At 53.6% G+C, this 142,745-nt stretch overlaps 1 protein-coding gene across 1 annotated transcript; it reads right to left on the minus strand.

Annotated features, from left to right (window-relative positions):
* Positions 1–10,761: 10,761 nt before the first annotated feature.
* Positions 10,762–103,492, minus strand: WLS (Wnt ligand secretion mediator). Its single transcript, XM_072834021.1, has 12 exons — positions 103,318–103,492; positions 62,533–62,805; positions 41,063–41,187; positions 36,777–36,938; positions 35,507–35,643; positions 32,216–32,384; positions 30,162–30,259; positions 29,846–29,909; positions 28,110–28,253; positions 26,796–26,879; positions 20,182–20,335; positions 10,762–11,666 (listed from the first exon to the last, which is right to left on the minus strand). Exons 1-12 carry the CDS (start codon positions 103,421–103,423, stop codon positions 11,557–11,559), a joined length of 1,626 nt encoding a protein of 541 aa, XP_072690122.1. The 5' UTR covers positions 103,424–103,492; the 3' UTR covers positions 10,762–11,556.
* Between the last annotated feature and the right edge of the window lie 39,253 nt (positions 103,493–142,745).

Raw genomic sequence — 142,745 nt, forward strand, 5'->3', positions numbered from 1 at the left:
AAAACTTGCATTTTCTATGACCCATCAGCTCCACTCCTCAATGTGTAACTAGGGGAACGCCGGCACACGCGCGCGAGGAGGCAGTAGGAGAAGAAGGCCGAGATGAGGGGTGTGGGGAGCTCAGGCCCACCGGGGCTCTGGGGTCAAGCTCCACCTTGGGGTTCGCTGCTCAGCTGGGAGGCTGCTTCTCCCTCCCCTCCCTGCTCCTGCTCCTGCTAGCTCTGTCCGCTCTCAAATACATTTTAAGAATCTTGAATAAAAAAGAATGTGGGGATCCCTGGGTGGCAGTGGTTTGGCGCCTGTCTTTGGCCCAGGGCGCGATCCTGGAGACCCAGGATCGAATCCCACGTCGGGCTCCCGGTGCATGGAGCCTGCTTCTCCCTCTGCCTGTGTCTCTGCCTCTCTCTCTCTCTCTCTCTCTCTGTGACTATCATAAATCAATAAAAATTAAAAATAAAATAAAATAAAATAAAAAAGAATGTGAAATGAGTAAACTAACTATATGACCAACTCAAGATGCATCTCAGGTAGTTTTGGATTCTCGAAAAAAGTAGTTCGTGCAGCTTATTATCTTTCCCTAATGTCCAAAACAAACAATATATTGTTTAAACGTCCATAAGTGGGTGATACAACAGAGGAATCAGGCAGAGGAAAAATAAAGCAGAGGAAGCCTTGGGCGCTTCCCCGTGTCACCTGCCCGCAGGCCCAGGGGCGGGACAGCGACGACCTGCCCGCGGCGCCCCAGGTCGCAGGCTTTGGGGGGCTTTCCACGTTTCCTCTAATTGCTCACAGGAACGTTCACAGCCGCTTAAGGACCCCTCCCCGGGGCTGTAACCCATCACTGACCAGTAGGCGACGCCCCGAGCGGCCGCGGAGCCCCCGGGTCATGCAGGGGTGCGGGGAGCGGCGCGGGGCCTGCAGGGGAGCCCCTGGGTGCAGGTCCCCCCCCAGGACTGAGGCACCGGGGCGCTGGCGGCACCTGCACCTGCACCTGGAGGGGGGGGCGCCCGGCTCAGGGCGCGAGCACAGGGCCTGGACGCTGCCTAGGCGGGGCGGGTGGGGCTGGGGGCGCGGGGGGAGCAAGCGCGCGGAGGGGGGCTGCGTGGACGGCCGGGGGCGGGGGCACACCTGGGAGCCCGGGGCCGCCGCCCGAGGGAGGAGCGCTGGTCCCGGCCTCCGCCCCTGCCCGCCTCGGCCGCGGTGTCCGCGTGCACACGTCCTCCCGCCGCCTCGCAGGTGCGCGCGGGCCCGGCCGGGAGGGACGTCGAGGCCGCAGGGCTTCCCCGTGACTGCGGCTCCGGCGAGTCCCCTGGGCTGGAGCCCCCCCCCCCCCCCCGGGCAGCGCCCCCGCGGTGCTGTGTGCAGTGCGCGCGCCCCACAACGGCACCTGGGCGGCCGCCGGGAGCCCCCGACGCAGGTGCCCCGCCCGGTGGCCGCAGCTGCGGGCCGTGGGCTGCGCGGGGCCCAGCTCTGCTCCCCGGGGGCGGGGCGCGTGGGGCGGCTGCGGCCGGGCTGGCGGAAGGGGGCCGGGGTCGAGCGGACGTCCACGGGGACCCCGCGGCTTCCCGGCTGGGCCGCCCTCGGTTCGCGCACAGACGCCGTCCTGGGCCGGGGGCGGGGCTCCTCCGAGCGGCGGGCGCCTCCTCCGCCTGGTCTGGCTGCGGGGAGGGGGGGGGCGGACCGTGGGGAGCGGCGCTGACCCGAGGCACCCCGCGGCCGCGCCACCGGGGTTCATCCAGGGCACGTGGCCGCCGTGATGGGAGGGTCGACGGGTGCAGGGCGGCTGCGTCCGGAGAGCCCGGGGCGCCCGCTGACGGTGAGGATTGGCGGGCGGGCGTGTGCGTATACGTGCATGTGTGTGCGTGCGTGTGTGCATGCGTTGCGCGTGCGTGTGCGTGCATGTGTGTGCGCTTGAGTGCGCGTGCGTGTGCGTGCATGTGTGTGCGCTTGAGTGCGCGTCCATGTGTGTGTGCATGCATGTGTGCATGTGCGTGCGTGTGCGTATACGTGCATGCGTGTGCGTGCGTGTGTGCATGCGTTGCGCGTGCGTGTGCGTGCATGTGTGTGCGCTTGAGTGCGCGTGCGTGTGCGTGCATGTGTGTGCGCTTGAGTGCGCGTCCATGTGTGTGTGCATGCATGTGTGCATGTGCGTGCGTGTGCGTATACGTGCATGCGTGTGCGTGCATGTGTGTGCGTATACGTGCATGTGTGTGCGTACGTGTGTGCATGCGTTGTGCGTGCGAGTGCATGCCTGTGCGCCTTAGTGCGCGTGCGCGTGCATGTGTGTGCATGCGTGTGTGCATGTGCGTGCGTGTGCGTGCATGTGTGTGCGCTTGAGTGCGCGTGCATGTGTGTGTGCATGTGTGTGTGCATGTGCGTGCGTGTGCGTATACGTGCATGTGTGTGCGTGCATGTGTGCGTGCGTGCGTGTGCGTGCATGTGTGTGCGCTTGAGTGCGCGTGCATGTGCGTGTGCGTGAATCGCAGTCAGGTGTCGGGCCCCTGGGGTCCTGCCCGCAGGGCCGCGGCGCAGGGCTGCTGGCGGCGGGCAGGCGGTCCGGCCCCTCCGGGAACCTCGGGCACAGGGTCGCGGGGGGGGGACACACGAAGCGCAAGAGACGCGTAACCCCGCGGGACAAGCTGGGGTCGCTGCAGGGGGTCACGGGGCCGGGGTCACGCGCGAGGCGGGGGCCGGGCCCTGGGCGTGTCCGAGCGCTGCCGGGACCAGTCAGCCCCACGCGCGGCCCCCACGCAGCCCCGGGAGCAGGTCCCAGGGGTCGCCCGCCGGGCTCCTCCCTCCGCCCAGAGCACAGGCGACCGCGGGGGCAAGAGGCGCGCCCGCAGGACCGGGCCGCGTGGCGGTCAGTGGCCACCGCGAGCCCCTCCAGAGCCCCGGGTCCGCGCGTGGGGCGGCCGCCGCGTGGGGGACAAGCCTTGGCGCCGGCTCGGGGTGCTGCGTGGGGCTGTGGGGCAGACACGGGAAGGCTGCGCGGCCGAGGAACTCAGGGGCCGTCTCTCACCTGTCCTCGAGGGCACCGGGGAGGGTCCAGGGCCTCACAGTGCTGGGGGGGGTGGGGGGTCCAGAACCCACGACGGCGATCATGGGGGGAGGGGGGTGATGGGGGAGCAGGAGGGGATGATGGGGAGAGGATGATGGGATGATGGGGGAGGGGGAGGGGATGACGATGGGGGAGGGGATGATGGGGAGGGGTGATGATGGGGGAGCAGGAGGGGATGATGGGGAGAGGATGATGGGATGATGGGGGAGGGGGAGGGGATGATGATGGGGGAGGGGATGATGGGGAGGGGTGATGATGGGGGAGCAGGAGGGGATGATGGGGAGAGGATGATGGGATGATGGGGGAGGGGGAGGGGATGATGATGGGGGAGGGGATGATGGGGAGGGGTGATGATGGGGGAGCAGGAGGGGATGATGGGGAGAGGGGTGATGATGGGGAGAGGATGATGGGATGATGGGGGAGGGGGAGGGGATGACGCTGGGGGGGGAGGGGGCCCAGCTGACCCCTCGCTGTCCCACGTGAGGAAACCGAGCCACAGGCCTGGCTCCTGGTTTCAGCCCCTTTACGCGAACCGTGACGCGGAGATCCAGGTGCCAGGTGAGTCTAGGGGTGCTCCCGGCCCCGGGGTCCCCGCCCCTAGAGCTGGGAGCCGGCGCAGGGCCCCAGGCCGAGGCGGGTGGGGCTGGAGCGCGTGACCCCGCAGGGCCGCCGCCCGGGTGCCGGGGCTCCCTCCCGCTGCCGCCGCGGACCCCGGGGGGTGCCCATGCGCCCCGGAGGAGCCCGCGGCAGGTGCCCACGCAGGGCCTCGCCGCCGCCGGGCGGGGGGCTGCTGGCCCCGGAGTCAGTCGGTGCCGCGGGGAGGGCAGGCTAGACCGCAAGCAGGACTAACCCGCACCGCTCGGCTTGGGTCCCGGCCGCGCTGGCCGCAGCGGACTTAGGGGCCTCCCGCGCCCACGCAAGGCCGCTGAGGGTCCCGCCCTGCGGGGGACCCGCCCCCACCTGCTGTCTCCTGGGGTCCCTTCCCAGGCGCCCGGCCTCGGGCACCTGCTGGTCTGCATCCGGGACCCGCCCAGGCCCGTCTCCGAGGCGACCCCCCCTCCCCGCCCCCTCCGCCGCGCAGCCCAGGGCCCCACGGAACCCAGGGATGCACCTTCTCCGCTTCTCAGGAAGCTACTTGGGGGTCCCTGGGTCCCACAGGCGAGCGCCTCAGTTTACCGTGCTGCCCTCACTTGGGGACGTAGTCTGGAGCGGGGGTACCGAGTCACGCCCCCCACCCGGGTGCTGACTGTGCACGGAGTGGGGGTACCGAGTCATTACAGACCTCAGTACTGTGCAGAGTGGAGATACTGAGTCATGCTTCCCCCAGTACTGACTGTGTCTGGAGCGAGGGTACCGAGTCATGGTCCCCACCTGGGTGCTGACTGTGCATGGAGTGGGAGTACCGAGTCATGTTCCCCAGTACTGACTGTGCATGGAGTGGGGGTACCGAGTCTTTCCCCCCAGTACTTACTGTGCACGGAGGGGGCGTCCGAGTTATGCCCCCACCCAGGTGCTGACTGTGCATGGAGGGGGTACTGAGTCTTGCCCCCAGTACTTACTGTTCATGGAGCAGGGGTACCGAGTCATGCCCCCCCAGTACTGACTGTGCACGGAGCAGGGGGACTGAGTCATGCCCCCAGTATTAACTGTGTGCAGAGCAGGGGTACCGAATCATGCCCCCCAGTACTGACTGCATGGAGTGGGGGTACCGAGTCATGCCCCCAGTACTGACTGTGCGCGGAGTGGGGGTACCGAGTCATGCCCCCAGTACTAACTGTGTGCAGAGTGGGGGTACCGAATCATGTCTCCCAGTACTGACTGTGCACGGAGCCGGGGTACCGAGTCATGCCCCCAGTACTGACTGTGCACGGAGCCGGGGTACTGAGTCATGCCCTCCCCCCGCCCTGGGGGCCCCGGGGATGGTCGCCCCTCTGAGCCTCAGGTCCCCGGCCGGGCTGGCCGCCCCCCGGCCCCCAGGCCCCCGCTACCCGCACCCCGTGTCCTCCGGTGCCCACAGGTCAGAGGCGGAGGCGCGTCGTCTTCCGCACCCGGAGCCTGGGGCTGCGCCGCCCCCAGGTGGAGGAGGCCCCCCGGACGCGGGGCGCACCCCGAGGCCCGCGTGTGTCCTGCTGCCCCGGGGTCTGGTCCCGGCCGGGAGGCGTCGGGTCCGCCCCGTCCCGTCCAGTCCCGGCGGGGGGGCGCCCACTGCGCAGCGGGAGACGCACGAATCCCAGGCCGCGGGTCGGGCCGCAGCAGCTTCCAGACGCTTCCGGGACGGGGGCACCTGCCGGAGCCCGGAGCTCTCCACGGGGGGGAGGGGGGGGCGCACCTGCTGGAGCCCGGAGCTCTCCACGGGGGCGGGGGGCGCACCTGCCGGAGCCCGGAGCTCTTCACGGGTGGGGGGCGCACCTGCTGGAGCCTGGAGCTCTCCACGGGGGGGGGGGGGGCGCACCTGCTGGAGCCCGGAGCTCTCCACGGGGCGGGGTTGGGGGGGCGCACCTGCCGGAGCCCGGAGCTCTCCACGGGGTGGGGGGCGCACCTGCTGGAGCCCGGAGCTCTCCACGGGGGGGGGGGGGCGCACCTGCCGGAGCCCGGAGCTCTCCACGGGGCGGGGGGGGGCGCACCTGCTGGAGCCCGGAGCTCTCCACGGGGGGGGGGGGGCGCACCTGCCGGAGCCCGGAGCTCTCCACGGGGCGGGGGCGACGCTGGCTCGTGGTCGCCCGGGGCCGAGGCGGAGCCCGGGTGTCAGCTCCGCCGGGCTTCTGGGGCCGCAGCCTCCTCGGTGCACGGGGAGCGCAGCTGCTCCGGGGCCACAGGGGTCGGTGACCACCTCGCCCGGGAGCAGCAGGACGCGGTGCGTGTCGCAGGCCACGGGGCCGGGGCTCCGCGGTGCAGCGCCCGCCGGCTGGGGGCGGGGGAGGGCGCGACCGGGTCCGGGATCGAGTCCTCGCAGGGCGCCTGCCCCTCTCAGGAATAAATAAAATCCTTTAAAAAAGAAACTACTGTGACCTGGGCCCTGGCCTGGGGCAGCGAGTCCAGGGCGCGGCCGCGCGGCGGAGTAGATCGGGGCGCACGGGCCTCCCCGCGGCCGCACCCGCTCCCCAAGGCGCCACCACGCGCCGGCGCCGGCAGAGGGCGGCAAAGGCCACGGCGCGCAGGGCCCGGCGCAGCGCTTCGCGGGGACTTGGGGCCGTCCTGACCCGGGGACCCTCCGTCCTGACCCGGGGACCCTCCGTCCTGACCTGGGGACCCTCCGTCCTGATCCCTGGGGACCCTCCATCCTGACCCGGGGACCTTCCGTCCTGACCCGGGGACCCTCCATCCTGACCTGGGGACCCTCCAGCCTGACCCCGGGGGACCCTCCGTCCTGAACCCCGGGGACCCTCTGTCCTGAGCCCCCAAGGACCCTCCCTCCTGACCCTGGGGACCCTCCGTCCTGAGCCTCCGCACTCACCTGCGTGTCACCTGGAATGATTGGCAGCAGTTGGACCTCCGGGCCCCCCTGGTTTACTCCCTTTCCCGCAGGCCCACCCCACCTGCACCCCCGCCCCGTCCATCCTGCCCCTAACCTCTGCTGTCCCCGCTCTCAGCGTCGTGGTCACACCCGCACTGGAGCCAGCACAAGGCTCACCCCCAGGGCACCTGCTCTGCGGCTGCAGTGGAGACACAGGCAGCGCAGTCCGTGGCCGGGCCTCCCCGCCGCGCGGTGAACTCGCCGGGACCTGATGGGCCGCACCCGGCGGCTGTGGACTCGGGCCCCGCAGGGCCTTCTCTCCTCGCCCCCGCCCCCCGCCCCGCATGGAGGCCCCGGGGCCCCAGCGAGCTACTCTCGGGCTGTGGCTGTGCCCCGGGGCTGGGTCAGAGCAGGGCGGGGGGGGCCTCACCGAGCCCCCCACGGCTCCCGGATGGAGGAGGGCCGCTTGGGCAGCTCGGGGCAGGCCGTGGGGAGCAGGCCCCCGCCCGTGGGGTGGGTAGTCGGGGCGGGCGTGAGGACTTCCCGGTGGAGAGGGCAAGCTCTAGATTAGAGGGGAGAAGTGCGGGCGGTGAGCGGCCTGGCAGCCTCCGACAGCACAGCTCCGGGCCGGGTGGGGGTCGGTCTGTGAGGCTCCCCCTCCCCTGTGGCCGTGGCCAGCAGCGCCTCCTGCCCGGTGTCCCCCCAGGTCCCCGCTCCGGGTCCACCGCCGCCATCCTCCGGCGCCAGCAGAGGGCAGACACCTGCCGCGGATGGAGCCTGGGCTGGAGCTTCCGGGAACCGGAGGAGGAGGCCCGCGGGGGAAGCTGCGGCCCACGGCCCGGGCTCCTGCTGCTCCTGCTGCAAACACGCCATCCCCACGGGGACCTGAGCGGAGGCCTCCTCAGCCCCCACCGGGTCACGTCTCGGCCCGGGCTCGCTCCCTAGTATGTGATGCAGGACCTCGGCCACGGGACCGTCGAGGGCACATTAGGGCAGTGTGTGCATCACACGGCACCACCGAGGGGGAGCGCAACAGCCCCGGGCCGTGTGCGTGCACGTGTGCGTGGGGGTGCATGTGTATGTGCACATGTGCATGCACGTGTGTGCGTGCATCTGTGGGTGCGTGTATGTGCGTGTGTGCCTGTGTGCGCGTGCGTGTCCATGCATGTATGTGCATGTGTGTGCGTCTGCTCCACGTGTCTGTGCGCGTGCCTGTGTGCGCGTGCGTGAAGAGCGGTGAGCACAGGGCGATGCCGAGCTGCGGGAGGCTCCTCGGTCTGGATGAGTGTGTGTGAATTGGGCACCGCGGCCACACCCGCGCTGCACGAGCAGAGGACCTTCCTGCGCACTTGCATCAGGCTGGGCCGCAGGCTCCGCAGGACAAGTGACGGGTCACCAGGCGGCCCACGCAGTCCCAGCACCGCGGTGACGGACACTCCTTGCCGTGAAGGGCAGGGCTGGCGACCCTGGTCTGCAAGGGGGTCAGAGCCCCGCAGGTGGCGGGCGCCCGGAGGGAGCTGCAGGGGCGCCTCGGCCACTCGGGTCCGCCGTGCGAAAGGTGCGGTCCCTGCGGTCCCTGCGGTCCCCGACTCTCGGGAAGCAGGGGAGCGGGCCCCGTGCTCCTTGGCCGACCTCCCTCCGGCCACGGGAAGACCCAGGGCGCCCGCAGAACTGGCAGTGAGGCCGCGGTCCTCCCGGGTCCACGGCCCTTAGTGGAAGCTCCCCGGGGCGGCGCCTGGCTCACTGGCTGGGGTCAGCGTCTGGCCCAGGCCATGACCCTGGGTCCCGGGATCGAGTTCCGCGTCGGGCTCCTGCAGGGAGCCTGCTCCCCCCTCTGCCTGGGTCTCCACCTCTCCCGGTCTCTCATGAATGAATAAATAAACTGTTTAAAAACAAAAAGGAACAGCTCCCCGACCTCTGGGGAGCCTCTCGACTTCCCTCCCGTCACTGGTGGTGCCCAGCCTGCGGCCCTGGAGCGAGGGCGCCCTCAGAACCCCCGGCGGCCCCCGTCTGCGGACAAGAGGCAGCACCGAGGGGGTGCCCCGGACGTCGCTCCTTCCCTCCGGTCTCAGGGTGGACGTCACCTTTCCCCCAGAACCGACCCACCAGCCAGCGCCCCTGATCCCACATGTTTCCCTGGGGCTCGGGCCTCCTCCTCACCCTGACCTCACAGCGGGCTCTCGTCCGCGGCCTTACAGACCCGCCCGGGTCTCCTCCGGGTACAGGCGCAGCCTTCCTTTTAGGTGGGCGCCTCCTGGAGCAGCCCCCCAACTCCCGCCTGCCCACGCGACCCCGTCCGGCTCGTGCCCCCCACCACCTGCAGGGTCACGGACGTGCAAACCACCAGATCCAGCAGGTCTCATCCCCTCAGGATTCCTAGTCTCTTCCCCTGTGGACCTGGCTCTTTGGCTTTTTTGGACAACTTGCCCTTTTCCGGGCAACCTGCCTCCTTCCTCAGCGCTCTCGCACTGCCCCTCCCGAGGCTCCGAGGCCCCGTCCTCGCTCACAGTGCCAACGGGGCCAACGTCCCGCCCCGAGCGCGCCACTTTCTTGATCTCTGGTTTCCAATGGTTGCTTGTCGCCTCTCCCACAAGGTGGCTTTTAAAATTCAGCCCCGGCAAATCCAAGCTCCCCGTCCTGCCCGTCGTGGCAGAGCTTTCCGGAGTGTTTGCTCAGAGTGGGTTCTTCAGAAACTGACCCCAATCCACGGGGTGAGCCACTAGCAGCTACTGGAGTTGGTCTGAACACAGTTGACTGCAAAGGGACAGGAGCCGCCCGGGGCTGAGCGGCTCATTCTCCCGAGACGAGGACTGGGGGTGGCTGCTGGGTGCAAGGCTGGGGGACGGGGCCGTGACTTCCTGGTGCGGGGTCTCTCACAGAGAGTGGCCCAGCTGCTCACCTTTCTGGAGGATCCCCCTCTTCCACGGACCCAGGGGATACCCCAGGAACTTTCTGGGCAACTTCTTGTGTTGGCCAAGGCTGCTGGAGTAGGCTTCTTCCACTTACAGACCTACAGGTAACAGACCCACTGAGCCAGCCCTAGAAGCTCTCGCTGTCTAGGCCTTGCCGTTCCCTCATCCAGCAGGGCCTGGAGGCTTGAGTCCACCCTTTCCACGAGGCTCCTGTTCATGTCTGTCTTAGCGCCAGGTAATCCCTTCCTCTCCACGTCCTCCGCGGCCACCCTGGTTCCGGCCTTGACCTCTCTGCGGTGCTCATCCAGCTTCTCCAGGCTCCAGGGGTCGCCGTGGCCGTTCGGCTTCTCCGCCCAGAGCCTTAGGTGAGGCCCTACAGCCCATCCACGGCGTCCAAACCCCACCTCGCCGTGGCTCACGGCGCCACGGGGCCCACGGATGTCGACTCCGCGTACCGAGCGGCCAGGCCCGGGGGCCAGCCCCAGCCAGTCTCCGTAACGTCCCCTAGGGTTGCCGTCCTGCCGTCCCCTCTGCCCGCTGGTCTTGGTAAACTCCTATCTCCTGAGGAGAAACTGTCCATCCCTCGGGACGGGCGATCGGTCACGCTTCGGGCTCACCCTCCGCCCCCGACGGTGAAGCGAGGCCGCGCCCCATCCCTGGCACCACAGCGGCCGATCACAAAGCAGAGGCTGAGTGCACGGGCTCCTGCGCCATCACGTGCTGACCGGGCCGGGGAAGGCCCGGCCGAGAGCCAAAGCCAACGTGTCTCTTTCCGTCGTGGCTTGGCGTGACGTTAGCCAAAAGCAGGGCCAAGGAGCGGCGGAGCTGCAGAGCGGGTACCTTGCGCGGCACACGGCCGGGCCTGCGCCTGCGAGAAACGCTCACCAAATGGTTTCTCGACTCCCGGAAGGACATGTTTACGTGGCCTCGAGCTTCAGGAACATCTCCAAGCACTCGAACTCCTTTAACTGGGCCGCAACCCCGCGGAGCGGTTCAAGTTTCTGAACTGGTTAGTAGGCGGGGACAGCCCGGCCCGGAGGCTGCACCAGGGTCACGCTGTGAGGGACGGGCTGCCGGGGAAGGGAGCTTGTGGGGGGGGGCTGCCCGCGTCCTCCCGGCGCCTGAGGCCTCCCGTGTGAGCTCTCCCTGCCAGCCTAGGCAGATGAAGCACCTGGCACAGAAAACACTACCCGGCTTCCAGAAAGACCTACCGGCCCCCAAACACTCTGGTTTCCCACGACCCCATTTCCCCGCCCCCCACCCCAGAGTGAGCAGGGCAAAGCCTCGGCGGGCCCGCGTGCGGCTGGGCCGGAGGACGACGTGTGCGCATACAGACGTGCATATACAGACAGGTTTATTCAAATGGTGGGATCTACACGTTGGGAGGCTGTGGGAAGCATCTTATCCAAAGAAAACACATTTTAAGCAAGAGGTAAAAAAGCTTTTCAGACCCAAAGGCCATTTAATACAATGAATCCTACTTGGGTAGTTTAGCAAACAGTTTTTCAAAACCCACATCCGACAGACTGGTTAGTACTGGAAACACAGATTTGGTTTCAAAGCCGAGATGCCCCTGGTGTAACAGACCTTCTCATGAAACGCAGTTATTTCATATTATGCCATAAAAAACAGGGACACGTATCTATTGACAACTTAAATATTAACTCAATAGGCTACCTGGTGATATAAATAGAAAAAAAAATGAGACAAAAAAAAAAAAAAAAACCCCAAGTGGTCACAGACTAGGTTTGAGAAGACTAAGCCACCAGCCTACCCTGGCCTGCAAAGGTGTTAAAATCTATCCTAGAATCTAAAACAGGAAAAAGAGTCAATATCCCACTCCACAGAGACCCCTCCGGCCCGAACCATCCCCCAGGAGAGCACCCCGCGCAAGAGGCTTCCTAAGCACCTGCTATGGATGCTCCTACGTCCCTAGTTCACGACGAGCAGAGAGCGTGTCCCATCGGAGGCTGTTCCCACACGCACGCCCTAGTGGCCGCAGGAACCGTCCTCCGGGAGCCGCAGTCAGAAGGCCAGCGGACACGCGTCTAGGCCACCGGCCCACGAAGCCACGGCTGGAGCCCCGCGCGCCGTCGGCCCCACGCTGGCACGCTCCCCACTGGCTGGCGCTCCTACTCCTGGGCCTCCTTGCGGGTCAGCTTGTAGATCTCGGTGGGGCCGTCCACGTGGGTGATGGTGGTGGTGAGCTGCACTTCCTCCCCGCTGTGGACGCCCAGGTCACCTGGAACAGGGTGCTGGCGTTAGACGGGCACGGGACTCGCCTCCGTGCCGGCGGCCCGGGACCGGCCCTCTCCCCCCTCCCGGCCTCAGACGCCAGCGGGGCGCCGACGCGGGCCACATCCACCCTCGGGCCACATCCACCCTCGGACTCGCACCCCGCGGGGCTTCTGGAGCCTTCCCGTCCCCCGGAGAGGAGACCCCAGCGACCATGCGCCTGCACCACGCTCCGTCCCCGCAGTCACCAGGAGCACGTGAGGAGGGCTTACCTGGGACCACGCGGCTCCCGGTGCTTTCCTGGGGGTGGTGTCTGGCCCCCCCAGGGCCACACGCAAGAGGAAACAGGGAGGGCAGTGAGGACACGGCCTGGGGCGGGGGGGGGGCACCACAGGAGATCAAAGAAATGCACAACTGGCAGAGGGGAAATGGAAAACCAAGAGGCCGCCGTCCTCCGACAGCGTGTGTGGGGCGCACGTGCACTTGCAAATTTGCAGACAGGGAGCGACGCTGGAGAGTGCCAGGTCAGGGCGGGGTCTGCGACGTTCACGTTCTGTTCGTATTTACATTAGGTATTTTTATTATATTACACGGTTTCACGTATTATTACAGTTTGCATTTGTAGTTTTATATCTAAACTGTGGACACCTATTTTCTGGGACTAAGGTTTTTCCTAGTTCAAAGCACAGGATTAAGGAAATAAGTGCTATTTTCAATTGGGATGGAAAGTCGGAAGAGAGCTTTGGCCCAACGCCTGCAACTAATGTCACCGATGGTGGGTGTCAGTGCATCGCACGGGCTCAGACCCCCGGGCGTCACCCGGACACTGGTCCCGCAGGCTGCAGGGCCGGTGCCCTTCACACGTGCCACGCGCCGCCAGGGTTCCCCTGCAGACCCCGTGGCCAGCAGCGGCGCAGCCGAGGCGGTCCTACTGAACGCTAGCGGGCAGCGCTCTACCCAGGCCTCCCTACTTTCCGCAGCGAGGTCCTCGGCTCTTGCAGGACTGCTGATAGGATCTGGGGCCCTGTGCACTAGGTCCAATCCACGGGCTGGGGGGCAGAGCAGGCAACGGGAGGCGGCAGCCCGGCCTCCGGCATGGCCAGGGCGCACACCAGCGGGGTGCAAGGGCCACGCTGACCCACTACGTACACAACAGGCAGGGCCCCAGCCTGCCTTCTCGCTGCGGCGGCTTCTAGCCCACTCCCGGGCCTAGCACCGTGCCTGGGCCTCAAGTTTCTCAGGCGAAGCCGGTTCTGGATCTGGGTGAGCCCTGGAAACCCCAAAGCCGCCGTCAGCATCTGCATGTCTGTGTAAGTCATCACAGTTCCAAAGAGAAGCCTGACCACCCCCGTGGACCCACTAGCACCGCCGAGTGTTTACCCGAAGAATCCCTTTCACCAAAGACTCAAAACCAGACACTAGAATGGAATTCTACTCAGGCTTCGAACCCAAGACGCTAATTCTTCAGGCTTAAAGTGTTGACTCTCCTCAGCATGTCCTACAAAATGTGTAGGATCCTACAGCTCCCTTGGGCCAAAATGACTTCAGCTTGTTTTCATGAGCCCCCGCATCCGTGTCTGCCGCGTGCCGACCCCGTTCTAAACACTCTGCAGACCCTAACGCGCTCAATCCTCGTACCAGTACTTCGACAGGAACGCTGTCGTCATTTCCACTCTATTCACGAAAAAAACGGAGGCACTGGCCCCACCAAGGGCCGGCTTGGTGCACTGGGATGAGGGATTCAGACTTGCACCGCCAGGCTCGGGAGCCGGGCTCCCAAGCCCTGAGGCCATGTGGACTCTAAACCTCCTGGTTTCCAAGGTCCAGTGGGTTCTGCCGGCAACGCAGGAGTCCACGTGCAGCGGGTCGTGGCCATAAACGCACGCAGGGGTCTGGATAAACTGCCCAGCATGTTAGCTCTGCTTTTGTATCTGATGGAAGAGAATCCAGGGCGCGCCGTATGGGCGCCCCCACGGTCCCAAGAGCTGGGACTCGGCGTCTGCCCCACGGGCGGGCTCCCGGGACTCTGCGTGCCGTGTGTCTCTTTAGAAGACGGGAAGACGCAGAGGCTTAGCAATCAGCTTCTCTAATGGGATCCCGTTTGAGGACCCAGGCCAAGGAGGCCCAAGCGGCCAAATTGTGGTTTTATTGTGCCCTGCAGGCCAACTCTTCCCCCTTTAGGGGGAGAACATGGGAATATGGCAGGAGCGGGGACCCTCCGTTTCTTCCAAATCCCATCAACCCCTACCTCTGCCAAGGTCTCGCTCCACCTGCTGTTCTCCCTCCCTCTTGGATCCTGCTACTCAGTGCACAGAAGGGCTTAAAACCTTTCCTAAAAACAAAATAAAACACCTTTTCGAAAAATGTGGTATGTTTCTTATTTTGGGAAGAGGGGAGAATAAACGGGAAGACAACTGAGAAAGGTGAAGAAAAGAATCCTTCAGTTTGCAGAAGTCTCCGTCCCTGGTTCTGGTGTCGGCTCCCGTCGGCCTGTTTCTGTGCAGTTGTTGTGGAAGGAGGCTAACCTCTGGCATCCGATTCCATCACTAAGGACCATCGCTGGGTCCGTATTTACGACCTGGCGTCCGCAGGCACGCGGCTACCTGCCTGCACCTGCGGCTAAACGCCTCCTGGAGACGCGGAACGCTCCAGGGCCCCACAGGGAGGCAGCAGTGACCGCAGCTCCCTGCCGCGGCTGCATCTCGACGGCCGTCCCTTGCACGTCTGCGGCTACCGTAGGAGAAGGGAGGAGAACTGCCTCGGCTGTCCCAGGGGTCTGGGAGACCCGCAGCCTCCGGCCATCATGGGGCTCCCAAAGCGGGCGGACACCCCACTGCCTCCATCTGGAAGCCCGGGAGCTCTCACGCCCCGAGGTCCCGGCTCTTCAGGACCTGCTGGAGCTGGATTACAGACCACCTATGTCTACCCCCAGAGCTTACGTCCTTCCTGTAACACTCCCGACCCCGTTCTTCCCTGCGGAATTTCCTCTAGTCTCGTACCGACCGAACCCCTACTCACCCTCAAAGCTAAGCTCAAACAGTAACTAATAAGGTCCAGCCCGGTTCACGGCACGATGAGAAAAACGAGGAGCGGGTGGTGTTCGTAAAGCTAGATGGTCTCCACGTAAAGGATTATGGTTTACCCTGAGGTTACGGCCTTCCTACATTTGGGATGTGAAAAATACAGTGGACAGTGGGTGTTAAAAAATCTGTAAAAAAATTTTTTTCAGGGGATCCCTGGGTGGCTCAGCGGTTTAGCGCCGCCTTCAGCCCAGGGCATGACCCTGGAGTCCCGGATCGAGTCCCACGTTGGGCTCTGTGCATGGAGCCTGCTTCTCCCTCTGCCTGGGTCTCTGCCTCTCTCTGTGTCTGTGTCTCTCATGAATAAATAAATAAAATCTTTAAAAAAAATTTTTTTTTCAAAGAACATAAATAGCCAGTACAGTAATCTGATAGGTAGTAAGTGCTCATTAAAACCCCCAGCACGACTGTCCGGGTACGGGCCGGTCCAGATCCTCCCGGCTGCATGCACACGGCGAGCTCCAGCCCTGCAGGGACGGGCGCAGCGGCCGCAGCCAGCCACCCCTCGGTCGCCTTCGGCCACTGAGGTGGATTATTCCGGGAGGGGTGAGCCACTGTCCCCGGCCCCCAGAGGACCTCCAGGAACCGGGTCCCTGGCACCTGCAATAGGGTGGGCACAACCAAACCTACAAGTTTTGGAAATCCTAATGTTATGGGCCGAACCCTAGCCTTGCCGAATGTAGCTGTTCAAGTCCTAGTTGGGGGCCCTCGGACGTGACTGTTGGGAGATGCGGCCTTGCAGGAGGTCAGGACGTCCCATGAGGTCACGGGGCGGCCCTTGTCCGGCCTGGCCTGCATCTTCATGAGAAGGGGCGCTGAGGTACCAGCAGTGAGGCCGCACGACGGCACGGAGGGAAGCCGGACGCACTCGGTCTGGGGCCTAGAGCCTTTGGAGCCATGAGGACATGCCCACGCTTCGCGGTCTCAGCTCCACGGGCTGCGGTGCTTGACGGAGCCCGGCCATTGGACACGCTCGGGAGGCGGGACGTGCCCCAGACGACGAGGCGGCCGCCACCCACGGGGCCGCAGCAGGGACTGGGCCGCCCGCTCGCACCTTCACCGGGAAGCGGCTCCGGTGGGGGCCACCTCGGGTCCGGGCTCCCACCACGGGCATCGCGCTCGCGGGCACCACGGGGCCGGGTCCCCAACATGCCCGGGGAAAAGCCCGCTCGATAGAAACAGAACGGGACCGGCCGGCAATGGGTGTCTCCTGGTCCCTTTGTCATCGTCATCCAGTCAGGAATTCCGTGGCTCAGGTTTTTTTTCTACAACCTTCTGACCAGAACTCTACGGACGAAGGCACGGCGATGAGAGCCTGTTATTAACAAATGTCCCACTTCAGAAGCAGCTCCGACGTTTTTTCCCCACGATTCGGTGGTCGGGGGCTTGGGCAGTGTTGTGTGTGCGGCGCATCGAGGCCGAGCCCGGGGAGACCTGCAGTCGCTCGGCCCTAAGGTCAACGCCGGCCTCCCTGGCGTCTGCCCAGCGTCTGCCCGGCGCGCACCCAGGTGCTCCACAGACTGCTTACGGCGACGCTGAAAAGAACGACTTGAAGGAAATGGCAGGAGGAACAGGGCAGAAGATGTGAACGGTCCTTAAAAGAAAGAGGCCGAAGCGATCTTTGCTAAATCAAATGTCTGCGTGTGTTGGTTCGTGTCTGTGCACAAACGTCCATACACACGCACAGGACACGATCCTATTTAGAGCCCCTGGCGGCTCAGTGCTTGAGCGTCTGCCGTCGGCCCAGGGCCTGACCCCGGGGTCCCGGGATCGAGTCCTGCCTCGGGCTCCCTGCAGGGACCCTGCTTCTCCCTCTGCCTGTGTCTCTGCCTCTCTCTCTGTCTCTCATGAGTAAATAAGTAAAATCTTTAAAAAATAATAAATAAAAAAATAAATACACGCGTCCATAAATACACATGCATATGGTGTGAAATAACTGACGTGGCCACAACGGTACCAGCAAGACGGAACCCGGAGCCCCACAGCCTGGGAGCACCCAGCAGCCGCCGCAGAGGTGCCTCGTCCCTCCCTCGGGCTTCATTCCACCCCGTCTCACCCAGCCTGACGCCGGGCCCAGGTACTCGGTGGCTCATTCCTAAGGGTCACTGTCTGATCCACACAATAGAAGAGGCACAGACGTACAAGGGAAAATTAAAACAAAAACAAAAAAAAAACGCTTTTGGGAAAACAACCCTTTCTAGAACCTGCCGTCTGCTGTGTTTCTCTCAGTCTGTTCCTTGACCAAAAGGGAGACGCCGGAGTCTCTGCTGCTTTCGTTTCCGTCCTACCCCCTGCCCCTCGTGCCCCCTCCTGGCATCTCTCTCCACATCCAAACACAACGACCCCCTCAATGTTCTATTTCCTCGTCCCCTTTGGCTGCATCAGAAACCACCTGCCAAGTCCCTGGAGACGAGCTTTTTCCAGAGGTCCGCCCAGGACCCTCCTCAAGAAGGCAAGAAACCACACACCTGGGATTCATCCTCCACAGCAAGAGACCTGACTTCTTGGCTCTGGACCTTAAAAGCAGGGGAGCCGGGGAGCCCAAGCCAACTCAAAAATAAAAACTTTCCATGAGAAAGGAAAAGGAGCATGGGCGGCTGGGGGAGGGGAAGGGATGTCATCCAGAGACCCAGAGAATTTAAAGAATACAGCGTATCCCCCGAGGAGTTCATTTTCTAGGTTTCCATGTAATATTTCAAACTAGCTCTTTCCAAGGAGCTTCAAAATCCTGGCAAATGCTCCGTAACTCCTGGGAGGCCTTGGGTGGCTGGCGCCAGTCGAGGAGACGAAAAGTGAAGGAGGGCAGGAGGGGAGCGGGATCGGAGAGCCCACGTGGCACGGGGATGGCAAACGAGCTTCGGGGGCTGCGGGGCGGCTGCGCCGTCACAGCTGATCGTGTCACCATCGCACGGCTGCTAAGGTGGGTGACGTGTGTTCGTGACCGGGACAGGGTCCCAAGGGGTCTACCTGCTTGGCCCTAAGTACCAGGGGCACCTCCCAGTCACAGCGGCAGATCCAAGACCAAACAGGCATGCATAGTTCTGGCGGGGGGCCTGGGGGAGGGATGGGACCTGCTGGTGAGAACCAGCTTTTGAGCTTTCTGTGAAATTTCAGGTCAAGCTGCCTTCAAGGACAACAACGACAACAAAAGAAAACAAAAAACAAAACAAAACAAAAAAAACAACACAAAAAAAAACAAAGCACAACGAAAGAAACACCTACAGGGAACAGACCCGGTGCTACTGTCAACCGCAGGGCTTCAAGCCAGGGGGTGGCCGTGGTGCAGCGTAGGGCGTCCTCCTCGGGGGGGCCGACACCTGGCCTGCAACCCGGGCGACTGGCCCAGCGGGCGGCAAGCGGTCAGGCAGCCTGGGCAGGGCGGGCGGCACCGGCCCCCACGGCCTAGAAGGGCAGGACGGGCAGGTCCTCCCCAGCGGCTGGAAACCCCCGAGCCGCGACACGGTCAGCCCGGCTGCCACTTCCCGGTGAGGTCCTCTCCTGCGCTTTGGCCACGAGGAGAAACACAGCTATAGACTCGCGCGGCCCCGAAGGCTCCAGGACAGCACGGCTGGGAGACGCGGCGCAGGGGTCGGGCGGCAGAGGCCAGGCGCGCCGATGTCACGAGCGGAAGCCACCGGGGAGTTTTCGTAGTCCGGGTCCGCGGACTGTTCCCGGCAGCAGGGCCACCCCAACCTCCCGGGAAGCCCGGCGACGGCTTCACGCGGCATTTCCCTGGGTCCTGCTGGATGCTCTCAGGAACATGCCCAGGCGGCCGCTCGGCTCCGACAGGACCGCGACACGAAACCGCGACTCCTGGTCACAAGCCCGACATCCCTTCCTGCCGGCGCCAGGAGGCCCACCTTGAGAGGCTACGTGCTCCCACTTCCACGCTCAGGGTGGCGGCCAAGCCGGAAGGACCCTCCGACGCAGCGGCGGGCGCGGGCGGAAGGTGGAGGGTGGCTGAGGGCTGGCGCGGCCCCAACCCTCAGCAACGGGCCCTCTACCTCCCACACCCGTCACCCCTCGCGTTAACCTCAACTCTCAACACCACCGGCCCATCTGTGAAATCTGAAAACTGAGCCCGAACTCTTACTTCTAATGCCTCAACTCAATCAACACTTCCTGGGCGCCCTCAAGGACCCGTCCTTGCTCAGGAGTTAGCTCTGCAGCGGAGCCGACGAGACAGGAAGCTCATCTACGACACTTACGGGGTCATCTGAAGGGTATAATCGTGTTTCCCCAGGACTGTTCCTTAGGACACGATTTCCAAAAAACAAAAAAAACCCAAAAACCCCAATAAACCTAAAACAAAACACTGCCTGGAAAAAGGAGCATAGGGCCAAATGATTTAGTGATTTGGGGAAAAGCTGTCCGTCCCACCCATTTAAAAAAGGCCTATGGTGCAAATTAAAGTACTAAAGGCATCAAGATGTCTTGCAGGAAAAACCTCATTAATGCTGATTAAAAACCCAACGACTCTAAGTCGTTTGACTACTCAGACGTATCAATATCCTACGGCAACAACATTCGATTGAATATAGTCGGCTGGACTCCAACGAGGGCGATCAGGAAGAGGTTTCAAGAAAGAGGAAGCATTCTGAGTGAGCCCAGGAGATGAGGAGGGTTTTATCAGGGCCCAAGTGGACCCAGGATAGGAATCCACTCGTTCAGAACAGCAAGGACACGGCTCGGGTAAAGCAGGGGTGGAGCCAGACAGCGCAGGGCTGAGCAGTCAAAGGAAAAGGGCTGAGTCGAGCTCTCCGACTGTCGTTTCCTGGGCCACCAATTCCAAATCCAGGGCACACCCTAGGCAGTGACAGCCCTTTCCCTCTGCCATGGCTGGTGGAGAAGCCCCAGGTCCGCGCTTCCCTTCTCCGGACCGCAGGTCCCCATCTACAAAATAACCAGGCCGGCCAAGTCCCCCGAGGCCCCTGGAGGCATCAGTAGCCCCGCAGGAGGAGAAGGCCACGGGCAGGGCACTAGCCATGGGCCCGAGGCGCGTCAAGAATGAGCAGGAGAAACACGAAGCCGGCTCAGTCTTCAAGTCTCAGGACCCGGTCCCAGGCCACCTGGTATCTTAAGATCACGCTTTTCAAACCAGAAGAATAAACGTGGCTTAATCTCTGAGAGTCGATTTTGTTCAAGAAACTGAGGAAAGAAAACTTAAGCTTTAAAATAAAACGGGCACGTATTTCAGACTAGAATGCAATCTTCTCAATGTTTAAAACTTAAAAAAAAAAGAGAGAGAGAGAGAGACGACGACGACTTAAAGAAGTATCTGCCTTGCGGTGGCTTTCGTCTCGTGGCTCCCCAGTCCCCGGGGGTGCTCACGGACACCTGGAGGGAGCCTGACTGGGGACCCCAGAGCCTTTGCCGGGTGAACCCCGCAGGGGCTGAGCCTACGTATCCTGAACGAAGCTGTGCTGACGAGACCGGACTCACCATTGGACTGGTCCTCCCCGTAGTTCTTATGGGACGGCGCGTACAGGAACATCAAAGCAAAGACGTACAGGTTCCACATCCCATAGATGCCTGTGAAGAAGGCACTGTTCACCTGGACCGTGACGCCGCCCCACTTCCAGTGGCCTTCGGTCACCTACGGAGAAAGGAGACAACATTCAGCTGGAACCAAGAGGAGACAACAGCGAGACCGGAACCAACCGACACAGAAACCAGCCGCCTTCTCCATACGGGCCGAGGAGAGGGCCGTGTAGGACTCCTTTTTTTAAGATTGCTTACTTGTTTATTTAGGGGAGGGGCCGAGGGAGAGAGAAAAGCAGACGCCTCCAGTTGGGCTTGACGCTGACCCCGAGGGACCCCGAGGTCATGACCTGGGCGGAGGGCAGAGGCTTAGCCAACTGAGCCACCCAGGTGCCGCTACGACTCCTTTTTTCATCTAAATCACACTAGTATGAATTAGGTTCTCTGAGGGCTTCCTGTGCCAGGTACAAGCCAGTGGCCGTCGAGCTGTGTGCACATCAGAACCACCCAGGGAGCATCTCTCTCTTAAATAACAGCACAAGGTCACCCCAACCTACAGAAACTGTGCTTGCATCTCCCGCTGACCCACAGCCGTAACCCTGCCGCCGCCTCCCAGCTAGACGCAGCGTCCCTGCGGGCAGAGACCACCCCTGACTCGTGCGCTGCCCCACCCTCGGCGCCTGGCGCGTCGCACTGGCTCGGTGGGGCCAGGCGGCGAGACAAGCAAGAGACGCCTCCGGGTGAGCAGTCCTCCCTCGCGGGGAAGTCGGGAAGCGGAGAGTCACGGCCCTGGACTCGGAGGCAGACTCCACCACTCATTCTCTGCTTAACGCAGGAAGAGACCAAGACCCGAACTGCGGTCTCCTTCAGTACAAAACAGAAACTTGCAGGGGAATCGGGTAAAAATGCTTCTAGAAATCTCCTGACACTCGGTGAACCCTTCATAAGGCTACGTCCATACGGATGTCGCTGACGAGGGTAATCGCGAGGCTTTCGTACGCTTCACAGTTCTCCAAGACCGCGGTGAGGCTGCTTTTGTCTACGTTCATGACCCGAGCATGGTTGGCAGGGCTGACGGCCTGTGGACCACGCCAAGCACCGGCAACTAACAGTCTGTGCCAGCTGAGATGAGTGGAACGGCTCCGACCACCCGTGCCAACCACAGGGCACCATCGATGGCCAAATTCCCCTGTGAGAACATGAGCTGATCTATGTAAGCGTCTCCAGGAGCCCCTGTAGGAGCTACGGCGGGAGACGGAGGACGGTGGAGGAGGACGTAAGGGCCACGAGCTGTATCTAGATGTTAATGACTCAGCGGGCAGGTGGCTTTCATGAGTCTGGATCCTCCTGACACCTCCTCCGCAGCCCACGACCCCCTGGGGCCCCAGGTGGAAGCCGGCTGGAAGCACAGGTATTTCCTTCTGAAAGACGTGGAGCGTCAGTTAATTAGGTCAACAAACTGCAGACTAACCCGTTTTAGTTGGGCCCTGGTGACGCATTAACTTTTCATTTTTGTGATGCACAAACCACTATCACAAACCCTTATTTTCAAACATAGTTTATTTGATATAATGTGCTCGGGAATATTTTTTTTTTGAAGAAGAATTATTTTATGACCATCACTGGTTTTGGAACCATGTGTGAACGTTCAAGCTACTTAGAACTAACTTCTTAGAAAGGTCGCCAAGTGTCACTTTTCTTAACAGAATAGCCTAACTTTGTTAAAAAAAAAAAAAAAAAAAAAACTACAGTAGTTAGGGCATGCTTAAAATGATTTTTAGGGATCCCCGGGTGGCTCAGCAGTTTAGAGCCTGACTTCAGCCCAGGGCGTGATCCTGGAGACCCGGGATCGAGTCCCAGGTCGGGCTCCCTGCGTGGAGCCTGCTTCTCCCTCTGCCTGGGTCTCTGCCTCTGTCTCTCTCTGTATCTCTCATGAGTAAATAAATAAAATCTTTAAAAACTAAAAAAATAAAATAAAATAAAATGATTTTTAATGCATATAATGGAGGAGGAGAGGAAGTCTTCAGATAATTTCTGGAAATACACGTACCCGCTTTCAGAACAAGGGGACCTGTTCTGTAGGTGACGCGGGGGAGGCTGGGTGGCTCCAGGTTAATTTTCGTCTTCCCTGTGAAGGCAGTAGGCCCCCAATAGGTCTCTCTCCTGCAAGAGACCCTACTTCCCATGACATAAAGTGGGAATACTCAGTACTGAATTTTCCTGAAATGGATCCTTACTGGGACTGTCATAACCAGCCCAAGGGAATGTCCACCTGTCCACCTGGTCACCGTGGTACGCGACAGACGGATGTTCGCTGGATGAACATGGACAAAAGTACAGACTGGGCGGGAACGCCAGGGCAGGTGCACGGCAGTAGAAAGGGACAGAGACAGGGACTCTGAGGAAGTATCTGATGGCAAAGTGAAGATACTGTATTCCCCGGTAAATAATGAGAATTGTCCTTTAAAGTAAGCCAAGGGATCCCTGGGTGGCTCAGCGGTTTGGCGCCTGCCTTTGGCCCAGGGCGCGATCCTGGAGACCCGGGATCGAATCCCACGTCGGGCTCCCGGTGCATGGAGCCTGCTTCTCCCTCTGCCTGTGTCTCTGCCTCTCTCTCTCTCTGTGACTATCATAAATAAATTAAAAAATAAATAAATAAAAAAAATAAAAAAATAAATAAAGTAAGCCAATGGGCAGTACGTGTTATTTCACTTAAATATTGCAAACACAGATATCCGCAAAACTAAGACTTTTTAACATAATAACAAGGGGGATGATAGTTAACATTTATTCAACGCTGATATGTCAAGCACTACAGTAGGGATTTCACACGGACGGTCCCACTCAACACGTGGGAAAACTACGCCGCGGTGAGGCACGTTGTCCTTCCCAAGGTTGCTCCGTCGGAAAGTCGCGGCTCTGACTCCAAGACAAGGTATTGTTAACCGTTACGCGGCGTAAGAGTAGGGACGTTGTCTTCAGCGGGGGGAGTCTGTTACGTTGGCATATGACGCAGCTACCGCGGAGCCCAAACGTCCTTCCAAGGTTGACTCAATTGACCACAATGCCCCTTATCGTCCAGCGTGTCCATATTCACACACACACGGACACACACAGATTTGCACACCGAAATCCATATATAATCCAGTAGCATATGCGCCCTAGAGATCCTAGACGTAGGAACGGGTGGTGCTCAAAACTGGACGTACACGTAAGCCACGGCTTCCCGGAGGGGCCACGGGATCGAGAGGCTCACACCGCGGGGCGCACACCGGCGCTCCGAGGGCTCCAGGCACTGGCGGATTCACGCCCCACGGGCGACACGGGCACCTCAGGGAGCACCGAGCTGCAGGACTGCCCGCACTATTTACTCAGTAACCTCCAAGTGCACTATCTCCTGAGGGCAGAGGGCTCCGCGTGGGACAAGGAGCCGTACGCACAGCGTCGGCCCGTCAGTGGGTGTCCACCCCCCCCTCGGTCGTCCTGCCTGGGACCCCCTGAGCTCACAGCCTGTTCCCACCACCACGAACCACAGTACGTGGCCTCAACGGAGCAGGCCTTGGAAATTCGAGATCTTATTAATGCCAAGGTGGCGGCGAGGGGACAGTCCCCCCATTTTAACTCCCGGAGGGGTAAAAAAAAAAAAAAATCAGCCCAACCAGGCAAAAAAAAGAAAAAAAAAGAAAAAAAAAAAAAAAAAGAAAATCCTCTTCCCTCTGCAGAAGTCTTATTTCTAAAAGTCCCTGCTTTTCCTGATTTAACATTCGAACAATTTACTTTTGTGTGAAACCGCCCAATTATACCCCTGGAGCCAAGTGCAGGTCAAATCCCTTTGCACCCAGTAGTCTTGACAACCAACATTCCACTTAACAACAAGATTTCCGAATCCCAGACACAGGCTGCCTTACTGGAAACATTTCCTCTGTGAGTAACGGAAGGCAGCGATCCCACACAGAAGAGCTGGGCAGGCTCGCCGGGAGTTTGCTGCCTGAGGCTTGACCCGGACGTCAGGCACCTGGGGGTCCCCTTGGCGAAGGTGGGCGACCTTCTCCCCTGCACCGCACTTCCGTCCCCTACCGCCCGCCACCTCCACGCGGAACGCCTCTTTTCCAGACGGAAGGGGCTAAAATACCAGACTGTGATGTGCCATCCCCTGGCTGCTACGACTGAGGCCATTAAAATGCCAGGCATTAAAGCGCTGCCCCTCAGGACCAGCTACAAAGCCTCAAGGTCGCCGCATCCCACAGCTTCCTGCGGGTCCTTCATTCCCGGCCTCGGAGCTTCAATATCCTGGCGAGATCCCCTCGCATTATATTTCATGGGGCTTAAATGCAAGCTCTCTCAGCAAGCCCGCGAGTATAATGGGAGTTTTAATACATCCCTTTTACCTAAGGCTGGGATCTATTTCAAAAAGTTACCCAATGGGTTTTCTTTCAGGTGAGCTCATTGCTGAGACATTCCAAAATGACATTAAAAAAATAAACCCTCTGATGACTATATTAGTACAGTACCTGGGACATCGAGAGTTATGCCTGAAAACGTCTTAGATATCTATAAATAAACCTTAAAAAAAAATAGCCCAGCAGGAGGAATGTGAGGACCTAATGGAATCCGAAAGAGCTCGCTGCTACCCCCTTGGAGCTGAAATCCACTTCGGGCCGACTGTCGCGGCGGATATAAAAAGCCAGCCACGGGCTGGAGCCCTGTTGGAAAATACTGGGGCAAAGCGATATTAATCTTTTCCTCCAAAGAAAAGCCACGACTCTGCTCCTTGGAAGAACTGGCGTCCCCCGCTTCCAAATGGTGCACCAGTTACTTAACACGAGCACGGCTACGTCGGGCACGCGCGGCCTCCTCGGCCACCGTCGGGGGGCGGGGGTGCCGCGGGGCTGTGGAGCGCGGCTTTGGCTCAGGGGACGGACACGTGTGCTGGGGCCCAAAGTGCCCTTTGTTCCCGCCCCCCTGAGAACGCGCCTTGGGGTCACCTCTCGGTCCTGAGCCGAGCCCGGCGCCCTGCGGTCCCCCACGCCCCACCCGGCCCTGTTGGCACCACCGCGCTCTCCCAAGCATAGGAGGGCCGGACACGCTGGCCGCAGGAGGATCAGCCCCAGGACACGTCAGGCCTCAGCCGCCCTCGCTTGAGCCTCAGCCGGGCGAGCAGCGCTCACTCAGACCCGGGGTCTCTGCCGCACTGCAGGGCGGGCGGCGGCGCCAGGGCTCTAGGAAGGGTCTGATGCGAGCACAGCCCCGGTGAGGTCCCGGCAGACGCGGGAGCGGAACCCACGAAGACACGATGATTAGGGTTCCTTTTTCCCCACGCTCGTTTCAGCCTCCAACCCCGACACTTGCATGGCTCGGGGGCGCCCTCGGGCGGCCGGTGTCACATTCACGGGGTCCGTGAGCCGGGTGGGGAGAGCTGTAGCTTCACCTTCACCAGCCTCGAACTCAAGTTGTGTTTCGTTCAGTTACAAACGGAGAAGACAACTGCTGCTGGTACCCCCGCCGGCACCACCTGGGATTCTGTCTCCAACAGAAGTCACGACGCTTCCGTGTCAACCACAACACAGGCCCGTGACGTCTGTGACACGTACAACCGCTCGTATCTTTGAAGCCCAAAGTACTGCAGGCCCGAGGCATCTGCCGTACAAGAGGCGCACGGGAGCCCCTCCCCTAGGAGGAGAGGAGCTCCACGGGAGACAGCCCCGTGCTGGGCCTCCACCAGGAGGAGGGGACAGCTGGCGCAGGACAGTCCGAGGTACCGGGTTCTGGTCCCCGACCTCCTCGGTGTTCTCACCCTTGCTCCCGGTGTGCCTCACGCCCTGCAGCAATCGCTCTGCAGGCCTCGCTTCCTGGGGCCCTCACGCCCGCCCGCCTCGTGCAGCGGTGCCATTATCACGTCCACGCCACGCGGCAGAAGAGCAAACCTCAGGGCCGCTAAGCCAGGTGTTCGCCCCCAACCCCCCCAGCTGGGAAACAGCAGAAACGGGAAATGCCTCTCAGACCATTAGATCTCGTATCCTAGCAATGGGGTAACCGCCCCTACCGCCCTGCTGAACCCGCAGGATTTTTGTGAAGCTCAAGTGAACGACAGGCCGGATGTCAGATCTACGCGGGGCTTTCCGCTTCCTAAAAACCAGTCACCGACGTTTTTAGATTATTACCACTATTAAGGTTTTCAAGGAGAAGCCAACTTGAGTTTGGACAATCACCAGCGGAAAGGGAAGATCCCAGCAAGGGGACCTCTGAATCCTACTTCAGTGGAAATAGAATTATTACCGAGAATGGGCGACGGGCTGTAAAAGGATCTCCGTGAAGGCGGGATGAGGATCAAGTCAAGCTAATACGCTTGTTAGGGTTCTTCTTTGGGGCCTGAAAAGTGTGTTTTCTTCAGTAAACCAGGTAAGTGCCCTGCGATCCGGCTGCAGGCTTTTCATTTACGCAGCGACTTCCTGCTCCTCCAAGGAGCACACAGGCCGGGGCCTTGGAGCGCCCTCAGCGGCCTTCTGGAATCTTCTATGCAGAGCCGAGGCACACCTCCAGGGACATCCCACCCCGACCCTGCAGGGTCCACTCACCTGACTAACGATGAAGAAGATGACGGTCATAGCAGCACAGGCCAAGGTGATCAGCATGAGGAACTTGAACCTGAAAATCAGCCCCTGTTGGGAAGGAGACAGAGGTTAGTCGACACTCTCTTGGCTAGCCCCAGCACGGGTCCTTTTCTTGTTATGAAAATCTAAAAAAAAAAAAATATATATAATTTTAAAGAATCCATAAAACAAAACCCCTCAGAGCGACTAGTAAAATAGCTCCACGTAGTCGACATCTCCCCTGCAGAGGTGAGGGCGGCTGAAACCTTCACCGGCCAAGTATTTCTCGGGCTCTTATCTCCCACAGAACACTGATATCAGAGCCTGGGAAATTACATTCACGGCACGTCGTGAGGCTGCTAATTTCCCTGCTAAGCTGGTTATGCTTCTCTGCAAGGGTTCAAAGTCACCAAATCCAAGTTTTCTGCGGTTGTAATAAAATTCTGCTCCAGTGAACAAAAAGAAATGTGCATATTAATCAACATGAAGTGGATCTGGTTGAGTTTTCTCGTGTGTCACTCCAGCTCTGGAGACAGCAAAGCTTCAGCAGGCGCCCAGGGTTTCCCGAGAGCAGGATTTAAGGCAACCTGTGTTGCAGGGAGAGACACGTCTTATTCAGGGCTCACAGCTGCAGATCCACCGCATATAAAAAACCCCAGGGTTCTGCAGTTTCTGTGTCTTTTCACGAGAGGAATTAGGCCCACGTCCCCAAGGACAGCCACTTAGGCGTGAGTCCAAGGGATCCTTGAAAAATTAAGACCGTGTTGCCTGCATTAGAGGTCGGAGGATGTTGAGCACTTTCCCTTGCATGAGGCACATAATCTAAAAAAAGGAGATTACTGGATTTTATCTGATCACCTGCTGGATATTTTAGGGGAAATGTGGCCTCTTAGAGTCTGAAAATCAGATCACCTGGGCTGCAGCCCAGGCTCCAGGCGGATTCTCAGCAAGGGAACCTTGCCTAAAGCCTCCCTGGGCCAGGCCCTGACCCTTCCCTCCCCAGCTTCCCTTCTGGTATCAGCCACATTCCACCCCAAAGCTGCAGAACCCGTCCAGCAGGCTCCCCCCTTCTGAGGACGGAGAGACTGTAAACCTCAGAAAACATCCACAGGAGCCAGCCTGCGGCCTCCCAGGGTCGAGCTGGCCTCTTACTTGGCCCAGAGGTCGTCCTACGGGACGGGAGCGCCTCTCGTGTGCAGCTGACGCAGGGTGCGGACCGCCCGGTGCAGGTGCGTGCTGTGCGTCGACACCAGCGGGGATACTGGGTCACCCTCCCGCTCAGCCTGGGGGTTTGCTCACCTCGTAGTGCAGCCGCCGGACTTTGCTCATGGCAGGCAGGCTGGACTGCTTCCCGCTGATGTTGCGGAACACCTGGAACACCATGAAGCACAGAAACAGGAAGTAGAGGCACAGGCAGATGCCGGCCACGATGATGAAGGCCATCTGAGGCGTCCAGTGAAGGAAAGTGCAGGCTCACTGTCGGCACACACGCCTCTCGGCTCCGCGGGCTGCGGCGCCCTTCGACTCCCAACGGTTCGGCAACTTTCGGGGGGACCGACACTAGCACCCGGCCTTCCAGCGCCAGAGGCAGGGCCTTCCGGACACTGAAGCACAACAGAGGGGACGCTCCACGTCGCTCTCTGAGGCCAGGAAGAAGCGGAGGGAAGGGAGCCCCCTTATGAGAAATGCAGACCCAGGGCCCACCCCAAGCCGCCCGAGTCAGCACCCACCTCTCAGCAAGATCCCCAGGAGACCTGTACGCGCGTCGGGGAAGCACCAGACCCCTGCGTGCTGGATGCCAGTGGCGGCTCGCGTAGGACCGACGCTGCCTCCAAGTCAGCAGACGGGTCAGCGCACGGCCCAGGTTCCAGGGCCTTCCAAGGGCAAGGAAACCGAGCATGGTCGTGCTTGAGGACCGCTGGGCTCCCCCTTGGACGTTTATAAGGCCCCGGAGCCACCGCGGCGTCAGGAGGGGACACGGAGGGGGGAGCAGCAGGGGACGCTGGGCCGGGGTGGGGCTGGGCTTGCCCTTCTCGGTCAGCACCAGGGAAGCCCGTGGCCCGAACGGAGAGCGGGGCCCGGGGGTGGGGGCAGGAGCCGCCTAGAGAGCTCCACGCGAGGACCACGCAGACCTAGGGCACGCGGAGCCCGACCCAAGTCCTTTCCGCGGTCGCCCACCGCGAGCTGCCTAGTCCAAATCACGAGCGAGCGTGAGCTCAGGGCGCGGCTCACTAGGTGGCCTGCGGGCCGCGGCTCCTCCCCTCACGCCGGCCGGGCCCGAAGGAAGGGCACATCACCTGCGGCTCTGGGAGGACTTTGCCTCCCATGACGTCACGGCTTCTGCGCGAGGGACGGGCCGGAGGACAGCACGTGGGAAGTCCTCCCTGCGAGGGGCCGCCCCAGTCGCGGGGGGGGGGGGGGGGAGACTGGACTTGTCGTCAGGCGAGGCCGTGACGCATCAGCCTGCTCCTGCTCCTGCTCCTGCTCCCCTGGGCCTGCGACACCGCGGCGCCCGCACAGGCTGCACGGCCCGACAGGCGCACGGCCCGCGGCGAGGGACCGCCCAGGACCAGGACTGTGGCCGCCCGCCCCAAGCACAGACACCTCGCTCAGGGACACAGAACATCGGATCCAGCCTCCCGGGGAACAGGCGGCGTGGCGTCGGCCGGCACAGGGCCCTGCCAGCCCCACCGCGCCCCGGCCTCACCCCCGCGCTCGGCCAGGAGCACGCGAGGCCGCTGGAAGGAGTCTCCTCGCGCCCGACCTCGGAAACGGGCGGCCCACAGGGCCCGGGGGCTCCGCCAGGCACGCCCGAGCGTGCGGCCAACAGGCGGCCAGCAGGTCACCACGAGGCCAGCACGGCCAGCAGCCGCCGCCCTGCCCGGGGACACGCTGCGCCCTCCGCGCCTCGCCTGCTCTGGCCCGGCTTAAGAGCGAGCATTCGTTCTTATCATTGGCCCTAACTGTGCCATTATCACTGGGTGAGGATCAGAGCTGCGGCAGAAGGAAGCCCCGCAGCCGTCACGGAAGGATACGGCCAGCTCCGTTCCAACATCTGTCGTCCAGATGCTGTAGAAGGGGTTCGTGAGCTGTACCCCCCTGCGAAGAGAACGAGATGGGAAGGAGCATTAGCCCACGGGCAAAGGGGAGCCACCCCGTCCACCCCCTCGGCGCCTCCGCCCGGCTGGCCCGTGTCTAAGCTCGGCCGTACCGAGCCTGAGGCTCAGGAGCAGCGGGGCCGATGCCTGGACCCCACAGGCTCCCGCCAGCCCCCCACCTTTAGGATGCTCCTCCCTGAGCCGCGGTGGACCCGGGGTGCACACTGAGCCCAGGCCCCCGGCACCTGCTCACCTCTCACACATGTCAAATATGAAGAGGCAGAAAGAGCCGACGGCAATGGGTCCCACCTGCTTCCAGTACCCGGCTATGTGATTCCGCTCATGCTGATCCTGAGGCAAAGCAACATGGAAAATGAGGGAAGAGACAGCAAAGCCGTTCTGGGTCCGTCAGGCCCTCCCACAGCCCCTGCGGACCACCTGCTCGATACCAAGCACACGGCCAAGAGCAAGTCCAAAACCCCCGTTCCAAAGGACGGAGGATGTCTCGGCCCATCCACAGGGCGAGCACAGGATGCCCCGGACACAAAGGGCCTTGCACCCTTAGCAGCCCAAGCTCTGTGCAAGATCACGCATTCACAATTAAATTCTTTGTTTTTCTTTAAAGATTTTATTTATTTGAGAGAGAGTGTGCATGCAAGCGTGAGTGAGGGGGGGTTGAGGGGAGAGGCCGAATGACCAGGCTCCCCACCGGGTAGGGAGCCCGACATAGGCTTGACCCCACAACCCTGGGATCATGACCTGAGCCAAAGGCAGATGCTTAACCACTGAGCCACCCAGGCGCCCCAGAACTAAATTCTTTTTTTTTTTTTTTTTAAGATTTTATTTATTTATTCATGAGAGACAGAGAGAGGCAGAGACAGAGGCAGAGGGAGGAGCAGACTCCATGGAGGGAGCCCAAATGTGGGACTCGATCCCGGGACACAGGGGTCACACCCTGGGCCAAAAGCAGGAGCTCCACCCTGGAGCCACCCAGGCATCCCCAGAACTAAATTCTTTCTTTTTTCTTTTCTTTTCTTTTCTTTCTTTCTTTCTTTCTTTCTTTCTTTCTTTCTTTCTTTCTTTCTTTTCTTTCTTTTCTTTCTTTCTTTTCTTTCTTTCTTCCTTTCTTTCCTTTCTTTCTTTCTTTCTTTTTCTTTCTTCTTTCTTTTTCTTTCTTTCTTTCTTTCTTTCTTTCTTTCTTTCTTTCTTTCTTTCATCTATCTATCTATTTATTTATTTAATATTTTTAATTTTTAATTTTTTAAATTTATTTTATTTTTTATTTTTTTTCCCCAGAACTAAATTCTTATGTGAATTATCACTTGTGTTTGTTCAGGCCGCCGATGCCCAGAGGACAAACTAAAGACTTGGAGGCATTAAAATATGTCAAAAGATACATCAATGTGTCTCATGGTGAGGAAACTACACATATGTTCCCCACATCTCCACTGCAAACAAGCGTGGTTCCTCTGATACACAAAGACGCTAAGAGACAGAAGATGAAGGAATGTAGAGCGAGGAAACGGGGAAAGGCAGAAGACAAATGTCAGCATCCAGGCTGGAGCCCAGGTGGGACCGTGTACACAAGGTCCCCCCGGGCCGCCCACCTCTGCCGCCAGGGGCTCTGGGTGCATCACTGCAGGAGCAGCCCTACGCCCACCCCGGCTGCCCCAGCTCTCAGCCAAGCTGTCTCCCCTCACGGCTCCCCCAGAAGGGCTGCGAGACTTCAGACGCGATGACCCACCCCGATGGAATTCAAGAGCAGTGCACTGCCAGGAGGCCGGCTGCCTGACGGGAGGCCCCGCTCCAGCTGGCAGAGATCACCGCAGCCACAACGTGATGACGGCACCGCTCTTATTTTTATCCACGGCACCTTCAGTGCCTCCTGAAATAGGATGTGATGCCTGTGCAGGCGGAGCCCAGGGAGGTCTGTACTTCAGGGTCACAGGGGTTACTAGGCCGCCTGGACACACCGCCAGCTGGAAAGAGTCAGACCCACATGCTCCGGGGGTTACCTTGGTCCTGGGATGAGCAGAGCTGAAGCCAAAGCAGAAGTGTGTGGACTTTCTGTGAAATACTCACATTGTCTCGCTTGAATCTCACGAAAGCTCTATGCCAGGCCTTTAAAATCCATTTTACAGATGAGGAACCTGAGACTCTGAGCCACAGTCACTCGCCTAAGGCCACCTGCCTAGCTCACAAGCGGTGGAGTCAGAGCGTGAACCGCTGTCCCGACTCCACGGCTCAGTTCTGCAGCCACTAGCTTACCGGCCCGCGGCCTGCCCCTCCATCCTCGGGAGCTCTTACCATCATATGCTCTCCACAGAAGATGATCCAGAAGGACAGGAGCATCGCGTAAAAGATGCCCTGTCGGATGTCGCCGAACAGCAGCATCCAGGTCCAGTCGAATCCGATGGAAAACCATTCCACGGGGATGTTGATAAAAGTCATGGAAATCCCAAGAGCAAAGATGACTCTGATCATGAGAAGATACCAGGAAAGCCATTTTATTCATCCCAAAGGCAGATTTTCAAAACAAAAAAAACAAAAACTCCAAACCCAGTCGCTTGAGAATCAGGATGGTACATATTGAAACTACAGCCACGTGACAGAGTCCTCAGCTCTCACCGTGGGTTTCTACACCGAGGCCACGTGCCCCACGTTGTTCACTCCCCGCGGAATGAAGGCGTGCGACACTAACCCTCCTATACAGCTGAGGCTCCCCTCCTTATGCCCTGCGCTGCACTCTGGGCCCACATCAGATCAGGAGTTCTGTGATGCTGTCCCCTCCTCTGCCTTCATTTTTCTTTTTTTAAAAAATATTTTATTTATTTATTCATGAGACACAGAGAGAGAGGCAGAGACACAGGCAGAGGGAGAAGCAGGCTCCCTGCAGGGAGCCCGATGCAGGACTCGATCCTGGGACCCTGGGGTCACGCCCTGGGCCCAAGGCGGGCGGACGCTCAACCTCTGAGCCGCCCAGGAATCCCCTCCTCTGCCTCCTTAAACAGACCTCACTGGACATAATTATGCTCTTTTACGTCTTCAGATAATCATTAACCTGATCATTCACAACATCCACGATGACGACAATATCCTCAGCGATCATGAACTAGGTGAGCACATTGGTTTCAGTAATAAATTACCCCCAACAGCAAGAAATACAGCTTCTTTTAGCGGCTTGTTTAGTTTTGCGCTTGCTTTTTCCCGTGTTGCCCGACTAACTGCCACCGCTCTATCAAGTATCGTTCATTGTTTAAGGGACTCATTCCTACTTTCAATCACACCTACGGAATGCAAGTGCTGATCACGCAGGGATCTCAGGCTGGGCATTTGGGGAGGGCCTCCGATAACTGGGCGACGTAGGGCTCCTCAACCCATGGAGGAAGACTCGGCGGCGGCTGAGCCACGTGAAGAGTGACCGGAGATACTGGCGACGCACGCACAGGCTGCCACGGGGACTTCTACCCCTGACAGACACGGAGACTGGGAGGCCTCGTGGGTCAAGACCGGGGACGTGGAAGGGCCTTCCAAGCAGGGGAGAGCCTGCATGAGGCCCAGAAGCCTGGACAGCCTCAATCATTTGGGCAGCTGCAAGCCGGACATCGAGGAAATGACAGGACACGGCACCAGAGAAGTAGAAAAAGGCTGAGCTCGTGAAGAAACGTGCCCGCCCCATTAGAGAATCTGAAATTTATCTTGAAAAAACGGAGGCTCCAGTAAGAAGTTTAAACAATGGGGTGACATCATTCATTCATTAAGTAAATTCATACTTCTTGAGCTCCTACTATGTGCCAGTCACTATTCTAGACACCGGGGACATGGCAGTAAGCAAAAAGCAGGCAGGATCCTGGTCTAACGATGCTTGCATTCAAAAGAGGGGAGACAGGGGTCTGAGAGGAACGGTAACTAATGAACTAGGAATATAATGGAGAAAAATAAAGCCAGGTAAGAGAATGGAGAGAGAAAGGGTATTATCTTATAGGCGGCGGATAAGATAAAGGCTAAAGATAAAAGACATTACGGCCGGCCTGAAGGGTATTGAGCCACGGAGGTAGCTAGGAAAGAGCATTCAGATGAAGACAGCGGCAAGTGCAAAGGCCCCGAGGTGGGAGCATGTCAGACGTGTATGAGCCTCATCAAGCTGGCACAGAGGACAGCAAACAAAATCAGGGGTAGCAAGGGTCCAGGTCATCAAGGGCTTCAGAGGTCAGAGCAAAGGAAGTAAGAAGCCAACCGGGAGCTCTGAGTAGAGGAGTGACAAGATCTGATTTACACCAGAAAGGGAACACTGGCTGCTGTGAGAACAGACCACAGGAAGGAAAACAGCGGAAGCAGCGACAGTGGAGAGGCGCGTGCAATCATCCAGGTGCGGAGTGAGAGGTGATGGGGTGTTGGATTAGGGGGCAGCGATGGATACGGTGAGACGCCCGCCCTGCTGGGCTAGATGAGGGCCGGGGAGAAACCCGGGAAGCAAAGATGAACTCCCACTCCCTAACCCGAGCAGCTGAGAGGCTGGAGCTGCCATTTCCATCCCCATTGGACGGGGCTGCCGGGGAGAGGAGCCAGTTAGAAGCAGGAGGGCACAGAACACTGTCCTTGCACATGTTACAGTTTCGGAAAGTGAAGACATTGAATTAACAGCTGGAATATTTGGGTTTAGGGCTGAGAGGCTGAGGGTAAGGACAAGAATGAAGAGTCATCAGACACTAGATGATTTTCAAGACCACGAGACTAGACGCCACTCCAGGAACAAGCAGAGCTAATAAAGAGGAGAGGTCCGAAGACTGAGCCCTGGCTCCAAAGGTCAGGAGGGCGGGAAGCCAGCTGGACGCAGCTCCGGAGACCAAGACGGCCAGCGGAGGAGGAGGAGAACCGTGAGAAGGTGGAGGGGGCTCCGTGGAGAACAAGGAAGTGACCGATGACGTTGAATGCTGGTGCCGAGTCTAGAGAAGTGAGAGCTGAGCCGTGACCATCGGATTAGGAGCGTGAAGGTCACGGGTGACCCTGCCAAGAGCAGGCTCAATGAGGCGCGGGGTGGGCTCAAGAAAGGACCGGCAGAGAAGAGGGCAGACGAGGCTCTTTTTAGGAGGGTTGGTGTAAAGAGGAGCAGAAAAACGGTGCGGTGGCTTCCGGGGGGAGTAGGAAAGGTCAGAGTCTTGTCCAAGAAAGCGAATGATACAGCATGTTTGTAGGGTAATGAGAATAACCCGGCAGAAAGGAAAAATCGGGAACGTGGGACAGAAAGGGAATGTGTGGACGAGGGTATTGTCCTCCCGGAGGTGAGGGGGTCGGACTTAGGCGCAAGAGCGTGTGTCCCCTGTCTCTGTGACAGAGACAGTTATCTGACTCAGACCACGGGCATGACGAGCAAAGAGAGAACCGAGAGCCAGAAACAGGAGAGGTGTAGGATCCCCAGGGTTTAACGGTGATTTGCATGTGAAACCTGAAGGAGTAAGAAGAGTCCAGGATGACCGGGTCCAATCACCAGCCCCAGTAACACACGGACCACTGGAGGCAGGCCCCAGGGACACCAGGCCCACGCGGGCCGACCCGGGGTGCCCGGAGCCTTACGAGGGCTCTGAAACCAGCTCTTACTTCTCCAGAAGCACGGGGGGTCGGGACATCATAGTGATCCTCCTCCAGTACCACACCATGATGATGAAGATGCTGGGCGTGAGGAAGGTCTTCATGGCGAACCACACCTTGGTGAAGCCTCCATTCTGGTGGATCCCCTGGACAGAGACCAACCATAATTTTGAAGGTGAATATATCTTAGTGCCGCTTTCTACCAGCAAATGCATCTTGGGAAGATGCGAAAGGAGCTATTTTCTGCTGAACTTTCAATCCAGAGCTTTAGCACTCATGGCATGGACCCTCTTCACGTTCTCCCGAGCCCCTCCCTCAGGCAGAAATCTAACTAAAAGGCAAAAAACAAAACAAAACAAAACAAAAAAAATGGGCCCAGTCTATACAACAGGAATCCTTACAAACATGATCAAAGATTTTTTCCTAAGTTTTTTTTTCCCCCTAAGGTTTTTTAATCGAAAAATTGAGATATTTTAAGATGCCCAAAATGTTGGGATTGGTAAAATGCATTAAGGCAAATGTATTCAGTGGAACGCTAAGCAGCATTGCCAAGTATATTATATTCTCAATATACTATTAAATGAAAAAAAGCAAGGAACAAATCAGTTGAGTGTGATTTTTTTTTTTTTTTTTTTTTTTTGGTTTTGGTAAAAAAAAACCATATGCTTCCATCTATCTATGCAGGAAAAAGATCTATAAGGAGAGACGTCAAAACCTCAACAATGATTCTTTCTCTATGTATTACAGGTAATTTTTATGTTTTTTTTTTTTTAATTTTTACGTTCTTCTTTTGTTTTTTAATTTTTATGTTCTTCTACATGCTTGTGCTTCCTAATTTTCTACAATAAATACATATTTCATATCACTTTTTTTAGATTTATAAAAAAAGCCTTTTGCTTCATGTTCTACCTTTTTTTCCATGTTAAACAAAATGGAAAGAACCTAAAACGACTGCTTTAACACTTGTGCTTGTGAGGTGAGACATGCTAAAAAAAAAAAAACAAAGTTCATCCTGGTGTTACGATGTCATTGAGACCATTACGATGAAATCTTCAACGGGCACGGTAACTGAACTGCTTTCCACTTCTGTAGTCTCTCGTGTAAATTTAAGCCCCCAGTCATCGTGGGGATATTATTCCTATTTCTCAGGTGGAGCAGCTGACACACGGAGGTGCCAAGGGTGGCCTGGAGCCCCCTTCCGATATCCTTGCTCACACCCCCGTGTCCTGAGCCAGTGTCCCGGGGCCACATGCCGCTTGGGTCCATGAGATTCACTCACCACCAACTGAATATCCTTTATCTCCCCGATCCCAACGTTGATTTTCTTCTTCTCGTTCACAGGCAGCCGGATGTTCAGAAGGTAGTACTTGTGAGCTACAGACCCAATTTCCATGAAAGGAAGGACATCGCATTCGTAGTAACGGCCCTCATACTCTGGGGTCTGGAAGAGAGCAGAGGGTTTGAGGCACAATCACGATTTCCACAGGCTACGTGGGATCGCCCTGACCTTGGCCTCGGGTCACCCGCCCTAACGAGCTAATGCTTAATGGTGCACCGCAGAGCTCCAGGTGACAGGGCACGCTGGAGGCAGGGCGTCCACTGGCTGCTCCTGCCCCCGCCCCCCAAAACCCAGCCACATTTGAAGTAGAACCAGAAATTTTAGATAAAAAGCGACTCTCCTCTATCTCTTAACACTTCTGCGGTTCTCCAGTCCTCATAAGCCTCACATCAGACTAAGCTGGTCTACGAGGACCACAAGGGCTTTCTACGCACAACACATCACTGGAGACCTCGCGGCTGCGTAGACCAGTCAGCTTCTAAGACGTTCAGGGAGAAACCCTTGCTGGTGTTCATCACGCTTTTCGATGACGGCTAATTATTTTCACGGTTTAGGCCTGAAGGAGAAGCTACAAGAAGGTGAAACGATCCTCTCTTTACGGATTTGACAGAAAAAGCAGTCAGTCAGGGAGCACTTAGAATCTGGGGAAGACCGAAAGGGCAAAAGGTAATAATGGGGTTAGTCTGCTAGAGACGCACACTTGGGGTTTTCTGCCCAAGAGGTAAGATGGCAGGAGGGAGCAGAGATTTTATTTTATTTTTTTAAAGATTTTATTATTTATTCATGAGAATACACAGAGAGGAGACAGAGAGAGAGGCAGAGGCACAGGCACAGGCAGAGGGAGAAGCAGGCTCCATGCAGGGAGCCCGACGAGGGACTCGATCCCGGGTCTCCAGGGTCACGCCCTGATGAAGGCAGGCGCTAAACCGCTGAGCCACCCGGGCTGCCCAGAGACTTTAATTAAACCAAATTTAGCCCAGTTTTGAGAAAAAGTCTTAGACTTCCTGCCAATGATTGAAGAGCTACTGCCCAGAGCATGGTTATTAAAGAGTGGGGGGGGGGTACAGGTTGCTTTTGAAAACTAAATTCCGCTCTGACTCACCCAGGACCCTGGGCCTTGCGCCCTGGCCAAGGAGCTGGGGGTGGGGGTACATGTGGGAGTGAGGAGGCAGGAGCTTTAGCAGCCAGGGACTCCCCCTTGGGAAGAGAGGAGTGTCTGCCATCAGCGGAGGGTTTCTGTGCCAGCATCAGTGCTTGCTGGCATGCAGCTCTTGAGCAAGTGTAATTTGTTGTTCCTAAACCTATATTCTCATGACCCACACAAATATTTTTAGGTCTCCGGAGTAAAAAGTCCAGTGGAGAAACCAGAGGAAGGTACAAGGAGTCTGCAGCCCAACATGTGTAGGAGGGTCTCTGCTTCTTTTCAGATCTTGGGGGATTCTTTATTGGACGCTCAGAGCTTGGAGGGCAACACGCAGAATTTCAGCAGACTAATAGCTGGATTTACACATCCATCCTCCCATTCCTCACTCACAGAAGCCACTACTAGTCACTCGCGATAGTTCTTCATCATCGAAGGTTCGAGGGCTCTTTCAGCAGTTGCAGTTGACGACTCTTGGCTTGCAAGATTTAAAAAATTCTCCTGTAGAAAGCTTCCTGCTTCTCCCCCAAACTTCAGCTGCAGACTGGATGAACCTTCCCACACAGATTCCTTCCCTCCCCTCTGCTCCTTTCTTTTGTCCTTCTGAGTCAGGGCCGGTCCGGGGCCCTGCAGGCACTACTGACAATACCCTGGAGGCCCTAATTTGGCTCCAGATGAAGCTGCACCGAGGAAACGGATTACCCTCCGTGGAAACAGCATGAAAAAGATTTTCTAACGTGTTTCCATTGAGGGTCTTGCTTTATTTCTACAAATTGAGAGTTTTGAGAGGGAAGGGAACCAAAACTGAGTGTTAATGCCCTGATTTGTTTCTCGCCCGAGGTCCCAAAGTCGTAGCAACATTGGTTTGGGGACAGGGGCCTTCCACGTTCAGCCTCCAGCTCTGACGGCAGGGAGGAGACAGTGATGCCGCCTCAGACATGCCAACGGCAGGCACGGTGCTGTGCCGAGGGAGGCCTAGATCTGCCCCCGCTGGGCAGCTGTGAAGGTCACCTGCCTCACTCAGCCTCACTGTCCTCCACGTAAAACACGATCCCTGGGGTTCCTTCCAATCCCCCAGGACGGTCCCCGCGGCGTCCCCCACTGCTCGGTCCTCACGGGGGGGGGGTAACACTACCACTCCATGAGACGTTACCGAAGCTCAACAAATCAGATACATCAGCTCCTGGGACCCTGGCCCGACCTACCTGTCTCAGGGACAAACCCGCTGAATCCTGTCAGGGACTCTTCCTATGCAGAGGTTCAGCCTCTGCCAGTATTTAGGGCATTTAAGAAGAAAGACACTCCCCCCCCTTTCCCCCATCCCCCTCAGCCCTCCCCCAACTCCAGCATGAGCCTGTCTAATTAGGACAAATTACAGCAGGTGGCAACTTGACTTTTTTTTTTTTTTCCCTCTCGACTTCACAATCCACCAGGGACTAAAAAGCTTTAGAGCAATTTCTCATTTAATCTTCAGACTCAAGACTAAATTTCAGTGCAATCAAAAAGCAGAGATTTGATGATTCATTTCCTTCACACTTTTCAAGGTTTAATATCTTTCTTGAAAGGGATCAACACATCCTAAAGATAATTAAGCAGCCATCATTAAGCAGCAGTTGCAGGCTTCTTAATGACCTCCTCCTCGCTCTGCTTCTCGGCACCCTCCACGTGTTTAAGTAAGGTGAGAAATGAGTTTTCCCCTTTCCGAGGATGAAATTCCATATGCCAGAGCTTCATATCCTTTAGGTTAGGCATCCAACCAATCTCACCTCTGGAAGATACAATCAGCTTGCAGTGACAGTTGAAAAGGTTTTAATTAACTTCCCCTATTGCATATAGAGATCTGAAAACGTCGGATGTTCCTCTCTCCTGCTACCTCCAGTTCCTCTCGACCGTTCACTGTCACCCGCACAGTATCCTGCCACTCCTAGGGAACCCCAGTTCTGCAGGGATGGGCCACGGTGAGGTCAGGAAAGGCCACTGCTAGGAGAGAAGAGGAACCAAATTCATCAGTGGAGTAGGTATGCTTTCCAAGCTGTCCAAATCCTTTAAAAAGGAACTGACCGAAAAAAATAATAAAAATAAAAAAAATAAAAAAAAAGGAACTGACCTGAAGATGCCAAGTGACAAGGGACATGATCAAGAATGTGCTTCGGTGCACCACACACACACACACACACACACACACACAAAATGAGACCATTCCTGTACCTGAAGGGACGTCAGAGATCCCCTAGGGGCTGCTGCCCCGTGTCAACACCCTTGAGGGATAGGAGTAACACTGACGGTGGCTCCATTTCACCTTCACAGAAACTCTCAAAACTGGGTGGTAAGTGCAGGTCGGGGGGTCGGGATCTCGGGAAGGCGTGTGCGGGAGGACAGCCCCCGCCAGTGAAAACGGCCCCTGGCCAGCTGTGACCTGGTCCTCGTACCATCAAATCTTACTGTCCTCTGAGGGTCCCTGAGTCAATCTCTGCATTTTCATCAAATCATGAAATTAAAGACCTCTGACTATTTTCAGCACAAGAGGGTAACCTCCTTCCCCAACGTCCTTCTGCTGGGTGACTGAATGAGAGCTCCTGGAAGAATCAAGAGAAGACAGAGCCTTGAAAATGGGTTGGAAGACCCAGGTCTCCAGTGAAATTGGATTTCCTTCCTCAGGGCCTCTGTTCGTGTGCGGTGTTCGCTGGGAGTTTTAGTCTTTGTACCTGCACGTTAACTCTGGCAACAGGGATGCCTACGAAACAGAGAAGCAGATACGAGCACTGATCCAATACGAACAGATCCTTGCACCTCAAGATAACTTAGCAACGTTCTTCAGACGCTCTCGGCGCAAGGAACCAAGGGTTTGTTTTTATGGAGGTAGTTCAGAGAAACTACTACATCGCTTCAGACAGGCCTCCTCCCTGTGCGGGGACGTAACATCTCTGCATCGCCCTTTTCTCTACTAAGACAAAGACGACTAACCGACCTCTGCGGTCATGCACACCGGGAATAAGGAACGTATCTACGATCTGTAAAGTGAATCTTCTCTTGTACCTGGAACCCAAAGAGAGACCCCATCAATGTAGACGGCGAGGCATCCTACCTTGGGGGATGTGAAGGTACATTTGAGCTTCCGGGGCACTCTCTCATGGGCCATCTCAGTCCACTCAGCAAACATATCGTCACGGTAAGCCAGGGAGACATCCATGGAAACTTCCGCGTTTTCTCCTGCAAGACAAAGGAGGCACAATTCAGAAACGGTATCTGGGAAGGTAATGGGGAAACAGCTCAAAGGTTCTCACAGGCTCTGCCCTGGAACCCAACGAGGCAAACAGAACACAGTAGTTCCTAACAGACTCCAAATCCAAGTCTCCAAATCTGAAAACTTAAAAAAGTCGCAGGGTGAATGTCCAGGGTGGAGGCCGGTGCCCCCAAGTCCTCCGGAGACAGGCTCTCACCCGCTCTGAAGCAGCTCACATGGGCACACGGGGACTCGTGGTCGACACTTCTCTTTCGGGACTTGCAACACCGGTCCTAGGTCTGTTCCTCGGAGTCACACGGAACAGGAGGTCCTTCCTCCACAAAAGTGCCCCACGTACCTGGAACCCACGCCTCATCTCCTGGGTCTTCTTTCTGACAAAAACTTTCCAACCACCCCCCAGAGACATGACTTGACAGAGAACTTCCGTGCTGTCTCCTGAACATTCCCTAGTCTCGAGGCATCCTTCTTAAGAGTTACTCCCCAAGAAGCTCTCCATATGGGACCTGTTGCTTCCCAAAAGCTCAAAACCCCTCTGCAAATTGTGGGGAAAGTTAATGTGAAAGATGAAGGGTTTCTCCAAAATCAAAGACTTCTACACAGAACATGGTAACGAGCACGTAACTGGGGAAGTGGACGTTCACACGGACTTCCGTATTAGTAAGGGCCGTAGGTGGGTGTTAACTCACCACAGAGCTCATTGAGGAGACTCGACGAATAAAATCACATCTATCCATTTTGTCTATTTTTTACTGGGCTGAGCAAGTTCAAGAATAGAAGAGTCTTAATGGGGCAAAAAAAGGCACGGGTCACATTTCCAAAATGGAGAGGCCGCCGCCGCCACTGGGGCTATGAGACGGGGCTCAGCTCTAGGCTCCGGCACCCGAGCGCGTGATGGGTCACAGGCGGGATGGAGAACAGGTGCTGTCTGGAGAATTCGGGCTTTCTATCCACTGGCCCAGTGTGACTTCCTTAAAGCCAATTTGACAGCGTCCTCTGAGAGCACAAGAATTCAAGAAAGGCAGGAAAGGCGAGATCTGAGGCCATCTGGATCCAGATGAAACCCTCCGTCAACACCTGCACCCTGCTACTTTATTGGTACCACTTCAGTCCTCCGACGTGGTGAAATGGCCATTCCCATTTTCTTCCTCTCCCTCCCGCAACAGCACGGAAAAAAAAAAAAACAAACAAAAAACAGTATAAGGAAAGAAAGGATATTAAATCTCAAGGGCAAAATAATGGTAATGACACAGGCAGACCAGAGACTGCAACGACTTGCTTAAAAATGAGAAATAGATGGGCAGCCCGGGTGGCTCAGGGGTTGAGCGCCTGCCTTCAGCCCAGGGCCTGACCCCGGGGTCCCGGGATCGAGTCTCGCGTCGGGCTCCCTGCATGGAGCCTGCTCCTCCCTCCGCCTGTGTCTCTGCCTCTCTCTCTCTCTCTCTCATGAATAAACAAATAAAATCTTAAAAAAATAAAGAATTAAGAAAATGAGAAGTAGCTGAGGCAGGACCTCCCGACAGCCACAGGGAGGGGACCTCCTGGAAGAGTGAGCCCTCCGTCTGCCGGCCGTCCAGGGCACTCGGGGCCTGAGCACAGCGCTGGCGCAGAGGAGAGGCAGGCGAGGTGCTGGTCACAGGTGACTGGGCCAGAGCATGTGCTGGAGTCAGTGCACCTGCAGCCCCTGCACATCCTCCCACCTGGGCCGGAGGTCGCCGGCTGTGCAGGGACCCAGGGCCAAGCACAGGAGCCGTGGGCCGCCCTGCTCGACAGGCCTCCTGCTGGGCGCACCCACCCGCCGCTCCATCGGGTCTCCACGCTCTGCTACAGGCACGGGCTGCGGCCTTCCCGGCCCGGCGCACAGGCTGGGCCTTTCGATCCCGGGGCTCAGCGCAGGCCTGGAAAGCTGTGCGAGGGGGGATCAGTCCTTGGAGCCCAGGGCTCGGAGCACCACTGGCCGCGACGCCGGCAGGAGGGGCCCTTAACCTGGGACCCACAGTTTATTTAACATTTTACTTATTCACCCGTGAGATGCGGAGAGAGGCAGAGACGCGGGCAGAGGGGGAGCAGGCGCCCCACGGGGACCCGACACGGGACTCGATCTGGGCCCCGGTCACGGCCTGGGCCGAGGCAGACCTCCCCGCGAGCCCCCGTGGCCTGGGCTCTATACGAAGGGAACCCTGCAGCGGGAGCCTCACCTGGGCCCTGGGACGCCCTGACCCGACCCGGGGCACCAACCTTGGAAACGGGGCAGGGGAGCCTCGGACGTGAGGTCAGCCGCCCGGGTCATCTTCCGTCCGTCCGGCCTCCAGTGGACTGAAAGTCCAGCTTTAACGACTGTGTTGCGCGCAATAAAACGCTGGTTTCGTGCCCCTGGTACCGCGTGGGCCACAGGCTCCCCCACAGGGACCTCATGAAAGCCAAGACTCCAGTTTGCCGGCCCTGGGACAATGGCAGGACGCCGAGGCCGCCTCTGGCATGTGGAGGACCCAACCCTATAAACGAGGACACTGGTTCCACCAGTTCCATGGGTGGAGGCCTAAGGTACGGATGGACGCAGGGCGCGCAGAGACCCGGGGCGCCGCTCTCCTCACGGCCCCGAGCCAGCAGCTCGCTCTACTGTGCGCTACCCAAGGCCCACATTTCTCAAACGGCTTTGGAGACACACTTCAGTTGGGTGGAAAATCCACTCGGAACACGGAGAAAGGAGGCGTGGAAAGGCACTAGGGTCCTGCACACAGGACGGCCGTCCTGGTCGAGGCAGAGCTCTGGCGGGAGGAACTCTGCGCTGCAAGGGCGGAGGACCAGACGGGCGGGAAGATGCGTGCCTTCCCTTACCGCGCAGCACCGACCAGGCCCGTTCTTGGGAAGCATGGAACCCTGTCCTGGAGCTGCCCACTCTGCCAAAGACCGGCACAAAGCCACGAGGAGGGCAAGTGCTTTGCATCAGCCGGAAGGGGTGGGGGAGCCCAACGGGAAGAACCCGAGCGCCCCAAGAATCTAGGGCAGCTGCTTAACAGTGAGAACCGGCCCCGGGGGGCGACGCAGAGAAAGATGGGGCCTCGGCGCGCTAATCAGGATGCTTCTCACTTAGACTCGAAACTGGCACTTGCCGGCCAAGACAGCAGAGTGTGCAGGCCAAGAGATGTTCTGCGGTTGTGTGTCTGCCACTTTCTGGATGAGCGGCCTTGAATGAGCCCCAGCCTCCCTGTGTGCGAGATGGAACTCGCTGGGCCTACTTCCCAAGGCCGACGGGACCATTTGATACCCTAAGTACTTGAAAACACTAGTTTCCCTTCCATCCAGGCTCAAGACGGCCGGGTTGACCTATTAACTGGAAATAAAGGGGAGAAAGGGGAGGGCGAGCTGCATTAAGAGTAAATAAAGAATTATTTTAATGGTTGTCAGAAGCTTTTAGGTTCCCTGAGAAACCCGGGGTTTCCCCAGGCCCCGGCCCTGGGAAGAAAATTAATTTCCAGACGCTCGCAGGCATTCGCACATTCCACAGGGGAGCTGCCAGTCACCAAGGACTGTGTGGGTAACCTCAGGAGGAGGCCGCACAGACCAGCCTCCCCCCGCCCCCGCCGCCGCCCCCGCCCCCGCATCATCTGGGGCCGTCTGGGCCAGCGTTCCTCCTCGTTCCTCCCCCGATCAAAAACTCTCTGACCCGGCTGGTATTTTCTTGACGCCCTCAATTAAGGAAATAACAAAACCAAGCCCGTCCTACATCCACGTGAGGCCTGGAGAAAATGGGCTCGGCTAATTATAAATTTGGCCCTGGCTGTTTTCTTAAGATGCCCTCGGGGCCTGGGTGTGCGCAGTTATAAAAATGAATGAGTACGATTATTTCGCAAACCGGCCTAACAGTTTAGCTCACAGCGCCTCCCTCGTTTTCCTCCATCACATCAAGCGCTTGCATCTGGGAGCAAGATTTTCCAGGTGCGACGGGGCAGGTTCGGAGCGTCCTCGGCGTGGTCCCCTGCCCGCTGGGAAGCCCCCGCCCCCGCTGAAGCACGCGTCCAGGGCAGCGTGAGGGGAGCGTCCCTCACACCCACACCCCGGGCCACTCGCAAAGGGAATGTCCTGGGAAATCAGCCGCTCACTGCTCCTGTCCCTCCGGGGAGCCGCTGGGGATGCCCGCTGTTCCGCGGGCAAATGGACCCGAGGCCCCGCAGGATACAGAGAAGCCACGGCCGCCGCTCAGCAGGCTGCAGCGGCTCCCTCTGCCTCTGCCTCTGCCTCTGCCCAGGTCGCCGCCGCCGGCCGCCTCACCTGCCGCCTCACCTGCCGCCTCACCTGCCGCCTCACCTGCCACTGAGGCACGGCCCCCTTCCCAAGTTCAGGTCCCCCTGCTGGGTCCCAAAGCTGCACGCTCACTCCCCACCGGACGGCTCTGCCTCCTGGTGGCTGAAGCCGTGGACCCCGCTCCTGCTCACGGCCACCACCATCCCAGGCCTCAGCAGCCGCCACGGGCCCATTCCCGTCCCTCCGCGCTGCTGCCAGGAGAGGATTCGGAAAAGCACTGCCGATGCCCTCGTGGGTCCTCCTCAGAATGTTTAACGCGGAAACTCCTTCAACGGGGAAAAAGGAAAAGGCGAATAGGGGGTCCCTGGTGGGCACCCCGGGTTCCTACCTTTGGGGTTCCTCTCCATTGGAGCGTAGCTCTGCGCCCCACCCGCGGCCTCAGGATGCACTGAGAGCTCAGGCTGTGCGGGCAGACAGCCCGGACCCGGACCGGTAGCCCACGGGCCTCATCTGTGTGGCAGCGGGGCAAGTGCCTCTGCCATCTACGGATAGGGACGGGCGACGGCCACGCCCTGCGGTTGTGAGGGTTAAAGGAGCTACGTGGGACCCGCTCGGCACAGCCCCGGCAGGCAGCAAACACTCAGTAAATGCGGACGGCGGTCCTCGAGGCTGCTACTCGAGGTCACCCACGCTGGCTGCGCTCGGGGTCTCTGCCAGCACCCCAAGCCTTAAACAGGTGTCTCCTTAGGCTGAATCACCAGAAGGTTCCCTTTCCTGTGGGCCGGAGACAACACTCTGCACTCCCTTGCGGCAGACTCCGGTTCACCTTCTGGGTTCCCCGGCCCACTCCCGCCTCCCCACACTCACTGAGCCTCGCCCCAGCACCCCTCTTACCCCTCAGTACCCGGCGCACCCAGCTCTGCCGCACGTACCCCCCAGTACCCCCAGTACCCCCAGCCGTGCAACCACCTCACCGTGCCTTTCCCCACCCACCACCCCGTGCACGGAGAGGTCCCCGGAAGCCAGGGACTGCTCGGTCTTGCTCACAACTATCCTCACTCACGTCTTTATGGGACGGTCATTAACTGTCAAATTACCATCATCCTTCTTCCTCCAGGTACTTCACAACCCCAGAGTTCTGTTACTCCATTACCTGTAGGCCCCACGCGTGTGGTCTGCCGTCCGCGGTCTCGGTGGCATTCACTCTTCCCCCCGTGCCTGCTGTCGTCCCCGCCCCCCACGCACACATGCACACCTACGTACACACGTACCCCTCGGGAAGGCGGTGTCCTCGAGGTTGGCCCAGTGGTCCGTCAAGGAACAACGCACCTGTTCCCCAGGACTGGGAAGGGGGGCTCTTAAGGGAAGTGATCCCGAGGGAGGTACTGTCTGTCCCCTTTCCCCCTCCCTAAGTTATAATACGGGGCTGCACTAATGCTCTGCTTGAGAGGGCTCCTGAGGGCAAAGGAGGAAACAAGGTGTGACTCGGAGGCTACAGATCAAAGAAGTCTCTCAGTTTAAGGATCAAGCAAAGAAGTAAAGGGATTGCCCTTGGAGGGGTACGTCACGCCTGTCCAAGTCTGTAGGATGAGGAACTGCCTGCAAGAGGTTCCGGAGGAGAGACCGCACCGAGCTCTAGCTGCCGTGTCCTTGGTAACCCACCGAGGCCTCCTGGGCCAGGCGGGAAGGGACGCCCCTGAGGATCCCGGAGCCCGTAACGGCCGGTGCTGCCAGGACACAATCGAGATGCCTCTGAGGGATCCCTGGGTGGCTCAGCAGTTGGCGTCTGCCTTCAGCCCAGGGCATGACCCCAGGTCCCGGGATCGAGTCCCACGTTTGGCTCCCTGCATGGAGCCTGCTTCTCCCTCTGCCTGTGTCTCTGCCTCTCTCTCTCTCTCTCTCTCTCTCTCTCTGATTCATAAATAAATAAAAATTAAAAAAAAAAAAAAAGAGATGCCTCTGAAACCTCTAATACTGGATGCGCCGTCCAGGCCGACGCCTTTTTTCTTCCACCAGGTATTTTTAAGCACCTCCTAGTTTTCACCAATGGTGGAGGATCACAAGGACCTACGAGGCACTTTGCCCTGAACTGCCCGCGGTGAAGCAGGGACGGCAAGCGCCAACACGAATCAGGACAACCACGGGGGCTGGCGCTACGTGAGGGCCTGAGGCCGACGGTCAGCACGACCACGGCGAGCGCTGGCTGGGGCCAAAGTGGCTCCTTGAGGGGACCCCTGGGCCTCCCTCGGAGGTGACGTCTAACTGACGCACAGGAGTAAGGTCACTGGGGACTGAAGAGAAAGAGCCACAGGCAGACGGAGCTGCCCATGTCAAAGGACATGTCAACAGCGGCCTGTAGTCGGAGAAACCAGCTCCTACGTGGCGGAGGGCGGGAGAAGGCGTGCAGAGAACGGGCAACGCTGGGGTGGGGCGGGCGGGGGGGTGATGGCAGGGGACCGGCCTGCTCCCCACGCCGGGGCACCCTGTTCACAGAGATGTCGGGGCAGAGACCCGGCAGGTGTGTGAAAGGCAGACAGGAACCGGGTAGGGGAAGGCAGCGGGGTGAGCGGCTGGAGGTCACCGCGGCTCCCACCCAGCTCTCGGCAAGCGCAGGAGGACTGTCCCTCCTGGCAACTATCGCCAGCCGACCTCCCGGTCTTCAGGGAGTCTGAACTCAGCAGCGCGCTCATCTCTGCCGACCGGGGCCCCGGGGCTCCGAGATTTCCCATGTGACCATGATCGACACAAATGTGGAGAGAAAAGAAACCTGCGGCCCCAGGAGGACTAGGCCCAGGCTCCTCTGCTGCTCCCCCGGGACGCCCCACCGCTGCTCCCGGGACACGCCAACGCCAGCGCCTTCAGAACAGCTGCCGTGACCACTGCCCCCCCCCGCAGTCAGGGGAGGGCTTCACTCACACCCCATCTGCCCACGGCAGGTTCGGGACGCAGCCGCCGGCCGCCGCACCCCAGTAACTGAACAACTGCGGAACCGACCACCGACGGCGCACAGGCCGTCCCGGCTGCACGAAACCCAGCGGGCAGGTCTTCAAAGGGCTGCAGGGGTGCGGGCGGCCCCGTGGCCCTTCATCGGCCCTCCCCAAATCCTGATGAAAGCAGCCAAGGCTTCGGCCAGATCTGCCAGGCGGCCCTGGGTGCCTGCCCCTGGACTCCTTCCCGCACCATCGGCCCCGCACGCGCTCAGCCATCGACGCCTGCTCCGGATGCGTGGAAGAGGCCCCCTCTGTGGGGCACCTGGCCTCGCCCTCCCCCACCGCGGCTCAGTCCTGCCGCCTTCCCGGGGCTGCCCATGACCCTGGAGGGAAGCCGGGATGGGGAGGGCGAGGCCAGGTGCCTCACGGAGCGACCATTTCTCTTCCTCTCCTGGTCCGACAATGTCTGAGTTTCTCTCCTCATTCTGAGCCACCCACGGAGAGAACGAGCCTTGGGCTTCAAGAAGCAAGGGAAGGCCTGTGGGCAGGAAGCAGATGGGGGGGTAGAAGGGGGGACGGACCCTGGGGGTCAGACCTCAGGGGGTGGGGGACAGACCTCGGGGGGGAAACACACCTGTGGGAGGGTACAGACTCTGGGGGAGACAGACCTGTGGGAGGAGACAGACTTGGGGGGGCACAGACCTGGGGGGGACAGACCTGGGGGGATACAGACCCTGGGGGGAGACAGATGGGGGGGTACAGATCCTGGGGGGAGACGACCCTGGGGGGAGACAGACCCGGCAGGGGACAGACCCTGGGGGGTCAGGGCCCGGCAGGCCGCCATGGGGCTGCAGCCAGGTCCCGTCGAGCGCTGCGCCCCAGGTCCGGGCCGGGCCGTGTCCGCCACTGTGGTACCGCTCGCCCCAGCCCGGTGCTCTTCCCCCGGGGATGTTTGGGGGGGAGGCGGCGGCGGGCAGCGGGGCAGAGGCTCTGCGTGCAGCTCGGGCCCTACGGCGGACTAGCCAGGGCCTTCCCGACCCCGCCGCGGGCGGCCTCCCCCCCCTGGGCCACGGCGGCGGCCTCGGCCTTCAGCAGCGGGCACAGTGGCCGCCGCGCAGACGGGGGGCGCGCAGCGTGTCGGGGGCTGAAAGCCACCCCGGCCCCGGGACGGCACCTGCTCTGCGGGCCCCCGTCCCCGTCCCCGTCCCCGTCCCCCCACCCGCAGGAAAGGCAGCTGCCAGACGGGATTCCGCCGCGTTCACGGGAGAGCTTTGTTTCCCGAAAGTTCCGCAGGAGAAAGCGGGCCAGCGCGGGCCTTTCATTTCCGACGCACCTTTTCTTGTCCCCGCGCGAGGAGGGGACACAGATGAAGGCGGGCGCCGGAGGGAGAGGATATGCCCGGCGGTTCCTGACCCCTCGGATCCCTGCCGCCAGGGAAGCCCGGGAGGCCACGTTTAATTGCGGAAAAACCAGCCCTGCTGCTCTCTCATCTTTTTCCTCTGTGACTTAAACCCACAATTACTGGAGCCCCGGATGCGGGCCACCGAGCTGCGGCTGCGGCCGAGGGGCCTGGGGTTCCACCGCCGCCCGGGGCGCCCCGCGGCCCGACCCTGCAGTGGCCCTGACCCCGCGGCCCTGACCCCCATGGCCTGACCCCCACGGCCCTGATCCTGCAGCCCCGACCCTGCGGCCTGACCCCGCCTCCCGAGGCGCCCCACGGCCTAAACCCGCGGCCCACTTCTCCCACTCGGGGCTCAGCAGCCTTCCCGCCGCGAGGCCCGCGGCTGGGCCCGGGTGCCAGTGACAGCCCGGGTGCCAGTGACAGCCCGGGTGCCAGTGACGGCCCAACACAAGGAGCAGGCCCTGAGGCCCACATCCTGAATTCCACATTTCGTACCTCAGCGCTCCACCCGCGAGATCAATTCCTTTTAAGGATCAGACTCCAATTTCTTTGCCTGGCCACCCATGCGAGTCCCCAGGGCCCCCTCGGTGTGTCAGGAGCTTATCTTTCCTCCCCCAGAGGGAATTCTGCAGCCTAACAAGCGGGCTCACTGTCCTCCTCCTACCACAGGTTCTTTCACAGCATTTCACTCAGGAAACCCGGGACCTGGGCCCTTTCTCGGGTGCAAACCCCGTGACCCTGGAGAAGTCACTTCACTGCCGCGCGTTCAGCCTGCAGAGCTTCAAGAGGTCGTGTCCCAGACACTTCTACTCTCATCCTATTCCAAGACGTTTTATCTTCCCTGCTAACGTGTTTACAGTCCCGCGTAATTAAGCCATGCCTTCTGGGCATACTCTCCGAAGGACGGACGCGGAGAATTTTCCACATCTTCTATCTTACAGTGTTCTCCAATTGCTTAAGTGCTGACCAATATGTAACTTGAAACTCATGGGGTCAACCTATCTCACGAACTTGGAGCCCTTACCCTGAGAATCATAAACCTCTGAATCCCACAGATGACCTTCGGGGACTCAGCTGAAATATGAACACAAAACATCTGAATGGGACCTACGCACATTTTTCCCCCAAGGTCAAGGTCCTTGATCCAAAGTTAAGAACCACTGTCCTCGGGTCGCCTGGGTGGCTGAGCAGCTAGCGCCTGCCTTCAGCCCAGGCCGTGATCCTAGAGTCCCGGGATCGAGTCCCGCTCCCGGCTCCCTGCATGGGGCCTGCTTCTGCCTCTGCCTATGTCTCTGCCTCTCTCTGTGTGTCTCTTATGAATAAATAAATAAAATCTTAAAAAAAAAAAAAAAGAACCACTGTCCTGAAGTAATGAAAGGCCGATGCCCAGCAACCCCCAGGTCCTTGTTCTGCACGCTTGGACTTGCTAGGCTTCTGCATTCTCTCCAGGACTCACACTCCTCCTCTCTGTCCAAGTCCAGGAATAGCTCACCTTTACTGAACATTTACCACATACCAAGCACTTACTATGAAAAAGCCACATACATACTATTCTAGTTTCATCCTTAAAACAATCCTATAAGGATGGCCCTACAATTATCTCTATTTTATACATAAAGAAATGAAGGAAGTTCATGAACTTACCAAAGGTGTCACGAAATCGACAAGTGTCAGGACAAGAATTTAGCCCAAACACTCTGGTTTCCCCGAACAAAATACAGCTACTCCGGGACTGTGTCTTGGCTGTCATATATTAGGCAGTCATGAATTTCAACAACTCCTAGAAGATTCCACCCTTCAAAACTCAATTTAAAAAAAAATTACCTTTTCTGAAAAATGAGAGAGGAAGACAAACCATGAGAGACTCCTGACTCTGCAAAGCAAAGGGCTGGGGGCGGGGGGCGGGGGCGATGGGGCAACTGGGCGACCGGCATCAGAGAAGGCGCACGACGAGATGAGCACTGGGTGTTATACTGTACGTTGGAAAGTCGAATTTAAATAAGACTTTTTAAAAACAAAAAAAAACAAAAACAAAAAAAGAAAACTTGCCTTTTGAGTATAAGTTAATCATTTCCCCCCTCTTTGTTCATGCGATACTCTGGGCACTTAGCACTGAACACATTGGTATGATTTTCTGTTTCTCGCTGGACTAGACTGTGAGCTCCTAATTAATTATTTTGAGTACATCCTTGAGTATTTATACAGCCTGGGGCTATGCTAAGTAGGGACACAAAAGGAAGAACAAGATACAGGCCCTGCTCTCAAAATCCAGTCTTGCTGGATAGAGAGAAGTAAACAAAGAAGGGCCATTGAAGTTTTCTGACATTGTAGTGTAAAGGGTAAGGACTTAAAGTATAAAAAAATGCCAGCACATAGTAGAAGCCCAATAAATGACCCCTGAATGAATAAAGGAAGTTGGGAAGAGGGCCTCAGGAGCCGGGCTGTTGAATTAAAAGGTCTACCTTCCCTTTATGAAAACTCTTTGAGGTTATTTATACACTGACTCACCTAAAAACTGCTTCCTGTGTTGGTGTCTATGATACATTTTTTAATGTCAGACTAAAAATACACTTCCAGTACACCAGCCCCGTCTGCCTACCCAAGGACTAGAAATGAACACAAGGTAAACACGTAACAAAAGAAAATACTAGAAAACTCACTCATGTCAACACCAGGCTCACCCACTAACGGCCGGGCATCTTCTAAAATGGCTCATACTTGAGGGTCTGTGAAGCCGCCTGTTTACAAAGCTGGAGGGATGGATACTCACAGGCTTTTAGAAAACCAAAGAATCTGAAGTGAGTCATGGACTCGCAGCAAGAGAGCTGGAGTAGGCAGGACTTCAGGGGCCATCTGGGGCCATTTCCTACTCCGAGGAGGGGCACGCCCCCTGGCACTACAGACAGACTCAGGGTGGGGGTCAAGGCACTGGAGCCCCGAGATCGCTTTTGCTTTTAATCCCTCTATTTCTCAGCTGTGAGACCCCGGACGGGTCAGGGAACCTCTCTGGTCTTCCATCTCCGCTCTGTGCCAGGGGGACCTGTTGAGATGATCGGTTGAAATAAAAGTCAAGTCGTCTTAATCGGACGGAGATGGTTTGGTTGTGGGTAGGAAGGTTCCACCCACGCGAGCTCCCACGGAAATTAGCTGGAAGGAGACGGATATCTCAAGAAACTTGAGGGCAGAAAGTGCTACCAAACCTGAGGAACCTGAGCCAGCAGGAAGGCCACCGCTTGTTGTCGGTCATAGCAACCCCTCACTCCACCTCCACCCGTCCGTGGCCCCTGGCTCCCCCACTCTGCCAAACAACCTTCTGTGCTTCCCCAGGCGTGGGGTGAAGGATGGCCGCCCGGGGAGCCCTCGGGGCTGGAAATACGGAGGCCTGAGCGGGCCCGCGGGAACCTGCTGGCTCTCCTTGGGTGAAGGCCCTGTCCTAATCCATCATCTGGGGGGGGGGGGGCACAGGCACGGGGAGGCCCACACTCTGAGGGAGGGCAGGGGGCAAGTGCTGCAAGAACATGGTGCGAAGCCAAAGCAAATGGCTGGCAACAAAGACAACCATCAGCATCTCTGGTACAAAAGTACTTTGTAGGGACGCCCGGGGGGCTCAGCAGTTAGGCCGCCGGCCTTCGGCCCAGGGTGTGATCCTGGAGTCCCGGGATCGAGTCCCACGTCGGGCTCCCTGCGTGGAGCCTGCTTCTCCCTCTGCCTGTGTCTGCCTCTCTCTCTCTGTGTCTCTCATGAATATATAAACAGAAATAAAATCTTTAAAAAAAAAAAAAAAAAGTACTTTGTAAAGAGAGGGCCGCCCTGCATAGGCTATCACTGTGGTCATCCTGGACTCTCCACCCCAATCAGCGTTCGCCTGATACCCACCGTGACGACAAGCTGCTCCGTACTTGAAGGGACAAGTCCAACAATGCGACAGCACCTTTTTTTTTTCCAAGATGCTTCATTTAAATATTTTCAATCTTCCCCCCCAAACCTTACCTCCTTAAAGAAGATAATAATCTCGCTTGTTAGGTTAGGCCTGGGCTTTCCTGATGACCACACGAATGAACAGTTAAGGCAGCAAAGATACACTGATTGGGTAATTATTTTGAAATAACCTAAACCCAGAAAAATTTAAAAATCAGAACCTCCTCTTGCTTTAAAAAATTGCTACTGCCCTCCAACCAAATTAGCACCAACTTGCCAAAGCAAAAGAGGAACTGGAACCACGTCTAGCATCAGTGTGCAAACTACAGGTAGATGCTAAGGGAAATTTTTTCCCCAAATGTAGAGTCCCTGTTACTGCTGCAAGTAGAAATCTGCTCTGCCTTGTTTATCAGAGGATCTTCCTTCCCCCACCTCACTTATTTTTGCTTTGAAAAGCATAATCCAGAAAATAGTTTTTCTTCACATGTTCTTAAGTGAACCAAAATAAAGATACGCACGCTTCTCAGTAAAATAACCTCACATTAGCTATGGGATGACTGACTGGCATTTAAATACTGACAGGAATACTCCAAGTTAGGAGAGGAGATAAAAAGAAAAAAACAACAAAACAACCCTAAAACCACCTTATACGTACAGTGGGGGTGCTATCAAGGAATCTGCTGCTGCTTTGCTATCCACATTCTTCATTGATGTCACAAGGATTTATTTTAGTAACCAGGATATACTTGTTATGGATGCAAAGAGAATCTCCTCGTTTATATTCTAAACTCAGAGCAGGAAATCAGACACGTGGGTGATGTGCAGCTGTGGCACTATAAACAGATTCTAGGCTGCACTACATTCCCTCAACTACAGATTGGGAGATTTAGAAACGAAAAACAGAAAATACACCATTTTAGAAAGACCAGTGCAACTTCTGTCCAGGAATATTTGGGTGCTGTTGGGTAGAAGGCTCAGGACCTGGATGTGGGAGCGCGCCTGTTGCTATGGACCGTCTGCCCACCTACGTGGTTAACGACAGCGACAAGGTCCTGCTCTGTCTCCGCCAACTGTGCCACGGTGCGCACCTGTCTCGGGGTATAAGGTTTCCTTACCCAGTAAATTAAAGGATCAGTCCCTTTAACATTTTGGCATTAAGAAGCCAATCTGAAACCTTGACAAAAGCCACAAACCCTCTTACTCCAAAAATACATATAATAAATACGACCGAAATTTTACATAGAATACCAGGGGGCTGGCCTGGCCCTTGGGATCCACCCACGGGCTTCTTGGTTGAAGATCTCCAGACTAAGGCACCCTCAAGTTCCTTCAGTGCTGGAAGTCTGCAATCACACAGCTGGTGTTTAATAACAATTACTGAAAATCATTCAAACCACAGGTAAGCGATTTGTTGTGACTAAACACCGACCCAATAGGATCTCCTTTCCAACGTTAAATTGACCCATAAGCCAATGGATGACTGGGAGGAAGTAGGAGGGACTGGATATACCAAACTCTACACATTAGTTTAGCAATCCTGGGAAGGTTTTAGAGGAGCCCAACCCTGTCTCTAGGCTGCATTTCTTCGTTTGGATATACATAACCTCACACGAAACCTTCCGCCAGATGATGGAGATCCTGAGGGTTTTATAGTGATGCCGGCCAAATAACGAGCTCACCAATAATCACACCCAAATAAAACAAAGCCGAAGGTTCCCATTTTCCTGCCAATATAAACTTGTTCATAATGGTTAATTCCACAGTTGTGCCTGAAGAGTCCCTCAAAGGGAAAGATAATCCATAAACGAAAGCAAACAAACATGATGTCCCTAATCTCCACTATCCTGGGTGAATCAACGAAATAGTCTTCTCCTGGGACTTACTTTCTTCCTAACCCAAGTCGGTAGGTAAGACTGATTCACATTCGAAAATTCTAGGTTCTCCCCCAGGTTTGAAGGGGTACATGACTCCATAAGAAGAAAGCAGACTGGCCCCATAAGCCCACCTCAAACACTGACGACCCTCCTAATTTTACCCACCTCTGCAAACCCTGCCACATTAAATCTCCTGGATCTTTTTTGGTGGATCTTGAGCTTTTTCAGTTTATTGTTTTGGGGGAGGGAAGTGAGGGCAGAGGGAAAATGTGAGGTCATTTCTGCTCATATTGACTCTGATTTAGGTAAAGAGATTTAATAGACAAGTTAAAAATATTGGGGACACCAGCTTGTAACAAAAACTATCCAATCAGGAGCACCTGGGTGGTGCAGTTGGTTAAGCCTTGGACTTTGAGGCTTGGGTGGTGATCTCAGGGTCATGAGACCAAGCCCTGCGACCAGCCCCGGATGGACTCTCTCTCCCTCTCCCTCTGGGCCCCCCTCGTCCTCTCTGTCTCTCAAATATATAAGTAAACCTAAAAACCACAACAATAAAAACCCTATCCGATCAGAAATGTTTGTTATAAACAGAGACCGTAACATGGTCATGACTCAAAGGTGTCTTTTTGAAAGGACTGGGAGAATACGATTAGATTTCTTAGTAGTTGCTTCAACATATTTTGTTAAAAAGGACTATCTGATAAAGTACGGAAATCCAGCCGCATGAATGCCATTTTACCAATGGTCTGGCGCCGTGATTAGCAGGCGCGTGGACTCCTCCCAAGAGGCATCTGAAAATATAGAAAAATGAACAACCCTTGCTAATGGTCAAAAAGTCCACAGACTTTCCTCCTCCTCTAAATTCACCCCTAATCATTTTAGATAACATGACAGTTGGAGTTTTTTTGTTTTTTGTTTTTTGTTTTACAATTAGCAGACTGGTTTTTTTTTATCCCAATTGTCCTCATGTGGTGCCTAACATTCCATCATAGACGTACAAATGGAGAAGCACAATCACTTAGTAAAGAGTTAGGACTCTCAGCTATGAAACTTGAAAAGGGGGTAATATCATCATTGTAATTATTTTTTTTTGACTAGAAATTTGTTTTACAGAAATGTTTTCAGTCAGAGAGAAGAAAAAAATCACTTGTCAGTTATAGAAATAATTCCATCATTTCATGTAGTCATTTGCGGTAACGGAACAAGCAAGAGAGACTTAATACTCCATCGTAACGTACAGCACAGGGCTCAAGGCAAAACATCATGACTTCATTACCTAAGAACAGAATGGATGTGCTGGCTTTTCCTACCCCACAGCATTTTCCAGTATTTTTTCAGACTAAGGAATCCCTCAACCCCTTAAAATTCTAGATTTACTACCCAACACAGATCAATCCATCTTGAGGCTTTCCGCCAATGACTCTCGGGGCTGCTATTTCAACGGCCTGTAGATGTGAAAGCTGGGTAGAGACATGTCAGAAAAACCCAACTTTCTTTGATCTCTGCACCCAGGTTCCTCAGAAGAAGCCCCATGGAGAGTCTGAGGTTATGCTAAGTATGTGACTTGCAGTGGTAATTAGTAGAGTGACATTCCTGTTTACGAGCAGGCACCATCTTAGCCAATCCAAACCTGCCTTTGCAGAAAAATACATAAATTGAATGACTGATAATACACTTTAAAAAGAAGGTACACACCCAATTTATTTTTTTTTAAGACTTTATGTATTTATTCATGAGAGACACAGAGAGAGAGGCAGAGACACGGGCAGAGGGAGAAGCAGGCTCCAGGCAGGGAGCCCGATGGGGGGACTCGATCCCGGGACCCCGGGGCCACACCCTGAGCCAGAGGCAGATGCTCAACCCGAGCCCCTCAGGTGTCCCGAGGTACATCCACTTTAGAAGATATTTTCAAGTAACAGAATTTGGGATCACAGAAAAATCGATGCCCATCACACAGATAAGCATTCATGTCCCCCAGTGATTAACCCCTTATCCAGAGGCCACAGGGCTCGGCCCACTGTTCCCGTCTCAGGGCACTCCTACGACCCTACAGAAGCACCACGTTAGGGCCCCGACAGACAGGCTAATTCCAAGTCTTTGACATAGTCAGGAAAAAGTGAGCACTGACCCAATCACAGATTCTGACAGAGGGGTCTGCTCGGGACCTGTCACTGCTATTCACCAACAGGTCGGTCACTCCCGCTTCCAAGCATCTCTGAGTCTAGATCCCCTCCAACGGGCCTCCCCTCCCCGGCTCCTGCAGCCTGTGGTTTTAAAACTGTCACCGCCTCAAAGTTCAACCCGCCACTTTTTATACTTCTCCCTTAAAGACAATTGTCGGTTTTAAAATGCTTATGTTTTGGGATCCCTGGGTGGCTCGGCGGTGAAGCGTCTGCCTTCAGCTCAGGCCGTGATCCTGGAGACCCGGGATCGAGTCTCGCGTCGGGCTCCCTGCATGGAGCCTGCGTCTCCCTCTGCCTCTCTCTGCCTCTCTCTCTGTGTCTCTCATGAATAAATAAATAAAATCTTTAAAAAAATGTTTGTGTAAAATGTTTACGTTTTAATGGTGAAAAGTAGAGGTTCTGTTTACAATTGCTTTTTCAAACAAGGATTATGTTTTTTTACATTAACACACATGGGATTATCTTCTTTGTCAACAATCAAATATAATTTGCACATTCTCTAACCACTTTGAGGACAATTTCCCCGTAATATCACCATTTTCCCCCCTAAAGGCATCAATGTGATGAAATCGTGGAACTGATTAAGTAATGACAAGCTCTTAAAGAGTCAGTCAATGATTTCTGCTTTCTGGGGTTTGTCAAGACCTCAAATTCCAGCCAAAACCTGTATCGATATAAATGGAAAAGCTTAAAAAGAATATACATTTAACACCCAAGGACTAAAGTCATTTAAAATACATAGTCCTTAGATTCTTTCATCTGCTCAAAGGCCCCTCAAAGGCAGCTGGAAACTCTGGCCAGGCTTATGTATATCTGGAAATCTCAATATTAATTTCATAGCCCAAATGTAAAATCTCTTCTCATTATCTGAAATCAGGAATTCATCTCACAGACTGCCTAAGAAAGTTTAAAGAAAAAACAGAATCGGTCCTGACTTTCCCTTACACTTGAGATAATACTGTTATGGCTCAATCTCTGATAAACAGGAAGTCGACCACATGTAATAGGATCTTGTTCACCACATTCCTGATCTCTTTCCTCCTGTCCTACTTACCACTGCCAGAAAGGCATCCAGACTAATGGTAAAATATAAACAGAACTTTCATGCATTCTTAACATAAGAATGTTAAGAATCACAGGAAAACAGATCTACGGGGCCTAATAAATATTATTATAATTAAAAATACCTCTCTGTGAGCAAAGACACACCATCCCTATTTAATATTTAATTTAATGGGTGCCTCCCTCAGTGTCCATAAACAAAGGCACAGAGAATAAATTTTAAGGAAAAAAATATTCCCACAAACCTGACACATAGCCAGCCTTCTCATAGTAAAGGTAACAGCTCCCACCCACAGCTACTGCCCCCAGAAAGCACTTTTTTGACCTGGTTTTCTTGATGGCTCTACGGTGTCAGTTATTTTATACATTAACTGAAGGAGCTGTTGGTTAATTTTTTAATGTGCCCCTATGAGGTATGGGCCCTCCTAGTACACGAAATTTAACAATGTTTTAAGATAAGAATCTTTAGTACAGTCTTTTTTTCTAGATGAAGATAAAATATATTTTCGAGGCAGAGTACATACTTGAGAGAGAAAATGCAAGACACATTCAAATTCATTTACATATAGAAATGTTTTAGTTGGGACGCCTGGTGGCTCAGCGGTTTAGCGCCGCCTTCGGCCCAGGGCCTGATCCTGGAGACCCGGGATCGAGTCCCGCGTTGGGCTCCCGGCATGGAGCCTGCTTCTCCGTCTGCCTGTGTCTCTGCCTCTCTCTCTCTCTCTCTGTGTGTCTCTCATGAATAAATAAATAAATAAAATCTTAAAAAAAAAAAAAAAAAAAAAGAAGAGAAATGTTTTAGTTAAAGCCTCACCAGTGAAGGCATTTTTAATGTCTCGGATTAATATTTGCTGGGAAGTAAGGGCGCCTGGGTGGCTCGGTGGGTCGGGCATCTGCCTTCGGCTCGGGTCATGATCCTGGGGTCTGGGGTCCGGCCCCTCGTTGGGCTCCCTGGTCAGCGGGGGGCCTGCTTCTCCCTCTGCCTCTGCCCCCCCTTGCGTGTGTGGGCTCACTCTCTCAAATAAACAAACACAATATTTAAAAACAAGTATTTGCTGGGAAGTGATTCATTTGTTAAAACATGTGATCGCTTCTGACCACCCAGTATGATGTGGTGTGGGGGGGGGGGTCCCCACATACCCAACAACTCTGGACACCAGCAGAGTCCTACAACACAGTTCAGTTCTGACACCGTCTACCTGGAGATGTTAAGGGCTCAGTCCCATAGACTGTACTACTCCACTCCAGATGCCAATCTCAAGCCCGGGGCGTTACCTGCATTTCTCACCAATTGGCTTTAAAATGAGAGGTTCCCAAAAGCCCCCACTTGGGTTTAATTTGCTAGGACAGTTCAAAGAATTCAGAAAAACCCATTAACTCACTAGATTACTGATTTATTACAAAGGATATGAACCAACAGCCGGGTCAGACATCCCTGGGACAAGATCCCTAATGAAATGCCTTCTTTCTGGGGTGTCTGGGTGATCAGTTGGTTAAGTGTCTGCCTTCGGCTCAGGGTCCTGGGCTGGAGCCCCGCATCGGGCTCCCTGCTCAGCGGGGAGTCTGCTTCCCCCTCTCCCTCTCCACCCCCCCCACTTGCCCTTGTGCCTGTGTGCTCTCTCTCTCTCTCGCTCTCTCTCTCTCTCTTTCAAATAAATAAATAAGGAAAATCTAAAACAAAGAAATTCCTTCGTTCCTCACAGAGTTTGGGACCAGCAGGGTAGCATAAGAAAGCATTCTGGTTTCCCAAACAGGTAGCTCTCTGCACTCCCTTCCTTTGGGATTTTTATGGAGGTTTCGTTAATATTCACAACTGATTAAATCCTTGGCTACTGGTGACTGAGTCGACCTCCAGCCCCTCTTCCCTCCCTGAAAACCAGGAGTGGAACTGAAAGTGCCACCCCTCTATTCAGTTGGTTCCCCTGGCAACCAGCCCCCACCCCTTAGGTGCTTTCCAAAAGTCACCTCATTAACACAAGCCCAGTTGCGGCGGAAAGGGGCTTGTTATGAACAAGAACACCCATTTCACTTTTATGGCTTCTGACGCTTTTTCAGGAACTGAGGACAAGAGACCAAATATTATAACAAAAGATGCTCCCATTATTCTCATCGCTCCGGAAATTCTAAGGGTTTTGGGAACCATGAGCCAGGGACTGTGGGTAAAACCCAAAATATATGAGAAATACGTGTTGGTGATCTGGATGACCAAATATATATTTCCTATAAATCACATTATCACAACACTGCCTATTCCCCTTATTACAGCGCATGTGTATACACACATATGTAGTTTGGGAAGTTTAAGTGTCTATTTCCCAACCACTGTCTCTCCCAACTCCTTAAAAGGACATTTGTTTCTCAGTCCTTCATCCTCAGTACTTCGTGTCTAACATACGGTTGAGACACAATAAGGTTTGAAAGAGTGAATGAGTGTGTTACACAACCAACAAAGGCGACAATAGATACGAGAATGTGGACATGTGAAATGCAAAGTACCTCTGACTGCTCCCAGCTGTGCTCTAACCCGGACTGAGCCACCCGGGTGCCCCCGGGGTCTCAGCTCCGTAAGGCTCGCTCCAGATATCTATTTGCTCAGCTCCACACACACACGTGCGTGCACACACACCTGCTCACACGTGTACCAAGGCAATCTTCCCTCACCATGTTCCACAGCCTATTTTTATTTCCACAGCCTCCTGCGCATCACACTGGCATGATCATTTATTTGCCCGTCATTGCACTTGAGTATAAACCCCTAAAGGGCAGTCGTACCTTCCCGTCTCCGTATGTCCGGCCATCAGCACAGGGCCTGGCAGTGGTAGGCACTGCAAACGGTTTGGAACAATGGGGTGCACTAAATGAATGGACGGGGCGGCGGGGGGGGCTCTTCATTCTGGAAATTATCTCAGCATATCTGTTTGTTCCCAATAAGATGTCGATCAAGCACATATACTAGCAAAAGTCCTAAGCAAAATTAATTTCCTGATTATATATGGGGATTATTGCTGATACAGGAACATCAGAATTAGAAAAAGTGCCTTGATCCAAGGACAGGCCCCAGGCAGAGAGGCCTCCAACACTCGTCTTTCTCTTTCCATCTCACCCCTAATCCTGTGTCAGTAAAAAAAAAAAATGTCTCAACCTAACTTTCGCGTCTGAGAAACAGTATAGGGAACGTTAGGTTGAGACCAACGTTTTTTTCTCCCGCTCATGAGATGTCTGTATGTCCCATGCCCTCAGAACCCTGAGCCACAACCGAGTAAGATACAAAAAACAAAAACAAAACAAAACCCAACCCCTGCTTTATGGGAAAATGGGTGCTCATGGGTTGGCATTCCCATTTTGACAGGGACCCTAACCAAGATGATGCCTTTTCCCAAAGTCTAGTGGGAAAAGACATTTTGAAACACGGGACCTTTCAGAATTCTTCAAATCGCTCTGCTGGGCTGAGCTCCGTCTTAACAGGACGAAGGTGATGAAGCTCGGTGGTTAGGGTACAGCTCGGAAGCCAGGCGGCCTGGGTTTGAACCCCAGCCTGTCCACTCTCTTAAGCCTCTGACCTTGAGCAACCTCGCGGGGGCCCAAGGTTTCTATCCACAGGAAGAAATAGTAAGACCTACCTCACTGAACTGCTGAGAACGTGAACCTGAAAAGGAAAAATGTCCAAGGCAGGAACGGAATGAGGAGAGAGAACACTTACTGATTTGGTTGTTCAGCTTGAACGCGATGTCCAGCTGCAGAATAAACAGCATGAACTGGAACCAAGGACTCATCTCCATGGAGGGCAGGGGAATGTGGACAGAAAATACAATGTCGTTGGCTTCGATTTCTCTTGGAATTGCTTCCTCGATGTCCCGGATCTTGTCGCACTGGTTGGGTCCCCAAGGCATTAACCATTTTGCCTTGTGATGGTTTTTACGGACGTCCACACATTTCACGGACATGTAGGACACTGCCGTCGTGGGTCCTGGAGCTGAAAAGAAAAGGTTTTTGTTTTAGAAAAATCTTCCACTGAAATGTTTGTTTTTTTGGCTGACATTTGCCTCCAATTTCCACCCTGCCTTCTATAATTGGGATCGTAGTCCCCAGGGAGCCCCCAAACCCAGGGATCTCCACAGGTGTCATCAAGTTTCTCCAAGAGTCTTCGCACTAGGTTTTCAATCACTGTCATTTTGATTGAAAGAATATATTCGTAACCACTCTGGTTCAGTTACTTCCTTTTTTTTTTTTTTTTAAAGATTTTATTTACTTATTCATGAGAGACAGAGAGACAGAGAGAGGCAGAGATGCAGGCAGAGGGAGAAGCAGGCTCCGTGCAGGGAGCCCGACATGGGACTCGATCCCAGGACCCCAGGGTCACGCCCTGAGCCACACGCAGACGCTCAACCACCAAAACACCCGTGCATCCCTGGTTCAGTTACTTTCTTCCTCCAAACAAATGTGACAAAAATCGACCGACCGTGCTGCAGCTCCCAGCCACCTCGGGGCAGGAGGCCCTGGGACTTCAGCGAGCACAGGGCCTGAAGCCCGCGTGAACAGCTCGCCGCCGCTTAGTCTCGGGCAAGCGGGTCTAATCTGGTGGCTCTAGGACCCTCATCTGAGAAACGAGAGGGTCCGTTCCTAAGACCGGCCAAGACAGCTGGTTTTCAGGACGCTCCTGAGCTCTACGCTGCATCCGATGGACAGAAAGAGCCTCGCCAACCCCGGGCCCCCGTGTGGCACGCAGCTGTCGGGAGGACTGAAGCACAGGCCGTACTCCGGGAGTATCTAACCCACGCACTCGATCTGTGCGTTGCAAAAGAGGTCGGCACATCTAACTACGGAACATTCAAGAACACACAGTTTTGTGATTATCAAATGGTTACATGACTATGAAAGAAAATCTGCGAAATATAGAAATTTTAAAGTTCAGGACAACATTTACCCAAAATCCCACTAGAGGGAAGTAACCGCTGTTGGAAAAATATCAAAATACTATCTTTTCTAGGAGGGTGTAATTAGATAAAATTTATAAATGAGTTACAGTCTGTAACTTCGTAATACATACTAATATTAATATACATTTCTAGAAAACAGGAGCACACCTGATATAGTTTTTTTTTTAAATGCATGTTTTTACTTATTTTTCTTTTTAAGATTTTATTTATTTATTCATGAGACACACAGAGAGAGACGCAGACACAGGCAGAGGGAGAAGCAGGCTCCATGCGGGGAGCCCGACGTGGGACTCGATCCCGGGACTCCAGGATCACACCGTGGGCTGAAGGCAGGTGCCAAACCACTGAGCCCCCCAGGGATCCCCAAAGTTCCAGATTTTATACAGAATCTCTCTCTACCTGGGGCACCTGGGTGGCTCAGCCAGGTAAGCATCTGACTTTGGCTCAGGTCCTGATCCCAGGGTCTTGGGGTCAGCCCCACAGGGACTCCCTCTGCCCCTGCCCCACTCTCACATGCCTGCTCTCTCGCTCTCTCTCAAATAAATGAAATCTTAAAAAAAAAAAAGGAATATTTCTTTAGCTTTAGGTTTTTCCCATGCTTTTGTGCTTAGACCTTCTTTATCTCCAAATCCAATAAATAGCCAGCCACCGTTATTAATTTCTATTTTTTTACAACTTAATTTTTAAAAATATTTACATAGTTGGTCCATCTGAAATTTGTTTTGATATAAAAGACGAATTGAGTTCCCAAGTTTTATTTTTGCTAAACATTTACATTATTCTTTACTGAACAGACTCTCCTTTCTTGTTGATTTATGACCTCATGACCTCACCTTTATCTCATGTATACCTATAGATGTTTTTGGACAGTCTGCTCGATTTCATGTATTGAACTGTCACTTCATGGTTCAATACAACATTGTGCTGAATCCTATAAATTAGCTTCTATCAATATCTGATAGAGTGAATCCTCCCCCCCAATCCATTTCAAATTTACCCTTTTTATCCTTTTGCTGGGATTTGACTGAAATTACATTAAACCTACAAGGATGAGTATGGACATCCTTTCCCAACATTTAGTTTTCCTGTCAAAGAACAGCGATTCCTTCCCCATGAGCTGGAGTCCATTTTGATATCTCTGAAAATTTTCACAATTTTCTTCCTGTAGGTCCTGCGAGCACAATATACTTTTAAAACAGATTTATAGGGATCCCTGGGTGGCACAGCGGTTTAGCGCCTGCCTTTGGCCCAGGGCGCGATCCTGGAGACCCGGGATCGAATCCCACGTCGGGCTCCGGTGCATGGAGCCTGCTTCTCCCTCTGCCTGTGTCTCTGCCTCTCTCTCTCTCTCTCTCCCTCCCTCTCTGTCGATCATAAATAAATAAAATAAAAAAATAAAATAAAAATAAAATAAAATAAAACAGATTTATAGGGCAGCCCCGGTGGCGCAGCGGTTTAGTGCTGCCTCCGCCCCAGGACGTGATCCTGGAGTCCCGGGATCGAGTCCCACATCAGGCTCCCTGCATGGAGCCTGCTCCTCCCTCTGCCTCTCTCTCTGTGTGTCTCTCATTAATAAATAAATTTTTAAAAATCTTAAAAAAAATAAAAAATAAAATAGATTTATAAAATGTATCTCTGAAAATGAAGAGGGAAAGGACAACATTATAGATTATGGTAGCTTAAGCACGTTTACTTCTGTGCATCTGATCCCTGGCACACTGTGCTTTCACACCTTTTATGAACAGAAATCATTTCCTATGTAATAGACATCAGGTAACAACCAGAGAAATAATAAAGCAGGAGGAAGGTCACTTAGGAGACAGCGGTCTGGGTGCCTGGAGGGCTCAGTCAGGGGACTGCACAGCTCCTGATCTCGGGGTTGTGAGTTCGAGCCCCCTTGGTGGGTACTGAGTTCACTTAAAAAAAAGAAAATCTTAAAAAAAAAAAAGAGGCAAAAGTGTGCATTATTAATATTTGCCCTGCTTCTAATGCTCAAATACATATTTTTCTCTATCCCTAAATATCTGTCCTAGCAGTAAATCTTTGGCAAAATGTTATGTTTGCAGAAAGGTGTGGCAAAGTCTACTAAAATGTATCTGGAAACACAGCACCACTAAGCTCTACTGAAAGTCCTTCGGGCACCACAGAACCACGGGTAATCCAGGCAAGGGAAGTTTTTCTTTAAAACTCAAAACTGTATCACAAAGACATTTTACACCTAATCCACCTAAAATCAGACATCTGGCTTATTAGAAGTATGAATCCATCAAACTTTGGTTATCCCGACCTAGCCAGACCGCCCCCTGACGTTGTTAAAACCAAATGGTCCATTTAACTGAACCCTTTTTAACGTAGCTAGAGAAATAAACAGGGAGACAAAACTCATGAATTTTATTTTTGGCTAACATACTCAGACTGACTATTTGCTGCAGAAAATAGTTACTACATTTTAAAACTTCGATTCTTCTGAAACGAACCTTTTTTTCATTTCTTTCCTTCCCCTCCCCACTTTTGAAAAACAAGTCTCTCCCTCCTTAGACCAAAATGAAAAATAACTGAGTTCCTCAGCTAAGCTCCAAAACCACATTCCAAACTTAATAACAGAGAAGCTGAACACTTTACGGGCACAAAGGCTGCATTTTTAATGGACACAGTGAACGCCTGCCTTTGTAGCAGCCTGAATTATTTTCATTCTTTCGTTAGTCTAGTGTATCTTGCATAAAGAAAAAAAAATCCCAGGAATACTAATATTTTCATAAATCTCATGGCAGCGAACTTGGAGAAACCTCGAGTGCATCTCAAGCCGTATTATGGGAGTCACAAACATTTTTCTTCACTTGACTAAATTAGTCCTCTAGTCTCTAGTCTCAAAAACCTTTAGCATAGGTTCAAAACCTAAAGATAATTCAACATTTTCGATTTTCCAGCAGTGCTTGTAATTTTTGAGAAAGTAATATTCTGATATTCAAACATGGACAGCTGATGCTCTCCCAATAACATATTTATAACTTTTTTTTTAAGTTTTTATGTATTTATTCATGAGAGACACGCAGACAGGGGCAGAGACCCAGGCAGAGGGAGAAACAGGCTCCATGCAGGGAGCCTGATGTGGGACTCGATCCCGGGACCCCAGGGTCATGCCCGGGCCGAAGGCAGACGCTCCACCACGGAGCCCCCCAGGCGCCCCTATATTTACAACTTAAGACAACTTCCTATACCAGCTACAAGTGAATTCCTGGATGTTTCTTTATGTAGAAAAAGTCCATCAAAGTCAACTGAAAACAAAGCTTCTAGCTAGAGGCCGTGTTTTTACTAGCTATACCCAAAATTGTGACTACACGGATCACAGAACAGTGTCTAAAAAAAAAAAAAAAAAGCTTGATTTCTATCTTTAAATCAACAATAACAAAAAAACAAAAGTATGAGGGGTTTTACTGTAAGAGGAAAGAATAAAATGGAAAATGTTGACATTACCCATGACCTTTGAAGACACCACAAGCAACTAACGAGCAGGTATAGGTCACGAAGGCCCTACTTAGTCACTAGCGTGGCTCTGGGAATTAGTAGAGTTTGTGTATTTAGGAAGGGCCTGGATGGCTTCAGGTCAACAAACTGAGTCATGTTTGCTCAGGTGAAAGCTCAAAGTAACCACTCCTCAGTGCTCCTGGACGGGACGGTAACGCGACACCACCCGCTGTCCCCTCTGCCCACCCAAAGCCTTTAACTGGGGGTTAAGATGGGCCAGAGGTTCCCCCAGCATCAGGACGGAGTCGTCAGGGCAATGTGGCCGGAGAGGAGCGTGCGCAGGACGGGGCCGGCTAGCTCGCGGTGGCTAGCGGTGGCTCGCGGTGGCTCCCGGTGGCTCGCGGTGGCTCCCGCCAAGCTCAGGGGTCGTAAGGCCGCGAGCCCTTCCCTGGAGCGCAGTTCTCTCCCCGGGTGCCACGTGGGCCGCTGCCTTCCTCGCGCACCTGCACGCCCGTGTCCTCGGCCCGCGCCCGTCCCCCGCGGCACGGCGATCGGGAGACGCGATTCCCGACGACACTGGATGCTAAAGGAGACGAAACCAGCGGGGCCTCCAGCTCAGGGCCCTGAGACGCTGCAGACACCCCCGGGGCCCCCGCGGCACAGAGGCTCCTCCGCATCTCATCCTGACGCCACCTGAGAAAGGGCACCAGGAAGACGCCCGGGAGCTAAGAGAGACGAATTCACTAGAATGAGGCAGAAATTCCAGTCGTGACAACAGAACCTCGAGTGGAAACGTAAGGACCGATGACTAACCCTGCCCTCCGTGTGGGGCGCTCCCGGCCCCGGGCCGCTTCCCGCTGGAGCATCTCCAGAGGCCGCCCGCTCGCAAATTGGCAGCCAGGCGACCGCGGCCCCGGCCGGGCTGAGTCAACGGCAGATCCTCGGCCCCCACCCCCTCCGGAACCGGTCATTAAAGAGCCGGACGGACAGACGAGACTTGGTCGCCTCCTAGAAAAGTTAAAATAAAATTAAGACAACACGCTGACATGACACCCGGTCTCCGCGCAGGTCAGCCCAGGCCAGCCCCGCCTTCGCCGGCCCAGGAGTACCGCTGCCGCGGGCGCCGCCACCTGCAGGGACGATGGGCGCCCTCCGGACGGCGCCTGCTCGGGCGGAGGCAGCTGGGACGGGGCGGCCGGCCGGGGGCACACCGGGGAAGAGCGTGTGCCAGGCCACGCACTCCTGGGCGCAGGGCGCTCTGCAAACACCTGCACCTGAGTATCAGAATTTATGAAGAGACCATTCGGCAGCGGAAAATGCAGCGGCGCCCAAACTTTGCTCTCTACGTGGCGGTGGCGGCGGCGGCAGCGGGGGCGGCCCAGCAGGCGCCTCAGCTTCCCCCTCCCCGCGGCCTCTGCTCCGGCTGCAAGACGACGAACGAGATCTGCAAATGACCACGAACCTGTACTTAGGGGAGCTTTCCTTCCGAGACACCCGCCTCTGTCCTGCAGGCAGCCCCAGGCCAGACGTGAGGGCTCCTGGGAGGAGGAGCAAGGGGGCCGTGGGGAGGGACCGGGCGGGGACGGGGGCAGGGATGGGGGCCGGCGAAGCTCTGCCTCCCACTCTGGCCACCGGGCCTCCAAGGAGCCTCCGGAGTCTGGGTCACCTAAACCAGAGGAAGCGCGTCTTCCTGCGACAAAGACGTGATCCATGTCGGCCTTGCGAGGGGAAGGGACGTGCAGAACGGACGGTCGGGGGTAGAGGCGCGTTCACAAACATTAACGATCAGAAACCCTCACTTGAAAAAGTAATGATTTTAAGTAAAAATGATCAAACAGTTCGGAAACACTTGAGACACTTGCACTTTTGCCGCAGCAATCAGCTAACAGAGATGAAAACAAAATACCCCCCCCCCCCCCCCCCCCGCTTAACAACACAGGGCGATGCTACCACAGAACCTCTCCCAGCGATCAGCAAGGCCGTCGCTCTCACCGCGGAGCTCCCGGCTCACTTAAGGTTCTGCTGCCGCGGTCCCTGCACCTGCAGACACACTGATGCTTCGTTTATTTATCTATCTCTTCTAATGCCATTTGTTTACTTTCTAGCTCATTCCTAAAAGACCTGGGGTTACTAGAAAGTAGACTTTAGACTTTATTAAAAAAAAAAAAAAGAATTGAGGCTGATTTGAAAGGACAGGACTCCCGCGGGGGGCGGGGGTGGGGGTGGGGCGCGGAGAACGGCTTGGCCCAGGTCCACAGCTACAGAGGCAGAGGCGGAGGACAAAAGCTGGAAGCCGGAGCCCCCACCACGCTCACACGGGCTACAAAGCTGAAGGTCGCTAAAAGCTACGTTTCATTCTGTATCGTGGACACAACTTCCACGGCCTCACAATGAGCGGGATTTCTGATCCGTCAGAGATTATACACTCACGTGGGTCCCAGGCCTTTCCTCCCCAACATCTATGTTTGTCCTAATGAGAACCTGTACGAAACGTACCGGGCTCCCGGGCCCTTGCACGACTGCAGGGTTTGTTTGGGACTTTCTGATGTGCCTCAGGGCGGGGAAAGGAACACAGGTGGCAGAAACCACGTGGACCACATGAATTTCTGTTATTTATACAACTACGCTTTTTACTCAAAGGCCCCCAAAAGCACTTATTTCACATAAAGGAAACTTCGGCAGGGTTTAGAAATTGGCTTTTAATGTATTAAACGGAGTTCCCTCAAAGACGCTGCCTCCCTTTCTCAAGCTCAAAAGCCTCCTGCTTTATGTCTGGTTAAAAGGCAACGCGTGGGATTCACGGAACGAATGAAGGAGCCGGGCCGTGTTATCTGATTGCGTTGCGAGGCTTTAGACGACTGGCGATTCCTTGAGCCGAGTCTGCGTATTGTCCCCTCCAGGTCAGTCCTTTCTAAGAAGCTTCCTCGGTGTCTGCTCCAGCAGGTTGCACATTGTGGGATGTCCCGGTAGAATGACCGCTTCAGATTTTTCAGCTAAAGCGTAAATTCTTGGGTTAAACGGACTTAGTGCTTTGGAGTTAATTAACCGACTGGGTCTGCTAGTTCCTGTACGGACAGTGCGCTGAAGCCGTGCGGGGCAGGCGCTCACTGCACCTCTGCCACTGGCCTGGAAGAGGGAACCCCCCATCCGTCAACCATACCATTCGATCCCACTAGGTTACTAAGTGAGATGGTATCTTACGATTCGATCTCAAGTACCCGGGAACGGAAAGTGGGTTCGCAGGGCCAAGGCCTGGAGAAAGGATTTTCCGAATGGTCCCCGCTGCGCCCTAGCGCGTGTAACGGGGTCGGCCGAGTGAAAGGAACTCGTTCTCACCAGCGATCTTCAGTGAGTCGCTAATTATGCTAACATCTGTTCTAGGAGAGCTAAATTCTCCAACGCAGAGCATTCCTCTACGCTCAACTTCTAGCACCAAAACACACACACACGGCAGAGTCGAACGCAAAGTAACTCGTGCCGTACACACAAGAGTCAAGCCCTTAAAAGTAGTTCCCCACATGACAAATTCAAGGATAAATGACACATTCTGACGGCAAAGTCTCAGAAACCGCAGCAAACACTGGTGTGATTCGTTCTGATAAAAAAAAAATATTGAAAAATATCATTAATTTTAAATAATAAACATTATTATCAATATTAATGTTTACATCTTAGGCTGACGAGAATTTTAAATGCGTGGCCTGCAACCCCAATTGTTCTGGAGGCAAAGATGTGACAGCTTTGAAGAATAGAAGAATTACTCTATATTTGTCAGGATCTACGCGGCAAGCAAGCAGCGCCACTTGGCTTCCATTACTTGGCCTGGCTCGGATCCCGTGGAAATGAGGAGCGTTGGAACCAAGAGGGAAAAAAAAATTAAGAGTGCTGTGGGACACAGAGCCAAACTCTTACATCGTCTCTGAGATGCTGTGGTAAACATGAAATTACTTTAGGCTCAAGACTGGTGTTAGTTTTTTGGGGTTTTTTTTTTTTTTTTTTTATCTTCTTGAAAAAAATAATAAAATGCACATAAAGGGCCCTGCACAAAAGGGCACATAAAATCTGCCGGCCATTAGATATGCTATTTGGAGTGGGGGGACCTCAAATCCTGAATGCAGATTAAAAAACCGACCCTCAGGGCGCCTGGGTTGCTCAGTCGGTGGAGCGCCTGCCTTTGGCTCAGGTCATGATCCCAGGGTCCTGAGATCGAGTCCCGCGTTGGGCTCCCTGCTGAGTGGAGAGTCTGCTCCTCCCTCTCCCTCCGTGCGTGCACACACTCTCTCTAATAGATAGGTAAAATCTTAAAAAAAAATGACCTTCACCTTTAACATCTAGCAGCAGAGACTAAATCAGGAAGCTCAAGGTAAGTACATTAAATTACTAATTCTAACCTCTGTGTCTGAAAAATGCCTGCAATTCCTGTTTCTCCATCGCTCCAGAAATACTCAAAACAGTAAAAATCAAACGCACATGAAGTAAACACCAAAGACCTCCACAGAAAAACCAAACGGCTCATCTGCCGACGCTCCTGCTCGCAAGCCAGTCATCTGGGCCGAAGTTCTGAGTCTGGGCCAGGCTTCAAAACCAGCCACCTTGCAGCCAGAAGGCGGGAGCGCAGCCAAGACCACCGACGGCCACGGGTGCCGCACCTCCCCGTCTGCTCCGTGGCCACGATGTCAGGCCGCCAGCGTGGGAAAGGCCTCAGAGCCGGCGGCCGAGCTGGGGGTGCGGGGCGACGGGGGGCGGCCGGCCCTCCCTGGCGAGCAAGCCCGCCGGCACCTCAGCCTTAGGATCGCGGGTTCCGACGGCCCCGACGGCCCGGCCGGGAGGCAGGCTCTGCTCGGAGGCCGCCGCGGCCCGTCCGGCCCCGCTTGCTGCCTGCACCCCTGCACCCGCTCACTTAGGAGCCACGAGAGTCCACTGGCGGCGGCACTGCCAGGGTTGGCACAAGCACAGATGCCGCCCGTGGACCGCACGTACCTCCTGGAGAGCGCTCTCCGGGGCCACGGTCACGGGCGGCCACCCCGACCTCCCATCCCCGCCGCCTCCCTGTGCCCTGCACCGCCCCGGCCCGGCATCGGGCCCTGCTGCCGCTCGGCCCACAGGACGCACGGACCGCCGGCCAGCCGCCGGGGCCTCGCTCGGGGACACGGTTCTGCGCGGGGACGCCGGGGTCACGCGCTGCCAAACAGGGGACTTCCCTGGAGGCCGGGGGCTGCTGTCCCGGACCCACCGGGCCCAGACCCGAGGACACGGGGCGGCCGCCGCCAGCTCCAGGAGCCTAACCTAGGCCTCGCTGCTCGTGGGGCGCACTCGGGGGAGGCGACGGCCACCGTGGAAACCTTAGCCAGCCGAGCCGCGGGCCCCTGACCAAGCAAGGTTTCCTCGGGGCCACCGCAACCAGGACGCCCACCACACTTGGGAGGTGCCAGGGGACGGAGGCCGAAAGACCCACTACAAAGCGCCATCAACTTACCCATTTATTTTCCCCACATTCTGACCCATCTCAGAACAACAGACAAAGCAATCAAAGGACCGACACACGGGCCGGAAGGGCCACAGCTTCAGCGCCCGATCATTCAAGCTGAAGCCAAGGTCAAGCAAGACTCATTTAGGGCTTGATCTGGAATTTCAGAAATGCCAGGAATCACCATGTGTCCTTCCCTGAATATTCAAAGAAAAGGTGAGACCTCAGGACTTCTGAATTCCCTAGAACTGGAGGCAAAAAGGCAAGTTTTAAGGGTGAACTGCAATTTTAACAGCCACACTCTCAGGAACTGTTTTTACAAAAACACTGAAATGACAAAATAAAGCAAAATCACTATGTATTGGTAAATATTCTAATATTTTCATCAGTTCTAGGTTCTAGCTCCAAGGCCACCTCCCTCCACTTGTTCGGTGCTTCCACCGTGCCAGCGCGTGAGGCCTTCACCAATTTCCCCTCAGCAACGAATGATCCTTACTTCCTCTGATGCCAAGAGCACCTGGCCCGGGTCTGCCTTGCAGATTCCACTTTATTTGCAGATACAGCTTCTGAACGCTACAAGACTATGGGCTCCGGAGAGCAGGGACCACATCTTATCCTTCCTTCTGGCACCACGCATAAAGATTTGAACACGCCCGTCCTCCAAACCTGAACACAAGTCCCTCGTCCTAATGAGCACATTAGCATTACATTATGCTGATTTACAGGTGTCAGGGCTGGCTCAGTCAGGAAAAGGGCGGGACTCTTGATCTCAGGGGTTGTGAGGTCGAGCCCCACACTGGGTTGTAGAGATTACTTAAAAATAAAATTTAAAAAAAATAATAAATGGGCAGCCCCGGTGGCTCAGCGGTTTAGTGCCACCTGTAGGCCGGGGTGTGATCCGGGAGACGCGGGCGGGTCCCACGTCAGGCTCCCTGCAGGGAGCCTGCTTCTCCCTCTGCCTGTGCCTGTGCCTCTCTCTCTCTCTCTCTCTCTCTCTCTCTCTGAATAAATAAATCTTAAAAAATAAAAATCTTTAAAAATAAAAATAAATAAATAAATAAATAAATAAATAAATAAATAAGCAAGCTGATTTACCTAAGAAGCTTTTATCAAACACCTAAAAGGCATTTTTGAAAGATGCCATAGTGGGGCACCTGGGTGGCTCAGTAGGTTAAGCATCTGCCTTCGGCTCAGGTCGTGATCTCGGGGTCCTGGGGTGGAGCCCCGTGTCAGGCTCTCTGCCCATCAGGAAGTCTGCTGCTCATGCTCTCTCTCTGTCTCAAATAAATAAAGGAAATTTTAAAAATAAATCTAAAAAAATAAAAATGCCATAGTGGATTAGATCCATAGCCTGCCTACATGGAAGTACGACCGAGACAGGCATTCAGAGAGAGTTGGGGAGACGCCGTGGCTGTCTTCCATGACGCCAACCGCTCAGTGCTACACCTGTTCCCCAGCTGAGGTTCACGGCCACTTAGGATGGTTCCTCCAGAACTGTCCCGACCTACACATGTACTGAATACTAAATTTTGAACATCAAAATGGGGTGCCTGGCTGGCTCAGTCAGAAGAAGCCTGTGACCCCTGATCTTGGGGTCCTGATCCAAGATGGGTATAAACATTGCTAAAAGAAAAAAAAAAAAAAAAAAAAACTTTCAACAACCACAAAACGACCTCTTCCTAAACTGAAATGCTATCATCCCAATCCACAGGAAATAAAGTAAATTTGCACATCAAAAGACTGTGTAGGAGACTGACAACAGGCAAGCAAAAACATGGGAATTTCTGAAAAAAATCCTCCCTAAAGGGATTGCAGCCAACATTAAAATTGTGGAAACATGTTTAGGTAACTACTGTTGAGCATATTTTCTGGAAATTGAGGTTCTCAAAAGGAAGACTTATAGTTATTTACCATATTGGAGCACTCCTCTAAGGAGATCAAAGCCCACATGCTGGAGAGAAAACAGGAGACAACGTGAGATAAAATATTCGCACCTTTGCCTTAAGTGCGTATAATTCACGGCTGCCTCCGTAAAGTTTTTACGGCAAAGTCTATATTGCTCAGAACACGCAGAGGGAGAATTCAGGCCATTTCATTAATATCCTCTAAACATGTCCTACCAGAGAGAAAAACAAACACCCCCCCCCCCCAAAGACATCAATTCCTACTTTTGAGGTCAAATCTACAAACAGGCTCAGACAGAAATATGGGCCAAGGACCCCATTTTCCTCCAAGCTCTAAAGGTCTTCATTCTTCTCGCTGGTTGAATGCTTCACGTCTGAAAGTTCCCGAAGAACCAGCGGGGAAAAGCAGCGGAGGACGAGGTGTGAAGAAACCGTGGTGGGCGGCCCGGGGGGCTCAGAGGTCTAGCCTGCAGCCCAGGGCGTGACCCTGGAGACCGGGGATCGAGTCCCACGTGGGGGCCCCCTGCGTGGAGCCTGCTTCTCCCTCTGCCTGGGTCTCTGCCTCTCTCTCTCTCTCTCTCTCTGTGTTTCTCATAAATAAATAAAATCTTTAAAAAAAAAAAAAAAAGAAAGAAACCATGGAGCACGGGACGGGGACCAGAAGCCTCGAGGGGACACACGGAACTTCTGGCTGGTGACAGGTAGATGCGACGTGCAGGGAGGGAAGCCCTACTCAGGAGGAAGAGTCTGCAGACCCTACTGACTCCTGGGGATGTGAGTGAGAAAGGGAGGGGTGTCCCCGAGGGTCCTCCGGGGAGCAGAGGGGGCAGCGTCACTGCTAGGGAGAGGAATGAGAGGAGAATCGGGCGCAACGCAGCTGGGACACGCGAAGGCCACAGAGCCTGTTAACGGAGAGCTGGACTTGGAGGGGGGCGGAGGGGAACGGGTTACACATCCAAGGTCAAACACCTGGCTGAGGGGGCCCCTGGGGGGCTCCGCGGTGGAGCGTCTGCCCTCGGCTCAGGGCGTGACCCGGGGTCCCGGGATCGAGTCCCGGATGGAGGTATGGAGCCTGCTTCTCTCTCTGCCTAATTTTCTGCCTCTCTCTCTCTCTCTCTCTCTCTCTGTGTCTCTCGTGAATAAATAAATATCTTTAAAAAAAAAAAAAGATCTGTTAGAAGAATTAGATTTATTCCAGATAGTCCCAATGCTGCAGGTTCCAAGGAAGGAAATCTGAGGCCTGTAAAATCTGAGGACCCAAAGTCAACCCGAGCTGGAGACCCTGCGCTGCCCACGCCGTGAGTGAGGCGCACCTGCTGTACCCCTCGGGGAGGGCAGAGCGAGCAGAGGACATCTGAGCACTGGACGGGGAGGACAAGAGCCTCTAGGGCTTCCTTCATCACTGTGACCACCCGTCGTGCATGCAGAGCCCCACCTCCGCGCCACCAATCCGTCTGCTACTCCTGAACTCCTGCGCCCTGGGAAGATCTGGGCGGAACGGATTACCCTACAAGGTCAGATCGCCGGGGTCTAGTGCCGGATACACGACGAGGCAGGCAATCAACCGACACGGGCCCCCAGGTCTCTCAGCTGTGAAAGGCAGTATTCTACCTGTTGGTCACTCCTAACTTAGAAGTCCCATGCCTCTTAGGGGAATGTATATGCTCTAGGTTACAGCAAAAGTCATTCTTTTAAGGTTAAAAAATAACCTTTTAAGTCAGGGTCAATTTATACACCCAGAGTAGAGGCCACCAAGCCTCGTCCGTGGAAGCCCCTTCCTTCTCCCCTCGTTTTCCTTCTATGTTCACGTTTATTAGAGGAAAAGGTCTGAACCCTCCTACTCTGCTCCGGTGCTCTTAGGGGTCCCGGGGGGCTCTGGGTGTTTTCTCTCTCTCAACAGCTGGTGAGACCAACTAACTCTTCTGGAAGCAAGGGCAAACCAGAGCAAATGTAAACCTTCATATGCTGATGTATTCGGCATGACGAAATGCATCCCCATAAAATAAACCACGGGAAGGTGGGTCTAATCCAATCATAATGAAATCATTTAAGGCATAAAAAAGCAAAACTCCATTCCAGCTTCCAGCCAATGGCCCGTACGCTCACCGCGTAATACAACACAAAGACATTCCAATACAATGAAATAATTTGGAGCCAGTCCAACCTCTATTTTTCAGGGTGATAGAAATAAGCTCGCCAGAGCTGAGTCTATTATTCAGAAGAAATGGAAGTCGTGGCACACGCTGCCCTAAGCCAAAAGATCACTGACAAAATCTGCTAATGAGACATCAATTCACGACATTCCAATTTTCATTTAAACTGCGGGATTCGGAATATATTTTGAAATTTACCCCCAGATTACCCTTTACAAAATAAATATTCCATAGGAGAAACACCATGATTACAGTGCGACAAGGGAACGAACTGCTTTTACAGGAAGGGCTCTTTGTGCTGCTGGAAAAAAACCAAAGTATTCTATGAAATCAGAATGAGAAAAAATTAAAAGCAAAAGCTGTAGATACAAAAAAAAAAATTTAAAAATTAAAAAAAAAAAAAAAAAAACCAAACCTTGGGATTCATATCCCAGTTCTGTTACTTACTAGCAATTCAATCAGGGAACCCGCACAGCTTCATAGGCGGCCAGCTTCCCACTAGGAGCTCCCACCCCATAGGTTTCTAGCGAAGATAATTAATAGAAAGAGCCCATTACAGCACCGTGCACATAGTGAGGCCCTAAATGTTAGCGGTAACGGTGCTGCCAACACACGGAGAAGGATAATGGGGTGGAAGCGGGCACCATGCTCCGTGTTCTCTATCCTAGGGACGTGTAAGCCAACGTGTAGGGAACTAGAAGGTCTGGATCTGGGGACCTTAGGTCTCCTTGTCTCTCAGCGAAGAGCCCCCACAATCAGAGATGATCCTCAAAGAACTTTAACTCAAACGTTTAAGACGCCGTTCCCTGAGAAACATCCCAGGGACATCCTGAGCAACCTGTTGTTTGAGGGAACATGAGAATGAGCCTTCAGTTTTCTCCTCAGTGAAATGGGTCTATGACACCTTCTTTCCACAACTGTGTTCGCAAATTATAAAATCATGATAGTCCCAAGTATTTACATGGGTGTTCCCTGCTCCTTCCCCTCCTCCCAACAGGTACAGGGGATGCTTTTTGCCTCTTCCGTTGCACGCCCTCACCTGCCCAGCCACCCCCCACCCCATGAGAGTTAAGCTGTTGCTAGATGCGGCCCCTCTGGGTTTTCATGAGACACGATCAAGACAAAGGGAGCAGCAGAGGAGACGGGCTAAGGTTGGGGGGACCGTTTTATCAGAGGAGGTCTCTGAGAGACTCTGGAAGAGGCTAGAAGTATCAAATGGAGGGGAGGGGAAAGGAGGATGTCTAGAAGTATTGCTACTATAGGTCTTCCTTACCAGGTTTTGGCAATGTAAGTAAAGAACTGAAGTTACGGAATTATTTGGAATTGATTTTTGGATGATTGTCCATTTCTGTGACACAATCAGTGCTTCAAGACTGGACCAATTAGGTCAGGCACACCTTTAGTAGGGGCGACATAAAAACATAAGACGGCAGGCACAAACCTCTCATATAAGCCTTTGGCAGGATTTATTTAATTACCCCATGACACTGGAAGTTGGAAAGGAGGGACATCTTAGAAAGGCACATTAGGACTATGGGACTAGACTACATGAGGTTAGAGCTGCAGCTACACCAGGTCATTATCTTATTTCAATATTTTGGTCAAAGTCTGGGCTCCTCACCATCAGAGAGCTGCACCTGCCGGGTTCTTCTTAGTCATCCTGGAAGCCTTGCCCCCCGCCCCCCGGCCCGTGCTTCTATCCCAGGTTTCTCGACCGAGGAGCCACTGACATCCGGGGCTAGAGAACTGTCTGGGGGCCGTCTGTGCATCGCAGGATGCTAGTTGCTACGCCCACCGGTTGCTAATAGCATCTTCCGTCCTCCTCCAGCAAGTCGTGAAGATAAAAAACGTCTCCAGATATGGCTGAATGTCCCCTTGTGGGAAACTGCTCCTGGTTAAGAACCCGTTTTATCCCAACCACCCAGGCTTAGAAGAGATACTTAACCCCACAAGCCATTCCGTGACCCTCCCTGTACAGAGCTGACAACTCGAGGGCTTCCAAAGTCTCAACAATCCACGACCATTGCAGTTGCCCACCTGCTGGACTTCCCGCATCAGGCTGTCATCTACACGCTATAAAGGATTATAACAACCACCGTCTGCTGGAAATTTCTTATGTGCCAAGCATTGGTCTAGGGGATTTAACTCGATTGATTTGCGTCTACACAGAAGTAGTAGTTATTGTCTCACTTAGAGATGAGGAAAATGAGGCTCTGACATGTTAATGACTCATCCATGGTCACAGCCAGTAAGTGGCTGAACTGGGGTTTGAACCTAAATCCATCGGAGCCTACAGTCTCTCTTTGACTCATGCCACACGATGTTTCCTAATGAGAAAACCACCGCAGAGAGAGATTCGGGAAATGCATTCAGGGTAAGTTACGGGAGTTAGAATGGGGAGGCCGGCGCATAGACCGCCGCAGAAGTCACGGATCTCCGCAATAGACTGACCACCGGCAACGTAAATGCCTTGTTCTAAGCACGTTATGAACATGTCGATTTTTTAATTACGGATTTTCTGCTGAAAACAGGAAAATGGTGGTTTCCTCTGAGTAGAAACAAGCAACAGCTAGTTGCCATAGTAGCTGAGATAAACTTAATCTTGACTGGGAATACAATCACCCGAGAGGGACAGCAAGTTCGGGAAGGAGTCAAAACCGGATGAGGAATGTTTTTTACCTGGAAAATAGAAAGTCATCGGACAGAAATGGTCATTGTTTTCAAGTATTTGAAAGGCCACCATCCCACAGAAGGGGAGCATGTGTTCTAGATTATTTCAAAAGGAAAATCCAGGATCTGTAAATGGAAATTACGACGTGGTAATGGAAGTTTTCCGTTTTCCACTAAGTGATGAGAAAGGACACTTAACCACCAGTGTTTCAACTGGACTGAAAAGTTAAACAAGCTGCCTAGAGAACAACGAACTCATCACTGGAATGAGAAGGTGATGGCAGGGAGGTGGTCCCTGTGGGGAGACCCCAGGCTGGGTGAGGCCGGACTGGATAAATGCTCATGCCCCCTACAAAAGAACCACCTGCTTCTCTGAAGAATTGGGAAATCGTCGATTCCTGTGGGAAACAGAAAAATGGCGGGGAGGGGTGGTGGGAATCTCCACTGGGCAGAAAGCACCAGCATAGCCGCTCCCGGAGAGGGGAGGCGTGAACCCCAGCCACGCCTGGGAAGCAAACACTTAGGGGAGACAAGATACAGGAGGCGAAGGCTCTGCGGGGGACGTTTTCCTCCTGCCCTAGACAGACGACCAAGACATAGGGCACTAGGGCTAAAAAAGAGAGAGCAGAGACCAGGCAGCTTCCAGCCCTAAAACAAGGTGTTGCCTCTTCCTTGGAATCTGCAACCACCTCTCACTGTTCTGGCCTCAAAAGTCCATTAAGAGAAAGTAGCAAACACACAGCGAGGGGCTCGCTAGGGTAACAGCCGATTAGCTCTCCTGTAAACGTGAAGATCGCCTTGGTATCACTACCCTTGGTTTACGCTCCACCAAGAGTTCCTTAGAGAGAACCCCTCACCAGCAGAGTCAGGGAATGGGGAGGACAGGGCTACCCTCAAACTCGCCTCTTCGAAAACCAACCCACGTCGTCAATTTGCGGGGCCTGTGTTGGAAGACTGAATTCTTACAAAGTCAGCCTCTGCTCAGGCACACATTCTCTTATAAAAGGGAGGTGCTGAAAGCCCAACGGGTTAAAGAGAAAAAAAAACCTATACTGATTCATCTTTCCATATTAAATATGAATAATACTTAAGAGAATCTTCCCTATCTCTTCATCTCCAGGGCACTCAAAGCATTTACAGTCTCATTACTTCACACAATGCTGGTTAAGTGGGTACCAAAGATTACTACCCTCCTTTGATTTCTAAGAAAGCAACTACAGAAAGATGAAACGAGTGAAGTTGTCCAAGGTTGCTCAGTAATTGAGATGCTTGGAGCTTTCCATCCAGTGCTTGTTTTAGAGACTCAGTACTAAAAAGTGACTGAATCTTGTAAACTCACCCAAACCCCCAAGTCTTACCCATCTCTTCCCCACTTCTCACGCACACATCACATTTTCATCATCATCGAAGCACAACGCTGCCCCCACGTAGACGCTGGACGAGGGCAGCCTACCAGGCCACGGGCCCCGACCACGGGAAACCTGCCCTACACCTGGTTTGGTTTTCCGACCAGAACCGTCCCTGCTCCTTTAGCAAGGGAAGTGGATTCCGCCTGGCTGTGTCTGGGAAAATTTTAACCCCTCAATTAGCTATTAACAATTGGCTTAACTCAGACGAGACAGAGGACAAAATAATAGTGGCTGAAAAAAATGCCCCTACCACTCTGATTACAAAGGAGGCATGATTAACGAAGTTTCCTTTGTGTCTAAGCTCCATTCTGAAAGCCAGAGAAAGAGCTTTCCACTCGCTTTGTTGACTGCTGAGTCTTTTCCTACTTGTCTCATCACCCACACAATCTGTTCAGAGCTCACAGGGACAATCCAGCCAGTCTGTGGAGAGTTCCTAAAACATTCATGTCGTGAAAGCAGACAGGATGAACAGGACCTCATCTCAACAAAGGATGATGGGACATTCAGCAAAAGAGTTCACAAAAGAAAATACCAACCGAAGGCCCTGGGCTGAATGGATTTGCCCACAATGTCTAACATAATGCCTGTCCTTACGGGTATTTGTAAACCCTCTGGTCGATTTACAACCACCTCCAGATTTTGTCCCCCAAACTCCTTTGCTTTTAGAATTAAGGATTTAAAAAAAAAAAAAATAGCAGTTAACAAGTTAAGAAAGTCCAAACCACGGCTTTAAGGATCCTCCTATCTCTAAGACTTTTAAACATAAAAACAAAAGTGAGACAAAGATTCCAGTTCCCAGCTCAACCCACCTTAGCAGTTGAGAGAACACATATAAAACACTTAGCATGCTGCAGGCACGCGGTAAAAGCTCCAACTAACACCACCCGGCGTTTTATCACACGCTGCTGATGTATTACGGATAGTCTTGTTCACATCCTGCCCCATCTACTCAGCGAACGCAGCGCCACTTGGTCTTCGATCCATTCCAAAAGGTAAGCGCCATCTACACCATCATCTACACCTTCTTGCGCGTCACCATCCTAGGTCCTGCCGGTCTATGGCCCGTGATGGACGGGACACGAAACGCAAACCTGGTCTCACAGCGGGCAAGTGGTCAATTCCCAAATTCGTTCACTTCACATCCGGTGCTTTCTTTCCATAGACGAGCGCGTGATCCCTTCTTGTGGCTCTTGATATTCCTCAGAATTCAGCAACGTACTAAAACATACCTTAATCGCCATCTAAAATTTGTTTAGGTTTTCCAAACTGTGGGTAACCTAAAGGCTCTGAGGATTTATTAAGGATTTTCTAATAAAAAGAAATGGGTGGAAAAGCCAACCTATCTGGCTTTGAGAAAGACATGGCTCTGTTTTTATTTGCCAAGAAAAAGCATTACCAGGTCCATTTAGCAAATAATAAAGACAAAAAGCAGCAGGGGGACTGGAAGATCCGTGTAAGGGGGCAAAAGGGGCTAGAGTCAGATCTCTGGATAATCTGCTCATGGCTTTTTCTATTTAGCTCAATTTTTCATTCAGTGCCTTACATGAGGGGAGTCTTGTCATGGGTTACGCACATCAAGTTCTGCTTCAAATGACCACCCTGTACTTTACAGGACCAGGTCAAACTCTCTAATTCTTAAAAAAAAAAAAAACCTTTTTATCTGATCTAAAAAGTGCTTAGAACACACCCTATTTCACCCAGCGTTGACCTTAACGACAAACTGTCTCATGTTATCGATCCTGCCTCTCCAATCAAATTTAAGCTGCTCGAAGACAAGGGCCACGTGTGCACTTCCGTCTGCAGCCCGTCACCAACCGGGTTCAGGGACGATGGGAACACGTGCTGTGCTGGTTCGGTCTTTGTTCTGCTTCACAGACTCCTGGGTGTCCTGAAGAAACCTCAAGCCACTGCAGCATCTCCTCGAGCTTCCCAACCATCCCCAGAAACACAGCTCTGCTTGGGCAGTCATTAAAGCTTCTCCGATGCCTTCGAGAACCTCGTTTTAGCTGCTGGGACATCCTGTTGCCATCCATTTCACACAGACATCCAGCTCAGCAGGAGTACGTGTTGCAATGAGCTTCACTTCAAAGCCAGCAGCCTGGCCGAGCTCCAGGAATTGTCACTAATGATCTTCACCAGCAACTTGATGCTCCAACAGTGTACAATACGCACACATACACACGTCATTTCAACCGCTACCCTGGTCGGATGAGCTATGCCTCACAGAGGCTGGTTCCATACCTGATTTTATTTTTTATTGTTACAGAAGACTTATTGCATAAAACATGAGCAAACTCTCTAAATACGCCCGCCCTTCTGCAGTATCCGGATGGTCTCCACCAACTTATCCTCAAACCAAAATGCAGTAAAGTGCATCAGTCTGGGTCTTCGGGTTGCAAGAGAGATGGAAATCTTGCTCAAAGTTGCCTTAGCAAAAATTAATCAACCGATTAACAAGGTGAAGCTGAAAAATGTCCAGAGACAGAGTGGTCTTTGGAGAGTGATTGTTCTGAGAAATGACATCCTGTGAACAGATCTCACTTCTCTACAGTCCCTGAATTCTACCTTAGATCTTATTAGCTTCATTCTTGGGCTTCATTAGAGGGACTCCAACAGCTCTGGGCTCCCATTATCCAGGTTCAAGGTCAGGAAGAAAAAGAAGAGACCTGTCGTGGTGGTGGCCTCCAACAAGCCTCAGAACGCAGTCCGAGTAGACTACTACCGTGAGCCGTGTGTTCCCTGTGCCCTGGTTACGTGCTCATCACCGGAGACGCAGGTGAAGATTCTCTTCAACCACACAGTTGAGGAGTGGGGAGGGGGAGATGCAACAAGGACACTCAGGGTCCTGCTACGGACAGGATTAGGCTGAACCATCCTGCCCAGGAAGTCTTCTCTCTTGCCCTAATCTCTAAGAAGCTGTATTCACAGGGATGGACATAAAGAGGGAAATAACCAGGCAAGTCACAAAAGAGTATAAACAGCCAGAAAGCATATGAAAAGAGATTCATCCTCACTAGTAAGCAAAGACATGGAAATTACAAGATATTCTTGGCACATCAGAAAATCTTAAAAATAAAAACAATGCCAGGACCGGCCAAAATGCAGGGAGATGGACACTTCCGGACTTGACCAATGGGTTATACGGTGGTTATCAGGGGTCCGAAAGGCAAGTTGGCAGGCTCCATCAAAATCCTTAAAAATGAGCATGCCTTAAAAAAATATTTATTTACCTATTTTAGAGAGAGAGAGAGAGCATGTATGTGTGAGCAGGGGGAGGGAGACAGGGAGAAAGAGAGAAGCAGACTCCCTGCTGAACGTGGAGCCAACCACGCGGGGCTCAATCTCACAACACTGAGATAAAGGCCTGGGCTGAAATCGAGAGCTGGACACTTAACCCGCTGAGCCACCCAGGGACCCCTTAAAGTATGACTTTTGACCTAAGATAAATTCACAGAACGGAGTTTGTTTTCTTGTTTTTCGTTGAGATTTTATTTATTTGACGGAGAGAGAGCACACAAGCAGGGCGAGCGGCAGAGGGAGACGGAGAGGGAGAGGCAGGGAAGCGGGGAGCCAGGCACGGGGCTCCACCCCAGGACCCCGGGATGGTGACCTGAGCCCAAGGCAGGTGCTTATTCCCGACTGAGCCACCCAGGGGCCCAGAAGGAAATTTCTAAGGAAATAATCAAGGGTGTCAACAAGAATTTAACTACCAGAAGGATGTCCCCAGTCCCCTTTCCCTTTGGGGGGCTAACACACCGCCCCCCCAAAGGGAAAGATCAATGTCCAGCTGCAGGACCCTGAGTGACCTGATCACAGGACCTCTACTCTACGGGTATCACACCAGCACCAAAAAGGGCCCTCAGACGCCTACACAGTGGGCGGCATCAACGGAAGAAGGCACACGGGTCAGCGCAGCGGGGACCCCACACGCCACCCGCCCGCCAAACCTAGTGAGTCAGTGCACTCCAGCCGGGGGCTCCCCGGCTCCTCCTCAGGATTTACCACAAGGTTCTGAGGGTCCAGATGCTGCCGAGGAAAGATCGAAACATCTGGATGTTCCCCGACGCCTGAAGTTAGCGGAACCTTCAAAGGGCCGTTCCTCATACTCGGCAACTGTTCATGGGGCATCTCCGTGTCCCAGCAGGTTAGGGTGACGAGAAGAGAGCGCTGAGGCCCTGACCTTCCCCGGGGCAGCTCGCAGCCCGACGCTCGGCCGACACGGGGCTCCCGTGACAGGTCACCCTCCGCAGCCTCACGGACGCTCGGCGGCCGCTGGACCGCAAGTCCCCGTGATTCCACCCGGCCGGTCGCACCGAGTGAGACGCTGCCCAACTCCCCGCCACGCGGCCGTGCACCCTCGGTTCCCGGAGGTTTAGAAGGTGGCTGCGCTCGGTGGCCCGCCTGACACCGCCCGAGGTCTGACCCGCCGCCCAAGGTCCTGATGTGCTGCCCGAGGCCCTGAACCGCCGCCCAAGGTCCTGAGCCACTGCCTGAGGTCTGACCCGCCATCCGAGGCCCTACGTGCCGCCCGAGGTCTGACCCGCCGCCCAAGGTCCCAACGTGCTGCCCGAGGCCATGACCCACCGCCCGAGGCCCGAGGTGCCGCCCGAGGTCTGACCCGCCGCCCAAGGTCCCGGATGTGCTTGCTGCCTGAGGTCCTGACCCACCACCCGAGGCCCCGACCCGCCGCCCGAGGCCCGACGCCCCTTCCGAGGCCGAAGGACGCGCAGTGAGGAAGGAGGAGAGTCTGAAGGCGCGAGGCGGCGAGGGCAGGAATTCACCGCCTAAACGCAACACGCACCCACAAAGTGCCCGGGCGCCCGCGTGGGCTCCACGCCCCCCGCCCGGCCGTTTCCGAGGAGCCAGGTCCACCCTCAGGGCTGCCCTGCGACCCGACAGAGCGCCGGGCGTCCCCTCGCCAGCGGGCCCCGGGCCATCCTGGAGGCCTGGCGCTCCCAGCCGTGGGAACGGGGACGGAGTCCCGGAGGGCTCCAGGGGCAGGGACCGTGCCGAGAGGAGAGGGGCCAGGACGGGCTGCCGGCGGGGACGGTCCCCAGGCCAGGGGCTCCCGAGGGGAGGTGCCTGTGGTCTCCGCGCACGGGGCTCGGAGGGCGGCAGGCCGCGCGCTCCCGATACCCCCCACGGAAACCACCGCTCGGGGCGACGACCACGACGACGACCACGACGACAAGTGCCTCTCGGCGGCCCGCTCCTCGGTCCTCCAGGCCTCCGCGGCGTCCCCCGACAGCCTCCCTCCCGTTTGGAAGGACGGTGCACGTTTAAATAAAGCGCGCCGGGTCAATAGGAAGCAGGCTGGAGTGTAAGCGGCGTCCTTTTTAAACCTCTACCCCAATTACATCCCTCCCTCGAGGATATTTACAGTCCCCCGTGACACATGCTCTGTACCTTCTCGGTTCAAGGAAAACACACCTACAGCATTTCAAATTAACTACTGACCCTTGCTCGCACACCATAAACAAACCCCTTTCAAAGCCTCAATCGCATTGTGTCCACGCGGATTAGAGCCCGCAGCCCGGTGACCTCATGCGGTGTTAACTTCTCCCGGGCGCCAACAGCGCTCTCCTTTCTACTCAATTACCCCCTTTGGAGCCCGAGGAGCGCTACCCAGTGAACACACACAATGCGCTTCCGCTTCATTACGCTAATCAACAGCGGGATGGAAATAAGCAGAAGAGGAATAAACAAGCTAATTTATCAGGAGGACAGAGCGAGCTTTCACCAGTCGCGCCGCGGAGAAGCACGGCGGCTACGGGGCACCGACGGCCGGGGTCGCGCCGACACCCCGGGCCCCGCAGAGGCGCAGGTGGGCAGACGCCACACCTGCCCCGGGCGCGGACGCCCCACCTGCACCCGAGACGGCGGCGGGGCAAGCCCGGAGGGGGCCGCGGAGGGCGTCCCGGGAGTCCGCCCCGAGCGCCGACCCCACGGCGGGCGGCTCCGTCCCTCCGGGCCCAGGCGGCCACGAGGGGCCCGACGCCCCGTGGGAAGCTGGGCGCCCCCCCGCCGGCCGGCTGAATCAGCCACCTCGGAGGCTCCGCTCCGTTCCCAGACATTAGCACCATCATCCAGAACAAATTAAAAGTCTCACAGCAATTAAGCCGATTTTGAAAATGAAATTCCCATGGCTCAGTGGTTCAGCAAGCAGCCCGGGCGGAGGAGGAGGCGGCGGGGAGGGCGGGGGCGACTGCTGACCTGCCCGAGCCGCCAGCGCCTCAGCCTCTGCCGCTGGGCTTTTCCGCTTCTTTATATGAACTTGGAAACGTTCAGTCGCAGAAAAAGAATAAAAAATCAACACGGATTTGTACTGAAATGGTGGCTTTCCGGAGGATCCTTCTCTTCGTTTTTAATGCCTTTACCAGCATCGTCTTCTTGTTCAAAAACATCAGTGAAAACGAGGAGGAGGAGGGAACAAAAATATGTGACCCTCATCTCTAGACTTTAGATGTCCACAGGGCACCCCCCAGCCGACCCTGGAAGCACCTGCCTCCCCGCGGAGCAGTCGGGGCGGCCCAGCTCCCCAGGGTGGCGGGGACCCCAGGCGCTCCCCCCGGCCCAAACCCCACCAGCCGCGACGCAGCAGCACCTCGCACCCAGCACGTCCCCGGCCGCTCCTGTCTCAAAGCTTCATCCTCTTCACTTACTAGGCCCTTTAATCCTCGCGGAAAGGTCGGGAGATGCACGTTCCCGCGCCCTATTCACCCATCTGAGGGACCAGGCAACTGAGGCTCTGGGGTGGGGTGTACGCGGGGGCCACGGAGCCACACGGGGGGGGGCTGGCTTGTGCGCCCGGTGCTGCTCCCCACCCCTCAGTTCTGGCGCACACCGGAACAGCAACCCCCTAGCAGTGCGGTTTTACCCAGGCTTTGGAGCCTTGGATGGGGCACTGCGAGGAGGACGGAGGGAGGAGGGAGGAGGGAGGAGGGAAGGAGGGGGAGGAAGGGGGGAAGGGGGAGGGGGGGAGGGGGAGGGGAGGAGAATCTTCATTATTTTAGAGGAAGACAGTGACACGATGACCCAGCTGGGGAGGAAGGCCCGGCCCCTGCTCTCCAGCCCCAGCTCTCCCAGCACCACCACCCCCCAAGCTGAGAGCCGTCCCTGTCCGGCATCCCAGTCCCATCCCACGTCCCGTCCCTGTCCGGCGTCCGTGGGGCTTTTCTTTGGCTTCTGTCTCCGTCCCTGTCAGACCACATCTGCTTCCTCAGTCTCTTCCCACGTCCACCTGCTCCGCTGGACGGTCGGCAGGCCCCCATCCCTCTCGGCCGGGCCGGGGCCTGGAGGCCGGGGGATGCTCGCCCGCACACAGGCGGCCACCTGAGCGCCGGGCTCTCCTGTCGAGGGCAGGGACAAGGGCGGCCATCCTGACGCATCACCCATCCCTCCGAGGAGCTGCAAAAGCGTCTGCGCAGTTCTTAGGGGCAAACTGGGCAAGGGGAGTATCCCAGCTTGAAGAGCTTACAGGACGTCACACAAACCATGTGCTCTTCTTAAAGAAGCCCCTGAAACCCAGCCTTCCTGGGGCAGAAGAAATGCATTTACCACAAAGGAAACGTAGACAGTAAAGCACACAATTGCCAACACTGTTCAACGTTCTCAATTCTATGGTCAGTCTGGAGACCACAGTCAGGAGCCTGGGCTCCCTGCCCCGCAGCGGGCTTCCCTGACCCTGGGCCCGAGCTCAGGGGAGGCCCAGTCGAAGGGACCGGGGAGGCCCATCCTCTCTCCCTCTCATCCTCCCTCCTTCCCTCCCTCCATCCTCCCTCCCATCCTCCTTCCCATTTGCCCTTCCTCCCTCCTATTTTCCATCCCTCCCATCCTCCTCCCCCATCCTCCTTCCCATTTTCCCTTCCTCCCTCCCATCCTCCTCCCCCATCCTCCTTCCCTCCCATCCACCCTCCCCATTTTCCCTTCCTCCCTCCTATTTTCCATCCGTCCCATCCTCCCTCCCATCCTCCTCCCTCCCTCTCATCCTCCCTGCCTCCCTTCTCTATTTCTGGGCACCCATGCTGCACTGCGCTGTGGCAAGCCCTCAAGACAGAGGTAAGCAAACTAGGCCCTTCCTTGCTCTCATGTAGCTTACGGTCTCATAGAGGTGAGATGTTCATCTTTATTTTTTGCTTACGATTTCTTACAGCATTCTAAGTCTAGCTAATGTATCAGAAGTAGTTAATATTTTATAAGAAAAAGATCATCACTTTCTTTTCCCTCGAAGTTTGACTTTCAAAGCTCTTTGTCATTTACATCCTATCTGCAAGCAGAAATTTTCCCAATGGATGATGACTTCAATTTTATAATTTAAAACAGAACAACTGGGATTCAATTTTGCAGCAAGCATGGATGGACTATACCTCTTCCCATGTACTGAGTGATATCCATTTAAAAGTCTTGCTACCTGGGCTTCTCCATGCTATAAAGAGCCATGAAGACTGGTCTGGCATTTTAAAAGAAGGCAAAAATTTAGGATTTAAACTAAACCTTGGTGAAAACTATCACTAACTGGCTCAAAAAGTTAATCGCTCTAATTCACCAAATGGGTAAATGACATGCTTCTTAAATTGCTGGCTATAGCATGGAAGGTGCCTAATAGAAGGCTGTCAAGCAGGGTTGCTGGGTTTCTAAGTTTACATCCTCCACTAAGAAGCAGAAACACTCTGCCATGAGCCTAACCAGACAGAGGAGGACTCAAAAAAGGAAAGAAAGAAGGAGAGAGAGTGAGAAAGAGGGATCAAAAGAAGGAAAGAACCAAAGAGCAAACCTTGGGAAGTTAATTAGTGACAACCCGTAAATCAGGGAAATAGTTAAATACACAGATTGATGTAACACGTAGGTGTAGGTCACTTAGGTTCCTCAAACCCTACAGCCTCCCTATAAAGGGGAAGTTTTATCTTATTTTTTTAAGTACGCTCTACACCAACGTGGGGCTTGAACTCACAATCCTGAGATCAACAGCCGCACGCTCTACCGACAGGTGCCCCAGGAGACATTTTTAGATGAGGAAACTGAGGCTCACAGCACGTACATGGTTTATCCAAGTTACAAAGCAAATTTGTGAACAAACCAGATCATACCCATTGATCAACCATAAGACCACATGCCGACAGTCAGAACTCTGATCACTTTGAATGGAAGGATCAGTATGTTTATCGAAACACAGAAGCATCATAAGGAAAACCTTGAACCGACTGCCTTGTTGTTTATACAGTGACTGTTCCCCAGGAATCCAGTCAGAAGCCCAAGTCATCAAAGGCAACGTCGAAAATTATCGCAGCAGCTGAGGTTAGCCAGGAGACTTCCTAGGATGTGAGGCAGAGGACTTCCCCAGACGGGGCTGGTGTCAGGACATAACCCAAGTCCCGACAAGAAATATTACCGTCTCAAATATATACGTATGCTGATTTTGTTCAAATCCCAAATGGATTGCTCATCCTTCTCCCAAACTATATTTTCTCTTTTGCCTTTTTTTAAACAGGTGGGTGAAGCAGGGAGGAGGGGAATGGGAGGATTCTTCTGATACCTATTGAAAGAAAGAAGAAAGAAAGAAAGAAAAAGAAAGAAAGAAAGAAAGAAAGAAAGAAAGAAAGAAAGAAGAAAATGAAAGAAAACATACTAATTGAAAAGTGAAAAAAAAAATAAAAATAAATTAAAAAAAAAAAAAAGAAAGAAAAGTGACCTTAAGTGTCCTTTGAGGTTACAGATCTTGTGTACAAATTATCCTGTTTCTCTTTCATCAACCATTGTCCAGAAACGTCATGTTCTCAGTACAAAACTCTTTTGTGTTTAGGCATGTTCAAAGGATGATGCTGGGGATGTGACCCTGGCTGGCTCATGGACCTGCAAACTGGGTAAATGAGGAGGAAGGGTGAGCAAAAGGATGCCTAAGGTCCCGGATTCCCGTCGCAGGCGAGCCCCACCCCACGCCCTACTTAGAATTCAGAAGCTGAGCCTTTCTAAGCTTAGAGAGGTGTGTTCTGTGAGTGGCAGCCTGGCCCCACGCGGTTCAGCCTTTTCAAAGGCTCAGTAAAAATCTTATCTACACCTTCCCTTCGCCCAGGCAGGCTGGGGCTGAGGCTGGAGCCCATTTCACACAAGCCAGAACGAGCTTAACAGAACAGAGAAAAGAAAGGAATGTGGGGACATGTCTTTTCCACATTGAAGGCATTCCATTCTCGGGCAAGTTACAACCTAAATGAGAGCAGATAAAATCTCTAAGAACCCAGAGTAAAAAGAACAGGGCTTCAAAAAGACCCGATTTGCCTTGAGAAAGGGCTGGATTTAATAAAATATGGAACCCAACTTTTGGTTGTGATCACCTAAAGGCAAGCATGTGAAACAGGGACTCGAAAGCCAAGATTTGAGGCAAAGAATGTACAAGGGGGAAGGGACGGTCTCGCCAATAAATGGGAAAACTGAACAAAAGAAGGAAATCAGATTGCTCTCTTCCACCACGCACAAAAACGACTCAAAACGGATTAAAGACTTGAATGTATGACCTAAAACCACAGAACTCCTAGAAGAAAACATAGTTGGTAGGCTCCTTGACACTGGTCTTGGCGATGATTTTTTGGATCGGACTTCAAAGGCAAGGGCAACAAAAGCAAAAATAAACAAGCAAGGCTCCGTCAAACTTAAAAGCTTCTGCACAGCAAAGGAAACCATCAGCAAAATGAAAAGGAAATCTACTGAATGGGAGAAAATATCTGCAAAACATAGATCCCCAAAGGGGCTAATACCCAAAATACATAAAGAACTTGGGGTGCCTGGTTGGCTCGGTCAGCAGAGCACACAACTCTGATCACAGGGTCCTGAGTTTGAGCCCTGAGTTAGGCGTAGGGACTACTTTAAAATCTTAAAAAAAAAAAAAAAAAAAAAAGAAACAAGAAAAACAGGGATGTCTGGGTGGCCCAGCAGGTTTAGGGCCTGCCTTCAGCCCAGGGCCTGGTCCTGAAGTCCCGGGATCGAGTCCCACGTCCAGTTCCTTGCAGGGAGCCTGCTTCTCCCTCTGCCTGGGTCTCTGCCTGTTTCTCTGTGTTTCTCATGAATAAATAAATAAAATATTTAAAAAAAAAAAAAAACAAAAGCCACATCACACAACCGAATAACGACAGCAACAACAAAAAACAATCTGATTTAAAAACGGGTAGAGAACCTGAATAGGTATTTTTCCGAAGAAGACATACAGATGGCCAACAGACACGAGAAGATGCTCAACAGACCTAATCCACGTGGAAATGCAAACCAAAACCCACAGAAAGATATCACCTCACCCCTTAGAATGGCTATTACCAAAACGACAAGAAATAACCAGTGTTGGCAAAGATGTGGAGTAAAAGGGACCCTTGTGCAGGGTCGAAATGGAAGCCAGCGCAGCCAGTATGTAAACAGTGGGAAACCTGCGGAGCTTCCTCCAAAAATTAAAAATAGGATGACCGTATGATCCAGCAATTCCACTCCTGGGTATTTAGCCAAGGAAAGTGAAAACACTCATTCAAAAAAATACATGCATCCCCTTGTTCACTGCAGCATTCTTTACGACAGGCTACGGACACATCCCAAGTGTCATCGACAGATGAGCGGGTGCGGATGTGAGGCCTGTACGCAACGGAATAGTCCTGAGCCATGAAAAAGGGTGAGGTCTTGCCATCTGCAGCAACACGGACGGCCCCTGAATACATCATGCTAATAAATGAAATAACCCGAAGACAAATACCCTATGATGTCACTTGTATCTAAACCTGAAAAACAAACCAGATGAAGACACAAAACCAAACTAAGAGCTACAGGGAGCCGACTGGTAGTTAACAGAGGGGAGGGGGTTGGGGTCAGGCAAACTTGGTGAATGCGGTCAAGGGGCACTAACCCCCAGTGATGAAATAAGTCAGTCATGGGGGTGGGTGCAGGGTCCGGCAGGGGCCGCAGCCTCAACACTGCAGCACTTAGCTGGAAGTTGCTCAAACAGATCTTAAAAGTTCTCATCGCCAGAAAAATCCACCGTGTACGTTTGCAATGGTGACCGATGGTAGGCAGACTTCCGTGGTGACCACTTCGCGGGACAAGCACCCAGGCGTCATGCTGCACGCCGGACACTAATGCTCCAGGCTCATCAGACGTCACTTACGACGTCCGTACTCTCCTGCTAAATCAGAGGACGCGGGGAAAACTCGTCTTTGTGACTGCCTCCTTCCAACCAAGGGGCAGGTGGAGGACGGAGAATTCACGGTATCCTGCGTGGCCCTGTGGAATCACAAACATGCACGACGGCAGCCCTCAAGGCACGGAGAGCTCCATTCTAAGCCCTACCGGGCCAACTGGAACGTTCTGCTTGCGACTACCGGCGGGGTGAAGAGGTGGCGGAGATGAAGAACGAGCAAGCACAGACCAAAAGAATATAGGGCATGTGGACGCCCCCAGACCCACTGCGACTTCAGATCTATCCCCGCCCCAGACATCCCTGAAAGTAGAAGAGCGAGTCACAGACTCTCAGACGAGGACGCCCGCGACTGGTGACGTCTTAAGACTCAGCACAAGGACGGAACTCCAGGTGGCAGGAGGAAGGACCAAGGTTGTGGGGTTTCTCTTTTATCATTAAGTTTTAAGTCCGCAGGTTCTCAAGCAGGATGCAGGGCCCGGGCCACACTCTGCACGCAGGGAAGGAATTTAGTCATTGTCAAGTTCTGTAGTTTCTTTAAAATCCGCGTAGAACAGCGCAGCACTGGGTGTAATTGCCAAGAATACCAAGTGTACGAAGGCAAGAGTGAGAAGACATTCGTGTTGTTGTTCTTTCCTTTTTCTAAGAGAGGGAGGGGGTGGGGCGGGGCGGACGGAAAGGGCGAGAGAGCATCTCAAGCAGGCTCTAGGCCTAGCTCAGAGCCTGACGCCGGGCTCGACCTCACCACCCCCAGGCCATGACCTCACCCAAAAACGAGAGGCAGATGCTCAACCGACTGACCCCCAGGCACCTCGAGCCCCCCAGGGGCCTCACTATGACATTTTCAACTAACAGCAAAGTCAACGGAGCTCTAGGAACCACACGCGGCGGTTTCTGCACACAAACCACAGGGCCTTCCAGGTGAGCCTCACGCTGAAGCTCAGCAGATATGAGCTTGCGGGGCTGACCGGCCCTACGCTCAGTCCAAGCCATGGCCCTGCCTCCAACTGCGTAAGCCGAGGCCCCTCCCTTTCCTGGGGCTCTGATGCCTCCTCGACGGAGGTCAAGCAAGATGGTCCCCAAGGCCCCTTTACAGCTTGATAGCAGACCCACAGCCTCCACTCAGGCCAAACACCACCACCGTGCACAGCCTCGGTGGACCCGACGAGCTGCACTGCTGCAGGTCACAAGACTGGAGAGACCAGTTGTCACGGCGGCCTGCAATGACGCCGCCCGGGGGCCACCGAGGTGCGAGACGACTCGCCTGTATCCCAGAGACCCCAGGATCCTGGGCCTGCTTCCTTCGTCCTCGTGTTACCTGCTACACGTCCACATCTCCCTGCCGCCAGTGAATTCAGGGGGCGAATCACCCCAACGACCGTAGACTTAGGAAACGGCACACCTGAGTTCTACTAAAATGGTGTAGAAAGCAGGGGCGCCTGGCTGGGTTGGTGGGTGGGGCGTGTGACTCTTGATCTTGGAGTTTGAGCCCCACGTTGGGTAGACAAGTTCCTTAAATACATGTTTTTTAATCGTGTATGAAGCAAAAGTAATGAACAGGCCTCAAATAAAAGCATGAGGAATTCTCCTGGGAATAAAATGCGCTTGCCTCAGACGACCACGTAGACTTGCGTTCTGACTTACTGACGATCTACAACATTAACACCATCTGGGGAAGGCTCACTACGAGACCCCAGGTGGTAACGGGAATTACGGTTTGGAAGCAAGATGACCTCTCTGCGCACTCTCGAGCCCAAAGCAGCTATGTTTTGGGTCATTCCCATACCTCCCGAATCTGGAGGTGTTGGACAAAGTGGTGCTGACTCAAGGAAGACGAGGAATAGGAAATAAACGACATCGTAGGGAAGTTGCCCCAGATCCAGGAACGGAGAAGGACGGGGGAAGAAAAGTAGGCGATGGACGTGAGGTTAAGCAGACGGCTTCGGTGGAAGTCCTCTGGGAATCGCATCTTCGCTGGGCCTGCTCCGGTGAGACAGCCCAACAGGTGCCATGTCCCGGAGAGGGTGGCTCCTCACGGCCATCACCATGACGCAGGAGGGCCCTGTCCCACAGAGTCGAGGGGGGCGGCCAAGAGGCTTTTGTGACTTGAGACCAGAGGAGGTTTGCCGAGGTCAAGCCAGGTTTCCCTCCACCATGGGGAGCTCCTCCATCTCTCTCTGGGAGGAGCTCAGCCAGGACTAAGGCAGCAGTCAACTGGGCCCCAACCAGGCCTTGTGAGCTTAGCTTATTAATCTGGGCTTTGGGGAAAAAAAAGAAAAAAGAAACGGAAGAAGAAGAAGAACCAACCACTGACAGCTCCATTACCTTCCTTCTAATGAAAATCATAACTGAGCTTGCAGAGCAAATGTAAGAACTTGGCCTCGTCTTTAGTTACTTCGGCTCTGGAAATGCGTAGTTGCGGATAAGGCCTCTGAGTTAACCCAGGGCACTCGCCGGGCGTCTCAGAAGGCCCTAGGACTCCCGGGGCCCAGGGAAGGAGGAACACCTGTCTAACCGAGTGGGGGGGAGGAGAAAGAGGGAACAGGAAATCGCCCTTGAGGACCGGGGTTTAAAAAACACAGGAGCCGGAAACGGCTCAGGTTGGAGGCGGCGGACGGCATCGGAGATCGGTTTCGGAAACCCAGGTACAAGTCGTGTCCCAAAGAGAGGGCCTTGAGTTTCCCTCCCTGCGTCCATATCCACCCCCACCCTCCCTCGCCTCCCCTGCGCTCGGGGGCTATACTCAGGACGTCTCCTGCGAGCTGAGTCCAGGAGGCATCCCGGGCGTTCGGGACTTTGCGGTTATCTTGACTCATCTTCGACGACAACTCTCAGCTCCCGTCCGCTGTGTGGGAGGATCTGTCTCTGGAGGGAGCTGGGGTGGTACTTTCTCAGGTCCGCTCTCTCCAGCTCGGCCTGCAAGCGCTGGTCAGCATTTCCAACGGCCGCTGCACTCAAAATCAGGATCATTGGTTTAGGAAGTTACTAGGTCAACGATTAGTACCCACGCAGCGACGAGGGCACGTGGTTTGGGAAAGAGGTAGAAACAGAAAAGGGGGAGGCTGGACTTCCAGCCTGTGCCGAATCTGTGCGGAACCAATCTTATCACGCTCGACACCTGGTCTCCGTAGAACTCGAAGGAACAATAGGAGAGCGGCTTTAGACGTAGGAGCACGACTTAGGAGGCAGTGGAGAATCGCGCACTCGCGTGCCTGCCTTCTCGCTTCCGGTCTCGGTCACCTCTGAAACGCTCCTTAAATGAGCATCTGGTTCATCTGAAAACTGGAGAAAGCACCTGCTTCTCCAGGTCGTCATGATGGTTAAAGGAATCCACACGTGTAAAATACTTCCCGTAGCCTCCCAATGAATCCTCAAAAAGCAACAAATCACAAGTAGGCAGATCCCTCACTACTGGTCCGATGACAATCTGATTACTGCTTTTGTTCCCCTATAAAATTTAATTAGAGGTGGAACACGGTGGACGCAGGGGAGAAGAGGTAGCAGTAAAAGGCAAAGAGGTGAACCAAGTATTTCTGTATTCTCAAACACAGGGTTGCTCCTTTCTGGTATTTAGCAATCCCTTTACATTAGCCTTATTATGAAAATGAGTGATTGCAAAACATTTCATCATCAATTTTGAAATCATCGGGGCGCCTGGGTGGCTCAGTCAGTTAAGCAACTGCCTTTGGCTCGGGTCATGATCCCGGGGTCCCGGGCTGGAGCCTTGCATCACACCCAGGCTCCCTGCTCAGTAGCGAGCCTGCTTCTCCCCCTCCCTCTCCCCCTGCTTGTGCTCCCTCTCTCTCCCAAAGAGATACAATAAAATCTTTAAAAAAAAAAAATTTTTTTTTTCAAAAAAGCCATTTAAAAAAAAAAAAGTTTGAGATCACCGACACGTCGAGGTCCCCTCCACTGCCACCCGCTCCCCATCCTGGCACTTTCAGAAGCGTCCACCTTGGGCGCACGTGTGTGTTAGGCCGCCCTGACCACACCAGGCATGAATGAAACAGACACAATCATTTCACCTCTCGGTGTCCCGTCTCCCACCGTCCCCCAGAGCCTCTATCAGAACGGAGGGCGGGTACATCTTTGAATAGAGAAAGCCCGTCAGCATTTTTCCCAAAGAACAAAATGTACCTATTCATGGTGTCAGCATGGAAGCCTCCGGTCCGACATGCTCTCTCGTTATTATGCACGGGCGTGTGTACAAACAGAAATTTCCCTTTGGAGAAGAGAACTTTCAACTTTGAGTTAAAGGCTCTTCTTTCAAGGCTCTCCCATGGCTGCCAATCCACACCCTCTAAAAGCCTCTCCACCCGGTGGATCCCTTCTCTCCTCTTCCTTTGAAAAAGCCCTGATGTATATAAACTGTGTAAATACGCTAAAACCACCAACCTGGGAAGATAAAATCGGGTAATCTTTCTTAAAGTAGAGCTCAAACGCTTTTATGGATAATGAACTTGGCTGCTCAGCCAACTGGATGATTCAGACAATTATAGGAACTAGCTAGAACCTGTAAGAAGTTGGTCAGAGAGGCACATGCAGAACTTCTCGAAAGGTGTCCTCCCCTTAGCCGTGGTCCGGCCCTGCAGTCATAAAAAGCCGAGCTCCGTTTCGCTCATCATCGTATTGGATTTTTCCCATTTGATATGTCACCTAATGAGTAAAATGAGAAAGCAGCTGCGTTCACAGCGTTGCTCATCATCTCTTTCTGGATTTAAACCGCGTTCGTTTGATCTTCAAGGCTTTGGAAGGTGGGGGCAGGATAGCCCGATGGTTGAGGACCGTGGCTCTGATGTCAGACCGACGAGAGTCCGCGCGGAGCTCTGGCCCCGACCAGCTTGGGCAGTCTTGACTCACTGGGTCATCTCGGTTTACTTACACGTAAGGTAGGTTCGGGGCCACCAATCCGCCAAGGCTTTGCATGGACCGAACCGGGTAAAGTCTGGCTCACGGCGCACGTTTAACTAACACGCTAAACGTCCGCTGTGTTATTTTAGCCACACATTTCTTTCAAGATCAGAGACCAATCATTTGATAGCGTAACTGACAGGGCTTCGCATTTCACATGTTCTCAGGTTCTCGGTAAATGAGTGAGAATTATCTTGATGCTAGAACTTCATCGTAGGAAATCTTCTGCCCGTGCACTTGGATTAAGAAGCACTCCCTTCTACCTCTGGTTCTCCTGGGCTACCCGGGCTTCAAGTCTCCTCCTTCCTAACCCCCAGGAGCCCCTGCAGCCCCATCCTGGGCACACGGCCGGCTCTCATCAATAGTTGGCCTATGAGGCAGGAGACCCACATGAGCTCTGAGCTAAGGACTTTCACAGAATCTCAAATTCTCAATCTCCATAGAAACACCTTTACGAGGATGATAAGAATCTTTCCTCAGTCTATATGAACTTAAAAAAAAATGTAAAGGCCAAATTATTGCAAAATGTCAACTAGCTAGGAAAGGCTTTGAGTCTAGATCTGGGTTCAGGCGGGAGATCTGAAAGCCTTCCAAAGCCCTACACGACATGATTATCTCAAGGAAATGTTTCTCACCTTGAATAAGGAAAAGGGAAAGTTCCAGTAGAAGGCTAGACAGGCGGCTAGCGATTAGATGAAAGCGTGATGAGAGATTATGAGAACAAGCATGGTTTTGTTGCAATAACCAAGAGGATAATGAAGTTTTTTTTTTTAAGTCAAATAATGTAATTCCCACTGGAAAAAAAAAAAAAAAAATCTCCCACCTTTTACAAGCAGAATTTTTGAGATTGCACAGTAGTCCTACAAGCCACACCAGGTACTCCAGTGGTTTAACAAAGAGAAAAAAATTACGTGGTTCAGCCAGATATGAAATTTTGCAAAACAAAAAGGAGACTCAAATACAGAAAAAAATGTAGGCTAACATCCACCGAATGCCAACTAATTAGTTCTTTTTGAGATTCTCACCGGATACCCAAACACTGCAGGGTTACAGACATTCCATTATTAATATATGCAGAAATATAATGTACACCACAGCAAGCTTAAAACCTAATGTCCTGGGAAGCAAACCTTTACATACTCTGCATAGCTCTCAATTTATTTGGTTTCTTAAAATCCTGCAACTGCCAACTAAACAGTAGCAGAAACAAAAATCCACATGAATGGACCACAATCAAGACTATCAATAGTTCCCATTTAAATAACAATAGCAGCGTAACATGGGCTGTAGCACGGAAAAGCAGTAAATAAGTCCATGTACCAACTGAGAAAACTGATTATGTATTGTTTATAAATATGGGATATTCTTGGCATTAAGACACAAAGAAGGCTACTCATGGTAAGCTTTGGAAAGAAGGCAATCCTCCCCGAAGATAAAATATTTGGCGATTTGTGGATACTTATCTGGAGTTTCAGTTTGGAATAGCCTCGTTTCCGGCATGCTTAGAACAATGCAATCATGTTTTATTCATTCAGCTCTGATCTCCATACTCTTCCTCGCAGGGTTAGAACAGGTGGGAACGGTGACCTGCTTCTGCAACCATTATATCCCCCAGACATGACTAATTTGAAGCTGAGCAAATTGCACATAATGGGCCAGGGATTCAAGTTCACGATTTTTAGTAGGCTGCACTCTTGTTTCAGGGCACATGGCCCCCCTCCCCTCCCCCTTCCTACCACCCCTGCAGCTGCCTCTCCGTGCATGAAATCAAAGGGAAATTATTTTTTTTACATTTTCTGCGGGCTTCTTTTTAAGGAGGATGAAGATTAGGCTACATCTTGAAAAATATCTTATTTTCCTTTAGGGGTTCTTAAGGTTTTTAAATACATTCTAAATACTAAAGAAGCCAGCCACTTAAGAACCCTTCTCAACACGTAGGAAAACAATCAGATGCAGGATTTTATAGCGGCTCAAAGTTTTTACAGAAGCATGGCATAACTGTGAATTTTTGAATACCCCAAATGCTATCATATAAGGTACTGGTTTCTAGAGCCTTTTTACAAAATACCAGGAAAGGTCTGCAGCATAAAGAACTGGCAAGAGAAGAGCCGACGACCAAAACAAGCAGAAACCGAGACAAAAACTTGGTTCAGAGAAGGCCCCTGGGAAGTATTTAAGCCGGCTAAAGGAAAACCCAATCCCTCCTATTTGCTTTTATCTAACGTTTCCATTTTCCCATCCACTCTAGAAGGCTGCAGCCAGATACCAGGCTAAACATCCTATGAAACTCCACCAAGGAGGGAAATGAAACTTGTTGGCTAAGTGCCTGGTGGCTTTGGGGTGCACAGTGTGCGGCGACCGAGGGGGTGGCCGGTTGCTGTGCTTGGCAGGTCCACAGGCGGGGGCCTTGGGCTCTCCCGGACGGGGCTTTGCCCTCCAGATCCCCCCTTTCCTAGGCTGCCGCGTTTCCCTTTTGTGGGGGACAACAGTGATGAAAAAGAAACAAATATTAGGGCCGATTCAAAGCAAAGATTTTCCTTTCTCACTTGGCCTCTGCAGATGAGGTGAAAAGACACTTCACACACACACACACACACACACACCCACACACACACACCCCTGGCTTCCTACTCAGCAGGGGCACTGAGCGGCCACGGCTGCTCTTCCCACTGGGGACAGTGGAGGAGGAGGTTTCTCCGCGGAGCTGCGACTTGGCAGCCTGGGAACCGCGTCTTCAAGCACCGGTCCCAGCGGCCCAGTGCTCAGCTCCGGTCCTCGCCCTTGCCCTCGCCCAGCTTCACCCGCTGCCCATGTTAGGGACGTCCTGTGGGGAAGCATCCCCCTCGCCTCTGCCCCTATTTCCCCCAGCCCCCCCTGCACCCCAGTTCAGATGGGCTGGACAGAGAGACAGGCTCTAGCTGGTGCAGCCGAGCTGACCAAGCCACCAGGCAGCGCTTGGGGTGAACTGGATCTGGTCTCGCAGCCTCGGGCAAGCGGGGGCACAGGCCCTGCAACCGAGGGAGGGAGGGAGGGAGGGAGGGAGGGGGCCCGGGCGGTGAACCCGCACAGCTGCCCCCAACAGGTGTCCCACACAGAGCTCCTTCTTTTCTATGGGAAGCTGGGACTGCAGCCCTTTCCCCGGGGAGAGGAATCCACGGTGAGGACCCAGCGCTAACTTTTCGAGCCGGGGATGGCCCGGTGGCCAGCCGAGCCCTGTGGGAAAAGCAAGCCTTGGCACCACTTCCTCCAGACAAACCCCTTTTGAACACAGGGCGGCTGCGATCCCATGGCAACCGTGGTGTCCAGCGGCCGCTCGCCGCCCCGGCACCTCTGTCCCCAGCACGAAGACGCTGGACACTGCGCCCTGGGAGGGCGGCCCCGCAGCGGGGCGTGGGCTCCCGGGGCCAGGGACCAGCCTCGCCGGGAAGGAAAAAGGCACGCGCACCCCGACCAGCACCCGGCCACGACGTGCAGGGCTCGCGCTTGTGCAAAAACCTCAAAGAGGATGAAGGTCAGACAGGGATAATAGGCCAATTTAATTCTGAAAGCACAAGGTGCAAGAAATTTTAATTACGGTCTGCCACGGAAATCACACAGGATCCGGTGGCATCTCCTGCAACGGCTCATCAAGGGAGACAAGAGGTGTAATTGCAACCGCTGCGTAATCACCGCCAGGGCCCCGCGGAGGCTGCGGAGGCTGCGGAGGCTCCGGGCCAGGGCGCGCGGGGGCGCGGGGGCGCGGGGGCTGCGGGGCTGCGGCGGGCGGGGGCCTGGGGGACGCTCCGCCCCTGCCCTTTGTGCGAGCGCCCGGCGTGGGGCCGCGGGGGCCGGCGGGGGCGGGGCGCGGGGCGCGGGGCGCGGGGGCTCGGCTCAGGGCTCGGCTCAGGGCTCCCCGCACCTCCCCGCACCTCCCCGCACCCGCGCCCGCCGCCAAGTTGGCGCCGAAGTTTGCGCCGCGGTCCGAGGGGTCGGGGTCGGGGCCGGGGTCGGGGCGAGGGCGCGCGTGCGGCCGGGACCCGCGGGCAGGGGGGGCGGCGCCTCGGCGGGCGGGACGCCTCCTCCAGGAAGCCCGCTGGGCCCCCCCCTCCGCCCCGGGCGCGGAGGCGCTGGCCGGCGGGGTCGGGGTGGGGGTGGGGGTGGGGGTGGGGGATGGGGTCCGGGACGCGCTCGGCCGGGGCGGGGCGGGGCGGGGCAGCTCCTCGGGGGCGGGTCCCCCTCTCCCCCCCGCCCCGCCGCGTCCCGCCTCCAGGCCCGGGTCTCGGAGCCCGACCGCGGGGCGCAGGGGGAGGCCCGGGGGTCCCGGGGGCGGGGGCGGGGCGGCACCTCCGGGGGCGAGTCCCTCCCGCAGGCCCCCGGCGCCCGCCCCCCGCCCCCCGCCCCGGGCTCCTCCCCGCCTTCGCCGCCTCCGCCTCCCGCGTCCCGCCGGGGTCTGGAGCCGACCGCGGGGCGCGGGGGCCTTGGGGGGCGGGGGCGGGGGTCCCGGGGGCGGGGCAGCAGCTCCGGGGCGGGGCCCCCTCCCGGCCCCCTCCGCGGCCCCCTCCCCCCGCCTCCCCCCTCCGCCCTCCCCCCTACCCCGCCGCCTCCCGCCTCCCGCCTCCCGCCGGGTCTCGGGCCAGACCGCGCGGCGCGGGGAGCCGGGGCAAGGGGTCCGGAGGTGCGGGGGCGCGGGGGCGCGGGGGCGCGGCAGCATCTGGGGGGCGGGTCCCAGCTCCCGGCCCTCGGCGCCCTCCGCGGACTCCCCCAGGACCCCCCCCGCCTCCCGCCTCCCGCCTGCCGCCTCCCACTGGGTCTCGGGGCGCGGGGCGGGGGGCCCGGGGGGCCGGGGCCGGGGCAGCAGCCGGGGGGGCGGGTCCCCCCTCCGGCCCCTCCGCGGCCTCCTCCCCCCGCCGGGTGCCGGGGCGCGGGGGTCGCGGGGGCGGGGGTCGGGGCAGCAGCTCGGGGTCCCCCGCCGCCTCCCGCCGGTGCCGGGGCGCGACCGCGGGGCGCAGGGGGCCACCCGGAGCGCACCCCCGGGCGGAGAGGGCGGCGCGCCCGGGCCCTGCCCCGGCTCCCCGGGCGGCGTGCAGGGGGCGGGGGGGGGGTCCGGGTCCGGGTCCGGGGCAGGGTCCGGGGAAGGGCCCCGGCGGGTCCCTGCTGCCGCCCCGCCCCGCCCGCGCCCCCGCGCGCCCCCGCCCCGCCCGCGCCGCCGCCTCTCAAGTGGATACTGAAACTAGGCCAAAACTTTTTCGCCTCCTTTTCTGCGAGCCACTAGACTGGATGGAGCCCCACGGAGCCGGCGGCCGCGCTCCCGCCGCACAATAGCCGCGCTAATTAGCTCATGGAGGCGGCGCCGACACTGTAACAAGTCGCCGCGAGCGGCCGCGGCCCGGGCGCCGCAGGGGAAAAGTTTGCGGGCCGCGCACTCACCGACCAGGCCTCCCACCAGGAAGGCGGCGACCTGCAGCGCCAGCAGGGCGCCCCCGACGACGCACAGCTTCCTGGTGCTCATGTTCTCGATGATGGCCCCGGCCATGGCTGCGCCCCTCGCCGCGCGCGCTCGCCCCGCCGCGCCCTCGGGGCCCCGACTCCGGGCTGCGCGGCGCGGGGCGCTCCCGGGGCCGGCGCGAGACTGGGCCGCCCGCCGCCTGCGGACGCTTAAAGGAGCAGGAGCGGATCACATGACGCCGCGCGCCCTCCCTCCTCCTCCTCCCTCCCTCCTCCCTCCTCCCTCCTCCCCCGCCGCCCGCCGCCGCCCGCCCCCCGCGCCTCCGCCCGCCCGTCCCCCCCACCCCGAGCCCGGCGCGCCGCGGGGACCCACTGGGAGGCCGCCGCGCCGCCCCCGCGGAACTCCAGCCCCGCTCGCTCCTCCGCAAACTTGCGCGGACGGGACCACGCCGAGGCGCCGCGAAGCCCCACGCGCCTGCCCGCGCGCGCCCTGGCAGCGCCCCTCGCCGCCCCGCGGGGTGCACGCGCGCGTCCGTGCAACTCCCCAAGGGGGAAGGAAGGAGGGCGGCGCGGCAGCCCCCGACGGCTCCCGTCCCACCCGAGCGCGACCTCCCGGGCCCGCGGGTCCCATGTTCCATCCACAACCTGCCTGCGCTTGGTCACACGCACACACACACACACACACACACACACCCCTGAACACGGTTGCCACCACCTGCCACCGCTGAGACACGGGCTCCTTGCGCCCCCCTGGACCCGCACCCCCTCTTGCAGAGCGAGCACCCCCAGTCTCCCCTCCTCTCCCCGATGGAAGGTGCCGCAGATGACCCCGGGTGGGTGCGAGGACTCGTTTCCAGGCTCCCACCCGGCTGCAGGCTCCTGCGCACGGGAACGGCCGTCTCCTGGGGGTCTAACAGGTCTTGACAGTTCGGGGGACATGGGTGCTGCTGGATCACCCCTTCCTCGTGGGCAGCTGGCTCACACACCGAGCCCGACTCATGCTCCAGGCTGTGTCCCCTCAGCCCCGAGGAGGGCAGGATGTGAGGACGCCGCAGCGCCCTGCAGGAGCCGGCCCAGCTCCCACCCACCGAGCAGTGACAGCGCCCTTCACCCCGGATGCCCCAGGCCAGGTGGAGGGGCGAGCAGAAGGCGGCCAAGCAGGGGTCCGAAGTGCCCGGCACCCCAGCACCCGCACCCCGCGTCGGTTATTTGCCTCTCTTCGTTATCTTTTCACAAGCTTACCTCGTTTCTGTTTCCCCGGACAAGAGCAGGTTCCCGGGCATCCTGAAGGGTGGGAATGCCCTTCTCACCCGCGTGCCCAGCCCACCCCACGGGCTGCGCGCTCGGCTCGGCAGGCTGCCAGCTTCCGCCCGCTGGAATAGTAGTGATGCCTTTAGGTGAGACTTTCCTTTTAATACCAGGGAATTTAAATGAAGGCTGATAGGGCACAACATCAAGATTCCCCCTCCACTTGATCCTATGTTTTGCTATTTAAGAAAGAAAGGAGGGGCGCCCGGGTGGCTCGGTGGGTTGAGCGCCTGCCCTGGGCTCAGGGCGAGATCTCGGGGTCCTGGATCCCATCAGCCCACGTCAGGGCTCCCTGCCCAGCGAGGAGTCCGCCTCTCCCTGTCTCCTGCTCCTGCTTGCTCTGTCTCTCAAATAAATAATAAATATAATCTTTAAGAAAAAGGAGAAGAGGGAACCCCGGGTGGCTCAGTGGTTTAGCACCTCCTTCAGCCCAGGGCCTGATCCTGGAGACCCAGGATCGAGTCCCGAGCCCGGAGCCTGCTCCTCCCTCTGCCTGTGTCTCTGCCTCTCGCTCTCTGTGTTTCTCATGAATAAATAAATACAATCTTAAAAAGAAAAAAAAAAGATAAAGGAGAAGAAAGAGGTGGTGTTTCTATGCACTTGAAATGTGAACTGGATCCACAGAATGTGTTTAGTCGTCTGCCGCTTATCCTAGCTTGGTTTTCTGGGGTTTCACTTACCTGTCGTCAGCGGGGGCCCGATGGGCCTAAAGCAGGTGATCCTCGTGCCTTCTTGTCAGGAGGTCGGTGAGCAGCCTGAGGCTCTGGCACAATGATTGCTCACTCACGCACCTGGTTCGGCACGCAGGTGTCTCGGGCACGCGGGAAGGCGGCATGCCGCGCAGGGAGGCATCTGGAGGGCCAGACCACGGCACGCAGCTTGACCCGCCTGCTGTGTCCCCTTCTAGGGTCCTGCTGCGAACCTCTCCCGGCACCCACGGCCTGTGGGGGGCACAGAGCGGGAAACACGCGGTGCCCCGGCGAGTCTCAGGCATCCGGCAGTCCCGGCACGCACCTCCCGCAGGTGACGGCCCCAGCTCCTGGGCTCCCTTTCCCATGGGCGACAGCCACACTGCCTCCCCCAGCCCCGAGGGTCCCCTCAGAGGAACTGGCCTCAGTTCCTGGGCTCCAGGTTCCCCATCTGGAAGTGACAGGCTGGAGACAAAATACTGCACGCCCACCCACGCGGTCCCCTTTGCTCTAAGGGCACTTAATTAAAAAGAGGTACATACAGGACAATGTCTTTTTGAGAGGAGAGCACAAGAGACACAGGGACAAGGCACATGAGGGGCCGCAGAGGCGGAGGGACAGAGAGCCTGAAGCGGGCTCCAGGTCCGGCTCCTCCTCATAGCCTGCGCCTGGGGCCTGAGAGCAATCCAGAGTCGGCCGTGAGGGGGTGGGCCTGCAGTTGCGGACCTGAGGGTGCGACATGTGCCACCGTGGTCGCCACCGGCTTTAAGGAAAACCCAGTTTCTATCAGATCTCTTTAAAAATTAAGTGAGGGACACCTGGGGGGCTCAGCGGTTGAGCACCCGCCTCTGGTCCAGGGCATGACCCCGGGGTCCCAGGATCGAGTCCCCCACGGGGAGCCTGCTTCTCCCTCTGCCTGGGTCTCTGCCTTTCTGTGTGTGTGTCTCTCATGAATAAATACATAAAATCTTTTTAAAAAATTAAAATTAAAAGCGACTCCGATCTGTATTTCCCAAGGGAACAACACAGACAAATGGCCACGCAAGGGTTGTCCGGGTTTGGGCTGCAGCGTGCAACCGGCTGGGCCCTGGCTCGGCGCTGGGCCGTGGGCGCTCTGGCGCTGGGCTTTGTCACCTGGAAACTGGACTCGGTGACTCTACCTGCCTCCCGGTATTCTTGTAAGAGAGGGCGGTGACGGTGATTGTATTTAAGAGTATTTAAGAATCCTTAAGGGGGACCTCTGGGTGGCTCATCGGTTTAGCGCCGCCTTCAGCCCAGGGTGTGATCCTAGAGACCCGGGATCGAGTCCCACGTTGGGCTCCCTGCATGAGGCCTGCTTCTCCCTCCGCCTGAGTCTCTGCCTCTCTCTGTGTGTCTCTCATGAATAAATAAATTAAATCTTAAAAAAAAAAATTGCTAGTAGCACTTTCACGGTCTTGGCGAGCATTAAACAGACCTCACCAGGCCTAGCAGGGAGTCTGACATGGGGTGGGCACTCAACAAACATTTTGCATGTTATAAAAGAGGAGGTTTCTGTTCCCAAATAGAGGGAGAGAGAGAAGAAGAAAAAAGAACTATAAAACCCCTAATTATTGTCTCTTATGAAATTGCTTTTTGAACCAGGGCAGCTTGGAAGGGGCAGGTAAAAAACTTTATGGGGTTCCAAGGCCTGCAGGGGGGCAGCTGACACCTGAAGGAGGTTTCCTGGGCCTGACAGGGGCTGCGGCAGTGGGCTAGGCTGGCAAGGGCCTCCTCCTGGAGCACGTGTGGGGACGGGCCTCTACCCGGAGCACGGGCGGGATGGGCCTCCACCACCATTAATCCACACCACAGTTCTGTGAGGTACGTACTGTTTTATCATTTTATTTTATTGTTTTTTTAAAGATTTATTTATTTGACACAGAGAGGGAGAAGAGAGAGAGCATGAAGGGGAGGAGCAGAGGGAGAGCCAGAGCTCGTTCCAAGCCGACTCGTCATCAAGCACAGAGCCCACCCGGGCTCGATCTCAGGACCCTGAGACGCTGAGCTCAGCAGAGGCCGGGCAGCCAACACACCCCTATCCATCCCCAAGCACCCGCATGTTTGTTATTTCACCGGGAGAAAGCGGCCAGAGGGCCCGGTCGTCCCTCGGGGAGCTGCGACCCTAGGGCAGCGGCGGCATGGCAGCCTCGGTCAACCACCCAGTGAGCAAGTGAGCACTGAACTCTGCGAGTGTCCACGCGGCCTAGACGCCTGGGAGGGGCCGCGGCCCACTGGACGGCCGCAGGGGAGGGGCCGCAGGGGAGGGGCCGCGGCCCACGGGGGAGGGACACAGGGGAGGAGCCGCAGCCCACGGGATGGACGCAGGGGAGGAGCCGCGGCCCACTGGTTGGACGCAGGGGAGGGGCCGCGGCCCACGGGGATGGACGCAGGGGAGGAGCCGGCCCACTGGTTGGACGCAGGGGAGGGGCCGCAGGGGAGGGGCCGCGGCCCACGGGGGAGGGACACAGGGGAGGAGCCGCGGCCCACAGGATGAACGCAGGGGAGGAGCCGCGGCCCACGGGGGATGGACGCAGGGGAGGAGCCGCGGCCCACTGGTTGGACGCAGGGGAGGGGCCGCGGCCCACGGGGGAGAGACACAGGGGAGGAGCCGTGGCCCACAGGATGAACGCAGGGGAGGAGCTGCGGCCCACTGGTCGGACGCAGGGGAGGGGCCGCGGCCCACGTGGGAGGGACGCAGGGGAGGGGCCGCGGCCCACAGGAGAGGGACACAGGGGAGGGGCCGCGGCCCATGGGGGAGGGACGCAGGGGAGGGGTTGCGGCCCACGGGGGAGGGATGCAAGGGAAGGGCCGCGGCTCACTGGACGGATGCAGGGGAGGAGCCGCAGCCCACGGGGCAGACACGGGGGAGGAGCCCCGGCCCACGTTTCTATTTATTTATTTATTTATTTATGATTTATTTATTTATTCAGAGAGAGCGAAAGAGAGGCAGAGACACAGGCAGAGGGAGAAGCAGGCTCCATGCAGGGAGCTCGACATGGGACTCGATCCCTGGTCTCCAGGATCACACCCCGGGCTGCAGGCGGCACTAAACCGCTGGGCCACCAGAGCTGCCTTATTTATTTATTTTAAATGAATAAACATCAAACTACAGGGACGCCTGGGTGGCTTAATAGTTGAGCATCTGCCTTTGGCTCAGGTCATGATCCCAGGGTCCTGGGATCGGGCCCCATGCCCAGCGGGGAGTCTGTTTCTCTCTCCCTCTGCTGCTCCCCCTGCCTATGTTCTCTCTCTCTGCCAAATAAATTCTTCAGAAAAAAATGGAAAAAAACAAACTACAAACACGTATGTGGGACACTTAAAGGCAGAGAAAATAAGACTGCACTTTGAGAAGGACAGATTTTCCCTATTCTCCTACCCAAGGCATGTCTGCGGAGATGAACCCAAACGAGTGACACCGTGAACCTGCCCTGCCTGCGGCCGGGGCTCCTCTGTGGCCCTCTGGGGACCTGGGGCTCTGCCCTCGGAAGTGCAAGCGGCTTTGTTATTAGGCCAGGATGTCACGCAGACTCCCGGCACATCCAAGCAAGCGAGCAGGTGCCCCTGGCAAAGGGGAGGACCCCGAGAGAGAGGGAATAGGGCTGTCCCCCTGGGCCGAGCCCCTGAACACATGCCCAGTCCCACCACCTGCTGTGAAAGCACGTACCCTCCCCTGCAGACCACCCCCACGGGAGGAGCCGGCCCACGGGGTGGACACGGGAGGAGCTGCGGCCCACTGGCCCGGATCAGGGGAGGAGCTGCGGCCCACGGGGCCCTGACACACGGGAGGAGCGGCGGCCCACACGTCGGACACAGGGGAGGAGTCGCGGCCCACTGGATGGACACGCGGGAGGGGCTGCGGCCCACGCGTCCTTGACCTCGGGCGAGCGCACCGGGGAACCTGCATCCGGCCTCCCTTGGGTCACAGGCCCTGAACCGGGCAGAGGAAAGAGCCCTGCAGGGTGGCGGACGCAGGAGGCCAGCCCTGGTCTGCAGCCGGGCCTCCCTCCGCGTTTCCCTGGGACACGCTCACGCAGAAAGCCCCTTTCCTGCCAGATCAGAGACAGGCTTTGGCCCTTCCTTTGTTCACGGTCCGCTCTGTTTCCTCCTCATCTCCTCACCCCACTTCAGAGCAAACTCCCACCAATTACGCCTTAAATCTCTGCAATTCATTCTGTGGTAGTATTTGCCATTAAGGCTTTTCCAAGCTGAAGATCAATTTTCAAGTCAAATGACTCATGAAGTAATTAAGCATAATTTCGGTGTTTTGAGGACCTTCTTGAGGCATCCACGCTGCCAGACGGTCCCGGGCACAAAATCAGGTTGGGCTTAGCTCACCTGCAACTGGATTCCTAAAGTACTTCTGTTTGCTTCCTTCCTTTGTTGCCGTGATGTGAACCCCTAATAAAGACCCTCCTCTCCAAAGACTTCAATTGCTTGATCGATGTCACCGATTGTCAGGTAAGAATTTATGAGGCTGAAAGTGCCCAATTTCTGACATATGTCCTTACGTTTCCGAGAAATCTGAAGCCTGAGTGACTTGATGATGTTTTCTTCCATTTCTTTCGTAAATATTCATGTTTCCCACATGCCAGGTCTCCGGCAAGTGCTGAGACACAAATAGAAAAGCCCAGATATGCCCTGGCTCTCGCAGCACTTAGCGAGTCGGGTGTGCCAAGGCGGGAAGCAACAGCACCCTCAGCCGCGAGTGGGTCCTCGGGAGGCCCGGGCGCGAGCGGCATGGGGGAGAGCTCAGGTGGAGAACCGAGAGGACGCGAGGCGCTCTGCTGGGCTTGGCACAGGCCTCCCCGCTCTGGGGCCGGCGCCCCGTGGCAGGAAGAGCTTGCCGGGCTCTGGAGCCAGACTTCCTGGGGTCTGATCCTGGCTGCGGCCCGTGGAGCGCGCCCTGGCCAGCTCGGGTGCAGTTCTTGTCGCTCTGTGCCCTTGGCTGTAAAATGGGAATAATCCTACCCTCCCCAGGGGCACCTGGCTGGCTCCGTCGCTGGAGCGTGCAACTCTTGATCTCACGGGGGTGAGGTTCAAGCCCCACGTTGGGTGTAGGGCTTACTAAAAAAATATAAAAGTAAGTTTTAGAAAATAAGATAAAATATGCTCCCCATATATGATTGTCATATGGATTGAATGGGATGATCTGTTCAAGTATTGAAAACAGTGCCTGAAACATAAGTCTTTTTTTATTTTTATTTTTAAAGATTTTTTAATTTATTCATGAGAGACACAGAGAGAGAGAGAGAGGCAGAGACACAGGCAGAGGGAGAAGCAGGCTCCCTGCAGGGAGTCCGACGGGGGACTCAACATGGGACTCGATTTGGAACTCCACGTGGGACTCGACCCGGGTCTCCAGGATCAGGCCTTGGGCTGAAGGCGACACTAAACTGTTGAGCCACCCGGGCTGCCCCTAAAGTCTTTTTTTTAATTCTAGTAGAACCTTAGGCTTTGTAACAATTCTCTCAGAGCTTTGCTACTTGCAGATTTTTGCCTTTTCACCTCCGTCTCAAAACAGATGTTCTATCCTACTGGGGAGGTGGCGAGAAGGAGCCATCAGGCATAAACTCGCACCCTGATGCGAGGGTGCAGGTCCTGCACCCTGATGACCGTTTTCCCACGGCTGCTCCCCGAGGAAACAGTGACCCACGGCCTGCACACAGCACGCACCTTCAGGTGGGCACATCCGCCTGCACCCACGCTCGGACCTATTAGAGAGCCGCCCAGCGTAGCCTCCCAGGTAAGAGCCTGTGCTTCGTTTACTGAGTTAGCACATGGCAAGTGCTTACTAGAGAAGGTGCTGAGCACAGCGCCGCACTCAGTAAATGTTAGCTTTTATTCTTAATTATCTTCCATCACCTTCTACGACTCGCTTCGTCAATGATCTTCTTTCGTGTCTTTCCTCAATCTTCCGTCCACATCTTCTCTGCCCTAAAAAATACCCTTCTCAGCCCTGCCTTCTCCTTAATCCGTAACCTTCACTGGCTTCTTTGCTTTAACTGTAAATCACACTTCTGAAAAGGACAGTTCACACTCACTGGCTTTAGAATCTCCCTTCCCATTCCTCGCCGACCCCCTGCAGACCATCCAGATTCCAGATTCAGCATTCCATTGACGCTGCTGTGACAAAGCCCACTGGTTGCCTCTTTGGTGTCCACCTTCCTTGATGCCTCTGAAATTTAACACTCATTCTTTTGAAAAAAAAAAAAAAAGAAACTCACCTCCTCAGCTGCAATAACTCTGCTTTCTCAGTTCTCCTACTTCTCTAACATCCCCTTCTCTCACTCATCAGCTGTTTCTTCCGTCCAGTCCCTGAAAGTCAATATCCTTAACCAATCTCTCCTTAACCTCATCTCTTCCCATGGGTTCTGAGAACAAATGTACCTTCAGGCTTTGACCTTTTGCCCGAACTTTAGGTTCACGGAGCCAAATCAACCAGATGCCTTCCCCGAGTTAATGGCCCAGCTCTGCAACCAGTCCCACAAGTTACAGCTCTCAAGGCCGTCCTCGAGTCGTTACCCACACATACAGTCAGTTAGCCAGACCAGATCCTACCCCCTGCTACATGGGCGGGCCTCTCCTCCCCATCCTCTCCACCTCCCTACTTGGACGATCAAAGATCTTTCCCATCAACTCTCCCATCGCTAGCTTCTTACCACAGATAACCCAGTCGTGTACAGTTTCCAAAGTGTGATCATTATAAAATACAGATCTGTTTTCCTCACTTTCTGAATATAACTCTGCAATATCTCCCCACTGCCTACAAAGAAAGCCCGTATCTAGTACAACCTCACTGAGTACTCTAAGGTCTAGCTACTTTGGATTATCCCAGGCTCCCAAGACATGTCTCCGTACATTACTCCCTATAACTCACAGGGGAGCTCTTGTCTCTCTCCCTATAACATTATCTCAGGGATAGAGCAGTCGACCTTATGGTGGTGTCACAAGCTATGATTCTGTGCATTCTTCTTCTCGTACGACCTATTTCAAGGTACTGGCTGTCCTAAGACCCAAATGGAAACCAAGAAATCATCCTAGACTTCTGTTTTATAAGTGTAATAAACAGATACTGAGCATATCATCTGCCAACCCACGTAAATAATACGTTGTCATAATAATACCAAACACTTATATTTACAACATAATGAGCGTTGTTTGCCATGAGATGGATGGATAGGGGCAGACCGGGTGGCTCAGCGGTTTAGCGCCACCTTCAGCCCAGGGCATGATCCTGGAGACCTGGGATCGAATCGCACGTCAGGCTCCCTGCATGGAGCCTGCTTCTCCCTCTGCCTGTGTCTCTGCCTCTCTCTCTCTCTCTCTCTCTCTCTCTCTCATGAATACATAAATAAAATCTTAAAAGAGAGAGAGAGATGGATGGATAGATAGATGAGTATACAAGTGTGTAACACTTAGAACTAAAATAGTAAAATAAAAGTATATGCCTCAAATGGCTATGGCGAGGATTAAAGTGTTGAGTGTGCTCTTGCACATGCCACTTACAGCATTTTGTCCTCACTGCCATTGAGATACAAACTATTATTCCATTTTAGACACTGTGGAAGCTGTGGTTTAGATAGGATTAGTGATTTACTCAAAATCACAGAGCTAGTAAACACTGGGGCTGTACTTTGAACCCAATCAATGTGGTACCAAAGTCCATGCACTTAGCAGTTCCTCTCTTCCACCTTTGGTTCAAACAGCAGTCATAGCAGCGTCCCTCGGCTTTCCTAGGCATCAGGCGCTGCTCTGAATGTATTGTGGATGTTACTTCCTTCAATCCCCACAACACCTTCTGTGAGGTAGGTGCTATTTTTCTCCATGATTATGTGGCAAATAGACTTGGCTTAAAGAGAGTCAAATAAAAATTTCAACTGGAAACCCAGAATAATCTGGAAGTGAATACTCACTTCAAAAAAGTAGGCAATTTAAATAAAAGGCGGGGGGCGGGACCCCTGGGTGGCTCAGTGGTTTAGTGTCTGCCTTCGGCCCAGGGCATGATCCTGGAGACCCGGGATCCAGTCCCACGTCGGGCTCCCTGCATGGAGCCTGCTTCTCCCTCTGCCTGTGTCTCTGCCTCTCTCTCTCTCTCTCTCTCTCTCTCTCTGTGTGTGTCTCTCATGAATAAATAAATTAAATCTTTAGGAAAAAAAAAAACGTTTAAAAAAAAATTAGGCATTTACTCTCCTAAAAGCCTTGTTCCGGAATTCCTTTTTAGATTTCCCAGATAATCAACATGAGGTACCTTGCCAGGATGAAAGTTAAGATCTCCTTACTCATTCAACCTTCCACCCACTCGGCAAACATTTATTGAACACCTAATGTATTTAAGACAATAAATACTTCAAAAAAATGTTTCTTTTCTCAAGAAAATAAAAAGCTAGAAAACAGAAAGGACATTAAGGCCAACAAATACAATAGAGTGTGACAGGTAGGATTGCAGAGAAGTTAAGCGAATAGACCCAAGCACTAGACAGACTGTTCAAAGCCTAGTCTCGCCACTTACTTCCTGTGTGACTTTAGGAAATTCATTTAAACTGCCTGTGCTTTATACTTTCTCAGAGTACCTACCTCATATGCCAAGACTTTAAGTTTTAATCACGTAAAGAAATCTGATCAGTGCTTCAAACACGGTAACACTAAGGGCGGCCATAGTGAGTAGTAGTAGTAGTAGTAGTAGTAGTAGTAGTAGTCAGTGGTGCTGCCACATAAGGGTACCCTGGCATTGGGCCACTTGAAAAAGAGAGGCTGACTTTTTACCTTGCAAAAAAGGAGTTCAGATAAGTCTTTAGAGAAAAACATAGCTCTAGATGAGTTTTAGAAGATGAGTAGGTATTCTCTCGGTAGACGAACAGGAAAATACAGACGGGCAAGGTTAAAATCAAGGAACCATAACTTCTAAAGCTGATATACCCGGCGAAGGGGTGATTGGTCCGTCTGTCTTCAGCTTGTCGCTTTGGAGACCTATGGCCATGGGAGATAGGGACATAACAAGGTGGAGAAGCGCTGTTCTTATTATGATTACAGATCTACAGATCTTTAAGAGCTATCATTTGCAACCACGTTTATTACCAGATGGAGAATAATAACACCTTATCCTGTGTTTGTATAGGACCAATTCTGTGCAATTTTAAGATAATATCTTGGTAATCTTCACAACCTTGGAGGTCTGTCCAATTATAATTATCGCCATTTTTCATATGGGAAAATAGAAGTTCAAGGAGAGGAAGGCAGAAATCCAGGGTTGCTCAAAACGTTGTTGGTGGATCTAGATTATCCACCAATAGTTTGCAGCTCACTGAAGTGTCCAAAATAACAAGGTCATACTAACATCACACCCGCCCCCCCCATGTGATTTTTGGTAATCACAAATTTAATATAAAAGTCAAGTCAAATACTTTAGAATGATGATTATCTCTCAGAAAACAGAATGGAAGGAAATGTCTCATTCACAATTACTATGAAGAGTTGAAATTTGGGGCTTTTGGGGGGCTCAGTTGATTAAGCATCCAACTCTTGATCTCAGCTCAGGTCTTGATCTCAGGGTCGTGTGTTCAAGTCCTGTGTTGGGCTCCACGCTGGGTGTAGAGCCTATTAAAAAAAAAAAGGGTTGAAATTAAAAAAAAAAAAAAAGAATGAATAAGAAAGCACAGAAATTTAAAATTTCTCAGAGGTACATAAAAAACTTAAATAGATGTAAAGATGCCTTTAATTTGGATATAGGATTTGATATTTTAAAAGACATCAGTAAAAAAAAAAGACATCAGTTTATCTTTCAATCAATCAAAAATATGAGCAAGGATTTTGGACTTTTCTTGAAACTTGAATGAAATGATACTAAAATCCATATTAAAAAAATACACATAAGAAAATTTCTGAAAGAGAAGAATCACAAGGGCAATAATAGATAATATATTTAAAATTGTGTTTCCCTAACCTTGGACAAGACAAACACATCAATGAGACAAATGAGAAAGTTCATAAATCATCCTTATTATCAGAATTTAATAAATGATAAAATTTGCACTTTAGTAAATGTGAACTATTGAATAAACAATGCCAGTAAGACTGGCCAAATGCTTAAGGAACATAAAGCTAAATTTTCCTCTTTTCCTTCTATACTAAAATGTGAAAAACAAACATCATAAAATGTCTAGAAGACAACATGGAATAATATTAGCTCATACATAATTTTGGCATGGGAAAGGCCTTTCTCAGTATTTTCAAAGTCATCAAGCTATACAGGAAAAGTTAATATCCAAAATTATATCTTCATATTTTAAATTTTTATCAATTTTAAAACTATATGTAGTAAAAAGGGGCAAAAGGAGTGACAAAAACAGATTTTAAATAATTGCCATTCATGTGACACACCATCTTTATAAGATTTTATTTATTTGAGAGAGAGAGAGAGTGAGAGAGAGCGAGAGTGAGGATGAGTAGGGGGAGGGGCAGAGGGAGAGGGAGAAGCAGATGCCCCACTGAGCCGGGAGCCGATGCAGGACTCGATTCCAGTCCCCGAGATCCTGACCTGAGCCGAAGGCAGACATGAACCAACTGAGCCCCCCGAGGCGCCCCAAACCATCTTTGATATACAAAAATTCTAACAAGTAAACAAAAGATAACTCAGTGGAAAAAATGGGCACAGGGGTTCATGGAAAAAACATTTTAGACAATCAACATAAGAAAAGATACTCAGCCATATTAATGTTTTCAAGTGTACAAATTAAAACCAGGATAGTCATTTTTTTTCTGTACAATTAGAAAGTTAATTGATTAGGTAGGTCCAAGTATCAAGGGAAATAGGCATTTCTATGCATTGTTGATAGTATAAATCATTACAAAACTTTTATAGAAAATGTATCAGTATCTTTCCAAATTACTAATGAGCATATCCTTTGATGTCTATCTTGAAATTTATCTTTCTCATATACCTGCAAAAGTTTTCGAATATATGTACAGGAATTCCAGTTTTCTTGTAGTATTGCTTTTCGTAGTGTTATGGGCTGAATTGTGTCTCCCCGTAATTCATGTGTTGAAGCCCAGAATCCCAGAATGTGATTGTATTTGGAGATCACAGTTAAAGAGGTGGTTATATTGAGACAAGGCGATTTTAATCCAATCTGACTGATGTCCAGATAAGAGATTAGAACAGAGGAAAGACCACGGGACGACGGGAACCCAAGGACAGTGGCCTTCCACAACCCAAGGACAGTGGCCTCAAGAAATTAACCTTGTGAACACCTTAATTTTGGGCTTCTGGCCCCAGTACTCTGGGAAAATGAATTTCTGTTGTTTAAGCCACCCAGTTTGGTATTGTGTTATGGCAAATCTAGCAAAAATAATACAAACAGTAAAAGTGAAATATTTTAAATGTCTATAAAAGGAAAAAATGTTACCAGTGGTTATCTCCAGAAAGTAGGACTACAGAGTAGAGAGGATAGAAAGAGGGGAATTTTATTTTACTTTTTACCTTTCTATTCTGTTAATTTTAAAAATATTGAACCTATATTATTGTTGTAATAAAATAGTTAATTTCTTAAAGCAATGGGAAATTTGTGTCAATTTTCTATGTGTGTGTGTGTGTGTGTCAGTTTTTAAAGGCCCAGAAATTCACCGAGAAATAGTTGAGAGCATAAAATCGTCTCGCATTTTACTTATTTTTGATTTGCTGTTTCTTCACGATCTAGCTTGAAAAATAAACGCAAAAAAAAAAAAAAAAGAAAAAAGAAAAAAGAAATGCAATTCATTTTGATTCAGGTCTGGTTCAATTGCGAGTAACCCAGCAGTATTGTTTTCCATTATTTTTCTTTCACAAATGTTTGGATTTATTTAATGTTCTCCCCAAAACTTGAGAATCATAATTTTGAGCACACAAGGATTGCTTTGGAGTATTTAGAAAAATCCCTCTGCTGGAAGTCGAGTTCTTTATTTTTCAAGAAGACATCAACCAACCTACCGTAACATGAAACAAGTAATAACCATGCAGTGGTAACAGCCCTCGCTTTTAATTATAATCTAGGCGAGAAGGGCTGGGGATAAGTATATGGTAGACAGCACTATTATTGGGCAATATTCCACTTTAAACACAAGTCCACAGCCCTACTTCGTATCGCCTCACAAACACGATCCTCAGATAATGGAGGAAATAGAAAAAATGGTATAGTCGCTAATTATCGGTTGGCCTTCAGTAGAACTCCAGCGCCCACGGCTCTATCTTAGAGGCCTCCGAAGTAGGTAACTGTCCCACTCTCGTGATAAACACGGAGGTAGGCGTCGGTGAGTCAATGGGGGAGCGTGAAGTTAGTGAACACCCCGAAACTGCTCGGACGTCCTGCCAGCAGAGCTAAGAGAGTAGGAGCGGGTAGGGTGTCGTCACAGGGCCAGGAATGTCCCTGGGCCTTCCTCCTGGCGCAGGTTCGCCTGCCTGGGGCCACCGGCTCAGGGACATTGGCATCCAGTTGAGTGAGGTAGTTTCCTAGGCACCTCCTCTGGGCCCCCCGAGGGCTGCGGACACGGGATGGAATCTGAGCCCCCAGGCCCGTGGGCAACTAGACATCAGGCGGCGGGCGGAGACGAGAGGAGGCCTCCCCGGCTCAGCCCGAGTGTCAGGCGTAGACACTGCAAAGTGGAAGGACAGGAGGGGAAGAAGTCTGTGACTTGTTGGGAGGTCTAGGCTGCTGGCTTCAGGGCTCGGGTGTGGGATGCATGAGGCATGCACGTGTGGCTCACTACTCGGCCGCTCCTCGGGCTCAACGGGTGTAGACTCGGTGCCGTCGGGCAGGGCCTGGTGCCCGAAGCCTGGAGCACGTCTCTCGCCTGGTTTGCTGACCGTCGGGAGCTCACAGGTAAATAAGTGGCATTGACACAAAGTAAAGCAGCGACTAGGTGTTCTAGATCTTGAAAGGCAGCTGGAGGAGTCCCGGAGTCGTGTGTAAACAGGGAGTTTTTAAAAAATCCACAGTAGGTCTTCGGTTCCTTGTTGAGAAACCGTGAGCTGCTTGCTCTGCTCACCTCGTGCCAAACATTTTTGTAAACATTTTAAAAATGTTTATGTAAAATGTTTATGTTTTATTTTTTTTATTTTTATTTTTTTAAAGATTTTATTTATTTATTCATGAGAGACACAGAGAGAGGGAGAGAGGCAGAGGCACAGGCAGAGGGAGAAGCAGGCTCCATGCAGGGAGCCCGACGTGGGACTCGATCCCAGGTCTCCAGGATCACACCCTAGGCCAAAGGAGGTGCTAAACCGCTGAGCCACCCGGGTTGCCCAATGTTTATGTTTTAATGGTGAAAAGTAGAGCACACGCACAGAATGATTTTATTGCAGTAACACCTATTATTTTTACTGTTAAAAGATTTCTAATAACTTCTAGCCTCAATTCTCAGGGGAAAAGTCATATACATTTTGCATTTGTTGAGAAAGTCAACAGAGGCTTTTCCCCTAAGAGACTGGGGTATTAGGAGGGATGCTAATCTGAAATAATCATTTTAAAGGTAGAAATTAATCAAATCCCTGAAAGTTAGCATGTTTTGACCATTCTTTGTCTAATGTTGCTGTAACCGACTGCGAATATTCAGAGTTCACGATAAACCACTCATCTCTGCCATGAAGGCAAATGTTGCCTTCAGTCTCATTGACTGATTTCAGAAATTAAACCGAGGAAGATTGTCATGATATTTTCTTTTGGCGATTTTCATTGACTAGTAGAGTTCCTCTGATTAATGTCACTCATTAGTCCATCTTTTTTAAAGTAATTATCTGGTTGATAAATATAAAAAACATTTAAATAACAAATTGCATTAATTGCAATTAATTGCATTAATGGTTGTATCACTGTCAGAAATTTGAGACTTCACCCTGGTTAAGGAAATTTGCCCAAGTGTTTGCTTCATTGCCTGGTCAGAATCAGGTACCCAGTCCTTCTTTAGGTGGAACTAAAGCTCATAAAATGAGTATAACCCAAAATTAAACCAAATTATGAATTTTAACTTCCACTAGAAGTGATTCAGGCTCTTTCTAGGTTGAATAATTTGGCTCATGTTACTTCCTTGAGACTTACTGCATAAGAGAAATATTCAATTTTATGAAACTAGGCTGACTTCAAAATTATTTTGCCAACACAGATTTCATCAAAAAATTTCTAAGATTAATTGAACAGTAGAGGACAACAGCAAAATGAACAACTTAAGTCTTACATTTCAGATTTCTTTGGAACTTTGCAAAGCAGTGGAATCAACATTTTAGTACCCAAATTAGCATTCTAGTAATACTAAAGTCATTTGACTTTATAATGTTTTATTATTCTTCTAATTAAAAAATTCCAATTTTATTTTTTTTATTTTTTAAAATTTTTATTTATTTATTCATGATGGACATAGAGAGAGGCAGAGACACAGGCAGAGGGAGAAGCAGGCTCCACGCGGGGAGCCCGACGTGGGACTCGATCCCGTATCTCCAGGATCGCGCCCTGGGCCAAAGGCAGGTGCCAACCCGCTGAGCCACCCAGGGATCCCCTCCAATTTTAATAGTATACGTAAGTCAAAAAATTTTGAAGTAAAGAGGAAGCAGTTGGTCACCTACAATTTCACATCTAAAACATAACAAGTGATTATTTCAGTGTATTGTATCAATGGGAGAATAACTCACAGTTTAAAATAAACTCAAACTTGTCGTTTATTTAAGCTATGCCTAGACTTGTAAGGTGTAGTGGCTTAAATAATTTTTTTTTTATTCCCTCATGATAGAAACGATTGAGTTTCTCGAGGTTGTTTTTTCCTCATCATTTGGTTTCTACATGTCTATAAATCTGGTTTCTATATGTTTGAATGATGGAGAAGTAATTTCTGAATTAACTGATTCCCCACGCCATCTTGGTGTCCTATGAATAGAAGACACATTATTAAAGGCCAGGAAATGGGCAGAGTCTCCAATTTTGGTTGAAAAAGCTGGGGAATCTTTCTCTTATTGGTCACTAGCTTAGAAAGTTTATCTGATAACAACAACAACAAACCTAATATACCAATTCACAAATCCCTTTTTTTGGTAAGTACTTAGGAATCAATATACACACATCATCTGTATGTAGAGCTTTTCAAATCTGAACAGAAAATGGAGATTCAGGAATAGCTCAGAGGGAATGAAAAGGATTAAGTGTTTGTGTTCTGAGGAAGACAAATATGCAAGGGTTAGTGCGTTAATGACACCCACTGGTTTTGTTTGTTGGGTTTCTTTGCAGGGAGGGGAGCAGTGGAAGAGGTGGGTTCATTTGTCTGTTTATTTTATAAGTGATTCCAAACCATGACTAAAAGAGCATCAGAACTCAAGGGCAACTGTCTTCAGTTAACTTGTAAATGATACTTGTTTGGGGAGTTGAAAAACATATATGCCTTAAAAAGTTTTTTTTATCTATTTATTCATGAGACCCAGAGAGAGAGGCAGAGACACAGGCAGAGGGAGAAGCAGGCCCCTGCGGGGAGCCCGACGTGGGACTCGATCCCGGGACCCCAGGGTCACGCCCTAAGCCAAAGGCAGACGCTCCCCGCTGAGCCACCCAGGAGTCCGCATAGCTGCCTTTGATTTAAAACTTTTGATCACAAGAAAATGAAGAAACTTTAAGTTTACCCTACTCTCCCTAAGAATGAATTGGTTTTCAAATTGACATTCGCTTTTTAAACACAAACCTGGCTATTACCATTGGTCGGGTAGGGATTAATCGGAAGAGAGGCCAGCCTCCCCCGAATCCATGGTACCTGCTGACCGGCAGCCCTCCCCGGGGGGCTTCCTCAATGCATTTCTCTTTTTGTCCAGAAATATCTTCATAAAACTTCAGAACTAAAAATAAAAACAATAGACATCATTTTAATAAAAAAAAGGGGGGAGGGGGAAGGACTAGCCCCTCTGAGATCAAGAAAAACATTGTAGAATTCTTGCTTATTAAAAAAAAAAGAATTCTTGCTTATTCATCGCGAAGCATCCTGTTATTGATGCTAAAAATTTCCAGGGCACTTCAGGTCTGTACTCTGAGGCTTGCTAAGTCTCTAAGGAATTAGGAGTGTTAGGTTTCGGTCTAATATTTTTTGTTGTTATGTCCTCGTTTCTCAAGATCTTTTTATAAATCACAATTTATGGATCCACTGACACTAATGTCAACGGTGTATGAGTTGGTTTACTCTTTTTTGATACTAGGAATGACTTGAGTAAAAAAAAATTTAAACAAACAAACAAACAAAAAAACAACCCAGTGGTCTAGGCCATTGCTAGCAGGGCCCTAAAGCGTCTGCTCCACAAAGGCTTATAAGACAGTAGTGTTCCTACACAGCATCTCACTGATTTTCTTAATGCAGTGAGATTGTCCCCAGTCTCCATAAAGACACTGGTTATAGGGCACACGTATGGTCCTGCTGGTGCACGTGAGCCCGCCCTTCAGCATACACTGTCCTCGCCGGGGGGCAGAGTCCCCTGGGAATGTAGAGAAACTCCCGGGGCCGTCACTGCTGAATGGTCAGGAAACGACACAGAAAACCCAAGCGCCTCCTCTCCCCACACCCCACCTGTAATATTTTCCACCTGGTGTATTTGACTGTGGAAGCCAGTCTTCGGGGGGGGGGGGGGGGGGAAGAAGCAGCGTCCTTGGGAACGTAGCAGCTTGGGCGTGGGGAGCTGGGCGGTGGAGGGGAGGAAAGAATTGGTGCCGAGGAGCCAGGCCAGGTGTTGGCAGGATGACGGGTACAGGTGCACCGCATCTCTCTCTCCTTTTTTGTTGTTGTTTTGAAAGATTTTATTTATTTGAGAGAGATCGCGCGCAGCTGTGCACAAGCAGGGGCGGGGCAGAAAGAGAGGGAGAAGCAGGCCCCCCACTGCGCGGGGAGCCGCCTTGGGCCTGGGTCTCCAGCCTGGGATCGTGACCCGAGCCGAAGGCACGTGCTTACCCGAGTGAGCCCCCCGGGCGCCCAATGCACCCCATTTCTTACCCAGTGCTGGAACTCGTCCTCTGCTGCCTGGCCTCGGGTGCCCCCAGGGTTTCCCGACCTAAGAGCCACGTCACTTTGCAACGACCGAGGAGGGTTCTGCCGAGCCGCGGACCATTCCTTCTCCCTTGGTCCTGCTAAAAGATATTGCTGGGAACCCTATCACTTTGGGGTTAGACAGAAGCACCTCTGCAGTCCCTATGAGAAGATCTGCACCAGTCGTTAAGAGCGGTTACTCCTGGGAAGAGGAAGATTTGCACTTTGAACAACTTCTGTAGTATTTACGTTTCTTTTGATGGCATCGGAGTTTGCGTCAACGAACACGACTAAATACTTTAAAATCTGCATAAGCCCTATGAGCCGTGCGGTGACAGCTGGCGGTCCCTTTGCCTTTGGACATTTCTTCCAGAAGCTCTTGCTGGTGCCTGTTACTGTCGTCTCCACGGAGGTGTGTTAAAAGGTGCTTTGAGGGGCGGCCCGGGGCGACGCTGCCGAGCGGGGCCACGACGTGACCGTGACCGAGGCAGGACGCTGGCCCCTCCGGCCTCGCTCCCCCGGAACAGGCCGACCCCCTCGGGCCCTGGCCCCGCTGAGCCCACAGGAGGCCCCTCACCAGAGCCCCGGCCCCGAAAGCTGCTCCCCAGGCCCCCGAGCGGCCAATGTGCCGGGAGCGGGGCTGGTGTCCCCAGCCTCTGGGGGTAACTCTGGAGGCAAGAACATGTCCTTCCCCGCATCTCGCCCCCTTCTGCTCGCTCGGACGCCGCCTCGGGGTGCAGCAGCGATTCCTCGTCATCCGGGGGAGGAGAGCAGCAGCACCGACCCCGCGGCGGAAAGAACCTGCGGCCTTCGGCTAAGCTGCCCGCTCTCCCCTTGTCAGCAGGACGTCTTATGGGAGACGAACGCGCTTCCATCCTAAGTTGCTTCCCATAAGCTGGCCGTTTGGGTCGGCGGGTCGGGTGGGGTTGGGAAGCACAAGGGACGTCCGGGTCCTCCCTGCCTTGTCCAGCTGCGCTTCAGTTTGCTCTTTTACTCCTCGGCTTCACTGTGTCTACTCCTTCTAGTGGCACCGACTCCCCGCGGACTTGAACATGTGGCCCCACAGCAAGAACTCACAGCCGCGGGCCCCAGGCACACCCTCGCCGTGCCTCCTAGTCAGCTTGTTCAGACCGTGGGCCGGGGCCCAGCTGCCTATTTGTGCACATGTTTGACGAGACCCACACGACTGGGGGTCGAGCGGAGGCGCGTGTCCTGCTCGTCTTTTTCTCCACGAGAGCCTCCCGCCGAGTCCGGCGTATTGCAAATGTTCGCCGAGTAGACGTGCAGTCAGTGCTCCTGTGAGAGGTGTCGTGGTGAGTTTAGTAGGGCAAGAACCCCGACTTCTGGCTCCAGTTCTCCCGATTGGGGCCGATGCCACCCAGCTGGTCAACTAGGCTGGTGGCTGCAGCGTCTGGGTGGGCGATGAGCAGCCGACAGGGCCAGGTCCACCAGAAGCAATTCCTCCAAGGTTTTCAAGGGTGGGCGAGGAAAGACTTCCATTTGGTCGGGGTTCTATCGTGCAGCTGCCAGCCACGTCCCGCTCCCAGACATGGAGAGGCCTCCTGGGAACAGAGCCCACCCAGTGCTCAGAGGGAGACGCCGGATCGGGGCGCATTTGTCTCAGCCTCTGGATCCAGCCCTACCCAGGAATTTTTCAATTAAATGAGCCAATACGTGACTCTTTGTTTTGTACGGTTTCAGTTCATCCTAATAAACAACACCCGGATTCCAGTGCTAGACTGTTGGTCTTGGGGAATCACGTCACCTCCCCGAATACTATTGAGAGCTGGGCTTGATCTCTAAAGTGCTTGGGGCTGTACTTTGCATCATTCTCGTGGGTACACGAGTCGGCGAGGGTGATGCCAGTGGCTCTAGCAGACAGGCACCATGTCCCAGGAACAGAATACGAGACGTAGTCCTTTCTCGCCCAGTCCGGAACGGGTATCTGATTGGCAGGTGGCTCTCTTCCGAGTTCAGCTGCAGGGCTGCCTCCTTTATCCTGTGGTTCTGCTCTCTCCACCCTGGGGCGCCGTGTTGACCGTCACCAAGCAGGAGGCCTAGAAAGGAAGACAAAGACGACGGTGTGTCATGGAGCCGTGGAAGGTCACCGAGTGGGCCTACAATTAGCACAGCTCACTTGGGCTCCCCTTCTATTAGCTAAAGTGATCACATTTACTTACAAGCAAGGCCAGAAAGTGTTCCAGGGAGAAGGGAAAACAGCTCTGGTGAACGGCCCGCAGTCTCGGCCGCAGTCGGCCCCGACCCCTGCTTGGCAGCTGCTTCCGTACCCCGACTCCGCCAGCTGACCCTGGGTGCTCGCTCTTGCCTCTCGGCAGTGCGTCCCGTTGGCCCCGAGAGGGAATATAATTAAGAGAACTCGCTGGGTCTACTTGACGAGTTGGATAAACAGGGGTGCCAGGCTGGCCCGGTCGGTGGAACACACAGCGCTTCACCTCCGGGTCGGGAGTTCAAGCACCACGTGGGGCACAGAGCCTGCTTGATTCAAACAACAACAACGGGGAATAGACAAAGTTTATTTGCTTGTAGAAAACGCTGAGCAGGGACAGTTGGGTGGCCCAGCGGTGGAGCATCTGCCCTGGCTCAGGGTGTGACCCCGGGGTCCCGGGATCGAGTCCTGCATCAGGCTCCTTGCACGGAGCCTGCTTCCCCCTCTGCCTCTCTCTCTCTCTCTCTGTGTGTCTCTCATGAATAAATAAATAAAATCTTTTTAGAAAAAGAAAAAGAAACAACAAATACACCTTATTTGGCACCTTCCAACTTGCATAAGGATTACTTTCCACTCGGGCAGGACAAACCAGAGCCCACATTTAAAAGAAAACTTCTCTACCGGACGTGCAATACTTAAAGGGTCGTATCCAGACATGCAGACCTTGGCCGCCGCGCCCTCGGCTTCTCGCCTCCCTCCATCTCTGCATTTCCTTATTTGTGCTTCCATTTGAGGCTCCGTGGCTTAAGGCAGCCTTGGGTTTTTCCCTCAGCTCCCTTCCCGCGTGATGTTTTCTCTCGGACGTCCCCGGGCCGCGGTTCTGAGTTAACAGCCCCCACGGAACGCGCCTGGGCACACGAGGCCGCCCGCGGGAAGCCGCTCCTGCCGGGTTGCCGGGTTGGCGCATCGCCGGGGCAGGTTCTGCACACCTTCCCCCGTCGGCCCGGGTCACCTGTCCGGGGGGACAGGGCTCGTATTTTTGTCACACTCGCTCTCCCAGCCTCTCCTGGTAACGGAGCCCGCACGGGCTACCAAGCGCCCACACAAGCTTTGGGGCGTGATGGCCTTGCCGTTAAGGCTACGGTTTACCCTCCGAGGAGACGTGGGAAGAAGGAGAGAAGGAAGGATGTTGTGTCCCTTCTGAACGTCTCAACCAGTCGCACGCCTCTGCCACCTGAAAGGGCAAGCGCAGACACCGAACACACGGAGCTTCGGCTGGAGAGAGGCCGCAGTGGCCCGTGCGTGCTGGGCTCCGGGGCAAAGGATCCTCAGGCCGGTTTTCTTTTTTTTTCCTACAAGAAGTCTACACGGAGTCGGCATTTTCGATGAGTTAAATCATCCTTGTCCCCTGCTTCCTGCCGAGTGGCCGAGGCGACGGGGACGGGCTTGCTGGGAGGGAGGCCGAGGGACCGGAGACGCCTCGGCGATACCGCGGCCCAACAAGGGCACACGGCGAGGGGCGCACGGGGGACCCAGGCGACAGTCCAAACAGCGCTGAAGTCTAATCTGCGGAGGGCACGGGCCGGGCTCCGCCACTTTCCTTGACCCGAACTGCTTAGAGCGGACTCGGCAGCTGACTGTTCCCTGCACCTTTAAAAGCTTTATTACCACAATCAGTGCTCCCCGCTTCTCCCTCAGGAATAACGAATACACATACGTAAAAATATTACACGATTGTGTTATTTTATATGAAAAAAAATAAAAAATAAGGAATACATATAAAGGAAAATATATGAGAGGTATTACCTAGACTTGGTTACACGGCCTTGGGTCACCCGGGATCGACCTCGTTTACGGCTATTGTTCCGGCACAATCGTTACTGAGGATGCTTCAGCCTCAAGAGTCACTCTAACTGGATCAGCTGCAAAAGGGATCTTGGGAAAGATCCGGGATAATTAAGTGCTGAAATGGGGTGGGGCTGTCAGAAAGGATCGTGTAATCTCCTTTGCTGGAAGTTGCTGAAATAGTCAACTGAGGGTTCCAAGGAAATCTGTTGCGTGTAGGAGGCTGGACAGTGCATGTTGTTTCTGGGGCGGCCGGGGACACGTACCTTTCCAAATAGGTCCTGGGTCAGCTGACGGTCTTGGGGATATAAATTCATGTTAAATATGTGCAGAAGTTCCTAATTCATGCCTGGGTCATCTTAACATTTGGCCTACTGTCTTTCTTAGTGGTGCTTTGGTTCACCTTTGTTTTTTTCACGACACAGGTGGACGTCAGGGCCTCTCTGGCTCCGGGAGACAGCCTCGGAGTTGTCCCCACCCGCCTGTCATAGGGCCAGCAGCCCAGGAGCAAGCACGGGGGCACTCAGGCGGAGCACGCCCCGACCGACACTGAAATGGGGGGCTAGCAGCCCTCCTTGGCCGCCGCTCCAACAGCTTCTCGCTAAAGCTGCCTTCCAGGGTCCAGAGTCACATCTGGGGCAGGTTCCTACGTTCGTCCTCTTGCTTAAATACGAGGTCCTGCCTTCTTAGCAGAGTGCTCGCTGCTCCCCAATATCCGTCCTCTATTTCCCACGGGGATGGCACCTCTCCTCTCTCTCCCTCACTTTGCGGCTGGGAATGTGGCTGCCGCTGGAGGTGGAGCCCGCTTGCGAGCCCCCTGGAAGCAGGATGGGCCATCTTACTGTCTTTAACTTCTATAGATTTTTAAAAAATTTTTTAAAGATTTTTAAAAGTTCATCTAAGAAAGCAAGAGCATGAGTGGGGTGAGGGGCAGAGGGAGAAGCAGACTCCCCGATGACCCAGGAGCCCCATGTGGGGCTCAATCCTGGACTCTGGGACCGTGACCTGAGCTGAAGGCAGGTGCTTCGCCGACTGAACCACCCAAGCGCCTGACTTTAACTTTTTAATGCCACCAGAAAGTGTGTATGCTATTTCCACATTGTTTGGTTACAGGAAACTTCTTGCCCTGAACCTTTTTTTAAATTATTTTTTAAATTTATTTTTGATTTATTTTTATTTTTTTTGCCCTGAACTTGTTCTCTTCTCTTCCTGAGAGCAGGAAGCAAGGTGTGCCAGCCGCCCAGCTCAGACCATGCAGGTGACGATTGGGCCCCAGGGCTCCGCTGCCCAAAGCGTGTCTTTGGATTGACCGCATCAACTGCACCTGGACGGTTTTTCTTTTTCTTTTTGTTTTTTTTTTTTTAAAGATGTATTTATTTATTTATTTATTTATTTATTTATTTATTTATGATAGACATAGAGAGAGAGAGAGGCAGAGACACAGGCAGAGGGAGAAGCAGGCTCCATGCAGGGAGCCCGAGGTGGGACTCGATTCCAGGTCTCCAGGATCGCGCCCTGGGCCAAAGGCAGGCGCTAAACGGCTGAGCCACCCAGGGATCCCCTCTTTTTGTTATTTTTTAAGTTTCCTTGTTATTTTGGTATCTCTACACTGAGTGTGGGGCTCAAACTCATGACCCTGAGAGCAAGAGTCTCTTGCTCTTCCGACTGAGCCAGGCAGGCGCCCCGCACCTGGATACGTTTTAGAACTGCAGAATCTTGGGCTCCATTCGAGGCCCACTGAACTGGAGTCTGCATTTTAGCAGGATCCTCAGGTGCTCTGAATGCACATTTGAGAGGGCCCGCGAGAGTCGGGGACGACGGAGCAACAGGATGGAGGAATCCAGGGCTCACTTACTGGTTAGAGCCCGGCTGTCTCCTCGCCCCACCTGCCTACCTGTGGCCTGTTACGAGCGAGCAGATAAAATTGCACTTTAAGCCATTAAATCTGGGGCTCCCTTTTTGCCCTCTACTCTAACTTATCTGGTTTTTATTCCTTGCGGTAGCAAACCTCGTTTTTAAACCTCCTCCGAAGTCTTACGGAGAAAGAGATAAGAAAGGATATTTCCTCTCTGAATATTCCGGAGTGCTCGCTCCACCCCTTAGGAGAATATCTAAATTTAACTCCATCTATGTTGATTTATCTGGGACTGGGAGAGTGGGGAGCGCTCCTGCCCCATCCTCCTGAGTATCACTCTGCATATTGCAATGATCATTTTCGGTCTCCTCGAGGATGCTGAGTTAAGAAGCTCAATATAAATATTAAATGAACTGAATACACAATGTCTCCGGAGATGGTTTCATCATTTTTTTTTTCCAGTGGACCCAAATTCTACCTAGCAGCATTAATCAAATAGACCACATGCATTTTAAAGCACATTAGGGCATGCGAGCTCTCATTTTAATATATAGACTCTGAGACACTATTTAATTTAACAACCACCATTTCCCCTTCCCTCTTCCTTTGCATCTCTGGTTTGGTAAATGTGTTCTCTAGGCTTGCAATTCTCCTGCTTTAATCCAACAAATATTTACTTAATGCCTCTGAAGTGCTCGGCATTATATCAAACGCTAGGAAAATAGTAGTGAATTAGATAAAAACAGACCTGGCCGTGCCTAATTGGGCCGAAGACCAGTGAACGAGTAATTACGCAGCCGAAGAATGTTAAAAAGTGGAACGTACTTAAAAATACTTGCAATAATGTCCATTGACTGAATAAATGGAGAAATAAATGAGTCATTAACACCTGCACTCTGTACCTTTGTGGAGACAAAGAGCACCGTTCCTTTCTCTTGTCCTTTCCTGCCCCCCTCGTTGCTTCGGGTTCATACTGGCCTTTGGGCCTGTGCAAGAGAAGTGGGATAATTAACCAGCTAAAAATAGGGGCTTACAGTTAATGCACATGGAAAATGACTGGAAAGGAACTTGGCAAATGGAAATAGTTGATTGTGGCTTATTTTACTCTTTTCCTTGTCATTAAAATATTGATTGTACGATACATTAAACCCAGGACTAAAAAGGGCATGTTTGTGCGTGTGTTAATCTTTATGACTTCACAAGGGATGTGAGGCTGTGTTTCCCGTGCACTGCCCGTATCTCATTGGGGTTTGCCGGGACCCACCACGTCCTTCTCCTTCCTTCTTGCCTAATGCAAACAAGCCGCCGTGACACCCAATCTCTGGTATTTGGTCCACAGGGGGCCCAGCTTTCCATTTCTGTATTTCCAAACAACTGAGTTTTAGATGTTTTTTCGCCTACCTGGTACTCGCACCTGGCAGTCTCCTCTGAGGGCATCAGCCCGAGGCCGAGGCCTTTTCCGCCACGTCACTGATCTTCCTCCAAAGTCCGTGAGTAGCAGACAGCAGGAGCGTGGAGTGGAGCTGACGAGGTAAAGAGGAAGTTGCCCAGGACAGGCGATAAAATCTGAGACCAACAAAACTGGCCCTACGGGGTAGGGACGGCCCCTTCTGAGGCTGCGGCTCTGCCGAACTGGCCAGCAGTTGCAGACTAAGGAACGTCCCCAGGTTACTGGCTTAAAATGACAATAACCATGTTTTTGCCCAGGAGTCTCTGAATGGGCAGGTCTGGGTGGCAGCCTGCCTCTGCTCCCTCCGGCATCGGCTGGGGTGGCCCACGTGCCCGGGGCTCCCGTCGGGGTGGCTGGAAGGCCAGGGATGGGCAGTGTCTGTGCATGTGGCTTCTCTGTCCCGCAGGGTAGGGGGCTCCTCTACTCCGTGGTGCTTCAGGGCTCCCAGGGGACTGAGGACGCTGGTTTCAACGCTCCACAAAGCTCGTACAGGGTTACTTCCGTTCCATTCTCTCCGGCAAAGCAAGTCACGAGGCCCTCCCGGCTTTTAGACTGTTCTAGATGAGAGACCAGCAGACATGTGGGAATAGGACCGGCTGTCGGTGGCCAGGTTTGCAGATCACCTACCACATACTGTGTCACCCTCAGTAAGACCCACTGCAAACCCGCCGAGCATCTACGACCCTCATGAAGATTACAGTTCGGGGACTAATGCCACCAGTTGAGTAAAGGTAGAAACATGAGGTTTCCCTACTGGCCTTTAGGATGATGATTATGACTGTTAAACTAAAAGGTCTAAAATGTGTTGACCTTAGCAAGTTAGATCACCTGGAATCATCCAGACACGTCACATCAACCTGTGAGGTTGGAACCATTTCTTTTCTTTTTTTCCTAGATTTTATTTATTTATTTGCGAGCGAGCGAGCGAGCGAGCGAGAGAGAGAGAGAGTATGACTGGGGGGGGGAGTAGAGGGAGAGAGAGAAACAAGCTCTCTGCTGAGCAGGGAGCCCGATGCAGGGCTTGATCCCAGGACTCCAGGATCGTGATAAAGGCAGCTGCTTAATCAACTGAGACACTCAGGTGCCCCAGTTGATGCCATTTCTTAACTTACAAATGAAAAAAAAAAATGGAGCCTTTTTTCTTTATCGTATCTTCTCATTTCACCTATATTTTCTTAGAACTTGTGTATATTTAGATAATTCTTTATTCAGTTTCTTGTACTCTTTTAAGTTGTCCTAAGAAGTGGATATATAAATAAATAGTTTGCTGCATAAATATGTTACTATTTATCTACCTTAAACCAGGTTCAGGGGACGCCTGGGGGGCTCAGGTGGTGTCAGGTCCCTGATTTCAGCTCCGGTCATGATCTCAGGGTCCTCGGGTTGAGCCCTGCGTGAAGCCTCGCATTGGGCTCCATGCTCAGCAAGGAGTCTGCTTGAGATTCTCTCTCTCTCTCCTCTCCCTTTGCCCCTCTTCCCACCACGATCTCTCTTTCCCTCTAAAACACACACACAAACCACCCCCCAAAAAAACAAACCAGGTTCAGCTTTAGTGACTTGGTCAATACTGTACGTCCTGATGCAAGACAGAAACTAACCCAGTAGTTTTCTGGACTCGAGCTAAAACAATAAAATCTGAAGTGTATTCTCCGTTTTAGGTGCTGTTAGGCTCCTGGATCATGCTAGGCTTATGTGATTATTAAATACAGAGAAAACTGAATATAAGTAATATCTTACTCCGACTTCAGTTTATTTACTTATTTTTAAAGATTTTATTTATTTATCCATGAGAGACACAGAGAGAGAGAGAGAGGCAGAGATAGAGGCAGAAGGAGAAGCAGGCTCCATGCAGGGAGCCCGACGCGGGACTCGATCCCGGGACCCCGGGTCACGCCCTGGGCCGAAGGCGGCTCTAAACCGCTGAGCCCCCCCCCCCCCCCCGCCCCAGGCTGCCCAGCCAACTTCAGTTTAGTTCAATTATACTCAGTAACTATTTATTAAGTGATTACTCGGTGCGGGGATCTGTGTGCTTGGAGCACACCAGTGAACAAAACAGATATTTCTGCTTGTGGAGGCCTTGGTTACTAACAATGACATCTTGTAAATAGAAAAAAGAATTTTATTGCGGATAGAAGGATTTGTGCATGTGCTTGGGCAGCAGATGGAGCAGGACTTTATGATGATGAGTTTATGGTACTTTTTTTTTTTCTCTTAATTTTTGTCAGAGGAAATTGAACTTTGGCATTCGTTCCCAGGCATCTGTGTGAGCTCTACCCCTGGCACTATCCCTCTCAGCCTCGAACTCGTCTGGGCGTCTGAATCATAGCACTGATTTTCACACAGACTCGCAACTCATAGTCTAAAGATTTCTACGTGTCTCCTGCCACCGCGCTGTCCTTTCAGGCAGAGTCTGAGAAGAGACTCTCCACGTCTCACGATGACTTTTCACTTTGTTCTTACCCTTCGGAGCTGATGCAGATACAGGTTGAAGTTCAATACCCATCCATTGGAGGCTCTAGATCTGCCATTTAGGGGGCACCTTTCAGCTCCTAATCTCATGTATCACTTTTTTGGTTGCTGTTTTTCACTTGTTATAAAATTAGAAGGACAAATGCAATAAACTGCTCATATCACAGAACAGGCAAAAATTGTCACCATCCTGGCAAGAGATGCTGCCATTTGAGAGTTCAGATTCTTGCTCATCGGGTGATGTGTACAAGCCCAAAATTAGCTTAGAACTGCTGTTTTAGGAGCCTCAACGTGTAGTGTTTGCAGCTTCATGCATCGAAAAAGATACAGATATGAAAATTTGAGAACCCCCTTCATAGAAACAGCTCACGATCCTGCGGTTCTTATGATTCAGCTAAGACCAGACGGATACTGCAAAATGAGAGGTAAGGAAGCAGGGCAGTATAGGACAAAAGGCAAATACGTGACGTGACGTGTCGTGAGGACTAATGATGGGGCGGGAAGTAGGATATTTTGATGCAGATGATGCACAAGGTGCTTGGAAGCATTGCGTCACCTAATCCTCCTTACACAGTTTTCCTGATTAGAACCCTGAGCACGAGATCCGTGGGACGTGCTTATGGACACAAAATCAGAAAGAAATAAATCAGGTTGTCTGGCTTTAAAGTTTACCTAATTAGCGTCTGAATTTATCAACAATTCAAAGTACACTGAATTCAATTGAATCGAACATTTTCCAGGACTTTCTAGCTTTTTTCCTAAGGCTTTGAAGATACCACAAAGGAATATTCTTGGAGTTAGAAACACCTGAGTCTGAACTCTGACTCTGCCATTGCCCAGCACTTCCGGCGAGTCAGTCTTTACATCTTTCAAGGGAAAGGATGATAGTCCCGCACACGGCTTAACGAGACGCCGCCGGAGACCCGGGTGACCGCGCAAAGTGCCTGGCAAGGGGAGGGTTCCGAGTAAGCGCTTACGCGCTGCACCTGGCACCGTTGTTGTGCCCCTTCCATCGAGCCTGGAGATAATAGAAGAAAATGAACAGTTATCCCAGTCTGGTTCTTACATGTTCACAGGCTCAAGAAGGAGCTTGAAATAGTTTTCTAAATGAGGTTTGGGAATTCTTTGTGGATTTTAATCACCCATCCTATTGCTGGACCTCATTAGCAGACGTAATTGAAAACTGACTCTGTTTAACAAGGACAACTGGAATCTCCAGCTCGGAGGCAGTTACTTTGGTGTTACTCCTTCCCACCCTCCCAGAACACAGCAGCCGCCCCCAGACACGCCACCTAGAAGCTGGGAGAAAGGACTGGAATCTTCTGTCGCTGCATTTAGCGTTAAGCATCCGACTCCTGATGGTGGCTTGGCTCATGATCTCGGGGTTGTGAGGCTGGACCTCACGTTGGGCTCTGCACTGGGCAGGGAGCCTGCCTGGGTTCTCTCTCTGGCCCCCTCTCCCTCGTTAAAATAAATAAATAAGAACAAATAAAAGGCCTTGGAGAGATCCTTGACATTGGCTTCCTGACTTAGAAAATGTATTCTTGGGCAGCCGGGGTGGCTCAGCGGTTTAGCGCCGCCTTCGGCCCAGGGCGTGATCCTGGAGACCCGGGATCGAGTCCCGCGTCGAGCTCCCTGCATGGAGCCTGCTTCTCCCTCTGCCTGGGTCTCTGCCTCTCTCTGTGTGTCTCTCATGAATAAATAAATACAATCTTTTTTTTAAAAAAAGAAAATATATATTCTTTGGGCACCTGGATGGCTCAGTTGGTCAAGTGTCTGCCTTCAGCCTGGGTCATGATCCCTGGCTCTTGGGATCTGGCCCCGTGTCTGGCTCCCTGTTCGGTGGGGAGCCTGCTGCTCCCTCTGCCCCTTCCCCTGCTCTCTCTCTCTCTCAACAAATAAATAAAAAATAAAAATAAATTTAAGAAATAAATAAAAAATAAATAAATATTAAAAAAGAGAAAACATCTTCTTAATGGAGGATGTTACCGCCAAGGAGGCAACAACTGTTTCTTAGAAGGTGAGAAAGCAGATTGTACCCCGGCTCGTGTCACTTCACGGTGCGTAAGCAGATAGACAGTTTATCTGTGGTAGTAAAAGTTTATGGGGGGGGGCAGTTAGGAAAAAAAGTCTAAAAAGGCTCTTTAAGGAAGGTGATAATGGAAAAAAAAAAAAGGCTCAGAAACACTGCCTTAGAGAAACCATGAAACTCTCCCGCGCAGCTGTTGAGTCCGGGGGGACAGGAGACAGGACGGCCATCGCCCCGTCCTACGACGGGAATCTGAGTGGCTCCAGCGCGTCACGGCCGGGGAGGGAGAAGGGCTCTGAGGCCGCTGCTTGGCTCGAGGCCCCATCCCAGCGCGGACAGTGGCGGGGTCTGGAGCCCCTTACCTAAACTTTCTGCATTTGTTTTTGTTCCATTTGCAAATGACTAATACCGGACAAACAAGGCCGATGGGGGGCCGTGGGACTCCGCCTATACATACATTTTTAAACGTTTATTTATTTTAGAGAGAGAAGGGGGGCGGAGGGAGAGGGAGAGCGAGCACATCCCGCCGAGTGCAGAGCTGGGTCCCGGGCCCGGAGGTGGCACCTGAGCGGAAGTCGGGGGGCAGGGGCCCCTCCCCGGCCGGGACCGACCGCGCCTTCGTGAGGGTCCTGGCGGCCTTTGAGCCGCATCCTCTGACCAAATCCAGGCAACATCCTCTGTTTTGAACTTTGAGAATTTTTAAAAAAATACGGACTGCATAGACATAGAATATGGAAAAACCGGCAAAATTCCCCACAACGTGAAAAGTCAATTCACGCAGCATTTTGTCCCATTTCCTTTAGTCTTTACGCATAGAGATGCTCGCTCACACGGGAGCACGTGGACTCGGGCTCCGGTTCCTCGAGCGTGGGCCTCCTGAGACACCGGCCCCGGCCCAGCGCGGCCTTGCGACCAGCTGAGGCCCACGTGTCCCTGCGGGTTGGGCCCCGGCGACGTCTCCGCCTGGCGGGAGCTCCATGTGCTGCACCTGCTGGGCGGGAGGTGGTGGGAGGCGGTCGCGGACGGAGCGGAGCCCGCGTGGGCCCAGAAGCCAGCTCTCCACGGCCACGGCCGGGGGTCCCGGGTCCCAGCTGGCCTCCCGGGAGGCCCGGCCCCCCACTGGTCCCTGCGTGTCCCCTCGCCGTGGCCCCCTCAGCAGAGCCCTGCCCGAGGTTTCTGAAGGGTGCCCCGTTCTCTCGTGGCCACGGGGCCCAGGAGGCCGCTCCAAAGGCCGCGGGGAGCCGGGCGACGTCGGGGTCAGGCGGCACCCAGACGCTTCCCACAGGTGTTCACACACCCGCTGTCCGTGCTCAGCACGAGGCCGGGGGGCCCTGGGTGGACGACTGGGTCCTGCTGTCCTGGGAGGCACAGGTGGGCGCAGGTGCAGGGGTGGCAAGTGCAGGGGCGGCAGGTGCAGGGGTGTCAGGTGCAGGGGCGGCCCGGGAGGCACACGGCAGCCAGGAGCTGGTGGGGGGTCCAGGTCTCCCAGGCCAAGACCCAAGGCCCTGGGCGCCCGGCACGGGTGAGGCAGCCGTCGGGGGGCCACCCAGGTTCCTCAGGCACCGGCCAGCACCCAAGGGCGGCCCGTGTGCAGGGCCCAGGCCCACCATCCCGCGTCCAGGTGCGCTGCCCGGCTCGTTCGGTGCAGCCAAGGAGACCACCTGTCTGGGACCGGAGGCTGCGGGGCGACAGGCTGCCCCAGAGGCCGCGTCCTCTCCTGGGGGTGACCCTTGGGCCTTGGTGCTTGGCTAAGAGGAGGCGACCACACGTCGCGCTCTCGCAGAGTTCTGGAAAACAGAGCTGCAGACCACACCATAGGTCCCACTTAGGGCCCCAATGCTCCTTCTTTCTCTCTCTCTCCTTACTTTAAAAGCAAAAATAAATATTTTCAATGTTTTAACACCATCTGCTAAACTCTAAGGATTGATACTAATGATGACAACGACAATTCCATCTACCACGTATGGAAATGTGCCTGCGTCCTAAGGCCAGGCCCGGGGCAGGGCTTCTCTCACAAGCGCACGGAGAACCGGGAGGAGGTGTCTCCACTGTACCAACGAGACCATTTCACTAAATCACACCCTTCAGACGCTTTCTGAGACTTTGCCACGGGCTGGGTCCTACGCCAGTGGCTCGGAGTCGGCAATCCACCGCAGCTAACCAGGGGAAATGCTGTAGCTAAAAGACATTTTTATTTTGCTTACTGGAACTTGGTAGAGGAAGGGAGAGGAAATGCGACATAGTACTGGCTTTCAGCAGATGTCAAAAGAAAAAAAAAGTCTCATTGAGTTTGTTTCTATTTCAAATGAATTCCTGGGGTGGGGAAGGGACGGGAAGGAGAATATATGTATTTGTAGAACCTGCAGAGAAAAAATTTCCCATGTAGTGCTTCTTTCCTTTTTTTTTTTTTTTTAAGGATTTTACTTATTTATTCATGAGAGACCCAGAGAGAGAGAGGCAGAGACACAAGCAGAGGGAGAAGCAGGCTCCATGCAGGGAGCCCGAAGCGGGACTCGATCCCGGGTCCCCAGGGCCGCAGCCCGGGCTGAAGGCGGTGCTGAACCGCTGAGCCCCCCGGGCTGCTGCTTCTTCCCTTTTCTCCAGGGCACCTTCCTGGGCAAGCATCCGAGCGTGGGGCTAGCGCGTCGTGGACCAGGGCATGTGGAGCATCCTCGTCTGCCCCCAACAGACTGCGAACCAGCTGTAGTCAGACTCCTTGTAGGTGGAGGCGAGCTTGTCTTTTTTCCTCCCGGTACTTGGGGCATTTTAAAGGTTTTATTTATTTGTTCGAGAGGAGGAGGGGCAGACGGAGAGGGAGAGAGAGAGAGAGAGAACTCCAAGCAGGCTCCACCCTGAGCAGGGAGCCTGGGAGCCCTGTGAGGGGCTCAATCCCACGACCCGAGATCGAGATCGCAACCGGAGCAGGAATCAAGAGTCAGATGCTCAACCAGTGGAGCCACACAGCACCCCTGGGACATTTTATTTTATTTTATTTTATTTTATTTTATTTTATTTTATTTTATTTTATTTTACTTTATTTTATTTTATTTTATTATTTTATTTTATTATTTTATTTTATCTTATCTTATTTTATTTTATTCTATTTTATTTTTTACCCCGGGACATTTTAAAAAGCTCATTTAATTTCACTAAAAGGAATGGATGGATGAAGGGATGCATGGGCTTGTCTTGCGTGATTCACCTGCCCCCCCTGCATATGGACTCCCGGTTCCCATAGAGGACAAGACCGCACGTATTCATCTATAGTCCCGAGGGAAAAAAGACTCTGTTGTCATTACGGGGGCCTCCCTGTGGTGGTACGACTGCCTCGTACGGTCACCTCTTTCCTCCCTCCTCTCTGAAGCCCAATGGTACCAGTTCAACTCCTCCCCCCACCGCCATTCCAGAACCCTCTCTCGGCTGACCCAGGAGCCACTAAGCTCACTGACAAGCTGATCTAACTTTATGCCCAGAACAAGATCATGGCAATTTCCAGAAGTCCGACATTTTGACTCTGTATGGCCTAAGGAAGGGATTTTGCCCACCATTTGTTGCCTATGAGGAGAAACTCTTTTTGGGGGCATTTTCATGTGGGTGGGAGAGAGGGTGGTCGACTCCTACAGGAGACAGTCAGGTGGGTCCAGGTGCGAAGGCTGCTGAGCTTCCTTGGTGATCAGGTGTGTGTTCAGGTAGGTGTGAGGGGTCAGAGGAGCTAACGCTACAGCATGTCACGAATGTCCTAGACTTTCTGCCATTGGCTTAAATAAGACGGCTCTGCTACTGCTGGGAAAATGGAAGTTTCCACGTAGGTACTGGACTTGTCATTTTGTAAGTGAGGTAGCTAAGGCCGAGGGTGGAAAGGAACGTGCCCAAAGCTAAGAGTGAAGACCTGACCACCTCAGGAGCTATTCGATTCACAGTGCTGGGGCCGTCAGGTAGGTGTTCTTCCTGCCTGGTGTCTGTTGTATACACAGAGCGCGGTCCTCAGCGCTACTGGTCATCCTAAGATAAGGCAGGTAGATCTAGCCTTTGCCTTTAAAACACACATGTTAGAATAGGAGGGAGGAAACCAGGTGCACAGATCATCAGGATATCTGCAGAAATGCTCTAAAAGAAGGACGAGCAAATCGCTTCAAGAGTTGGAAGAAGGGGTACCCACGTCCTAGTGAAGGAAAACAAAAAGGTAGCATCTGAGCTGAGCCTTAAGGGGTGAGTACTATTTTCCTAGGAAGAGATGCTGCCAGCGGGGTGGAAACCCTTTCTTCTACCCTCTCTGTCCATTAGCTGGGAGGCTATGAATCACATCGAGATTAGCAGGAGAAAAGACTGATTTTTATTCATATGCATAATTATAGGAGTTTATAGAAAAAAAGTGACCCCCAATCCAATAAGCCTTTTTATGGTTTAACCATGGAGATAGAAGGTGTCCCCCAAAAGGGGGTAGAAGAGGCCACTTTCATGACCCAACGTCACCTCTAAAGAGAAAAGAGAAAGAAAGGCCCTAATTGTCGTAGGCGGTCTGCGAGCCGGCAAGGCGGGGAGGACAGATAGGCAAATCCCTGGAAGCCGGCAGCGGCCGGGAGGGCACCCGCCACACACTGGGCGCCCAGGCTCCCACATTTCTGCTTGGTCGATTATAGATTTCTGGGGCCCTCAACCTGCAGACGCAGGCCCAGCAGTGTGCACTCCCCGGCAGCAGAAACCCCAGAGAGGATGCTCTCACCGAGTCCAAGCCAAGCTCTGGGGACACAGAATGAGACAAATAGGACACAATGGCTATCCCCGGCAGGGAAAAGATACGTAACCAAGAATAGTCAAAACCGAGCGTCACCCAAGGTTACAGTACCCCAAAATTAGTCCCTTCAGGTGTTTTGTCCTGCCAATCTAAATTTAGAAAGAAAAGGCAAAAAGAGAGTCTTAGCTGTCCTGTTCAACTGGACTCCGAGTGGAAATCCAGGAGATAGACTGCAAGGGAAGCTTCTCGTCGGGGCCCCCCGGGGGCTCAGTGGTGCAGCGTCTGCCTTCGGCCCAGGGCGTGACCCCGGGGTCAGGGATCGAGTCCCGTGTTGGGCTCCCAGGAGGGAGCTGCTTCTCCCTCTGCCTGTGTCTCTGCCTCTCTCTCTGGGTCTCTCATGAATAAATAAATCAAATCTTAAAAAGAAAAAAAGAAAAGAAAAGAAAGAAACTTACCCCGGCCAGCTTCATCAGAGGCCTACGGTCTCGGCTTCTGTCTCTGGAGCAAGTAGGGGAATCCCGACCATCCTACCCTTGTTGCCGAATGTCAGGGAAGACGAGCTCTTCCTCTATCCTCTTAGGTTTAATAATTGGGGATATGCAAATTAAACTAACAAAAGGCAGATTAGCAAGAGAAAAGACAGACTCGGATTCACACGTGTACACACACCGTACAGGGGAGTCCGCAGGAAGCCGTGACTCGGGGCGGCGGTTAGAATTTGGGCCTTGAGGGCTCTCCTACCAGGGGAAGGGGCGGAAAGACACTTCTTGGGCAACGAGTGACTTTTAGGCAAGGTAAATGGGCCCTTGTGAGAGTGGGTGGGAGACGCGGCAGTTCTATGAAAATCCCCGTTTCCACGGGGTGATTGAGAGTCAGGCTCTCCCGGCTGCTCCGAAGGGGGAAGGGATTTATGACAATTGAGTTCCCTGGAGCTCTTTGGGGGAGGCTCTGCTCCTCTGCAGATAAAGGAGTTAAGGAACAAGGAGGAAAAAGGCCTTCTCAAATGCCTTTGGCTCAACGTCGTTTTTATGCCACAGTGAAGAATTCTAGGCTCCTTCACTGCAAAGAAAGGTGATGATGTCTTAATGCTTATCATTGCTTGGAGAAAACTGTGCCAGGATACATCTCACCTTAAATTAAGCAAGATGTTTCCACAGGGCACTTTTGGCTTCCCGGCATTTGGAGACCCGACAAAGCCAACCACTAAGCGTATGGCTTCTTCTCCTTCTGTTCATCATCTTCATCGTCATTATGGTGCCCCCTCTTCTCTGAGCCTGAGGGTGGAGGGGAACTGAGTGCGAGGAATAGGTCTAGAGGTCAGCACTGGGTTTGCAGATGATGACTGGCACGTTACTTGATTTTTATTCTTTCTTTCTTTCTTTCTTTCTTTCTTTCTTTCTTTCTTTCTTTCTTTCTTTCCTTCTTTCTTTTTTAGGATTTTACTTTTTAAAGTCGTCTCTACCCCCTACATGGGACTTGAGGTCACCACCCCAAGACCAAGAGTTGCATGCCCTACTGACTGAGCCAGCCAGGTGCCCAGAGATCTTGACCTAAATGTAACATGCCCAGAGTGACAGGACCATTTAAAATAAAGTTCTTGGAGGGATGACTGCAAGGTTTATAATCTGGATGGGTTTATAAGATACAAATGGGTGGTTGGCTATAGGAGTGAATCTCTGGGTTCTCAAATCCAGGAGCTGTGCTCCTTGCTTGCAAATCTCAGGCTCCAGAGTGGAATGATGAATTTTCTAAGAAGAAACACAGGTTTAGATTTAACTATTGGAAATGAGGGCAGAAATACATCAAAAGGGACCCCTGGAGTGAGAAGCATTAAAAATAAATTTTTTTCTGAAACTATAAGAGTCTTGGATTTTGATGTGTTCAGCAACTGACGCCCAATGAGTCCTTAGGGTAGGGAGATGGTACTTTTTTCCCCCTTAAATGTCTTAGACTAATTTGGGGAAAAGAAAAAGATGTAATTATTACATTAACATTTTTTTTAGATTCAATAAACCTCAAAAACCTAGCCTAGTAAATGTGCTTAAAATTCTTGCTTCAAAAAAGAATAATAACCATTATAAGTATGATTATTGATATTCTCATGACTTCTGGAAAGTCTTTTCATGGATATTTTATTTGAAACCAATAATATCAGCTTGGTGTATCCCCGGGTGACTTATACAGTGGCAAGTCTAAAGAAATAGGCCAGTGCTTGAAGACAGGTTTTGCAAATTAATATTTTTCCCTGATTATACTGTTTAAACATGAGTTTGTAACACAAGCCCTTTCTCATCATAGCGCAAAGAAATTAACAAAGATGTTTTATAATGAAGTGAAAATTAAAAATGAAATAAAAACACAGGGTAGGACGGCTGCAAGGCTCTGAGGAGCATCTGTGGAAATTTGAAGAAAAACCCCTTTCCTTAGGACGTGCTTCGCAGGAGCACAGAGCATGGCAAGAGAAGCATGGGCGGGATTTCAGCCCCTGGGCCCTTTCCACGGGGTGCCCTGTGTAAGGAATAACCCACCCAGCATGGTGTGTCTGCCCCGCAGAGTAGCGTGAACACACACACACACACACACACACACACAGGCTTATATAGACTCTCTCTAAAAAGGTACACAAGGAGGTTTTAAAAAAGATTTTATTTATTTATTCCAGAGAGAGGCAGAGACCCAGGCAGAGGGAGAAGCAGGCTCCTGCGGGGAGCCCGATGGGGGACTCGATCCCGGGACCCCGGGGTCACACCCCGAGCCGAAGGCAGGCGCTCAACCGCTGACCCCCCCGGGCGCCCCAAAGATATACAAGGAATTGGGGACAGCATGTGCCTCGGGGGAGGAGAACTGGGGAGCTGACGAGGGTGGGAAGCAGATGTGTTTCCTCAAATATCCCTCGGTGCCTTCTGAATTATATGATTATTATAGGTGTGTGTTACTTATTAAAAAGTATAAACATTTTGAAGGAGGTTTTATTTTGGAGTAGGGGATAAAGCAAACACACAAATGAATCTTAAAAAAGCCCAGAGTATGGGATAGTGAGCGGGCTGCGGCCATCAAGAGAAGAGTGGCCACCTCTATGGGGAGGATCAAGAAAGGGAAATGGCGCCGGTCATCTGTTTTGGGGTCTGGATAAGATTTCCGGTACCAGACAGTGGGAAGACTGAAGGAGGCATTTCAAAGTGAGAAAGAATGGTTAAGAGCGAAAACCCGAAAACCCGAGGTTAGCAGGGGAACTCACCTCCTGGAGAGCTCAGTAGGCCAAGCTGTAGCAGGGGGTCTGTGGTGGGGGGTGGGGGGGTGGAAAAAGTTGGCAAGAATCTGGAATCATATTGGGAGACCTTGGTTTCGAGGCTGAGGCGTATGAAATTTGCCTAACAGATAAATATAGGAGAGATGTGTAGCTGGAGAGGACGTCAGATATCTTCCTAACAAGTTTACATGTTATTCCCGGAAAAGGAAAATTTTTAAAAATGTGCTTATTGATCAGAAAATGCTGGCAATGTTACATCAGTTTTGTGAGGCCGTATTCTTTAAAAAAAAAAATCTTTTTTTTTTCAAATTTTCTATGCTAAGTAGAAATCTAACGGTTATTTGTCAAATTACGATTGAATTTTAACTGTGCTAGAACCTAAAAAGTTTTAATCCCATCTCCACTAACTAAGCAAACTGCAGTATAACAATAGATAAGATCAAGAAAGGAGAGGAAAAAAAGGCACCCAATAAGGATCCACAACACCAAAATCAGAAAAACACGATTCTACAGATTACGGGTCACGTTTTGAGCAAGTATGAGGCAAATAAAAATAGAACTCCAACTCTGAGATTGTGACTT

This window comes from Canis lupus, chromosome 8 (assembly GCF_048164855.1).
Source record: "Canis lupus baileyi chromosome 8, mCanLup2.hap1, whole genome shotgun sequence".
NCBI lineage: Eukaryota > Metazoa > Chordata > Mammalia > Carnivora > Canidae > Canis > Canis lupus.

What these genes read in the sequence shown, in the direction of transcription:
- WLS (XM_072834021.1), bottom strand. Translation starts at nt 103,423, where the DNA reads ATGGCCGGGGCCATCATCGAGAACATGAGCACCAGGAAGCTGTGCGTC. An exon ending in CCCCCCGTGCTTCTGGAGAA is followed by an intron (nt 32,385 to 35,506) that starts GTAAGAGCTGGT and finishes TCTCATGATCAG; the next exon opens with AGTCATCTTTGCTCTTGGGA. An exon ending in ATGTTGGAACGGAGCTGGCC is followed by an intron (nt 28,254 to 29,845) that starts GTATCCTTCCGT and finishes TGGACGCCTCAG; the next exon opens with ATGGCCTTCATCATCGTGGC.